Source organism: Enhydra lutris, unplaced genomic scaffold (genome assembly GCF_002288905.1).
Source record: "Enhydra lutris kenyoni isolate GAN:26980312 unplaced genomic scaffold, ASM228890v2 scaffoldscaffold30, whole genome shotgun sequence".
In the NCBI taxonomy this organism is placed as follows: Eukaryota; Metazoa; Chordata; class Mammalia; order Carnivora; family Mustelidae; genus Enhydra; species Enhydra lutris.
The window spans coordinates 15,964,093-16,107,395 of record NW_019154114.1 but is presented as its reverse complement, the minus strand read 5'-3'; the positions used below and the strand labels follow the sequence as shown (position 1 = coordinate 16,107,395).

At 47.2% G+C, this 143,303-nt stretch overlaps 2 protein-coding genes, 1 long non-coding RNA gene and 1 pseudogene across 7 annotated transcripts; 2 read left to right on the top strand and 2 right to left on the bottom strand.

Annotated features, from left to right (window-relative positions):
• Positions 1-31,269: 31,269 nt before the first annotated feature.
• On the bottom strand, positions 31,270-81,347 carry LOC111152741 (gigaxonin). Of its 2 annotated transcripts, none has more exons than XM_022511336.1 (11): positions 81,122-81,347; positions 55,848-55,962; positions 53,208-53,558; positions 51,059-51,276; positions 50,719-50,840; positions 47,101-47,213; positions 45,969-46,118; positions 44,973-45,109; positions 44,605-44,736; positions 34,469-34,578; positions 31,270-34,381 (listed from the first exon to the last, which is right to left on the bottom strand). In XM_022511336.1, the coding sequence occupies exons 1-11, from the start codon at positions 81,286-81,288 to the stop codon at positions 34,200-34,202; spliced, it is 1,797 nt and encodes a 598-aa protein (XP_022367044.1). In that variant the 5' UTR covers positions 81,289-81,347; the 3' UTR covers positions 31,270-34,199. The 2 variants fall into 2 exon arrangements, with proteins under 2 accessions (XP_022367044.1, XP_022367045.1); XM_022511337.1 differs by lacking the exon at positions 81,122-81,347 and adding an exon at positions 59,520-59,576 and having other exon boundaries at positions 32,660-34,381.
• LOC111153049 lies at positions 64,234-77,398 on the top strand (annotated as a pseudogene).
• LOC111152744 lies at positions 81,342-103,096 on the top strand. Its single transcript, XR_002640941.1, has 3 exons — positions 81,342-81,773; positions 88,263-88,324; positions 103,034-103,096. It is a non-coding gene; the product is annotated as an uncharacterized LOC111152744 (long non-coding RNA).
• LOC111152742 (beta-carotene oxygenase 1) lies at positions 99,643-142,112 on the bottom strand. 4 transcript variants are annotated; one of them, XM_022511340.1, is made up of 11 exons: positions 134,885-135,132; positions 131,118-131,246; positions 125,083-125,212; positions 123,390-123,537; positions 121,662-121,809; positions 118,987-119,207; positions 116,277-116,534; positions 109,083-109,188; positions 105,922-106,016; positions 104,623-104,734; positions 99,643-103,384 (listed from the first exon to the last, which is right to left on the bottom strand). In XM_022511340.1, the coding sequence occupies exons 1-11, from the start codon at positions 134,946-134,948 to the stop codon at positions 103,173-103,175; spliced, it is 1,623 nt and encodes a 540-aa protein (XP_022367048.1). In that variant the 5' UTR covers positions 134,949-135,132; the 3' UTR covers positions 99,643-103,172. The 4 variants fall into 4 exon arrangements, with proteins under 4 accessions (XP_022367048.1, XP_022367047.1, XP_022367049.1 ...); XM_022511339.1 differs by lacking the exon at positions 134,885-135,132 and having other exon boundaries at positions 103,169-103,384; positions 131,118-131,645; XM_022511341.1 differs by lacking the exon at positions 134,885-135,132 and adding an exon at positions 142,019-142,112 and having other exon boundaries at positions 103,320-104,734.
• Between the last annotated feature and the right edge of the window lie 1,191 nt (positions 142,113-143,303).

The following is a 143,303-nucleotide window of genomic DNA, read 5'->3' as shown; positions in this document are numbered from 1 at the left end:
TGGACATGTGGGTTGTTTCCACCTTTTGACTATTGTGTGTCTGGTGCTGCTATGAACATAGGTGTGCACACATCTCTTTGATGCCCCCCTCTTTTTTTTGTTTGGGTAGATATCCAGGGGTAGGATTGCTGGATCATATGGCAATTCTTTTTCTCGAGGAACCCTTCCAGGTCCATTTTTAAGGCTGTGCTTTTCATCTAGTCACGAGCTTTTCTGTGTTGCCATGTTTTTGTGATTTTGGTGGCCAGTCGTGGGTCCCGATGAGGTGGATCTCCTATATCCTCCTTCCTGTCTCTGTCTGGTTCACCCAAGTCGACCTAGCTCTCAAGACTCAGCTTTAGGGACTTGGACTAGCTTAGGGCGCCCAATGGCAACTGGGATTTCCCTTTGCGACCCCTTCCTAATCTACCTTAGGTGATCCTTTGGATCGTCACGTTGGAATGTTCCCTCCTCACTCTGGAGTGGGCAACGACCACAGTATCCTTCGCTGCCCTCTCCCTCCAGTGACTAACTACTGCTAAGTCTATCAGTAAGTTTGCAGGATCAAATATTGTTGAAGTAATTAAGTAATTACCTCCTCCCCTGGGGGCTCTTTCCAACTTTTCAATATTTTTAACAAAGCAATGACAAAGGGAGGGGTTTGTTTTGTTTTGTTTTTAATGCTGTTGAACCAGTTCCTTAAGATTTATTTCTGGGGGTGGGATAACACATCACTGGATTTGGGGTTGGGAGGAAGAAATGAAAGAAAATGGCGGGCTGGGTGCTGGTCACTGAGCAAGGGGCCCATAGGAAGTATACGTTGGTGAGAGAGATCGGTGTTGCTTGCTCCTTTCCCACCCCTGTGAGGAGTAACTCTTCTCCCCATTTTAGATTGTCCCTGTAGTGGATTGAGTGTGTCCAGAAGATGTGTCTACCCAAAATCTGTAGATGTGACCTTATTTGGGAAAAGGGCTTTGGTAAATTAACTTCTGGATCTCAAGATGAGATCATCCCTCATGAGAATGGTCCCTAAATCTAATGTCAGTCCTCAGAAGAGAAGAGGAGTGGAAACAGACACAGACAGAGCAGAAGGTAAAGACAGAGGCAGAGATCGGAGGGATGCCTCTCCAGGCCGAGGGACGCCAAGAATTGCGGAAAGCAACAGAAGCTAGGAGAGCGCCATGGATAGGTTCTCCCTTAGAGCCCCAGAAGGAACCAACATGTCAACTTCAGGCTTCTGGCCACCTGAACTATGAGAGAACACACATCTGTTATTTCAAGGCCCTGTGTTTGTGGTGATTTGTTACACCAGACACAGGACACGAACATGGTGCCCATCTCTGCAGACACTTCCAGAAGGATGCAGCTATGGCTCAGGCTCCAGCTGGGCTCATCCTTGGGGCAGGCACAGGTGTCACTGTGTTGGGCACCCACCTTGTCAGGGGAAGTCCCCAGGTACGCAGTGCGATTGATATCAGAGAACTGGATGTGGGCCTCGGCCTACCAGGGATACCAGAGTGTGAAATGGGGCGAGCACAGCCTCTGGCAATCCATCTGGGAAAACAAAATGATGCTCTTTGCAAACACCACACAACACAAATAAATTCCAAGTGCACGGAGGCTGGGACTTGAGAAACAAAACCTTGAATGATGTAATAGAAAATAGAAGATGTTATTTCTATGACCTTGGTGGAGGGAAGGATTTCTTCAACAAGATAAACCTTGCTGCTTGAAGCATTTGAGCACGTTAAAATTAAAAACCTCTGTCCCTCCAAGGATAAACAAGCGTAAAGAGAAGGTAAAGACCAGCGGAAAAGTCTTGCAATGCAGGCTAGGACCTAGGATTTAGAAAGAACTCCAGAACTCGACATGAGACACAACTCTCAAGTCCAGCTGTAAAACGGGCAAAGGTATGAAAAGGGGATCCACTGAACCAGAAACAATAACCTCTGAAAAGATGTTCGATTTCCTTAAAAATCGGAAGGGGGGGTACCGATTAAATGGCGGTCATGTGCCATTGGTCCTTCACCAGGTTGGCAGAGAATGGAACCATCCGACGACATTAGGTGGCCATGAAGATGGCGGAGAAGCAGGAAAGCCTGTGTCCCGTCCGCCATGTGCCCTCTCCCACCCAGATTCATACGTTGGAGCCCTAATCCCCAGAGCCTCTGAATGTGACTCTCTTTGGAGAGAGTTCTCTAAAAAGGTAATTAAGTTAAAATGAGGTCATATGAGTGGGCTCTGCTCCAGCACAACTGGTGTCCTTAGGAAAAGGGGAACATTTGGCCACAGAGACAGAAATGCACAGGGAGAAAGCCACGGGAAGACTCGGGGGAGAAGGGTATTTGTAAGCCCAGAGATGCTCCGGGGCCACCAGGGGCTGGGAGCGAGGCCTGGAACGGGTTCTTCCCTCCTGGCCTTCAGCAGGAACCCACGTGACAACACCTTTCCTTGGGACTTGGAGCCTCCAGCACTGTGGGAGGATAAATTTCTGTTGATTAAGCCACGCAGCCTAGAAAACTTGCTGGGGGTGTCAGCGGTCAGCCAAAGCGAGCTGCAGAGCGACGCGGACCGCATGATGCTGTTTCCATACACGCAGGCCCACAAAAACGCTGCGTCTAGTTTTCACTAAATGAATAGTAGTAGTCTCAAAACACGCCTGGGAAGGGACATACAGAAGAGTGGTGATATAGCCCTGGAGACAGAAGAGAAAACCTGGACGCAGAACAGCCCCTGAACTCAGGGCCTTCAGCTCCAATCTAGAAGGTGATGCTTCTTTAAAAGGCTTGAAGGAAATAAGGGAAAATTCACGCATTCAACAAACATGGCCCGCTAGGTGAGGGGCAGGGGTGGGCCTCAGGCAAAGCTGTACACGAGAGTCTGGGTACCTGCTCCTTAATTCTTGACCCTTCTCTGGGCTCACGGCCCTCCTTCTCCCAGCAGACGTTGCAAGGTTTCCCCGCATACAAGGTGGGTTTCAGAAAGCAGTATTTCTGAGTGTGCACACGCACACGTGCACGCACACACACACACACACACAGACTCCAGAACAAGCAACACGACATAGCAATTTTCTCTCCCAATTTTTGTCTCCTAAAGAAACAGAAGAATTCAGATACACCTTTCACATCACGGCAACAGAAAAGAAAAGAACAAAAATATGCCAAGAAAGAAGCTGCCAGCAAGACAAAATGAACCCGGTTTCCAGCAACAAAGGCATCAAATCCCAGAGCTGTCGACTTATGAAAGCCCAGGAGGAGATGCAAAGAGTAAACAAATTTATGGAAAATGCTGAGTCTCAGGAATGGCCAGAATCCCACCTCCCACCCCCAGCCCCGCCTGCTCCTGTCAGGGAGCCCTTGAAGGGTCTGAGAGCAGGCTCTGTGTCGCCCATGAATTCACCGTGTGCCCACTTAGCGCCTCCTGGGCGCCGGGGAGCCCGCGGTGGAGGACGCCAGGGGTGCTGGGAGGGAGGGCGAGGGTCCTCTAGCCGCTGTGGATCAGGAGGGGGACAGAGTCCAGCCCAGCTTCCCATCAGCTGGTTTCCTACACACAGCCTGTCTCGGGGCAGGGGGCTCCTCTGAATTTTACTAGGCTCCCCCATGGGTCCCCTGTCTGCCTGGGACACGTTTGGCTATGGCACCGGAAGTCCCTCATCCCAGGGAAACAGGAACTGTGGTCACCCTACATCTTCCAGATGAGGAAACAGGATCGGAGGGGGGAAGTGACCAGACCGAGGCCAAGTGGCTGAGCCAAGGTTGGAAGCTGGGCACGTGGGAGTCCACAGCAGACGGGTGGGGAAGACAGGGAGGTCAAAGGCACCCAGATCAGAGCAACTTTGAGGAAGTCCACACTTGCGCTCTTTTAGATGAGAGCAGTGAGTCCTCAGGGCTGGGTCAGGGCTGGTGAGTTAGGCAGGCCCGGTGACCACTTACGTCAGGACAAGGCGGACAGTCTCCCTGGGAATGCAGTTTGGCAGCTTCCAGTTAACACTGCGAAATTGTTCATACCCTTTGACTGAATAATATTATGCTTGGAAAACTATTTTAAGGAAATTATCCTTTAAAAAAAAAATAAAAAGCTATTGGAAAGAAAATGTTCTCTGCAGAATTATCTGGAAGAGAAAATAAACCTGAAAAGTCCACAGAGGGCACCGGTTTTGCACATGGTGACACATCTGGCCAGGGACACTGTCACACAGCCACGAAAATGTAACCGATGACTCTGTAGCAACACAGAAAACTCTTAGGATGTGGAGTAGTAGCTTATGGAACAGAACAAAAAGCGTAAGTGTCTTGAGGCGCCTGGGTGGTTCAATGGGTTAAAGCCTCTGCCTTCTACTCAGGTCATGATCCCAGGGTCTTGGGATAGAGACCGAGTCCGGGCTGTCTGCACAGTAGGGAGCCCGCTTCCTCCTCTCTCTCTCTGCCTGCCTCTCTGCCTACTTGTGATCTCTGTCAAATACATAAATAAAATCTTAAAAAAAAAAAAAAAGCGTAAGTGTCTTGTGCCTGCAGCTTTGCAAAATGGAGGACCGATGGAGGACCAGTCCTGAATCTGCAAAGTCGTGTGTGTGTTTGCGGATAAAGCAATATTTTTTAAAATAAGATTTATTTATTTATTGGAGAGGGAGAGCAGGAGTGGGGGAGAGGCAGAAGGAGAGAATTTCCAACAGATTGCCCTGCTGAGTTCAGAGCCTGAGGCAGGGCTCGATCTCGCGACCCTGAGCCGAAACCAAGAGTCAGACACTTAAACGACTGCGCTATTCAAGCGCCACAGGGAAGGTTTTTCTTTTTAAATTAAAGATTGCCTTTAATCCTCTTTTATTGTCTTTTGCAAATCAAGGAGGGAAAGCTAGGAATTTTCTGCACAGATAGCTTCGTGCACATTGTATAAAGACATCACTTGCCAAGGTGGTTTGTGTGGCACTGGTGGAAATAGCAGATGACTGCAAGCACCCTGAATATTTATCAAGAGGGGACTGCTTCAATAAAATGGGTACAGCCAGACAGGGAGGACAACATAGCTGTTAACAAAAATAAGGCGGCTGTATGGCTACAGGATGCTTACTAAGATGCATTAAGAAAGGCCAAGTCCAGAAGGGCATAGAGAATGCTGTGTGTGGAACAATGACACACACACAAACATACATACCTATATTCCGACGCAGGCAGGGACTGGCTCTGGAAGGACACGCCAGAACTCTGTGCAAGACAATGATGGGAAGGCAATCACCTCCACTCTGTGCATTTGGTACCTAAAGGGAGTTAAATACTGAATCCAAAAGGATATGTTCACGTCCTCATTCCCAGAACCTGTGACGATGACCTTGTTTGGAAAAATGAGTCTCTGCGGATGTAATTAAGTTAAGACTCTGCAGATGAGGTCATCGTGGATTACCTGGGTTGGCCCTAAATCCAATAACAAGTGTTCTTACAAAACCCGAAAGGGAGAGGAGACATGCAGAGAATAGGGGAGGATGGAGGCAGAGATGGGAGAGAGGCTGTCGCAAGCCAAGGGATACCTGGAGCCACCCAAAGCTAGAAAGACAAGGAAGGAGCTTCCCCTAGAGCCTTCAGAGGGAGGCTGGCCCTGCCCAGGCCTTGATCTCAGACTCTTGCCTCCAGAACTGTAAGAGAATAAGTTTCTATTGTATTAAGCCTGCCAGCTTATGGTAATTCATTATGGTAACCCTGGCAAATAGGCTGGCCTGCTTGGTGAAGGAACTGCTGGGTGGGTCAGAATGGGGGTTACTTTGGAGATGTTGATTGGGAGGGAGAAGTGGGCTTGGGGTCAAGTTCTGCATCTTGGTCTCAGTGGTAGTTTCATAGTAGATGTGTAAAAAGTCATGGAGCTGTACACTTAAGATTTGTTCATTTTATGGGATATAAGTTACACCCTAATTTAAAAAAAATAAACAGTAAAGGTTAAAATGTGATGATGGGTCAGGAGGTCAGGAGATCCCCTAAAAAGAGTTAGACCTCTCATTTTCAAGTGCTTTCATGTGGAGAGACCAAAAAAAAAAAAAAAAAGGTTTTGTATTCAGCACCAAAAGTCGGTATACTGACTCCCGGGAAGCAGGCGGTGATGCGCGCATCTTCCCCCAGCAGGTCGTTCACCAAGCTCTGGAGGTCGGCCAGCCCGCCCGCCCATCTGCCTGTCAGGGACCACACGAGTCCCTGCGTTTGCTTTCAGACTCCCACCCACCTGGGTGGCAGACGCTCTGAGGACTGAGCTGGTTAGACACTAGGCACAGCCCTGCCCTCCAGGAGCCCCCAGCCTGGCGGGCCGAGAGCAGGTGCCTGCTTGGCCACTTACACGGACGCTGTGCCGGAACGGGCGGACGTCCGGGATGCTGCCAGGAGGTCACAGTTAAGGTGCTCATTCTATGGGATGTGGAAGGAAGGGCAGCGCTGTGCCGGGGCAAGAAGGGAGGGGCCGGGGAAGGATTTTCTCAGGCAAAGGCTAAGTGCATGTGCAGAGGCACAGAGCGGGGGGAAGAAGGATCCGGAACATCCAGAAAGCAGCTCCCTGTGGCTGGGAGGGTGGGCTGGTGGCAGCTGAAGCACGTGCCCGTCATCCTGGAAACCCAGGGGTGCTGGGGCCCGTCCCTTATGGTCTGGGGGCTGCTTTCCTCCTCTGGAAGGTAGTGCTGACCTGGCCTGCGAGGACCTCTTGCAGGTCTGAGGTTAGCAGGAATATTGTGTGGATCGCAACCCGCTCTTAAAAGATGGTTTTGGGGGGGGCGCCTGGGTGGCTCAGTGGGTTAAAGCCTCTGCCATTGGCTCAGGTCGTGATCCCAAGGTCCTGGGATCAAGGCCTGCATCAGGCTCTCTGCTCCGCAGGGAGCCTGCGTCCTCCTCTCTCTCTGCCTGCCTCTCTGCCTAGTTGTGATTTCTGTCAAATAAATAAAATATATATATAAAAAAAGGATGGTTTTGGGGAGGTGGTTGGGGGGATGGGGTAACTGGGTGATGGGCACTAAGCAGGGTACGTGATGGCATGAGCCCCGGGTGTTGGAGGCAGCTGATGAGTCCCTGAATTCTACCCCTGAAACTCACAATACAGCCCATGTTAACTAAATTGCATTTAGATAAATTAAAAAAAAAAAAAAAGTGACTGTTTTCGCCTTTGGTGTCCTTCTGAACTCACACTCTGGTAGATCTCATTCAGATCATCTGATCCAGAAAGCAGCTCATACTTCCATCCCCTCATTCGGCATGTATGTACTGAGTGTATGTATGTATGTATGTATGTACTGAGTGCCTACTATGTGCCTGGCCCCGCTCTGGGCGCTGCGGACGGGGACTCGTGGCGGCGGGGGAGGGGGTGGCACATACATGAAGTCTCAAGTATTTTAGGTGCTGTTAGAAGCTAAGGGTTAACATAAAGTGGGGATGGTGGACAGGGAGTGGGATGGCTTGATTTTAGGTGGGCTGGGCCCTTTCGTTTCGTTCTGGAATTCATCTCACTCTCCAGGTACATAACAGGTGCTCAGAACAGTCTTGCTGCGGTTGTGGGATAAACCCTGAAATATAAAAGGCACAAGAGACCTTGGCAATCATTTGCTCCCAAACCCTCAGTTTACAGACGAGGACGCTGAGGCACAGCGAGGCTAAAGCGTCAGCCACTTGTCACCACAGCTATGGGGTGACCCAGCAAGGAGGACGTCTGAGCGGTTTGCTGTGTGACCCTGGGGCTCTACCAACCATGCTCCCGGCTCCTCATCCATCACGACTGACACAGGCCAAGCTCTCATCCACTCGGGGCTGGAAGCTTCCTGAAGCCTGTGCAGCCGACTCTGCTCTGAGGGAGGGGCTGGCTCCGCGCTGGCAGGAGACCCCGAGGCTCGCCTGCCTCCCAGTCCCGCTGGGTGACAGCAGTCTTCTCAGCAACTTTGGGGAGCCCTGATGATGCTGTGGCCCGCTCCTCCACCCCCCTGGTGTGCATCCGCGGTTTCTTGGCTAACAGGGAGCCCGGGCAGCAGGGAGCATCCACACGTGGTCAGCGATGGGACACAAGCCCGGCCCTGTGCTGGGGCCCCCGGGAAGGGCTCGGGAGTGAGTAAGGCATGGGCCCCACCCTCCAGGAGCTGCTGTCAGGGAGGACCGGGAATGCAGGCTCTAGTGGCATGGCCTGCAGAGCCAGGGCGGGGAGCTGGGGTGAGGAGCTGGGCTGGGGGTACAGCAGCTCGGGAGGTGGGCCGTGCAGGGTGGCTGAGCTGGAGACGGTGGGGACGGAGAGGGCAGCCTGGCAGGAAGGAGTATGGCTGTGTTCAGGAGGAGGGAGCGTGTGTGGGGAGGGGACAGACACCCTACATCCCAGAAGGGCAGGGTCATCTGGGAGACTGGCGGGGGGCCCGTCCTGGTGTCTGTGCTGGAGAACCACTGGCTGTGTTGAGCAGGACAGCAAGAAAGTGAAGGGAAGATGCCGATCTAGGGGATCTGCAGTTCCAGATTTGCTTCCCAGTTCCCTGTGTCCGACCTTGGGTCTGTCACCTGACCTCTCTGAACGTCAGTCTCTTCTTCTGAAACAGGAATCAGACACCTCCTGGGCTGTCAGGAGGATCCAGGGAGCACCGCAGAGGCAGGAGCCACTACTAGGATCACGTCTTGGACAAGAATCTACGGAGTGCTTCCTGGACACCAGGCGCTGAGGCTGACCTGGGGTTCAAAGGTGACAGCAACAGCTCTGGGCTTCCTGGGGACAGATGGACAGAGTGTGGTGTGTGGGGCTGTGGGGGCCGAGAAGGGTGTTCACCCAGCCTGGCGGGGTCAGGGGGGCTCCCTGGAGGAATGGCACCTATGAGAAGGATTACAGAAAGTACAGCCCCTCCACAGGAAGGCGAGGGAGAGACAGCATGACCAAACCTGCTGGGTGGGGGGAGCTGACCCACCAGCTGTTGTTTTCCTGGGGGCAGAATTGCCCTTACCAGGGTTGGAAATTCGTCCTGATAACAGGTGTGTGGGAGCCACGACAGCTTATCCGCATTCACGGAGGCGAAACCCTGCCTGACGTTATCTGTGTCTAGAATCTTACTTCATTGTACATATAAATGCAAACGTCCCCTCCCTGATCAGTTATTATAGTCACTGAATTTTCTAGGAGCGCAAGCACTGTGTCAGTGGAGGGAAGGCTGTTCTTGGTTTCTTTTGGACATTAACCAAGAGCTGGCCACCATTTCTAAAAACCATGTCACTGACGACCTCAGCCACAGGCACACCTGTGACCACCTGTTCTTGTAGCACCTGCCTTCCTGGGGATCCTGGAACGGGGTGGGCTTCTAACTCCTTCTCTCCATCTTTGAGGGGGTCCAGCATCTCCACTCCATATGATTTTATGGCAAATTATCTCCCTTTTAATCCTTCTCCTTTATAATTAGGGCATTCTATTGCTGGTTTGGAAATCACACATGCAGGTGAATTCTACACCTGTGATATCAAATTCAGGATAGAAAGTCACATTACAAAATACTGGTTTTGTAACAGAAGGAGCAGGTGTGAATGTTTTCGAGCCCCTGAGTTAGGAGCTGGGGAAGTGGGTTCGCGACGGGGAGCCGGGTCTGAAAGGACAGAACCGCCAGCCCTCAGGGCCCCCACCAAGAACCACGCGGACCCCGGGAATAAATCAGTGATGTGGCCGTGACTAGGAGAGGGGGACCCGAATGTCACACTGCCCCCTCTAACAGTGCCCTTAGGTGGGAATGGAAAAGGCACCTCTGCCCGATGTTGACCCATCTGTGTTCTCATGTGTGAGTCTCGTGTGAGGACACAGCTGAGAGCAGCCGGGTGCACACGGTCGCCCCGATTCAGTTCAGAGAGGTAGAGGCTCTTCAGGGCGGGGAAGACTTTGAACCGGAATCCACCTAACATTCGGTCTGTCAGGAGTGTGGCTGACTCACCTTAGCCACCGAATGAGGACAGGAAAGGCCAAAGGAAAGACACTTTCAGATCAACTGTCCGGTGACTGGGATTGAGTGCATGTTCTTGTAGTCCCCAAAAGAGAGAGAGAGAGAGAGAGAGAGAGAGAGAGAGATGTCCTTTCTATAACAAAAAATGTTGTTTTCTCGGGAAGAAAAGAGCACATATTAAAAACTATCAAGAGGAGTGTCATACCACCAACCTACGCGACCCCGCTGGTTGTGCCCTGTCACTTAGAGGGATGGGGCTGGAGAGCCAGCCACTGACCCGATGACCAAAGGGCTTGTAAGTCACATCAGGGAGCTGCAGCGTAACCCCAGATTTGAAGGGAAGCCGTTGGCGGATGTTGAGCAGGAAGCTACGGGATCAAATTTGCATTTTAGAGAAGTCATTCTGGCTACGGGGTGGACGGTGGATGGGAGGGGCTGAGACCAGTGGCGGCGAGGTCTTCCGGGAGCCTGGGGGTTCGGGCAAGGGAGAGGATGGCGGCCCAGATTATCTAGGGGCAAGAAATGACAGGAGGGGCCGTGCAGGGGGCAGATGAAGGTGGACTGAGTTGTCTGGAGAGTGGGGGTGAGGGACAGAGGTGGCCTGTCTTGTCCTGGGGGTGGGGTGGCTGGAGGACAGTGGCCTGGATTAACAAATGGGCATGGAGGAGAGTGGTCCTGTGCAAGCCTGCAAGCCCTTCCCCATGCAGGCACCGCCCACATGATCCTCCGGCAAAGGCAGGTCCATTGGTCACCGTGTGTACAAGGAAACGAGGACTCAGAGAACTTAAGCCCTTCCTGTGGGCACAGGGGCGACCACCATGGTCACAACACACCTGCCTCTGGGAGATTCTAGAGCTCTCCCAGAGACCTCGTTGACAGTCCCGTGATTGGATTTGTGCTAAGGAAGCATGCCTGTCTGCACGGACTGCCCAGGGTCCGCATGACCACGCACAGGAACGAAGAACGGGGCTTCTCCTGTTGAGCCTGGAGCCCCGAACTCAGACGCGCTCCAGCGGCAAATGCAGGAAGGCAGCCGTGCAGAGTCGCCTCCCGGAGAAGACCGTTCTCAGAGAAGCAGCTGAAGGGCGTGGGCACTGCCACACACCTGAATGGCCACAGCTGCCCTAAGCAGGGGGGTGGACCCGACCCTCCTGCCACCTGCCACCTGCCACGGTCAGGGGTAGCCCTGATCAGGGCCCCGGAACAAGGAGGACGCCCCTCCTTTCGAGCCTCCAGCATCACCCGCGGGAATCACCCCGCTCTATCCAGAGTTAGGAGGTCCCCCTGCTGAGACCCGGCTGGGAGAGGGGAGGACAGAACCAGCGACTTCGCTCCTCCTCCGGACATCAGCTGAGCGGCCCGGGGTAGGAGCCCTCGGCCCTGTGGGTTTGGGGCGCCCTCTGCTGGGAGTTTCCAGTATTTGCCGGGTGCCGCCGGGACCCGCCTTCGGAATTGGATCTTCAGGTGTTTGAGGCAGGGAGGTGGGGGGGGGCGGGGCTGGATAGAGGGTCTTTCTCCTCGCGTGGGGAGGGGGAGGCAGTCCCAGGGTGAAGGTGGCCGGACCCCCAGCGATGAGAAAGAAGGCGGGGCATATGAGCCTATGGTTTCCATGTTGGTGCCTGTGCCCCCCATCAGTAAGGGTCCACGGTGCCACGACCCCCCACTCAGTCCCTTCCACGCGCCATGTTGTATGGACTCTCTTAGGATTCACAGTAGCCCACGGTGATTACAGGATTACAATTGTTTTAATGGATATAACGGCTCTACTACCCATTTTATTGGATATTATTTACTGGACAGTGGAGTCACAGTAGTCCACAATGCTAATAGTATTAAAATTATTATTTATTTTATTTTTAATGATTTTATTTTTTTATTTGTCAGAGAGAGAGCACAAGCAGGAGAAGCTGCATGCAGAGGGAGAAGCAGTCTCCCCACTGAGCAGGGAGCCCCACGTGGGACTCGATCCTAAGACCCCAGGATCCTGACCTGGGCAGAAGGCAAACGCTTCACCCACTGAGCCACCCAGGCGTCCCAAGTATTAAAATTATTTTAATGGATGTAACTGTTACTCCAACTTATTTATTGGATATCACTTGAATGGGTAGAATTACTACTCTTAAGGGTATTTTATTCGGTATTATTTGTTAGATATTGGATATTATTTATTGGCTATTGGATTCATAGAAATCCATGATAATCATTGTAAAAAAGTTATTTTAATGACCGAACTACTCCTCCTGGTTACTGGGTATTTATTTGATAATTTTTGAATGGATGGAGCTACGAGGGCTAATCGCTATCACGGATTGAGTAGCCGTGAGGGGCACCACGCTTCATTACCTAGCTCAATCCTTATTTGTATAATCAAGCCCATTTTCCAGATAAGAAAACTGAGGTTTCCAAAGACCAAGTGTCACACCCAAAGTCACACAGCTCTGCAGGTGTGGATCCTTGTCAAACCCCGGGCTGGACCCCGGGGTCATTGCTCTCTCCTGTGCCTGGCTGGCCCTCTCAGCTGTGGGCAGAGCACTGGGGCCCCCTGGGATGCTGAGGACCCCTCATTCACCCCAGGGATGGTGGGCTCCTGTGCTTGCGAAAGCTGCTTACCTTCTGTCTTCCGCTGGAGCCGCTCTGTCTGGTAGCTCCTTTGAGAAGCAAGTGAGGCAGGGTTCGTGCCAAAGACTTGGGGCCTGGTACCTGTGCACCCTGAGTTCCGGCAGGGCCCTCAACACCGCCGAGTGGAAGGTCAGGGCTCTCCAGGCATCCGGGAACCCGACCCTCCCAAGAATGACAGGACTGCATGGAAGTGAAGAAGGCATTGGGCCCATCCGTCTCAATGATCAGAAATGCTGAGTAAAGTAAGGTCGTTTCTCGGTTGGGGAAGGACAGCCTCTGCTAACAAGATGCTTGCAAAGCTCTGTAGGGTGAGTCCCAGGCGAGCATTGCTTCATGAAGACCCAGGAGGTCCAGAGGATCCCCTTCCGTTTTCTCTCTGGGGACACACCCAAGGTGGACATGGGGAGGTCAGGGAGGAAGATACACAATTATTCCTTACGGAACACTCTCCAGCCCATTTGCCAGGCTCTTTGTCGAGTGTTTTCCATTTGCTGGGTCAGCAGCTGTGTATGACGTGGGCACTCATTCACCCACGGGGAGACAGAGGCATGACAATGCTAATTTCCTTGCCCAAGGTCACACAGCTGGGGAGTGACAGGATGAAGGATTCGAACTCAGACCTTTGCCCGTTCCAAAAACATCCATGCTTTTCCCATGAAAGGGACATTTGTATTTGGCCTGTGGCCCACTTTGACTTCCAGATCTTCTTGTCCGTGTTTACGGCGGCCGGTCCTACCCCATCTGGCAGCAGGGTGTGGTGTTCAAGTGTAAGGCTCAGTGATCGCCTTGTCTGGGATTTAATCCTGGGCCTGCCACTCACTTGCTCTGGGTAAATGACATCACCACTCTGTGCCTCGGTTCCTCCATCTGTAAAATAGGGATAATGGTAATAACACCTCCTTCCAAGGGGTCATGTGGAGAGTAAGTGAACTAATATTTATAAATGTGAAATTCTTAGAGCCTGGTACAAGACAAATGCTCAACACTGGGCTTTTACTCACTGGCGTTGTAGCTCTGGCCTGGTTGTTAATCAGCTTTAGAAAAATGCCAATGTGTGGGTCCCACACCAGAGGTTCTGGTCTCAGGTCAAGCCGGAGTGCAGGGGGCAGGCGTTCCCAGGCGATTCCAGTACTCAAGCAAAAGCGAGGTGCACCGGCTAGAGTTTCCATGCTGGGGGGGGAGGGTGTCCTGGGAACCAGGGACAGTGGGCGGCACCCAGCAGGTGTCAGGAAGTGCTGGAGGGCTGCTCAGACGCCCTGTAGGTCTATGTCAGTCTTTGCTCAGCATCAAGATGCCGGTGAATTTGGATCTCACCTCCCATCAGGTAGGAGGGAGGTCACCCACTCACACCGAGGTCATCGGCCTGAAATATGGAGACAAGCTCTGTCCCATCCTGCAAGTGTCTAATGCAAACATGAAGTCATCCCAGCTCTGCCCTGCCAAGGGCTGTAGGAGATCCGCCCAGGACTGAGCCAAGTTCCTGAGAATTCCCGAGAAGGGACGCACCCTGTTTCCTTCTAAGTCACATGCTGCTGGCTGCTGGCTTCCCTGGGATGTGCTGGGGTGGAGAAATTCAAGTCCAGCGAGGATGTGGGAGCAGACAGAGGCCTCTGAGCTCCAGCCTGTGGCTCTGGTCTGGGCCCACCCCTTGCATGGCACTCAAATCCCTCTCCCACAAAGGATGACACATGCTGGCTCCTTATTCCATTTTATGGATGACTTCAACTCTCTGGGTCTTTTTTTTCTCATCTGAAAATACCTCACAGGTTTCGTGAGGATAAACGACGGAAGAGAGTAAGCATTAAGGGGTGGTTACGGTTCAGCGGTCACACTGGCTGTGGTGACGGGGTGGTCCGGGGGCGGCCAGAAGGGCCCTTCTGGAGGTGGGCTGTGGCCCGGTCACCGAGGAGGGGCGGCTGGCAGAGTCTGCAGGCCTGGGGCCCTGGGGGGAGGAGCTGCAGGCTGACGGGGAGAGAGAAAACGTGGTTGGCGCGAGAGCCAGACGCATCCCCTGCTGTCTAAGGTGCTAGCATTTCCTCCAAAGACATAAGGGACCTTCCCGCACCCCTCTGCAGGCTGGGCGGAGGGCAAGATGTGTACCCGGGTACCCCGTGCGTGTCAGCCAAGCTTCCAGGCAGCTTTTCAAGGGATATTAGCCTCGGTTTCCATTGAAAGACAACGTGATGGAGCGGTGGGTGCTCCAGATTCCGAGCCCACATCTGCCGGGTGCGAAGCCTTAGCTCCTGCACTTTGTTTGCACACTGGAAGGGGGTGCGGGTGAAGCGTCAGCCGGGGGTCTGAGGGACCTCCCGAAGTTATTATTATTTTTATTTAGAAAGAGAGAACATGAGTGGTGCAGGGGGACGGTGGGGAAGGGCAGAGGGAGATGGAGGGAGAGAATACGAAGCAGGTTCTAGCCTAGCGCAGAGCCCGACGTGGGGCTCGGTCTCAGGACCCTGAGATCATGACCTGCGAGGAAATCAAGAGTCGGACACTTAACCGACTGAGCCAGCCAGATGCCCCCCACTGTAGTATCTTACACTGATAATGTGGGGGGCCCTGGGGGCCCAGTCAGGACAGCGTGCAACTCTTCATCTCAGGGTTGTGAATTCAAGCCCCATGTTGAGCATAGAGCTTACCTAAAAAGATATAAATATAAACATAAGAGAAAAGAAAAGAAAAGAGTAAAAGAAGAGCCACGAGTCTAGGAAGCTGTGAGTTCCCTCTGGAGGACCTGGGTCACCTCTCATCTCTAGTGCGGTGTCTTGTGACAAGGGGCTGGCATGACCTATGTTTGTTGAACTAAGCACTTACTTACTCATTCTTTCAACAAACATCGGCTGCACACACACTGGGCCTCATACGAGGCACTGGGAGCCCAACAGGGAGCAAGACAGAACAAGTTTGGCTGGTTAACAGAGCCCACATCCAGAGAGTGTGTGGGGAGTGGGGTGCACAGGGCAAAGAGACGCAAGGTAAGCAAAGGGAACGAAAACCCGGGATTGGGACGACATGTCAGTTCTCTGCTGCTGCATAACAAACAGCCCCAAATGTGGGGCTCCATAGAAGCACCGCTCCTTTCCTCACAGGGCTGCTGCTCGGGGTGGGCTTGGCTATCGCTGGTCTTGCCTGAGGCCCCTAGTCGTCTCCCTGGGTATGAGGCCGCAGGGTGGGGGTGGAGGGCCCCAGAGGGCCTCGTCCCGCCTCCCCTCTCTCCATGGGGCCTCATTATCCAAGAGTCCAGCCTGAAGGCCTCCTGACACGGAGGCTGGAGGGACTTGAGAGCAAAGCTCCATGGCCATTCCAGGCCGGGCTCTGGGACCAGCTCAGTGTCACTTCGGCCGTACTCTGTCGGCCAGTGAGTCACGAGACAGGCCCAGGTTCAGCAGATGGCACCAGGAACTTCCACTTTTGGGGGGCAGCAGCTGCAAAATAGCATGGCCACATTTTTTCCATGAACCCCCGGCGCAGAAAGACATACACCAGGCGATGAAATAGGGCCGAAGTCAGTGATCAGACCCACAGACATGGCTGTTTGGTCTGAACAGTGTCACCATTCTTTGAAAAATTGAATTGACTTTAAATGCAGAGACCAGAGCCTTAAGGTAAAACTCCAGGTTTTCCAGCTTTTTTGGAAATGTCAGAAGGTCAACGCTGGGCCCCCATTTCTGCACGGCAGCAGAGCGCTAGCTGAGAGGCGGACAGCTCCCCTAGGTGGGCCCCCCGGCCCCCTCCACTGGGCTGCTGTTCTTGCCTCTCCCGAGTGATGTCTAACCCTGGGACCAAGCGTCTGTCCCTGCTTAGGACTCTTCAGCTTTGTTGCTCTGATGATAGGGCTGAGGAGGAAAGCGAAACCTCGCCCCTACCTGAGAGACAAACTGGGAAGAGCCCATGTTTGGATATTATCTGTATTTGTAGAGTATCAGCAGTTGATTCTCTATACTTGTGCTTCACTTTGGAACCTCTTAGGCCTTTTGGCATTTTCAGGCCTTCTGATGCAGGATTGGGAGGAGATGAGCAGCAAAGCTGTCTGTAAAGCGGTGCCATCAATGCCACACCCTGAAGGATGAGGAGCCAGGATGAGTGATGGGTGAAGAGGCACAGCATGTGCCAATGCCCTGTGGTCTGAGAGGGAGCCTGTGGTAAGGGGAAGTGTCAAGTGGAATCAAATAGGGCTGGAGCTGTGGGTAAGGAACATCTTGCAGTAGTTCAGAGACTACAGTGTGAGGGTTAGGTTTTCTTCTCAAGGGGTGGGACAGGAGCAAAGGGTTTTTAATCAGGGGAGTAGCACAGTGGGATTTCCAAAGATGGCGAAAGCAGATTGCAAAGGGAGGGGGCTAGGGTTTGGTGGGTGGGTTTTCCAGTTGAGTTGAGTGGGATTGGGAGAGATAAAGGATGAAGACAGGAGGGCTGTCTGTCGAGATTCCTCATCCTTGATAGTGTCTGGAGGAAACCTAGGCAAGGAGGGGCCTCCAGCAGCTCAGGTGGGCCCAGGCACTTCTACCGTAGCCTCTGGAGAGCAGAAAGTCCATAGGGCTCAGATCCGGGGAGTAGAACCTGTGAGCTCAGGCCCGTGAAAGCCTTGACCACTTCGGGCCAGTGGTGGAAGCAGATGTATCCTTTCCAAGGCATCTGAAGATGGATGGTTCCCAGGTCTGGCTGCACATTATGGTCCCCTGAGTCCTCTCCCTGGGCCCCTCGAGACTAATCAAATTCTAACTTCTAGAGGGTGGGCAGCATGAGTTTCCCTCGGCGGCTGTAATGCACGACTGCAAACCGAGGGCCTTTATTCTCTCGAAGTTCTGGAGGCTGGAGGTCCAGCAAGGGTCTCACTCACCGGGTGGTCTTTCTGCAGGAGGCTGCGGGGAAACCCGTCCCTCGGCCTCTTCCAGCTTCTGGAGGCTGCTCGTGCTCCCTGGCCTGCGGCCCTGTATCACTCCAACCTCTGCTGCTTTTGCTCTAATGTCTTCTGTTTGCCCCTGTGGCCTCCCTTGTAAGAACCCTTGTGACGACGCAGGGCCCACCTGGACAATCCAGAATCGTCTCCCCGTCTCAAAACCCTTCACTGAATCACATCTGCAAAGTCCCTTTGGCTACATCAGCTCACAGGCTCCCCTGTTAGGGGGTTAGGATATGAACATACTTTAGACATGACAGGTATCTTCCCATCTGCCACAGGAGCTGAGGTGTCTCAAGGCTTTTCCACACGGTGAGTGTAGCCAAAGGGAGGTCCCTGAGCACACGGCTGGCTCTGCTCGCTACTTCTTGGGGCCAGGTGCCGTGGGGACCCCTGGAGGGGACACTTCCTTACGCCCGTCCCACTCTACTGTGTCTAATGACAAAGAGAAATGGCGCAAAGGCAAAAGGACGGTTGTAGAAAGAACACAGGCCTAGGTATCAAGAGACCCGGGTTCCGATCCCAGCTCTGCCTGAGAGCAGCCACATGACTTGGACCGAGGGACTCAAATAGCTTGTGACCTTCTCATGTGTTAACTGAGGGTCGTGATCTTCCAGAACGTTGTGAAGATAACCAGCTGCAAAGGCCCCCACATGGGATGGTGCCCCCAAGGCTCTGGGCAGTTTAAAGGGTACAGGGGAAGGCGGCTAAGGAGCCGACCCCCCAGGCAGGTGGTGTCTCCTGTTCCTCCTCCCTCCCTGCCTCACGGCCTCAGCGGGGAAAACACAGCCCCTGCGGCAGCTCTAGAATCTGGAGAATCTGGCCCGGCTGGAATTGTTAGTCAGTTTCCCCTTTCCTGGCCCTAGCTGATAAGTATATCCGGCTGGATAAAAATATATCTACCCTTACGGTAAGATTCCCAGGCTGGGAATTCTCTGAGCATCCCGCCTCCAGAATGGGAGCGCAGGCGCTGCCTTTTCTACAATCTAGCGGCCACTCGGGGTCCCCGGGCAGTGGTGAGTGGGTGAGCCGTCTTGGTGACCTGCCGTGCTCTGGGACCGAGAGGGGCTCTTACTGCTGCTGGAGAAGAGGCAGGCCGGGCTGGGCAGGGGCAACAGGATGCGAAACACGGCTCCTTTTCCAACCTGTTTGTTTGTAAGCAGCCGTGCTAAGAGACAAAAGCGTAATAACCAGCACAAGGTCTTGCTGAGTGTGGGCCACGGCTCTCAGCCACCGCCGAATTCTACTCACTGAGTTCTCCCCACGACCCTGGGGCCACACATCCTGTCATTGTCCCCGGAGACCTGAGGCACCGAGGGGAAGGCTCTCACCAAAGAACGAGCTGGTGGCGGAGGCTGGGTTTGAACCCCACGGCCTGGTGTTCAACGGGTGGGCCGGCTCCTCTCGAATCTAATTCAAGAACCGTAGTTTGGAAGTCTCCTTTCAGTTTCCTGATCCTGCGGAACACCTCCGCAGGTCACCCCAGACTGGCAGACCCGCGGGGGCGTCTCCCACCCGAGGGGCCTCCTCACACCTCCAAGGTGGCCCTCGTTATCCCCATCTCTGCTCGCTCAGGGCCGTCTGTCAGCGGCACACAGCACTCTGCACTTGACCCCGGGCGCCCTCGTTCCTCAGTCTTCCCAGCAACGCAGCCTCCAAGTTGATCTGTTTTCTTCACTGCTCTGGTCCATCCCTCATTGTTTTCTATTGAGGTGAACTTTACATAACACAAACCACTGAAAAGTGCACAGTGCCGTGGTATTCAGTACAGTCTCCATGGCGTGCAAGCCTCTCTACCTAGTTCCAGAACATTTTCCCGCCTCATGAGCCCAGGAGCACTCACCCCCCAGCCGCCCCTGCCCACAGGCCCCGGCACCTGTGGATCTACTTTCTGACTCCAGGAATTGGCCTTTTCTGGACATTCCACACAAACGGAATCCTACGTGGCCCTTTGTGCCTGGCTTCTTCCCCGTGGCATCATGTTTTCAGGGTTCACCCATGTCGGAGCCTGTGTCCGCGCTTCCTTCCTTTTTCTGGCTGGATAATATTCCACCGCGGGGATGGGGCCCGGCTTGTGCAGCCTTCCGTCCCTGATGGACGCTCGGGCTGTCTCCACCTTGTGGCGACTCTGAGCAATGCGGCTGGGAACGGTCCTGTGTCCGAATCCCAATCGGTCGGTCTTCCACGGCAGCACAGGAGGGTTCCGATGTCTCTACACCCTCAGCAGCCCTCGATCCCCTCTGCTGTTTTATGACGACCCTCACCGTGTGTGTAAAGTGTTGCCCCTCCACTTGGAAAGCAGAGCGGAGACGCCACCGGGCGCGCCCCTCACTGATCCAGCCCGGGAACCGGATTCCCAAGGTCACCCTGCAACTCGAACCCTCTGCCCTCACAGCCCAGGGCCCTGCAGCCCCCTGGGGGTGACTTTATTTGCAGGGAATGTGTGGAATGCAGAGAAAGATCTTCGGGTACAAACAGACTGGGGCCCGGCAGAGGCCGCTGACCCCGCCCTTGGGAAAGAGCCAAGCCAGATAACTCGGAACACGCCCCTCTCACACCCAAACTTCAGAAGCTACTCTGGGCCAGGGGCCGGTCATAGGAACGAACTCCCTCGGGCTCTCCAGAAAGCTGCAGGTTTCTTTTTTTCCGAATCAGAACACAAGAATGAATCCGTACAGGTCACTTCTAAAATAAAACACACACAAACCCACTCAAACTTGGTCTTGGTATTTTTTTTTTCTTTAAAGATTTTATTTATTTATTTGACAGAGAGAGACTGCAAGTAGACAGAGAGGCAGGCAGGCAGAGAGAGAGAGAGGGAAGCAGGCCCCCCGCCGAGCAGAGAGCCCGATGCGGGACTCGATTCCAGGACCCCGGGATCATGACCTGAGCCGAAGGCAGCGGCTCAACCCACTGAGCCACCCAGGCGCCCCTGGTCTTGGTATTTTAAAGACAGACCTGGGCTCTTGTTGGCTTTTCTTTCTGCTAAGAACGGTGGTGGGGCAGCATGGACCCTCCTAACAGGCTCCCATCCGGGAGTTTCCCCCCAGCTGACCCCTTCAGCCACAAAACTGTTTGATTTTCTTCCCTTGGCCATTAAGGAAACAGATGAGCGGCTTTCAAAAAGGTCTGTTTTCCTCCCCAGAGAGACAGGACGCCGGACAGCCCAGCCTCGGATCCCATCTCTGCGCCCTCCTGGAACACTGGACCTGTGGGTTTGGCAGAGTGCCAACTTCTCTGGGCCTCAGTTTCTCTACTATAACATGGGTTGTTGGGAGAATGAAGTGAGTTAACATGTGAGATGCTTGTCTCTACCTGTGCCGTATCTCCACCTGCATCAAAACCAGCAAGTACCCCTCCCCTATGTATAACAGGCAATCTGGGGTACATTTCTCCAGGACTGGGTTCATACAGACTTATATATATGAAATATATATTCATTCCATTACATATGTTCCATTTGTTCTTTTGCTGTGATTTCAGGAGTGACTATGGCCAACTTACATAGCTTTGCTCTTACTAATAGATTCTTTAAGGCTGTCGCCCCTGACCTTTGGTAGGGCTCTCCCTCTGGCACGGTGTGAGCAGCACTGGTCATCGCAGGCTTGCTGGCTCTGGGCGAGGGAGCGAGAGGAAATTACAGAGACTTCCATCTGCCATAGAAGGAATTCTCCAACATCTAACTACACTGTTGGTATCAAGCTCCTCTATTACTCTGAAGTGTAATTTCTTTCCCTCTTCCAAGGAGGGTCGTGCTTTTTGGCGGGAGGTGGGGAAGGACAGAGTGAAGACTTATTCTGGTAGGGCTGGAAGCCACGAAGGCAATGATCGTGGAGAGCGGCTATCAAGGAGTCGATCTTACTTCAAGAGTCAGGATCCAGGCAGCTAAGACCCAAACCGTCTCAGCTGAGGCAGAAAAAAGACTAATCTGTTCGGAAATCAAGGCAAGCTTTATCAACGATGCGGATTTACCAGGAGCCGCTGTAAAAATTGGAACCAACCAGAATGGCTTCTCCATCAAATTGTTTTATTAGGTTAATTAAACAGCTTAAAGACGATTCATTTTGTTCGGTACCCTTCTAGAAAATATTTCAAGTTTTAAATGAACTTCCAATACATAAAACAAAATTACTTTACCATAGACAAATTTCAGATCAAAATACAACACTCTGTTTCTGTTTTCTTACAGTTATAAAATCCAGTCGATACAAACTACATAAAAAAGATAAAACACTTTCACTGATCCTCGGTACAAGAGAACAGCACGACTGCAGATGTCCCCCAAGCACAATTCCCGCGCTCGCGGACGGGGATCAACCCGCAGTTACACGCCACAACACACTGAAGCAGGTGAACAAAGTGCGTGCTACCAGACCGGACACAGGGAACGGACCCTTTGTGCATCGGTATTTCTTGTAAACCGTCAAGCAACTCTGTAAGAAACGTTACGAATTCAAAAAGTTACTTCCACTTCGCTAAATTTCATACCAGCAAAGGAAGAGAAAGTTACTCCACAGAACAAACGGATACATTTGGACCACGGGAAACTGGAGACGGGACAGTTCAGTGAAATCAAGTCAGCACAATTTCTCTACCGTCCTACTGAGTCGGAGGAGTACAATTCTACAAGCTGCAGCTTTCCGGTACCGCAAAGATTTTCAACTGTCCATACAATGTCTTTCCTTTAGCTTCTGTGCATTTCACTGCAAATCTCTGTGTTTTTTTTTCTTGTTTTTTTTTTTTTTTTTTTTTTGTTGTTGTTGTTGTTTGTTTTGTTTTTCAAGCAGGAGGTGTTTCCTGGAAGACCGGGAAACCTGTCACACAACACAGCCTCCAGCGAGCACACATCTGAGCGGACTGCCCCACTTGGAGTCTTACCAGGCAGTAAGTAAAAGCTGCAGGGTCTAAACTAAAACGACTCTGTATGCGCCACGTCAGGAAACATAAATTATATGTTAATTAAACGAAGACTGCTGTTCAACCAGATGAATTCTGATACCGTGTCCTCTGAACTTGGTATGTGTGAAATTTCCCTCATGGCACGGAGATTGCCAAAATGGCCAATCAAGAGGGTGCTACGAGCCAGTTCTTGACAAGGGCGACGATCACGCATTTATGCCTGGTGCCACGCAGGCCATGGGCCGAGGCGGGGGCGTCGCTGGCCATTCTGCCGGGCTCAGGGCCCACCGTGAGGATCAGCCCTAAATACCGGGAGAGTCAAACTGAACTTACGGTCCTGCTTTAAGGAATTCCCTTGATCGTTTTCTTCCAGCGGGAGATCTGCCTCAGTGACACAAACCAAACGAACCTACCGCGGCGTCATGAGTTACGGATGCGTCTCCTTCACAGATCGAGACAAGCCCCTCCGTTACTGGGGACACACGGGGATAGCACGGAGTCTGCCCAAGCCTGCCTAACGTGCTTCTTCACTATGGTTGCTAAGGAGGACGGGAGCGGACGGGGGTGCAGCGGGGAGCCGTGCGTAGCAGAAGCAGCGCGGCCCGCCCCGGTTCAGGGGAGGGACACCCGCACACGGGAGGCTGCCGTGAGCGCTCGACTCCTGGGCCGAGGCCATGATTCCGGCCGTTCGGCTGTCAGAATTCACAAATGGTAGGATTCGAAACAAAACAGGCATCGCTGTGTCCCCAGCGACAGGGAGGGGTGCGGGAGCGAGGATACAAGCGAGAGCTGTGTTACAAGGGAGTCAACGGAAAAGCATCCCATCAGCAGAAAAAGCCACTGACGGCTGAACTGAGTGAGTGTTGCTGAAGAGTCTGTGCTCGTCTCCACTAAAGGCCTCTTGACACATCTCCCGCCATAAAGTTACCTGCCCCGCGGAATGTGACTGTTTTCACGGAGAACCTGAACTCTGAGGTCCCACGGAGGGAAGAAGATGCTGTGAACCCGCGTAAATTGGTTTTTAAGCTGATGACACCCTTTTGCCCCATGCACCAGTTCCTACATAGTTGTTTTTTTTTTTTTTTTAAACAAAGCGTTAAGAGTCCACGTCAGTAAGCACATGCTAGATTAACAGTAATGCATGTTCTCTTCTGGAGTTTCTTCTGAAGCAAAAATCTCTTTGGAAAAAAATATGAAAAGATGGTCTCTCTGATTGTAAGTGAGCAATTCTAATTTCCGATTCTACTCACAATTTGAGCGGCATGTTTTGAAGTCAGAGCAACGGAAGAGAAAAAGGAGACCACAGTCTTGCTATGCTCTCCCGAATGCTCGAGAGGACGGCGCAGGTCCCAAGCCCCCGGATGAGCCCTGTGGCGGGTGTGCAGGCGGCAGGGGCCCAGGCCAGCCCCCCGGGACCCCCCAGCAGGACTCGCCAGGCGATGTGGGGGCCACACAGTGCCTTGAGCCTGGGCGCTGAGGTAGTACGTGTGGCATCTGGAGCCCCTTCTCTTGGCTCAGAGAGGAGCCGGTGTGGGAAGTGGCCGAGCTGGGCCCCCGCGAGGCTCTGCTCGTCTAGAGCTGGCCATGCCTCAGAGGGGAGGCTCCCGCGCTGAGCTCTACCCAGGGAGGAGCAGGGCGGTCTGGACTCTGGGAAGCTCCCTGGAGCCTGGGGACAGTCTGCTCTCCTGCAGCCAGGACCAGCTGGCTGTGGAAAGTGCTAGTCACGAAGGCTGGGTCAGGAGCTCCCAGAAGATGCCTTTTCAGTAGATACTTTCAGGCTAACGGGCTGGGAAACAAGAAGAGTTTTTTTGTTTGTTTTATTTTTTAAATTTTATTATTATTTTTGTTTGTTTGTTTCTTTTGTTTTTCCCTTTTTCCCCCTTCCTGGGATACATACTTTATATGCAGTTAAAATCCCCAGTTGGGACAGGTGTGGGATGAAGAGCAGAGGGCAGCGCGGGAAGGCCAAGCAGAGGGCGTACATAAGAGGACCCTTGAAAACAAGACCGGAATGACCTCTCCCACCCCGACTGAAGTCCCTAACTGGTGCAGAGAGACGTGCCAACTGAGGACGAGCCTGCTTCCTGGAGAGCCCCCAGCAGGGTCTCTGGGCAAGCACAGTGGGGCGCGGGGAGGAAAGCCGACACTGGTTCAAACAGGGCTTATTATTAGTAAGCCAAGATGACTCGAGAAATCAGAAAATGCACCAAGAGCTGGGGGAGCACAGACGGCCCCCCTCCACCCCCTGAGGACCTGGGTGCACACCTTGGCTGATGCTTGGTTCCTCTGTTTTGGGGCAGATCTTTGCCAAGGCCGGGGAGGGCCGGAAGAGACACAAGGAGTGAGGGGCAGCCTCCCTCCCCTCCAGGGCTAAGACTGCCTTGTAGCTTCATAGAAGAGGGAAAGCGAAATCACAACAGGAATCAGATCCCTTGGAAACTCTTCTCAAAGGATGATAAGACTCTATTGAGCTGGAAAGGGCATGGAGAGGTCAGCCAGGCAGCGGGCCCAGCATACAAGCCCCCTCGAGAGCATTCCTGGCCTCCGCCACCTAAGTCCTACTTGAAAGAATGCAATTTTTACTTATCAGATTTCTTACATCTGCAAAGATACCGACAGATTTCAAGCAAAAAGTAGATAAAAAGCAAGAATTGCTGTTCCAGTTGACAATACAGTTTTAGGGAAATCTCTAGAATTGTGCCTATTTCTGAAAGTTCTGCTGAAGAAGGATGTGGCTGTTGGCCAGAGGCCACAGTCAGGAGGCTGTGGACAGGAGGTGGTCAGGGAGGAAAGGAGGAGGGAGCACAGGTTGAAAGGAACAAAGGCTCTTCTCCCCAAAATCAGTGCAGAAGTACAAACTCACCCACCCCAATTTTTTTAAACTAAGCTGTTTGTCTGCAAGGAGCTTTGAAGATGGTGACCAATACCTAGCCACAAAGCAAGAACTCGTGCACAGACGCGGTCATGCCGCTGGTCACAGCTGCAAGGGCTCTCCTAGGTGGCATGTTCAGAGACAAGCGCTCAGTGCCACGGAGGGTTCCTACCTTACCATGAGGCCACTCTGTCTCAATGTCCGCTGTTGGCCTGAGCCATGCACACCTGCATGTTCTAAACAAGTCCCCATAGGCCTGTGCCTCAGGCCTCTCCAATGGTGGCACCTGGAACTGGTAGCTAAATGCCATGGTCCCGGCGTCCATCAGTGCAGCCGGTGGACCAAGTAGTACAAGACACTTCCTTTTCTGGCTACCAGTCCCACACACAAACACTATTCTTTTTTTTTTTTTCTTTTTAATTTATTTTTAAAACTATGCTCTACGCCCAAACTGGGGCTTGAACTCACGACCCTGAGATCAAGAGCCATAATGCTCTAAAGACTGAGCCAGCCAGGCGCCCCATTCTTGTTTTTAAACATTTGGCTTATGTTCAAATTATCAGTGATTCCCCGCCCCGCCCTTTTTTTCTTTTTCATTTAGGAACTATCTTTTCTAAACCTGGATATGAGACTTTAGCCATCTATCAGACTGTCACAGCGCTGGGGAGAGCCTCACACCCAACGAACACTTAATCCCTCCGAGCACTTTTCTCAGCCTTCTAGATCTTAAAACACGTCGCTGAGAAAAGTGTTACAAACGGCCATGGCACCCGTGGCCGTTTGCAGCAGTGCTGTCGGTCATGACTGTGTCGTCCACTTCTCAGCCCTGTCAGCCCTGTTCCTCCTTCCTTTTCTTATTCACAGAGAGAGCCAGAACGGCTTTATAGAATGCCTTTCATGCTGCCACATCTGCCGGTCCCTGGGTGGGAACCAGAGAGAAAGTGACCGTATGGAAGGGTTTAAGGAGCTCGCTTTCTGAATCATTTCCTTAAATAGCCCTACTTTATTTGAAGGTGCAAAAGTGCTACGCATACACACACACATGTAACACAAATTTTGTTTGTTTGTTTAAGTTTCACATAGCATCCAAGTTGAGAGAGAACAGGTATACGGATCTGGAACGGAGATCTAAAATATCTACAGTTTATTCGACCAGTGTAGGACACTACCTGTGACATCTTAGGGGAAAAAGATTCAACTTTGGTAAAGAGTTTTAAGGGTTTCATCACACAAATTCTGAATTGAGGTTTATCTAAAACAACTCTCAATGTTCCAAGCACATATTATAGGATGGTTCAGCTCTACAGAATCATCCTGAATTCAAATATTAGAGCAGTGGAAGGAGAGCAGTGGCACAGGTCCAGAAAGTAAATCATTTTATCAACACAAATGTTCGTTTACTTATAGACCTCGCAGCAGCAGAGGTTCGAATGGGGAAGTGCGAAGGCTGGGAGACACAGTGAGGGCAGTGCTGCCCCTCCCTGGGGCTCGCCATCAGCGACCCGAGGCGGAGGTGAGCGGCCACAGTGGCCATCGCTACGGGTGAAACATGGGCTGTCAGGTTCTCACCTTCATTATGTCCCTGATCTTCAAAGTAGCCCAAAGAGATAAACACCCCCGTTTACCCTACATTTGCAGGTAAGCAACTGGGCTCTAGGGCTGCAGGACTCCTGAAGGTCACAGTCTGCATCCACAGTCTGCACCATGGCCTGGGCATCCTTGTAGCTACTAGGTTTGCTCGGGAAAGTACACCAAGTATTTATACATGTTTTCCTCAAAATAACTGAAATAAAAAGGTTGGGGCTCGAAGGCCCCAAGTCTTGATTTGCTCGGAAACCACTTGGGGAATGTCTCACGCCGGCTGCTAGTCCCAGGAGATGCGGATGTGCTGTCATGCGGGGGGAAGCTCTGCCTTTCATTCTAAAAAAGTACAGGCTGGAAATCTAGATCACATTAGAGCACGATGACAGTTCCGTTGTTAGGTCTCACCTGGTCCTTAAGTGACTCCCGGTGCGCTCGGTGTTTAGGAATGGGTGTAACTCTTTTGGGCACCGGGGATGCTGCGTAATTCCCGTGAGAAACCACTCTGGGAAGGGAAGTCTGACTGCAGGAATCGGTGGACCTCATGGCTCCCCCGAGCTTACGGACCAGGGAAGCTGACAGACGCAGGCCAGGACAGGGCCACGTGCAGAAGGCACGTTCCACTGATGCTCAAAGCAAATCCACTCACTCATCATTTTAAGTAGAACACAATTCTGTGTTGTTTGGTCAACCTCAACCCTGTACTTCGGAAACACTTTTAGATCTCATTTTAAAACCCTAGACTGGGGCGCCTGGGTGGCTCAATGGGTTAAAGCCTCTGCCTTTGGCTCAGGTCACGATCCCAGGGTCCTGGGATGGAGCCCCGAGGCGGGCTCTCTGCTCAGCGGGGAGCCTGCTTCCCCCCCCCCCCCCCCCCCCGCCAGCCTCTCTGCCTACTTGTGATCTCTGTCAAATAAATAAATAAAATCTTAAAAAATAAAAATAAAAATAAAACCCTAGACTGTGAGAACCAAAAGAGAAGAGGAATCTACTAATGAACCTCAATTTTCATCAAAATTAAAGATTCTTGGGAAACAAATTCATGGAATTACACTTAAGAGCTCCTTAAGCTGCTCGCAGTAGCACCTTGTAGACAATGGAGCACAACAGCCCCAAGCATCCAACTCCAAATGCTGGGTCTGATTCCATAGACACCTTCTCCCGTCTGGTCCTAACGGGACGGGGCGCAGGCCCTCTGTCTTACACAGCAGTGCTGTTTCAATATACTACTTCTCTACGTTATGAAAACACAGTCTTTTAAAGACTCTTTAAAGTTCAAGTTGAGTTTCAAGTAATCACTTTGCAGCAGCTCTAGGAGAATGATTGTTCCTCCTGATTAAAAGTGCCTATTTAAAAAAAAAAAAAGTAGTAAAATGGAAAATATGCCTTAAAGAATTGTATTCCTCAAGACCGCCCGCTGCTTGCTTCCAGGCTTTTGTTAAAGGACAGAATGTGTTGAATTCTCCTAAGTTGGCAGGGGGTCAAGCACAACACTACATAATGAGGTAGCCGAGAGGAGTTTTTCCTATAAACACAAAGAACAAGGGAATAAGTGCATGTAATTCTCATCCCCCTAAACAGGAAACATGATAATGAGAGCTACGTATAGTCATATTTATGTGTTCACAGGTTTAACTGGAAAAAACGTAAAGCAAGGTTCTAACGTTCACCTTATTTGTAATTGATGAGGAGGAAAAATAAAAACAAGGTATTTTCAAATCTATGATTTTTGTGGAAATGCTAAAAATAAAGATCTAATAAATATAATTTGCCAACCAGAAAGAAAGATGAGCCTGCATCTGCTTGGGGTCCGAATGATCTGGAGTGGCTGTGTGTCAGTACGGGTCACGTGAATGGCCGGATCCGAACGAAGGCAGCGTGCGCACCGACTGCGCGGGCTGCCTCCTCACTCTGGCTCGTGACTTCTCTAACACAGATCACACTGACGGAAGCATTTACAGCAGCTTCGCTGGGCCATGACGACATCAATATTGAACTCTATAATTAGCCTAAATTTCAGCTGAGCAGCAATTTTAAAGTATTAGTTTTTATCTCAAAAAAGAAAAAGCGAAGGTGACAGGTGTTCTGCCGTAGGCCATGATGCAAGGCTGTTTTATTTGCAGATATGTGATGTGATGAGGAAGGGGGGAAGTTTAAAGACCCAATCAGATCAGTCAGAGAACTTCAGGGACGGAAGGGAAGGCGAACACACTTTCCTCAATCACGCGCACTTACACCAAGGAACACAGAGTCGTAACCGAGCTCCTTAGGTGTCACATAAACACAGGGACGGCCCTGGGACAAAGCTGAGATGGAGTTAGGATTCAAAATAGAATCGCTTCCGAAAAATACACAAGTTTTAAAAGTTTTACCAGTTGGCTTGCCAAAAAAATCGCATAAGTCTCTATTTCCATAGTATTGACTTGACCACCAGCAGGCAGCAAAGCCTCAACCTGATTTCATGATCTTCTTCCATATGGGCAAGTGGGTCACCCCTCACCATCATACCACACATCTCTTTCATTCCTGAACCGGCTAGAAAGAGTACTTCAGGCGTTATTAGCAAGCTAGCAAAATACCTTCTCCAACACTCTAAGACACAATCCCTTCTCCCTCACTGATTTCAGATGTGGTAAGAAAAGTAGTATAAATGACGCTTCAGATCTTTAAAAGGAAAAAGTGCTTCTCTGTCAAACACGAATACTTAGTACTCCTGTTCTTACGACCTTCACAAATTCTTAAATTTCCTCTGGCTAATGGACGAAGAAAACCAAACACCTTTCAGCTTACATCTGTGTAACTTGTGAAGAACATGTTTGGGGGTTTAAGTTATACCACAAAAGATTATTTTACGACTAAAAATACTTGTACACCTAGAAAACTAAGTAGGAGTCTCAAAGGCTGAACAGTGAAATGATAATGGTTTCTGCTCACATGTGAGGTGGGGAATGAGGCCGCATCTACTGGGCCTGAGAGACTGCTCCCTGTCCGAGGGCGGGGGGCGCTGCACCCATCACGGAGATGTGAGGATCCAAGCAGTATGTTCTGGAAAAGGCTTGGAACCACATATACAAAACAATAACTAAAACCCAACACTAAGTGTGATAAACGGCATTAGGTGTGCTAAGGATAGGGTCCCCAAATCCTACAGAACCATATGGACACCAAAGAGGTCTGCATCCATATGTCAGGCACTTTACATTTTTTTTTTTTTTTTTTCTGTACTAGGTTCTCACCCTACAACATGAGGCCAGCCCATCTGTGCACAAAGTTCCAGCAAAAGGAGTCGCTCATGGAGAGGACTTCTCAATCCAGTGATAAACATTGTTTTGACAACAAGAGTACTGCACTGCGGTGGCCAACCATTTACTGGCTGCCTGCTGTGTGCCAAGCACTGGGATTAGCAGATGGCCAAGACAGGGTCGCTGCCCACAAGGAGTTGACCATCTAGAGGGAGGGCAGCATGAAAGCTCCCCAGAAATCCCAACAGAATTTTTGGCCAAGGCACTAGAAGCATTTGCTGATTAAACCCAGGACAGCTTTTCTGTAATAATCGGAGTCTCCTCTCTCCCTGGCTCCCGAAGGCTCCCTAACTTCGTGAGGGGCAGCCACAGAACAAGGCAGTCTTACCCCTCCCCCCCACCAGGTGCTTCTTAAGGGGGTTCCAGCGCCTTTTAAATCCATGCCAAGTGCCACCTCATTCTTTTCCCAGATAATCAGATGTCTTTATCTGACCACAGGAGACTCTCTGGAATCAAGCAGGCCAGCAAGAAGGCAATACTGCAGTGTTTTCAGCGCTCCTTGGAAAACTTTTTGGTTGGGTACACTGAAGCAGGAATGCACCAAATGGAACCCCAACAGACCAAGGCAGCTAAAGAATGTCTCCAAAAACCCAATTACTACCACAAGTAATGAGGCACCATGGCAAAGACAGCCCTATCTCTACCAGGTCAGTGTAAGGATGTGCTTCCTGTATGTTGCCTAGGGAACCCCACCCTCCACTTATAAATTATAAAAATGGCACCGTCAAAGCGTTGTTGAAGTGGTGACGTAACCAGACCATTCAGTACAAAGAATAGACCATTCATCATTGCCCAAATACTCTTTTTTGTTGTTGCATCTGAGCAAAGCCTACTGTTAGCTATCAATGCCTCACAGCAATGAAATAAAGAACTGATGAAATAAGCAATGAATTTAAAAATTTCTTAGGCCAAATCTTTATAGCCTACCAACTATACTAGTTGGTGAACACTGTTCTTAATCCCCTAAAGAAATGGAAACACCAAGTAAGACTTCCTACCAACTACAACTCTATGAATATTTACACCCAACGTGAGTTTAACTCAGTAGTATAAACTGAAGGGCCATGGGCTCAAGAATTTATCTGAAGCACCAGAAGACAGTAATATATGTAGTCTTGAACTACAATTGAAAAAGTAAACATATAGAAACACACTTACCAAGTCACATAACACACACACACATTCTCTCCCTCTCACGCTTTTCCCTCTCGCAGGATACAAGCACTCTCACACACTCACAAAAAAAAATCCCAAACAAACCACTTCATTTTAAATTAAACACTTTCCTCTTCGAAAAATCTATATTTGGATGCATTAAACAAACAAACAAACAAGCCTACTTTAGACCGCAGCCTAGGAGAGATCATTTAAATATTCACTGACTCTAACCTGAGACAACTCTCCTTCTGTTGGAGGGATAATGAAAATACACTGCACTTCCCCCAAAGGTATTTTATTTAAAGTTTTAAGATCTATCCTCAACTGCCAATTCCAACCTATGCCTGGTAAAAGTGCCTTGTGAAAAAGAAGTATTAAAAAATTTATCAAGAAAAGATGTTTCAAGGCATAAGCGGAACGTTAAACCTGCATGAAATGAGTTAAAATTTATTTCACAATACCGAAGTCACGGTCACTTATCAAAAAAGGTCATAATTAATTTCCGAACATAATAAAATTAAATATATTCCTACACTTCAACGTGGTATTTTAATATATCTATTATATATAGGAAAATAACAGTTTGGCACTTAGCAGCTACTGTTGGTGATAGCATCCCATAATATGTGGCAAATTTATTTTAAAAAACATTGCCTAATTTCTGCAGCTACTGTGTCAATGAACTGCATAAAAAACTTAAAAAAGAACTGTTTTTATAAAATGAATTGACCAAGTCATGCAGGCACTGAAAATATTGCAACAGGGACTCATTCACTCCTAAACAATGAACTGTCTCCTTGGAGAGGCCTGGCGTAGACTGGGAAGAATTTTAAGCTTCAGAAATTAAAGAGAGAGAGTTGCTGACTGTCACGGCTTCCATAGGACATCAGTCACTGCTTTAACGTATCCCAGCTGCAACTTCTGAAGGCCAAGGTTCTGTTCTGTACAGGATATGCTACTAAAGAAAATTCACTTTTTCAGCGATTTGTTTCCCCTAAAAAAATGAATCTCTAATTGGAAAAAGAAGTTTGCTTTCTCTGCTGTGGTCGCGTGGCTTGTTTTGATGAAAAGATACCCCAGGCATCACTGGGAAGGTGTGCAGACTACAGCTGACTGGTACACAATAGAAAGAAAAAAAGGTCAGCTTTGCTTTATACACTGGATTTGACTGCGTTACAGGAACGTGTGGCAAATCTGGCCTAGTGCCTCTGATACAGAAGATAAACACCGCATGCCTTCTTCTACTAGGATCTCCTGCCACACACAACACTCTTTAGAACCCCCACAGGCAAGGCTTCTCCCGGCAACTTTTATAGCATTGTACTGACTCCTAGTAGGTGTAAGAAAAAAAAAAATCTGCAGAGAGGGGGTAACCCTTTTTTCTGTTCATGGTGCTGGGGGGAGGGGAACATAAGCCATGTTTCATACGCATGTTATTAACAGCATACAAGCATTCCATCTAGGAAGTTTCCAGAAGAAACTCCTATTCTCAAATTTGTAACCAAAGGATACATTTATACATTTATTAATTATTAAGACAAAATACTGCTTCTTACAGCCATTTACCAAGAGGGGGGAAAAAGCTGTAGGAAACAATTAGAAATGAAGAGCTCTGTATTAAATTGATTAGAAATCTGATATTGCATAAAATTCAAATTATGATGTCATCACACTTTGAAGTCTCTGATTGCACACTAAGGTGGCATAATTTGAATGGAAAACAAAGTATCTTATAAAATAAGTGCTACTAAAGACAGACTTTTTTCCCCCAACGGGAAGTGGGGTGACATGGGAGTGGGGGGGGGCAGAGGGTAGAGGAAGAGATAATTCGCTCTACTATGAACAGAATGAAATTAAGTTGAGGTAGTTTATTCTACCAGCCAAACTTTACTTATAACATAATTTGTCTAAAACTCTTGCTAGTAAACGGCACTGAGAAAATTCTGCTACAAAGACTAGATTCTTACGCAGGTGTGTGTTCCAAGACAAGTTTTCAATCCTAAACAGCAGTAAACAAGACTTTGTGTGCTTTCAGACAGATTGAAGTTTTTGATCCCTATATATTTTGTCTGGACAGTTTTTGTAGTCACAGCAGACCTTTATGATTTGTCTGACTTACGTCTTTCTTCTAGAAAATCTCCTACTCTGCTTAATAACCTCGTGTTTATAAAATGGTTCTGATTATTTGCAAGGAGGAACAGCACTGCATGAATCCTTCACAACTCCAGGAGAACTACCCCAGAAATTATGGCATGATGTATCTGAATTAATACAGAAGTTAGCAACTTCCCTTAAATTCACACGAGGGCTGCAACCTGACTCATGGATTTACTGAACCTTTAGATGACTAAGATAGAATGTCGTAAACCAGAAATTTTATCTTAGTTTCAATTCATGATAATACAGTTTAAAAAAGAGTCTTCAGACACAGTACTAGTAGTAAATGGACACTAACCGGCATACAGTCCAATCTAACATTTTAGGCACAAACCTTAATCGGTCAGGCAGGGTTAGGCATGATATTTCCTTCCAAGTGCAGTAGGAAAGCAATCTTGGTAGTTTGGATATGTTGATTTGCATATACGGATTTTTGTTTGTTTACCAAAGCCAGGTACTCGAACACAGCAGTCACTCAGATATGAGTTCCCTTCAGGGAAAATGCACCTTAGGATTTTAACTTCAATATTTTACATGATACTGATTCCCACTTCCCTTCTCCCTTTGACAGTGACTAGCCTCCGTTTGTCTGCAGACACATCTAAGTGGAGGACGGGATTCCTCCAAGGGAGCTTTTTCCACAGTTACGGGTTCTCCCCAACGAGAGCGGAACCTCAGGCTTCTAAGCATTACAGTAAAACCACCAGAGTTACCATACAAGGCCCGGCACACAGAGCAAGTTTCGGCTGCCACCTCTGTTCCCCTCGCAGAAAGCTGTGTCACGGTGCGTTTGGTCGGGAGCTTCGCCTCTGCTCCGGCCCCTCTTCAAGGTGAATGGACACGGATACGGAACAAGCCTTGCTGGAGCTGCAGGCGGAAAAGCTTGCAATTTGCAATGCGTAAGGCTGCGCACCCGGTGCGGCGAAGGTCGGACGGAAGGAGTGGCTTCGTGTGGTGCCAGGTCCCTGTGCTTCTTTTAAACTCACGCACGTAGTCGTAATTGGTACCTAGACCGTGAGAAGCAGCAGAGGTGACTCAACGTGCCTTGGCGTCGCTGGGAAACACATCCAGCAACATCACCACGAGGGTCTTACCTGTATCGAGGTCTCCGATAACGTAAATACTGGCTCCTATGGGCACAGCTCCGTACACAAAAGAGGAGCTGGCGGGGATGCACAAGTTCTGGTCGTTAAGATAGATCCATCTGCAAGCGAACACACGGGCAAAACCAGGGACGTCAAGAGGATGACCACAAGGTCTAGGAAGCCGACAAAACTTGGTGAGCCAACAGTACTAGGCACCGTGCCGGTTCAGCTCAACCCGCATCCCCACTGCCGGGCAATTAACCGCTGAGTTCCTTCCTGCCACTCTGGATACTAGTCTGGCCTGTGCTAGAATGTCGCCTATACTGAAACGTAAAGGGCAAGCGCTTTTCTACCTGCTTCTTTTGCTCAGCACCATGTTCCTGGGATTCATCTACACAGCTGCCGGCATCAATAACCTGTTTCTTTTTCAGTGGTATTCCACGACACGGAGAGACTAGAATCTGTTTATCTGCGCACCTGCCCATGTTCATGTGGGGGAGCTGCCAGTGTCTGGTTATGGTGAATAAAGCTGTTGTGGGCACTGGAGAGCGAATCGTCTTGGTGGATATCATGTCACGGAAGCGACTGGTTATATGGCTTAACGTATATTCCATCGGATAATAAAATGCTGCACTGTTTTCCAAAGGGCTGTGCCATTCTGCCTTCCGAGTAGCAACATCTGGGAATTCCAAACGCTTGGCATCACCTCCTGCTCTCACTCCTGACGGTCTTTCTGACTATGGCCGTGTTAGTGGTGTGGGCTTCCCTGAGAAGAGGGAGGCCGGCTATCTCTGTGTGCGCTCACCGGCCACTTCACCTGTCTTCTTTTGTGAAACGTCTGCTCAAAGAGTTGCTCATTTTTTAAATTGGGGTTTTGTCTTCCCACTGAACTGTAAGATTCTTTGTATTTTTATACAAGTCCTTTGTTAGATACATATATCGTGAATATTTTCCCCAGCTTATCGATTATCTTTTCATTTTCTTAATGGAGCCTTCCAAAGAACAGGTTTTAATTTTGACAAGTTCCATTTTTTTGTTGTTGTTGTTGCTGTTGTTTCGTTTTTTAGACAGTTCTTGCTTTCTGTGTCCTTCTAGGAAATCCCTGCCTATTCCAAGGTTGCAAAGGTTTTCCTCCCTATACTTTTTACTGGAGATTTTATAGTTTCAGCTTTTATGTTCAGGTCTTACAATGCATTTCAAGTTGCATTTTGGGCGTGGTGTGAGGCAGAAGTTCACCGGTCCTCCACACAGATATCTAGTCGCTCCAGCATCATTTGCTGAAGAGATGTTTCTTTCCTCACTAAATTGCCTTGGCACTTCTGCTGAAAATCAATTTAATAAGCACAAAAAGGATCCAGGGCTCCACAAAGAGGTGGCTGATTCCCCCGCTGAGAGAGAAAACACAAGAGGCATCTGAGGCATCTTGTGCTGCCAGAGACGAAGTGCTTAGAGAAGGGCGGGTGTGTCCAAGGGACACGGAGCTAATAGGAAGGTGTTCCCAATGGCCAAAGTTGGAACAACTGAGCAACAAAATAAATAATGAGAGTACCGGATTTATAACTCACAGAATAAAATAAATATTCCTGAGTCTATACTGATACAAGCAAGTAACTGAATACATCAAAAAAAGAAACAGGGAGAAGGGACAGGTCTTCTCTTTACAGAATTCCAGTTAACAAATGCAGACAGAATGAGGGAAATAGACCAGCATCAGGAAACCACCACAGTTATAGTGACCGCAGGATGGGTCCACCGACGGGTGCTTAATTAGTGGTCAAAGTTTGAGAAGAAATGGTGCATATTCTCAATGATCTCTTCCAGGATTTTTGTAAAGTAAAAGGAAAGAACGGCAACTTTATAGTGGCGAAACCCAAGAGGCCCCACCTTAACCAGGTAATCAACGTTAGTGTCACTGGTACTAAACATGGAGGCAGCATGTCCTCCTCAATGGCGTGCATCACGTCTGTGGTGTTCCTGCCAAAAATGCCCAACCTCAGCCTGATCATGAGAAATCATCAGACAAATCCAAATGAAGAGATACATGCACCAATTATCTTCAAGAATATCATGGTCATGAAAGGCAAGGAAAGACCAAGGGAACATCACAGGTTAAAAAAGACTAAAGAGGGGTGCCTGGGTGGTTCAGTGGGTTAAGCCTCTGCCTTCGGCTCAGGTCATGATCTCAGGGTCCTGGGATCAAGTCCCCCATCGGACTCTCTGCTCAGCAGGGATCTGCTCCCCACCCCACCTCCTCTGCCTGCCTCTCTGCCTACTTGTGATCTCTCTCTCTCTCTCTCTCTGTCAAATAAATAAATAAATAAATAAATAAATAAAATCTTTAAAAAAAAAAAAAAAAAAGACTAAAGAAACACAACACAGTGTGTTGTGGGATCCCGCACGGCATCTCAGAGCAAAGGGAAAAGAGAGCTGAGTGGAAGAGCTGGTGTAACTGGAGTAAAGACTAGGGGAACTTGGGTGGCTCAGTCGTTAAGTGTCTTTGGCTCAGGTCATGATCCCAGAGTCCTGGGATTGAGCCCCACATCAGGGAGTCTGCTTCTCCCTCTCCCCTCTGCTGTGTTCTCTCTCTCGCTGCGTCTCTCTCTGTCAAATAAATAAATCTTTAAAAAATAAAAAGACTATAGTTTACTTATTAATACTGTACCAACATAAATACCTTGGTTTTGATGTCGGCACTATGGTTACATAAGATGTTAACACAAAGAAAAGTTGGGTGAGTGGCTTAATGGGGATTTTATTTTTGCAACTTTTAAGTGTAAAAGTGTAAAATTAAAAATGTAAAATTAAGTGTAAAATTATTCCAAAATTAAAGTGGTTTTTGTTTAAAAAACAACCTTAACAACCGTAGATTCTGCTTTGTAATAATGTTCACTTAAGGTAACTGGGCCAATTTCCTTTCAACAGCTAACAACACAGCTGGGGTATAGCAGCCCTCCCAGACTCTGGAATGTATCTAAACCCTCCAGAACTTCCAGTGTCCAGGTCTACACTCGTTATTGGAGCAGACGGCATGTGGGCCTTATTCCTGTGTCTCTAACTCTGCCACCACGTGTCTGAGAAACCAGCGGCTTGGCCCGAGTCGTCCGGCCGTTAAGTACAAATGTGAAACTCTCTTACTAAGCACAGTACTTTGATTGCAAAGAACTCCTCCCAGATTTTTATAAAGTAGCAACTTCCATATTTTGAATTCTAAGAAACATGGAAGCAAAATGATTCGAGATCACGTAACAACTCAGAACACAGCTAAGGTGCAGCTGCCATATTCGAAATACCTTCACTCAACTTCTGATTCACGTTCCATCTGAATGCTGACTGGTATCCAGCAGTTTGCTAGAACTGGGAATACAGTTTGGCCGCTGGTGTCAAAATGACCAAGAAATAGGGGAAGGGAAACATTCTGGAACTGTCATTGAGAAGTGAAAATAGGGACTTGAAGAGGCCTTTGAAAGAAAATGTTTGAAAATATCAAACTATAACTGGCTTATTCACATTTTATGTCTTCAGGGCTAAACACAATTATCTAAACCTTGACATTTAAAGTCTTCCCAGGTTCTGAATCAAACAAAGCTGTTGAGAGTGTCCTCAGGCCTTGTCTGCTGCTGAACCCTACACCCAGGCCTGACCCCCGTGCAGAGGCACACAGCTCTTCCAGGCAAATCCATGATGGGGCCACGTGTATGCTCACGAGGATAACTGCCACTTCTAAATGAGCATCTACAACTAGACTGTTTACTGAAAGGCGTATCAGAATACAACAATATTTTGGCATAATTTTGTAGAGTTGAAAATCTCACATTCTTCTTCCCCGGAATAATTAAACAAAGCTCAAGAAATCAGGTTATGTAGATGATCTACCAAATTTGTTCCAAAGCAGATCAATGACTCAGAGTTCCTGAGTTCCAGAAAAACAATCCTAGATGATCTATTTCATATAACGCTGAAGCTTTGAATGAAATGAAACTAACATAAAAAACTGAATTGCAGCATGTCTTTAGCTGCAGTTTTTGTTTTTTTTTTTAACAGGTATAAAAGGCCTATGGTTTTGCCTTCTTTCTCTGCCATCTATCACCTCGTTGACCTTGGACAATTTAGCCAATCATCATCTGTGAAGTGGGGAGACCAAACACCACCACTAACATCCAAGGACTTGCAGGGATGGAAGGAAGCGGCCAGTGTAAATTACATCACATAGCACCCAGGACCCAGTGGGTGTCATTAAGTAGTAGTCACCTTTGTAATGGAGGAAGCAACAGTATGCCTTTAGTTACAATGTTTTCAAACACAGACTTCTTAGGACTTGAGGCTACCAGGATGTGTCCTCTGGTTGCTTAGAATTAGCAACGAAGGAGACTTTAGACTACAGCCTGGCTTGGAGCAGTGAGTTTCAGCAAGAGCAGTGTAGAAGGGAGAGACAGGCAAGGAGAGATGGCACAGGGCGGGGGGTGGGGGCAATCAGCTGGAGAGGAGAAGTAAAGACAGAGGGAGCTTTGGTGAGGTTTCTGTTTCCGGGGGGAGAAAGAAGCCCTCCCTTAACAAGCCGATCGCCCTGAGAGGAACTCTGGATAAGAGTTCCTGCTACAAACTCTAGGTGAGATACAAAAGACAAGTGCCTGAGGCCTCTGGAGACTGAGCAAAAGCAGGCAGATTTGAGAAAGGGAAACTGGAACCAGCAACCCAGGAGGAGGAGTTTCTGGATCTTTGGTAGCTTTGGCCAAAGGCGGCATGACACTGGCAGCTCCAGGGGGCAGAGACCCCATGAGAAGACCCGCCATCTTTGTGGCCGCTAGAATCAGGGCAGCCAGAATCTCCAGAGCGTAGGGAAGTCTCAGAAAGACGAGAGGTAGAGAAGGATGCCTAATTTTACATGCATGTGCTTGTCTCAAGTCTTGGACTGACCCCGGAACCGTGAGTGCTTATAACTGAGGCTGGCTTACAGAACCGGAGACAGGGTTGAGCTGCTGTGCGCTGCAGGCCTGACAGCCTGCCAGGAGCCGAGCCAGGGGCACGGCCTGCTAGAACTCTCAGTGCAACACTCTGAAGCATGGGAAGAGACTTCGGGGCCCCTCAATGGCATGTGAATGAACATGCCATTCACAATGTTCGGGATGCAATCCTGAATTACTCAACAAAAGAAAAGCCAGAAAAATGAGAACCCATTCTCGAGGTAACAAACCATACACAGACGCCAGCTCCAAGATAACTGAATGCCAGGAGATCCATCAGGTGGGGACCTGAATGTGGCCACTACAACTATGTTCAAAAAAGAAAGGGAACCATGCTTATGATGAAAAGATGGAGGTTTCAGTAAAGAAATGAAGAGATCTAAAATTCTACCTGAAGAAGCTGGCAAACAGAGGGCAGGATAAACCCAGAGAAGGTAAAAGAAGGAAATAATATAGACAAGAGCAGAAACCAATGAAACACAAAACACAATGGAGAAAATGAACCGCCTTGAAAAGATAAATGCAGTGGTGGGCTTTGCCAGTAGAGGGCGCTGGAGGGACTGCGAGGTTCGGCGGCGCCAAGGGCTTCTTTGCCAGGGTTGGTGTGCTTTTCTCCTTCTTCCCAAGGGCTTCTGCCTGCAGTGCGCAGGGGACCCAGAGGTGCCTGCCCTCAGCAAGGTCTTCTGCCACCCAACAGGCAGCGTCCTGAACCCAGTCGCCACACCATACCCTTGCAGGGCAGGGAGGTCTCTTTCCAGTTTGCCCCTTCTGGGTACTGCCCTCAGCCCTAAAGGTAGTAGTAGCTGCACTTGCTACAGTAGCTATTTCTGCACTCATTGTTAAGCACCTCTTCCTAGTAAATAATGATGTGAATTCCATTTTCTCTGTTCAGATTACCGGTGTGGTTTCTGTCTCTTGACTGGGCTGTGCCTGAAACAGATGTGGTCAGGAGCACGGCTCAGCTCCCCATGACTTGCAAAGGTGTCTGCAGTACTCGCAGCACTCCTAACCGTCAATCCAAACACCACAATGTCAGTAGAGTAGACCGACATGACGCTTTCATGGGACACCAAGGTGATCAAGATCTCCCTGGACTAACATATGGGAACAGCAGAAGTGATACACCCCTGAAGCCAGACAGTGCAGGGGGCCTGTCGGCCCTGACGGGCAAAAGCAAACTGCTTCTGGTGGCCCCTGCAAACTGGTACGAAGAAAAAGCACCAGGGGTCAAAAGCTGCGGACCAAGGCCAGAGTCTGTGTTGCATAAAGATACAATATTTGCAGAAAGACACTACATCTGGGACTAAATCTGTGATCAGTGTAACCACTGAATTACGTTTATGAAAGCACATGGACATTTTCCAAAATCCATCTGACTTTTCTACTTTTTCTAAATGACTGAAGTGGGGATATGAAAGGTAGCTCCATTCCTGGATTTTTCAAGTTCTTGACGGTGGCACTAATTTCTGTAAATTCCTCAAGGATGTAGAATTGCTTTTGGTTTTCCGTCTTGGTAGGAAAGTTAGAGAGACTTCCAAGCAGCCTCTCCTACCATAATGCCCACCCCCCACCGCAGGTCAGAGAATCAACATGGGGATTCTGCCCACTGTCAAGTATGTCTGCTCAATTACACATTCACGGGCCAAAAGATGAAACTGGCAGGTCCTGATTTCAGCAGTCACCATGACTGTTCTAGAGAAACAAAAGCGGGGCATCCATGCTGAGCATGTGCATGGAGGCCGTCAGACACAGGATGGATTAAGAAAGGAGCTGGAGTGCAGGACATGGGAGGGAAAAGACTGGGAAAGACTGAACATTTCTCTTAACCTCAGACAATGGAGGACCCCGATAGGGGGCTACATACTGTTATCTTTGTTTGGTGAGCAATGGGGAAATACCAAGAATTACCAGAAGGAGAACGACATGAGCAATGGGGAAATACCAAGAATTACCAGAAGGAGAACGAAATGACCAAAGTCAGATTAATCTTTCAATAATCTTTCAAAAACACAAACAGACCAAATGCACAGGAAAACTAGTTAGAAGGCTAATGCCATTGCACACACAAGGAGGTGAACACGGTAGGGCAGGAGCAGAGAAACGAGGGTGGGTGATCTGGAAAATATTCCAGAGTCTACAAAAGAAGACGAGACTTGGCAACCGATAAGATGTGAAGGATGAGAGAGAATCAGGATAAGCTTCATTGAGTACGGATAACTGGGAGGACGGTGGTATTAGAAGAGCAGGGACACCAGGAATCGAAACAGAGCTGCCTGTCATTCTGGATAATATTATTAAGTTGTTACTATGACCTGATAGAATTTATGGCAATTTCTTTGCTTTCCTTCAAACAGTTTTGCTTTTCATTAGAAACACAGAAAATAAGGTATGGCATTTTTCCAGGAAAGTTTTAACCTAAAAATAGGGAACAAAGGCAGGAAAGACAAGAGATTACTTAAAAACAATAAATGGTCTCCAATCTAATACAGATTGGTCCTCTGGCAACAGTTTCCACAATACGCAAATATAACATACTTGGAAACATCTGCTCTCTTGAAAAACAAACTACTGCTATATGTTATTTTCTTCCTATAGATTTTTACAGGGAAGCCTGTATTTTTAATGCAATGTAGAGTGGTGGCTGAAAGGTGGCCTCTGGGCCAGAGTGCCTGAGTTCAAATTCTAGCTCTGCTACTTGCTATCTGTGTGTCTCTGAACACATTATTTCACCTCTCTGTGTTCTGGTTTAAAAGAGGACTAAAAAGAGCACATAGGGACTGAGAGGGTTATTCTGAAGACTGAATGAGTTACAAATGAGTTAATACAAGGCACTTAGAGTTATGTATGCCTCCAGGGTCACTCAAACAAGTAAGAACCCTATAAGTTATATTGATGAAAGAAATCGAGCTTTCCTCATTCTATTATTTAAAAACTAACGTGGGGGACGCCTGGGTGGCTCGGTTGGTTGAGCAGCTGCCTTCGGCTCAGGTCATGATCCCAGCGTCCTGGGATCGAGTCCCACATCGGGCTCCTTGCTTGTCAGGGAGCCTGCTTCTCCCTCTGCCTCTGCCTGCCATTCTGTCTGCCTGTGCTCGCTCTCTCTCCCTCTCTCTCTCTCTGACAAATAAATAAATAAAATCTTAAAAAAAAAAAAAAAAAAAAACTAACGTGGGTGGGCTCCTGGTTGGCTCCGTTGGTAGAACATGAAACTCTTGATCTCAGGGCTGTGAGTTCTAGGCCCCATGTTGGGCCTAGAGCTTACCTTAAAAAAGTAACACTGGACAGCTCAGAAACGAGGAGACTACTAATCCATGAATTTATTTGGAAATGCTTTTAAAGATCAAGGAAGGAGGCATATTCTTATGTCTAATACTTATGAACTGAAAGCAAGTACTACACCTACGTTTAAAGCTTATTAACTATTAATATAAAACAACCTGACAGAAATAGAAAAGTTCTAGCAATTGATAGCAGATCAAGGGCAAACTGAGAAACTCTGCAGCCAGATTTAAGTCCTATAAACAAACAGGGACAGGGACGGGTGAGGCATACGTGGCCTTGATTCCCCCAGCGAACGAGTGGCAGCCTCTAGCTCACACTGCCCAGGCAGTACCTCGTTTTGAAGACGGCACAGGTCTGTATTTTATCAGAGACCAAACACACTGACCACTACTTATAAATGAAGTTGAGCAGACAGTCTCGAGAGTCACTTGGGCAGGAATTAACATGCTACTTTGCACCTTGGATGGTCGGCCTCACAACAATCTATGAAGAGAAATGTATAAAAGTCTGAAATGCTGCCCTACTCCCACCATAGCAGACATTCTCTAAACTGTTCTCATGCTTTGTCTAATAAATTTTCCTAGGGGGGGTCTACCCCTATAATTGATGGGGGCGGGGGGGAGAAAGGCTATGCAAATATCCTCACTTTGAAATACATTAAAAGTTAGGTAACATTTGTATGTATCTCTAAAGTCTTGGTAGCTGCTTATTGTTTGCTCTAATCTAAAATAGTATGAAATTAAATGTTGCCTTATGGCACCCCCTTCTGGTAACAGGATTGAAATACTGTAACAAGATGAATTTTCGCATGACCATTTCCCTCTATGATTTAGATAGTGCAGTTCAGTGCTTACCATAATAAAATGTGTGGGAGGAGAGAAGGGAAGGAGGTTGGTAGAAGCGTGCCTAGTCTACGAGACCAGTAAAGCAACCTGAAACAGATGTTTCGAGACTCTGTGACACCACACTTCATTCACCGACTCAACCTTCCATTGGGAGTCTAACACAGGCCAGGTATGATGCTGAAGTTAAGATCCATGGACAGCTGAGCCCAACCTTGCCCTCAAGAATCTTATGGTTAGGGTGCCTAGGTGGCTCAGTTGGTTAAGAGTCTGCCTTCAGTTCAGTTCATGATCCCAGGGTCCTGGGATGGAGTTCTGCGTCAAGCTCCCTGCTTAGCGGGAAGTCTGCTTCTCCCTCTGGCCCTCGCCCCTGCTCATGATCTCTCATGATCTCTCTCTCTCTCAAATAAATAAATAAAATCTTACCAAAAAAAAAAAAAAATCTTATGGTTAACAATTACAATGCAAGAGCCATGACCTGAATGTTATGAGATCACAGATGGAGGAGCCTAAACCGGACTGGGAGGTGTGAGGAGGCTTTCTTTAGGCAGTGATAATTATGCACAGTTTTGGAAGAGACTGTATTAACTGGATAAATATTGAAGGGGGATTTTAGGTAAAAGGAATAGTATAAAAGCACAGAGCTGAGATAATCAATAACATGTTTTGGGGAGAAAATGTGGCTCACTGTAACTCAAGTGAAGCACCTGTGTTGACTACAGCAGAAAGAATAGAGAAAGGCCATATCACAGAAGGCCACACGCTAGGTTAAGGAGTTTAAATTTTCTCCTAAAAGCAATAGGGAGCCAATAAATGATTTTAAACAACCAAGGATCAAGGTCTGATATAGGTTTCAGAAACACCGTTCTATGGTTTTAAGCTACGAATACTTCTGAAGTCTCTGACAAAATCTCTAGTAAGCTCTAGGCATATGTCCCAAATAAACAAGATAATTCAGTCAAGTCGCTTGAAAACAAAACAAAACAAAACAAATTGAAGACATGACTCTGAAGGCAGAGAGGAAAAGTTCCACAAGTTATGTGAAGCCGTTCAAACTCACCGTTTAAACTCGTCATGGTAGAATTCAGACTTGCAAGTGACCATCTCATTAGAGCCCTGGACGTCCTCCCGACTTCGGACGCCCCCAAACACGTATAGCTCCATGGCCACGCCGCAGGCCACAGCTCCAAATCTGAAAGGCGACACACAGCACATCAGCTACTGGATTTACAACTCATGGCCCAATTCCCCAGCTCCTCTTCTGCTTGTTTTAACTCTGCAGTGTTCAGGGTTCCATGCATATGTGGGTCTTCCTTTTCCAGAAATGGATTTTTCACGGACTTTTATAGAAACCAAATGCCAAGACAAGTGAAAGGTTCATTTGAAAGAAACGGGGCACCTACATGGTCCATGCCCGCATTCTCGTACCTTCTCTCCTTCAGCGGACAGATCGCAGTCCACTGCTGGGTCCTTGGGTCATAACATTCCACGGATTCAAAGAGTTTTCCATACGACCCTCCTCCCATGGCATAGATTTTCTTTTTCATAGCTGCATAGCAGCCGATCTGGAAGGAGAAAGCGAGGTGGGGAGAAAACACTTACTACTCACGCGACACAAACACCCACTTTAGTCTAGAGAGCACCACAGGGTGTCTGGGAAAGGATTTGATTTCTAATAGTAAAACCATGGTATTTTCCAATACTAGGAAGACAGGATTTTAAAAGCAAGAAGAGGAGGCTGTACACGTAGCGTCTGTTAACGCCATCTGACGTGACTGTGCTCAGTGAGATACGTAAATGACCCAAATTTTTAAAGAGCTTTCCAGTCTCTCCATTCTTCCACAACTATTTGAAGATTCCAAGATTGAGATTCTGTCGAGCAACATGTCATTCAATTCCTGCTCCAAATGAGTTAAGCATAGAGAGTGGGAGCACAGCACCCAAGGTGTAAATATCCACAAGACTGGAAGCTTCGGTGTGAAGAAGAACCCCTCCCTCCCAGCCCAGAAAACAGGAATAAGGCAGCCTGTGCTCTAAACGGCTAACGGAAGCCAAGTTTTCGCTCTACTCTGGACGCAGTGGCCGTGCTTACCTGCAGACTGTCTCTCCTCAGGCCTGCCTGATCATTAAGACAAGGTTGGAAGACCTGGCTGCTTCCTAGGTTAGCGTGCTCATGAAGCGTTTGTCAAGCGCAGGAGTGGGCACAGCATTGCATCGCAGAGCCCCGTCAGGGTGAGCTCTCACATGCACTCCATCTCCTGTCCGGGTGTCGGGCTGATGACAATGAAGGCAAGCCACCGAAAGTGACAGAAGTCTGTGACCTTCCCTCTTTCAACACTATCGATTGTAGTGAAAGGTGGATGTGGGAAAGGAAGAAAGGCTAACCTTAAAACCCAATCTGTAATCACAAGATATGGTTCTCACCTTTCTAACCATGGTCAGGTCAGGTTGCTTCGTCCAGGTTTTAGAATAAATGTCGTAACACTCCATGGAAATTAGCTCTTTCTCACCATCCTCTCCTCCTAAAATGTACAGCATTCCGTCTATCTCCACAATACCAAAATTATGTCGTGGCTGAAAAGACATCAAAGCTCTCTTTATATAAAAAGCCAAACACCAGACTGAAAGCAGATATCCACACATTTAATAAAAACTACAGATACCATCACATTCCAGAGTTTCAGCAAAGAGGTGTCATGCTCAAAACCATCTCTCTCAGACATGTGCGATTTTCCGAGCAGCTCACCTTTCTGTCATGAGAGACAGAACCCAATCTAGGAGTTATTCAAAACAAGGGAATTACATGCGTGATAAATTCACTGGTGGAGTCACCATTTTGTACTCACCATTGCTCACAACAACAAGAACTATTACCTTCTGGTTCAATTAAACTGTGTTTAGCAATGGGCTAAAGTGCTTCCAAATTGCTGTGTGAAAGACAAGGAAGAACCCCAGCAAGAGCTCTGCCTTAGAGGCTGGGAGAGGCATGGGGAAGTCGGGCTCCTGCTACCGCCAACTGGAATGACAGAAGCCTGAGGGGACATTTGTCAACAAATACTTGCTTAGTGTCCCTGCTGTCCCCTCTGTGCCCAGTGCTGCTCTAGTACTAAAGACGGAGCCCTCAGCAGCCAGACAAAATCCCCAGCCATCAAGGAGTTTGTGTGAACAATTAAAAAATATCCAGTATTTGAGAAGGTATCGCGTGATATGAAGAGAAAGTAAGTGGGTGGAGACAGAAGAGCTGAGGGGCAGGAGGGAAGGCCTCCCTAGGAAGTGCCACATGGACAAACACCAATGGAAGCAGAGAACAAGCCACAAGGGTGTCTGGCAAAGGTTCCAAAGGAAGAGTGTGTGTAGGTTTGAGGAAACACGAGGAGGTCTGATGGACCAAAGGAAGACACCAAGAGAGGAGCTGGGATGGTGGGCACTAAGGCAGTGAGCACAGGGTGTGGCAGGGTCACCGTTTCTCTCCTTACATACACACAGATGCAAAACAAATGAAAGTGCTAAAGGGAAGACAGACACTCTACCAAACAAATGAAAAAGAACGTTTTACCTCATTCATCGGTGGCAATGCCGTCCACGTGTTCGCATCTGGGTCGTATTTTTCTCCTGAACTCAGGGTCTGCTTATTTTCATCTTGGCCCCCAAATACGAACAAGAATCCCTCTGTAAAAATCAAATGAGACATACGAGAAAGTTGAAACTTCAGTCTTCAATTCCCATCTCCTGCTGAGTATAAATGGCACAGCTGTAGAGACAGTATCTGGAGGTAACTTCTCTAATGACAACAGTGGATTTGAGGTTTTCATCAAAATTCATTCGATCCTTGGTGAGAGAGGCTAATTCACATCTGTGGCTCACTTTGGCCATTTCACCTCACTCAGCATCTGAGTGGATTCCCACTACCCTATAGCGTGCAGCCCAGACTGGCACCACCTACACAGACACCAAGCAGCTCTGCCTATCCTCATCCCCCTGTGATTCCCAGACAACCTTTCATCCACAGCCCACATCTGCTCGTTCAAGACCCAGGAGCACTCAGATCTGGGGCACCTGTGCAGTTCATGTTCAAAACAGGATTTAAGAGTCACTGTTGAACTTCCTATTTCAGGTAATGGTGGATTAGGTTATTCATACCAACTCTTGTGCAAAACAGCTAAATTGCTGGACAAAACATTTTTTGTTTTATTTTGTCCTTTTGGACAAAACATTTTTGAAATAAAATAATCTTAAAAGAGAAGAAGGCAACAGGGCAATATGGCAAAGCTGAAAGGAAAAGGGGGAGCTGGAGAGGTCACCACCCACGGAAACCATTTTGCTTTGAGGGCATTCACCAATCTGGGAAATTTCCAAACTTTCTTATAATGGCTTTGAGGGCATGAAGGGACAAAAATCAAAACCCCAGGCCCACAGGAAGTATGACTTCTGGCAGGAGAGCCTCTCCAAAGTTTAACCAGAACCAGAAACCAGATTTAAATTTCCTTCCTTGTCTAGGAGATTTCAAGGTTTGGGTTTGATTTACAGCAATTCAATTCCAAATGTGCAGTGTTTATAGGCAACTGGAAGAAAGAAATGTAAAACTTGTATGGAAGAAAATATCCTTACCTAATCTTTAGATTCTAATATTCTAAAATTTTAAAGCATCAAATTATTCCTACAAGTAATTTTTACTAAAATGATCACCACCCAACCAAAGATACTCGGACACAGAAACTAGACTCCGTGAAGAACTGACAATAGGAATTAGTCTTACAGAGACTTTAAATTTCACATATTGGACTCTCCAGAAAGATGATAAAATGACAATGCCTACTATGTTTAAAAATGGAATGACAAATTTTTTACGAAGATTTTATTTATTTATCTGAATGTGAGAGAAAGTGAGCGAGCGAGCTTGAGTGTGGAGGAGGGTCCAAGGGAGATGGAGAAGCAGGCTTCTCACTGAGCAGGAAACCCAAGGTGGAGCTCAATCCCAGGTGGCCCCTGGGATCATGACCCGAGCCAAAGGCAGACACTTAACCAACTGAGCCACCCAGCTGCCCCCTGAAGGACAAATTTTAAGAGAACTCTTAGAAAAAGGGGACTGTAGAAGTGACACAGCAGATCTGCAAAAGATTTAAAGAGAATCTCTAGGAATAAAATAAGAAAATAAAAACATAAAATTTGAAAAAATTAACAGATGGGTTTAATGGCAGATCTGTCACAGTTAAAGAGAGAACTCATTAAGCGAAGGGTAAATGAAAAGAAATCATAAAGAAGGCAACACACAGAGAGGCAAAAACATGGAAAACAAAACAAAGCAGAGGTAGGAGGCTAAGGACAGAGCAAAAAGGTGTAGCCATGTTTAATCGGACTTCCAAAAAAAGCAAAGAGGACGATGGAACAGAGGCAATACCTGAAGATGTAAAAATGAGTAAGAATTTTCCAGATCTGAGGAAAGACCAAGCCACAGGGTCAAGATGCCCTAAAATTCTATATCCAGCACAAGTATCCTTTAAGAATGAAGGCAAAACAATGACATTATTAGACAAAGAAATCAGTGTTTGCTCCCAGTAGACCCACAACAAAGGAAATTCAAAAGGATGGACCTCAGAGAAGGCAAATAATCCTAGATGGAAGGTCTGAAGAGTAAGAAGGAAAAACAAAGAAAGTGGTGAATATGTGAGTAAATCTACACACTTTCCTCTCTCTCCGTATGTTCCGAATATATATATATATATATATATATATTTTTTTTTTCAAAACATATGAATTCAAAACAGATGAATCGAACTCATTTATATGTAGATACTTATTCATAAACAGTCATATATTTTAATACTGCAAGACTGTGAAACAGTAGAAATGCACTTGGGCTTTTATAACTTGAGAATACAGGCTAGGGTATCTATGATGACTTTCAAAGGAATATAGACAAAGAATGTAACTTCTAACCTGGAAGAGAGGGCACAAAGTGAAGACCCCCCCCCCCCAAAAAAAATCCATCAATTAAAAAAAAAAAGAAAGGCAGGAAAAGAAGAAACACAGTACTGGCTGGACAAATAGGAACCACTCAATCATGTCACAGCTTTGCTCGGTACAACCAGACACGACCCCATCCTCATTGTTCAATGTTTCTGAAGTACCAACCCCTCTAGGAAATCTCAGAAAATCTGTGATATAGGAAATGTTGTGGCAGGTGTGCATGTGTGAAAATTTTGAATAGATGTACATATTAAGGGAAGGAAATGTAAGGAAGCTAATTCTGAGAAGAGAGAACAAGAAAATCAGACTCACATCCTGTCAGCTACACTACTGCATTCACTGCTTATATTATTATTGACAATAAGTTCAACCATCTTGGAACCCAAAAAATGATTCCATTTATGTACTATAGTATAGCTTCAGCCATTTCTATAATATGGAATGGGATGGTATACCTTTCAAACTCTTTAAAGTAATGTTAGTGGGCAAGCAGAGACTATACAGTATGAAGGATTCCAGGAAGACTGTTGATAATAAGTGGAATTTAGTGAAATGGCACTTATGGGTGAACTCAGAAGAGCAGAGCAAGGTGAAAAGAAAGGGAACAGTCAGAAGGCCACAAATACAATCTCTCCTATCACCTCCTTGAGTGAGAGCTTTGAATAAGGTAGAGCTGTTTTCAAACTCGTGGAGGTCAAGTGAAACACGCATAATGTAGTAAAGTAACTTAAACCATTGCTAATGTTAAGTACTGTTTTATAAAGTCTCACACGAAATGTCTGCTTTGACAGAACACCTTTATTTTTCATAGTTACTGTAATTCTAAATTGCATGAATTAAAAAAAAAGGGACTTTTATGGCTCAAGGGAATTCTGTGTTCCGGGTGTGGCCACATAGCTAACAGGCAGTAGGTAAGAGTCACTGAATGTTGCTCTTCTATCAGTAAGTCATCAAGTGAAATGCTCTTCCACTAAAGTCTTAAAAATAGCTACATATTAAAGATTCAGGAATAATACAGACTGACAGAAGGCACTCTTCTCCTTACAAAGTCTTGAAAGCAAGAGCTACACAGAAGATGTCATCATGGAGATAGTAAAATTATCTCTTAAAATTAAATCTCTAAAAGGTTTTGAGTCATTCCGTACAACCCTGAAATCACATATTTACTTGATCTTGTGTTTAAGTAAAATTGACCGCAGAATGGTACCTGCTGAGAGAACTCCGTGGTTAATTCTTGGCATGCTTAAAGGGGCCAGTTCAATCCAAAGCTGCCTATTAGGGTCATAAAGAGGGCACATACATCGCATCGCTGCTGTTGGTTTCCGTGAACTAAGGAAATAAATAATTGATTAGCAGTTAATGTGTTTTATATAGTTCTGCTTATAATAACTATGACTAGTTTTACTGCTCTAAAGAATGTTTAAAACATTTTTAAAAAATCTATTGCTATTATGCTTAGACACCAAAAACAATACCAAGAATTCCTGTTTACACGGAAAGAGCTCTTCCCTTCTACGACCTTTGAAAGGAAGCACATCCATACTTACACTCTCTCTTCTCCGCCAACAGTCACAATGCACTCCGAGTAGCCCCGGGGCTTGAAGTTTGCGAGCATGGCCTCCCCCTGCTGCGGCTGGCTCAGTGGTATGTTGTTGCACTCTCTGACGATTTCTCGTACTAATGGTTCATTGAGCATCTGTTCCCGTAAGTAGCTGGAGTCTAACCCTGAAACCCACAGCGCTGACATCACGTCCTTCATGTGAACCTGCACAGGAAGGTAGGAAGGATGGGGAGAAAAAAATGTAGGACGCAGCACATGGGGTTTTAGAACATGCGCTTTCTGACTCACGGAAAAGCCGAAATTGTTCAAGGATCAGCAGTGGGCAAGTCACCAGCGCCAACCCCTTTCCTTTCTATTTCCCCATGGTCTTGATAAAGACAAGCTTAACCTAAAGAATAATCAGTTCAGATTTATCTGTGAGGTATCGCAGAAAAGTTCCAAGCAGCTTTCTTTACACGCGAGAGGGTCACTGGGCTGCAGGGGCCTTATTTCACAGAGTTGGACACGCTAGGAGTTCAATCGCATTTACAGGAACATTATACATAGCAATAGCTTAATTCAGGCCGGGAAAACAGATAATCAAAATCCATCAACATTAACATTACAAGAAAAATAGAAAAGCAAGAGTTCAGAAAAATTCTGAGTACTATGTATTTCTTCATTATTATTGTTAAAAAATACCTAACACATATAACATATAACACACACACGAGGTGAAACTCCTTAGTAGACTAGTTTTTCTTGCTTTTGGAACAGTCATTTGAAGGTATACTGTTCCATGTCCTGAGTGGTAAAGCCAAAAGAGTCCATGAGGAATGAGCTTCAGATTGGCCAGAGGTTGGACTGCCTCTAGTTTCCGCGGCAACCTCACCAGGACAGCTAGTGACTGTGGTCTCTCTGAGCAGCAGTGAACTGAGAATTCTTGTATCTCCTTTCCTCATCTACCCAACTAATGTGGAAAACCAAACGCGAGCTGTACTGCCTGTCCTGAGACTACAACCACACATGAGTGTGGACTTCTTTTTCATTCCTGTGTAACAGTTTCCGTCTGTATTACAGTAGTCCACATTTTCTAAATAAGCCTATAGAATTTTAAAAATTACAAGACCGTCACTAAAACCGAAGTCAGCAGTTGCTGAGAACCACTAACAATGCGATTATACATTTTGAAAACTTCCCTGACACCTAACATGGTTCTTTCTTCGCATACAGCAATTGAAGCTGGTGTCTCTCAATATTGGACTTCGAGCTCTGTGATTCTGCTCCCTCCCCCACTGCAGTGACAGTTTGGATCTAAAGCCTGGTATTCTCTGAGACCCTTCCTTCTCAGCTGTTGCTCCCAGAACCTTCCCCTCTGACTGTACTGGCCCACCGCAGAATGCTTTCTGGCCTTCTGCTGAGTGCTGTCAATCACTCCAGGGAGAGCCCACACCACAGAGTTTCCTGATGTCCACTCCCCTGCCCCGTCTGCCAGAGCTGTGTGGGTCCCTCTCACTTTGCTGCCCACATCAGAGTCCTGGGTCCGCCCAGTAATGGTGCAAAGATGGGTGCTGAACAAGAGAGCGGGAACCCTGCATTTCTAAAGTCCCCAGCTTAAGCTTGAAATGCATCTTCCCGCTAAAAGGAATGCAGAAAGGATATTACGGTCCTTACAAGTATTAATATTCCCATTGGCATATTATGAGTTTCATAAGCTTTTGTAGTCTGGTCTGAAAGAAATAACCACTTGATCCTATGCAATGGTCCTATGTAAAGATGCACCATAGACATCTTTTACCTTATTTTTGTTAAAGATTTTATTGGAGAGAGAGAGAAAGCAAGAGAGGGCATGGGGGGAGGAGCAGAGGGAAAAGGAGAGAGGGAAGCAGACACTCTTCTGAGCACGGAGCCCGATGTAGGGTTCGATCTCAGGACCCCGAGATCATAACCTGGGTCGAAATCGAGAGTTAGAGACCCAACTGACTGAGCCACCCAGGCGCCCCCAGACATCTTTTAGATCACAAGTCGGTAAGCCTTTCGAGTTGAAGGGGAAAGAGAAAACACCCACACGGTGGAGCCCATCAATAAATGAATGAACGAGCAGAATCAGGAAGGAAGCAAAAAGGCAGTCAGACCACGTTATAAACCACAGGTACCTTTCTCAGTTCTGTGTCATGTGCTATCCATCGAATTACCGCTTCAAACACGTATCTTTCGTTGCCGACATTTAACTTCTCGAGAGAAATCACTTCTTTAAGCTTCTGCGGGCTGAGTTCTAAGAACTCTTCTGTGCTGCTGACGTCGCGGAAATGAGTCTCCAGGTACTCCGTGGCCAGGTAGCGGACATGGTGCAGGCAGTAGTGGAGGGCGAAGTCACGGATGCCGATGCAGTTCTCAGCGGCGATGCAGCCTTCCAGAAACTCACAGCACAGCGTTTTGAGATCCGTCAGCAGGAGCAGGTCCGCTGCCTGTACAACATCTTGGATTGTATCTTCGTTCAGCCGGATCTGCAAGAGTATCATAAGTATTTCATGCTTCGATGTACGTATTTAGAGCCCAGACCGCTAACCTATCAGCTGAACCACATGAAAGCTCCCCTTCTGTGGGCAGCTTCACACACTGTGGCCTGGTGCTTCTTTTTCAAGAGGAGCTTCAGGAGCTTCCTGATGAACAGAACGTGGCTGGTTGACTTTTCCTTGCACTGCCCTTGCCTTACCCACATGAACTATCACGAACCCTTCCCGGGTACACGGTCCACATTGCTCGCTTCTAGAACTAAATGGCTGAAATGCTTGGGAGGTGGACCGTGCCGCCTTCTGTGGTAAACTGAAGAGGGTTTCTTTAAACGCCATCACCCAAACTGTGGCAAATCCTGCCTCCAGATACACCATGTTCCGTCTTTTGCTGGATGGCATGCCAGACACACCACACCGGCCCCTTGGAGAGGGGAGGGCCACGTCATTCTGAATGCCAAACATCGCATTTGGTACAACACATACACCCTGGTCTCACAGCTACTTTCTGGAAGAAATCCCTAAGGTAAGATTTCTTTGTTTATCACGATGAACTTCACTTTTCCTTAATCTTCTGCTGCTTCTTCCTCCCACCTCTTGCAACACACAGGTGATGTGAAGAACCAAGCCTCAAAAATACGGCCACAATCACAACTCTCCAGACTCTCCTCTCCCACAGAACGGACGCTGGTCCAACACTTGGAAATGAGGAGGGGCTCCAGAGTACAGGAGAGCAAGTAAAGTACTGTCCCATTTCACACACTGTGTACCGCAGATTCAGAAGAAGAATGTATGACTGCCAATCACCTTATAAAGTGAGCAACAAAACTGTGGAAAGAAGTGTGTCGAGTAAGTCACAACTAAGGGGAAATCTCCCATTTACTTGACATATTAAGTTCAGCTACAGGACAGCAAATGGCTGTATGCCGGTCAGAGGCAGGCATGCAAGAAAATATCCACATTCCATCCTGATCAAACTGAACTGCCAGGTCAGGAGTCCGTTCTAACTGACATCGCAACTATGGCTGTAAACCATAAGTAATTTTTTTTGGTCTATTTTTCTTTTCTTAAGCCATAAGTAATTTTAACTGGGAACTAAACACAGAAGTCAATCTGTAAGTAAGGTTTCAAGATTCAAATCCAAGCCTGAATGGGAGTATGTTCTTACTGGCTTATAACTTGTTATAGCTGCTGCTGAACTGATTTTGAAAAGTTAGAGGACAGGCTGCTCCTCAGCCTGGTTTTGTGATGCTTCCATATCTTTAATATTTTAAGGACTGTCCCCAAATCAATCTAAATTCATTTATTTTTAACAAGCATACACATAACCTTACATGCACCCCCACCCCCGTGTTCAGAGCAAAGAAAAGGGGTAACATCATGAAATTAACCCAAAAACTTCAAAAAGAATGGCAATCACCGAGGTTGACCAAACGAATATAACCAGAGAAGGCAAGCAGTATGTTAGAAAACAGGTAGGAGGTGGCTCTTACAAACAGGAAAGGTAAAATAAGATGAGGAAGGAATAGGGGACAGAGTAAGAAAGAAGCCCTCGAAAAGAGTAAAGAGAAAATGCATTCTCACATAACAAAATGTAAGATACACTAACTTCTTCCTGTTAAAAAATGAGCACCAGTTCAACCTATGATTATTCATAAGAGCCCCCATGCTACACTTTAAATCATGAAATCTGGGGTAGGGGCCTTGAGGATGGTAAAGAAAAAGAAAGAAGTCTAATCATTTAACACCTTCTTCCCTGGGTTTCATTAAACCCCAGGCAGAGAGATAAAGGGACATCAGCAAGAATGGGGTGTGACAGGGATGTCAGTCCTGCTGACCCAGGCATCATGAATCCAATGCAGGGGCCTGTCATTTGTGTGAACCTGAAACTCTTTATTTCTATAAAATAATTCCCACTGCCCAAGGAAGCTCCCATTTCCAGGTTATGGGGTACAGAGCAAGATGGGAATTAAGGTTTGAAAACATAAAGACAGCCATGAAAGGAGCATCCCAGGTCCCTCCCATCTCACAATGGAAGGTGGCGATCAGAATGATAAATACAAAAACTGGGACTGGGCTAAGATTTTACTCAGTCTGCTCTTCTTTTAAGAGCAGGGCCCCAGAAGAACAGTTGGGCAGCATTCCCAGCAGGAGAGATGCGTCACGCAGACAATGGCAGATGAAGAGGACAGTGTTGCTGGGTCACAGAATGGATGACGGAGACCCTCGCCCTGAGCCCGAGCGGCCTCTACTTAGTCTTCCTCCCTGTGAGTCTCATCATACCTGCCCACTGAAGATGTAATCCAGGATCTCTCTCATAACCATTACCGATATCCCTTCAAGTTCAATCTTATAGGTTGATCCATCATCTTTTGGAGGATTATAGTTTAACTTTGTCCTAAGAAAGGGAAAAAAATGTAAAATTTCTATGAAAGAACAGAAATAGCTATAAATATTTATGTACTAAAACTCTATAAAGTAGATATTTACAGCATATGAACCCCACCTAGGAAATATAATTTGTTAACTTTAGATTAATATACATATACATATATTTATAACTTCTGACTACAAAATACTTCTTCCAGGATTCAGAATGCTATTTCTGAAAAAACAAAACAGACAACCATAGCTAAGAGTCACCTGAGTAAGGATCTCTACTTCACCCTGGGAGCCCCAGCTCTGTTAGGCTTACATTTTTTTTTCATGTATTTAATTATCCAACTATTTTAAATAATGTAATAAGGACACCACAAACATCGCACCCAAAACACAAGCTAGGACCTTGACAAGAACCTGCTTCTACCCAGATGTTCCTTTTAACCATCCATCCCTCTGTTCTCCCCATCGGAAGTAACTATCGTCCCAAATCCCATGTCTGATTTTCCCTTGCTTCTTTGTTATTACTGTACCCATTAAACCACTCTCCTTGTGGCTGTGATCTGTACCGCCCTGTCACTCAGGTGTGGAACACCTCTTCATGTCTGTGGCTATATGTGTTCCCTCTTCTGTGAAACACATGTTAAGTTTAAGTCTTTTGTCATTTTTTAAATGGAGTTAATTGTCTTCATATGGAAGTGTAGGAGTTATTTATTAGATTCTTGATATTAAACCTCTGGCAGACTTGGCATGTTTGTTTAAGGCAATGAATAATTTGAAGAATCATTTTTCATGGTGAATAAGTTTTTTCTGTCTTGTTGAAGAACTGGTACCTTACCCAAGGTCTAAACAATGTTCATAATTTAGCAGTGAGGAAAGGTAAGACACAATCTAAACTGCACTTAAGAACCCCCCATCCCTTGAGGCTGGGAATTGGTTAAATGAGGCAGCTATCGAAGGAGGGTGAGAGATGAGCCAAACACAGACACAGGTTGACAGAGGTAAGAAGGAGCTGAATTCCAAGGTCCTGCCTCCCCATATACACACAACTCCCATTAGATGCTCCCCACCCAGCTCCAGGGCAAGGTAAGTGATTTACATTGTAAAGAATATAAAACAGAGGGTGGGTCTCTGGACAGGGGGGATATCAGACACATCTGAGGTAAGAGCACTACACAAAAACAGAACAAATAGAATGTTTACATAGTGAATGCTGAGACCATCAATCTTTTTTCCCTCAATTCTGTTCTTAAATGTTGAAAGCCAGAACTACATCCTCCAGGTAAGAAACTAGAAGACTCTTTGGAGGTTCTGACCAGCCCTGAAAGGAAAGACCTAAAGCTATGGACACAGGTCTGCCCCGAGAGCACATGACCTCAAACTTCGGGAGGAAAATTATTTCCAACCTAGATTTTGATAACCAGCCAAACTACCAATCCAATGTCAGGACAGAATAGATATTATCAGCTACACATGGTCCCCAAACAAATTATTTCCCTTGCGACCTTTCTCAGTGTGCTGGTGGAAAATGTGCCTCAACAGTCAAGGGAGCAGATCAAGAAAGAGGAGGATTTCAGTAACTAGAAGACATGCTCCAACAGGGGAAAAAAGGGAAGTCAATGTAGGGAATGGTACGGAATGGCCCTAAGCCAGCAGCTAGTAGAAGTAGAAGGAGGAGGCCGTGGGAGACCCTGAAAAATGAAACTGATGGGATGAAATTGATGGGATAATGTATCTGGAGGTACCAAGAAAGTATTTAGGCAATCTTGTTTCCTTCCTGTATTTGTCTGCTATTCCTGCCTCTACAGTTTCTACTGAACTAAACAGTTTCACTTAAAAGGTATTTCATTTCTGCTCACTGCACCTTGGGTTTATCTCTATGCCTGACACTTAGTAAATGAGGAACAAAATTTCATCAATTCCCAACCAAGAGAGAAAAACTGTATTAGTGGTACAGCTAAGACCTAAATCTAAATAAAGTGCACTGTGTAGTCCTTCTGGCAGCACGCGTGGCACTTTTCACTTCGGATGTCATGACTATTTGTACTTTTCAGTCGCTGTGTTCGGTGTCGACACACTGCCTCTCAGCTCCAAATTCTCCCTTTTTGCATGCTCTGTGAAAATGGATCTGAGCCTCTTAAATAATTTTCCTTTGTCAACTGGCATGACATGAAGCTTTCCGGTAGAGAGCGCCGGAAAGACGGTGCTTCCTGGTTCTGGTCTAGCAGCTTGGAAGGCTCCCACAACACAGCCAGGCTTCCCAACACAGAGCGCCTGTGGTGCATGGCTGCTGGCAGCACACGGCAGTCTCCCAGGAGCTCCCACCGGCAGTTCTGACCTCTCGTGAGCAGCTTTCCTAGGCACCTGCGAGGACAGACTTCTGGCAAGTTCCAGCTGTGCGGCTTCTGCGCCACGCAGGGAGCTGTGTGCTGTGTCCTGTCCAAAATGTGTGGAGCTCAGCCCAGGCTGGAGGCTGCTCCTTCTATGGGCTGTTCCTGTATTTTTTAGAGTTTTCCTTACCTCTTACTAGCTAATCCCTCTTAACTCCAACCTCTTGCTGCAGTTTATTATTCTTTACCATTAGGCTTTCATTTTTTAAGTTACCATGTGGACTTTTTCTCCCAACGAGATCCAGGCTGAGGAAGTTGCTATTCAAAGGCAGCAGGCCTTTGACGGGAGGAACCGCGCATGTTGTGGACGGTGGAAGTAGGAGAGGGACTGGACTGGGGAGAGAAGGGGCTACAAGCAGACCTTTCCTCACTGCCCCCTTTCAGCGTTCAACCATGTGACTGCATCGTTGCTGTGTTTGTGAAGTTGACTACATTGTCCTATGTTTTCACAATCAGAGTATAGTCTTCCCCCTCAGCGAGAGATGGCTAAGAGGACAGAAAAGAGATTCCTGTAGATATGCACACTGGCCATTTCAGTCATCTCTAAAATCAGACCCTTTTCAAAGCCCGGGAAAAATCAATCATTGTAGATGTTCAGATGTCTCTAAACATCTGAGGCCTAAATTACAGAAGTTTAATTATGGTTTAAATTCAGATCCCTACAATTGCCCCCAAACTTTCCCGTCCTCCTGTCCCACATCGGATCTCTCCTGGTACCATCGGTGCACGGTCCACTCCTACCCACCCTGTAAAGACTGGAGAAAACGACAGCTCAACAAAGAGTTCTCCTTATCACTCCACCCTGCCAAAGGCTGCACCTGTACCCTCACCTCCATGCAGGTAGAAATAATTTCTCCTGCTACAGATTTCCCAAGCCCTTTATATTACAAGTTCATCAAGTTCTGCTGTGAGTATGGTATTTAAGTACATATCCCATTTCCCATCTCCTGTATTTAACTGTAAGTTCCTGGAGGCCAGTGTCCTCTTCATCACTGGAACCTGACAATGGAGCCCAGCAGTTCACAAAGAACAGAAGTTCAACAGTTATTTGTAAAGTAAGTGCTGGAAGTGATAATGGTCTTCAAATAGTCACCATACTGTCACATGAGATTTCCTTCCCACATGACCTCAGGTACTATGAAGTGGAACCAGAAGTGATAGGAGGAAGAGCGTCTCATAATCGCACCTGTCCAAGGCTGAAAGGACAGAAGCGCAGCATTTCTCAAACTTTAATGTTCATCAGGGTCATCTAGGGGTCTTGATTCAGAAGGTCGCGGTGGTGCCTGAGTTTCTGCATTTGTAACAAGGTCTCATGCAGCACTGATGCTGCTGGTCTCCAGACCCCTCCGAGTAGCAAGGGGTTAATCGATGCTTCCCAAATAACCATGGTGTGTTTGGTACTTGTAATCCATCCCAGATGAATACTTCGTAAGATATAATAAAACTTTATTATAAATAAAGCAGAATGTACCACACGGCCACTCCAGTTATTAAGACTAGACTGCGTATTTGAAAGCTGCCAAGACAGTAGATCTTACAAGCTCTCATCACGAGAAAAAAAGTTTGGTAACTATGTAAGGTGACATACATAGACTTACCACAGTGGTCGTTTTGTAATGTGTACAAATATCCGAATCGTTATGTTGTACACCTGAAGCTAACACAAGGTTATGTTGCTTATACCTCAATTAAAAAATGAAGGAATTATGAGAAAAATGAAATAAAAAGACACATTAAATGCAGGCCCCAATCATTTTATCATCAGATTCAACAGATATAAAATTACTCTGTCAAATTGCTATAAGTGCCTAAACGCTTAACCTCATTGGGGCACCTGGGTGGCTCAGTCGGTTAAGCATCCGCCTTCTGCTCAGGTCACGATCCCAGGATCCTGGGATCGGGCTCCACATCGGGCATCCTGCTCAGAGGGAAGCCTGCTTCTCCCTTTCTCTCTGCCTTCTCCCCAGCTCGTGCTCTCTCTCTCAAATAAATAAAATCTTTAAAAAAAAAAAAAAAAACAAACCTCTCTCAACCTCCAAGCATGTACTTGTATTATGGCGGCTTGTTTTTGGAACGACACCAGTGTGCAGACGTTCCTCGTTGGCTGGATGATCCCCCATCTGTCAGGAATATGGTGAAGGCTTGTCTCGAGTCTCTTCCAATCCTAGCTGGTAAGAGTCACTCAAATCTGTTTTGAAATAGTCTTGCTTCAGAGGCTACCGTCACTCTTGTTACCGCCTTCTCTCAGTTCTTGGAGAACCGCTATCCCTTTCCAACTCAGTGACCTCAAATGTGTCTTATTCTCCCTCCTGTTGTCTTCCCTTTTTCCTGATTCCCCATCTAAGTCACTAGATCCCTTTAGTTTTTGTCATTCTATCTTACATTTCTTTCCTTCAGGAAATACCTCAATTTGCCCAAAACCCACCAATTGACTGTCCTCAACCTCCAGCCCAGTTTTCTCAATAACTTTCCCCTTTCGAGCTAGAATTTTCTCATCTTGCACATCATCTCTCTCTTCTCTGCTGCAGAAAATTTGGTGAACTGGACTGAATGAGTTAACAAATTAAAAAAAATAAAAAAAGCTCATCCAAAGCATTAATAACTGACAGTTCTGTTTTGTAAGTTAGCCCATTAAAAAAAAAAACAGGAGGTAAATCAACTGTTCTTTTCAATTCTTCATCTCTCCCTTAGGAAGCCATTCGGTCATACCTAAATTTATTGGAAGTAGCAATATCCTTGTTTTTATTACGATATGATGTCAATGTACAAACTCTCTTCTAGAGAAGGCAGCAGTCTTAAAATACCACTTTGAGAATTCCATCACACGTGGAAAACACTAGAAATAACTGAGAGTATCATAAAATTGGGCCTCAGGTGTTCAGATATAAATATCCATGCCTGTCACATTCTTCCCCGGTTTTGTTTCTGGGGCAAGACATTTCCCCTCTCTGCCCCCGCTTTCTCATTTGTAAAAAGAAGAGGTTAGATGAGGTGATCTGAGAGCTCTCCCATCCCCAAACATTTCTGGACAGAACTGCCGAAACAGGCCACTGAGTTCGTGGGCGGACTTGACTTGGGAGGTGTCCCACGGAGTCCTAGAGGGTGAAGCCGCCCCACTCAATCAGGGACTGAGGACTGATAACATGTGTGCCTGTGGGGCGATAACACAGGGGGAGTTTATTTTTCCTTCAATCACCTATCCTCTGGGCAGGCAAGCATTTATTGTCTGTCCTATTCAAACTGAACAGATGTGAAACAAAATCAATTTTTCTTTTTCTTGGCAACAGTGAAGAGAGATTTTATTTTAAAAAAAATTGTTGGTTCCTAGCTAATAAAGAAGCTGGTATTTTTCAAAATTTTGCATCCATGAAAGAGGCCTACAACCTTTAAGTGAGTGTAACAAAGCCAAAGTAAACTGTTGGTTATAAATAGTTCTTTCCTCACCAGCTTCCAATTGCTGACAAAGTTCAATGTGTCTCAATGCCCAGGTAACCAGGCCTGGTTCTACTACTCTTCCAAGAACCACTTCAGACATCACTGAATGAGATTTGATGTGAGGGTGACTTTTCTTCCTCTCTGATGCAAAAGCTTATCTCCAACAAAAGCAAGGACATGTACTCAAACAGAATGCAAGAGAATGTAAGGTTTAAGTCAAGATTTATAGAAATTCTGGGGTGACGCCATGGGCATTACTCACATGGCTTTAAGTGGTTCATGTCGCCTCAAACCGTGTAGCTACTGACAGCAGGCTCAGAGCTTCCCCTCTGAGCAGAGGGGCTCAGGCTCACCACTGCATTTGCCCATTTAAGCCAAACTCCTAATTCATATTCCTTGGGGGGACTCTGTCTTACAGATGCTCTTCCCCTCCTTTTTCATCCTCATGAGCTCCTAAAAACCACATCAGAAATGGATGTTCAGGGCAGGGGAACCACTCTGTATGATCCTACAATTATGGATACCTGTCATTGAACAGTTGCCTTATCCCACAGAATGTACACCACCAAGAACGAACACTACCGTAAGCTAAGGGCTCTGGGTGACAGTGACGGGTCAGCGTGGGTCCAACAACTGTAACAAATGTCCCACTCTGGTGGGGGTACTGATAATGGGGGAGGTTACGCATGTGTGGGGGCCTGGGATGGATGGGACATCTCTGTATCTGAACCGAATGGTCAATTTTGCATTAACCTGAACTGCTCTAAAACATAAATTCTATTTTGAAAGTGTATTGTTTTAGTCCCCATTCAACTTAATGAAATATAAATTGCAGGTAATAATTCCATCAACAAAGGCATCCTCCCACAGACAAGGCCTTTTTATGGCCTGCTTTTTTATGGATAGGAAAACAGGAACCTGGCTTTCTAATGGTTCCTATCACCCAAGAACACCATCTACATGATTTACATGGGTATCTGAGACAGGAGCAAGGGTCCCAGAGGGAAGCCCCATGAAGCCCCAAGGACCAGTGGGCTATGAACCAGGTGCCATAGACCTCTAGGTGGGCTCCCCTCCCCCAACACCGGGACCCACAAAGGCTCCCCAGCCAGCCACTGAGGTGCTCTTCCTATAGGAAGAGTAGGATCATACAGAGTGGTCAGGAGGCGGTGCGGGGAGGAAACCACCGGAAAACTCAGGCATGATGCCGCAGACATGGCCGGGATCTGCCACCAGCCTGACACTGCACAGGGAGAGCAGGGATTTCCAAGTGGGAGTCAGGAAAGAACCAGCAGAGCGGGGACATGACCACATTCCTCATGTTATGATTCTAGGAGACGGCCTCACTCCCCGCATGGCAATGCTAATGGAGTTTCGGCTTCATTTTTCCCTTTAATCTCCCTCTGTTCCTTTCTCTTCACCTCCATTGGGCTCTTCTTGCCTAGATGGATTAGTTTTCCCTGTCTTACCATCAAAACTCCCCTCCTCACACAGATGCTGCAATGACTCATAATTTGAATGGATTTTAAGAGCAGCTCGTGAATCCGGCTTCCCAGAAGTTTCTGGCAAGCTCTTCTAGAAAAGCAGATCCCTGGGTCCCATCCCAGAGCAACTGAGTCAGGTTCCAAGACTGTTACATTTAAAAGGTTCCCCCACTTACTGGGACACATTCCTGCAGCCCTGGAATCTTCCCTTTACCCTGCACTCCCCCTAATCACATGGTTTAATACGTCACTCACTTCAGGTCTCTGCTCTCAAGAGCAGTCCGGGTACCACACTATCGAAAGTAACACCTCTAGCCCCTTCCCTGCTTCAGTTCTCCACTGAACTTACCACCGTCTCATAAACCGCATCTGTTTGATGTATATACCAGTGACGTCAGGGACTTGTCTTGTGTACCACTCTATCCCCTCACCTCATCAACTGCCCAGTACCGATCGGCTCCTGACAAATGTGCGTAGACTTGAATTAAGCGCAGCACACAGCCAGGCTGGGGGACCCCCGGATTTCCCCAGGGCAGTGCCAGTCACTGAGACAAAATGAGCGCACCTGCAGAAACGGCATTACTGACCAGCCCAAGAGTTGTGAGCTCTCCTGAGCTGCGCCCCGCTGGTTCACCCACTCTGAGGGGAGCGGGTGCTTCCCCAGCATCCAATCCTCATGTGTGGCAGTCAGCAATTCAAGAACTGACTGTCCCCCAGCTGCAAAGCCACCCGAATGTCCATGGTGCCATCACCTGCCCCCGCGCTGAGGGCAAATGTAAACTGGCCCGGAAGGCTGGCTGGGGGGGAAGGCTGCGGTCTGTGAGGGACTCCGCCTGAACGGCCGGCGGTCTATCCCTGCCTCACTGCCCTCTGCTCACCGTCACTAGTGCACTGCATGGAAAAATGCGAAGACTAGGGAAGGTTTCTGGAAAACCAAGAGTTTACTGTTCAGGTGTCATCCCACCAAGCAGGTGTTTAGTAATGAAGCTGAAGCAGAACCGTCTCAGGTCTGAAGAGGCCCCTGTCACCGCGCCATCCGTCCCGGACAACCTCCTGACCCGGCCACCGCTGGTAGGCGGCACACACGGGGTCACGGAAACGTCTTCCGTTCTCCTTCTGACAGCACGCCATCCACTCTGAAGATGACAGGCAGTGTTCCTATCTACACCTGCTCTGAGTAAGCATGTCCAATTATATCAGTATCTGCAAGAAACACAACACAAAGTGTGTGCCTTTGAGTCATGTGATCTGAAAGAAGGAACAATTTATCTGAAGGGAGATAATGTTTTCAGATAGGAGAACATGCGAGTGTAAACTACCTTCCGCAGGAGGAGAGCTTGAGAAAACTTCCGCAGGGTGTGTGTCTGGGGGATGGGGGTGAGGTGGGAGGCGGTAGACACGGCACATCCCAGGGCTTGCGGACACACACAGCTGTAAATGACCTCACTTACTCACTTACACCTGCACAAGCACGGCGACCCTGAAGGGAGAAGAGAGGCAGAGGGACCAAACCCATAAGAACTGTGATTCTGGGCCACGGACCTTGCCCTGAGTCCCTCTGCTGGTCCAGGCACGGCATCAAACACTAGGGATGGGTAGAAATCAGATCTCAACTAGTTGGTGAGCCCCAATCTCGAGGAAATGACGAATCATCACTTCTAACCCTGGGCTTCAGGTCAGTAAAATGCAATGTTATGAGTTGTTTCTGGGAGTCTAAAGCCTCTAGCATTATGTCCCAGAATAAATCTCTTCCCCAGCCCGCTGGAAGCCTGTTCCTCCCCAGGCCATCCCCATCTCAGGACAGGGTGCTATTCTCCACGCAGCCACGTGAGCCTGACATTAGGAGTCTAATTAATAACAGAAGGAGTGACTGAGTTACAAAGCTTGATACTCAAACTGGTGAGTGAAAGTTGATGAGGCGTGGAATACTTCCATCATCTCCAAGTGTCACCCCGTAATTGCTAATCACAAAGAGAAAACCTGTGGATTAAACCAGTGGACGCCATCTTTAACCACGTGATCGACGAACGTCATCTAATGCTGGGACAAACCGTGGTGGGGCTGTGACGGAGTACATGGAGGAGGAGGATGGGACATCACTCCCATGCTATTCTTGCCACAAATGCAGAACCACAATCTAACTGGAAGAAATCAAACAAACCCAAGTTCCTTAACTGTCTACCAAATAACTGATCAGTACCCCCTCATACATGCCAAGGCCAAGAAAGATAAGGGAAGACTTTGGAACTGTCACAGGAGGGACAGAGGAGGAGGCCAAAGGGACAAGGCAAGTGAATCACTATAGATACTGTGGAGTGGGTGCTGTGCTAAGCAAAAGGGAGGCAAAAAGTCAGCTCTCTAGGGAGAGAGTTCAGAAAAGGCTTCCCAGAGGTGGCACCTGCATCGGGCCTCAGGTGTTTTACACCAAAGAGGAGCGACAGCAAAGGCAGTGAGGTATTAGGTATTGTACGTCCAAGGAACGACAGGGGCGAGCAGGTTAACAAGGCTGGAGAGAGAAGCACATGGGGAAGGAGGGTGGGGACAAGCCAGCTTCTGGAGGACCTGCACGTGCGCGCGTGTGCGCGCGCACACACACACACACGGACTTCACCTCAAGGGAAATGGAACTGTACATGAGGAATTTTAAAAAAAATCTTTTTATTCCAAAATAATTTTAAACTTACATCAAAGGTTTTAATCGTAGAGTTCCTGTATCCCCCCCCCTCGGGTGGCTTCCACGAATGTTAGGATCGTAAATAATCTTAGTACAACTATCAACACTAAGAACTAAAGACTGGTATAAAACTGTTAAATAAATTACGGACTTTATTCACATTTCACCAGTTTTTCTCCTAGTGTCTTCTCTCTGTTCTGGGGTCCCATTTAGGGTTCCAAACTTCAGCTCATGATTATGTCTCTAACTTGTGACAGTCCTTCAAATCTTCACCTTTCAAGGCCTTGACTCTTTGGTGAATAGTGGTTAATTATTTTGTAAAAGGTCCCTCAGGTTGGGTTTAATTTCTTAGACTGATTATGTACTTTCAGCAAGAACCCTACAGAAGTGAGGTCATGGCCTTCTGTGCAGCATTTCACAATGCTGACGTGTATGAGGTCAACCTCGGCCACTTGGGCTATAATGGCGTCTGCTGGGTTTCTCCACGAAGAACTTAAAGTCACTATTTATCCCTTTGTTACTATTAAATCCACTGAAGAAGATAATTTAGAATATACAAATATCCTTTTTTAAAAAGGATTTCATTTATTTATTTGAGAGAGAGCATGAGAGAAATCATGGAGGAGGAGGAAGAGGGAAAAGCAGGCTCCCTGCTGATCGGAGAGCCTGATGCAGGGCTGGATCCCAGGACCCTGAGATCATGACTTAAGCCAAAGGCAGACGCTCAATCAACTGAGCCACCCAGACACCCCCAAATATCCTTTTTCTCTTCCAAGTCTTGCCCACTAGTTTCAGTATCCACTGGTGGATCTTGCCTGTAACAATTATTATCGTGCTCAAATGATTTTCAATTCTTTTATTCCATCTATACTTATTAATGGAAATTCTTTTGTAAGGAAGAGTTATCTCAGGACACCTTGGTGGCTGAGTCAGTTAAGTGTCCAGTTCTTGGCTTCAGCTCAGGTCATGATTTCAGGGTCGTGAGATCAAGCCCTGTGTCAGGCTCTGTGCTGGGCATGGAGTTGGCTTATGATTCTCCCTCTCCCTGGGCTTGGTTGGGCATGTGTGTTCTCTCTCAAAAAAAATTTTTTTTATAAAACTGAACAATAAAAGCTATCTCTTCTCCTACTGATTCACCCACTCATTCATTTACTCAGGCCTACACATGTGGATATGTATTACATTCTATGATTTATGATCCAATGTTACTGATACTCATTTCCTTGTTCAAACTGCCAAAGCTTTGGCCACTGAGAGTTCCTTCCCATTGGCTCTCTCATCTTTTGGACACCTCCTTACTTTCTGGCACAAATACTCTAGGCTCCTGGTGTATTTTTCCTGCTCCAGTACCTGCATCAACCTCATCGTGGAAGCCATTAGTTCTAGGTATTATCTAATTACATTCTAGAAGCATCAGCGTGGCAGCAGCAGCATGGAGGACTGATGGGGACAGAGCATGGAGGCAGACAGACCAGTTCTGTCACCTTTCAGAACTAGTAACAGCTGGAATGTGAGCAGCAGTGACGGTGAAGAGAAGACAGGCTGCAGATGTGAGAGTCCAAAACCACTGGCCGTGGCATCACGTATGTGTGTGGGGGGCACATCCCCAAGGTCTCTGAACTTCTCCCAGGGAGTCTGGCAGTATACTGACCACCCACCTGGGGGAGGAGAGCTGGCCTGGGGGTGGGTGGGGCAGAGCAGCCCTGCAGCAGGTTGTCAGGGATATTAGGCCTGGTGCTCAGGAGAGAGGCCGAGGTAGCCACATCTCTGGAGCAGATGATGTTGTCAGAGAGTGGAGGGGAGGACAGAAGCTTATGCCACATCACATATAGGGACAGACAGGGAGGAGAGCCAGAAAAGCCGACTGTAGGGGAAATGGGACAAGCGGGGTCACAGAAGCCTGGAGAGACCAAGTGTCAAGAAAATGACCAAGAGTGATAAATATAGCAGATGGGTTGAGCTGGATAAACACTTCCAAGTTTTCACCAGATTTGGCAATCCTATTTAGCAATTTGGAAAAACGGGTTTAATGGAGTGATAAGATAGGAGAAGAGGTAAGAAAAAAGAGGTGGTAAGACCGTGGACAAGATAAATAGACACTCTAATTTGAAGAATTTCGTGCTTGTGGGTTAAGCACGTGTTAAGCAGGTGGTTAAGCGTCTGACTCTTGATCTTAGCTCAGGTCTTGATCTCAGGGTTTTGAGTTCAAGCCCCACGCTGGGCTCCATGCTTGGCATGGAGCCTACTTAAAATTAATTAATTAATATTAAATTAGATTTTTTTTAAAAAGTCATGCCCTTGTTAGCAGAGGACGCAGAGATACATCCGCTGGACATCTGCACGGCCGCCACATACCAGGCAGTGGAAGCGGCCCAGGTGTGCCTCTGAGCCGAGGGAAGGAGCCAGAAGGGAAGGGAAAAAATAAAAGATACAGAAGGAAGAAGACAATGCAATAGAACAAGCACCCAGAAGAAAGAAAAGATGGGAGGGTGGGCCGGGGAGAATCAGCCTGGACTGCGGATCTCCACTCCATCGCAGGCCAGCCTGCAAAGCATTATTCCATGATTTAGACAGCTTTAAAGGTGATCTTCCGAGTTAGTCCCTATGTGCAAATTCTTTAAAAAATTTAATGCTCTAGGGTCAACAATCAACAAACTACAACCTATAGACTGTTTCTGGAGGGCCTCTGGGCTAAAAATGGTATATTTTTAAAAGGTTGTTAGAACAAAAACAAAGAGGACAAGGTGACAGAGGCCACTGTGGTCTAAAAAGCCTAAAACACTGGACTCTACAGAAAAACTTCACCAAACTCTCCTCTAAATATTTTTATAGTAGCAAGCATACAACATTTAAAAATCTGGTCTAAAAGATAGGCCAAACAGCAATAACTTTGAGAAAACACTTGCAAGAGTGACAAGGCCACGGTGATAGGCCTGAGGGAAAAAACATCAGATACACGGCCAAGGTCTTTCCGTGATAATCCAGTCTTCCTGGACGGTGATCTGGTTTTATTCTCCAAGAAGGAATCTGTTCTAGCTTCAGAAACAGATGTATTGGGCACACAGCCCCCAAAGTAGGCTTACATGTACCCACAACAAATACAAAGAAAAAAGAAAACACCCCCCCCTTTTTCCCCCTAATTTGTTTATTATAGAGTTGCTATTCAGAAGAAAAAAAGAACTGGAAATTAACATGTCAAAGGGAAACGATAAAACGAGTTGCATCATACAGCAAGATGACGTAGTACAACTCGCTATTAAAAAGGATGAACAGGGCGTGAGACTGAGCTGTAGGGAGAGGGAAAGCTCTCGTGCAAGTGACAGGTCTACCTGGGAGACGATGATGACGACGACAATTAAGTACACTGTTCAGAACCAGAATAAAGGCTCACATAAATAACTCTCACGTGATCTTCCATGATTTTTTGTGTTAAAAAAAAAAAGTTTCTTAAAATTTAAACCTGGTTCTTGTAATTTTGCAAGTAAAGCAATCCATAAAATTTACCTCTCAGAAGACAAGGTTTGAAAATGCATGTTAAAATTTTAAGATGAGTTCAAAGGCAGAATCATGATGCAGCAAACTTGTGAAGCAAAAAATTCCTCTAGAATGAAACAAGCCTGAGCCCTCACTCCAGTCACACCCTGACCTTCTGGAAATGCACATAAAAGACAGACATTCGTGCCACAACCTGTCAGGACAGCTCCAGATTTTCTGCTCAGGACGCATTTCTAGATGCTATTTAAGAGAGGCGCCTTCTGCGCCCTTTGAAGACCCCGTGCACGCGGTCCTCCCTTTGGTTTGGGGGCACTTCTGACACGGATTCTCTACGGGGAAGCTGGCTTCTCTGCCTCTTTTTCGCGGCAGGATACGAAGTACCACAGAACTTTTGCTTGTCTACTCACCTTCTGTTCCCTCCTTCCCAACGTTAAGAGTTAGAAGGAGGATTTATGCTCCTAAAGAACATCTCCTAAAGGAGAAGTAAGAATTTCTATGAACTTGTTATTGTGTTTGTAGTTATCCTTTCAAAGCAGTTTCAAACCAAAGCATGAAGTGAAGGTTAAGAAATAGGGTTTTGGGTTTGTTTTTTTAGTTTTTTTTTCTTCTCCTTTTTGAAGAAGGAGATAGTGGAGGTAGAGAAAACCAGAAACAAAACAACAACACTCCAACACAGCTCCCTTTCATAAAGGGTGGGCTGAGCCCCTCTTCAGCAGCTTCAGCTGCCTTCTTGCTTCTGGCGCCTCCATAATTTACAATCTACTATTATAAACTTCACCAAACTACTTGAAACTCAAAGTGCCTTCCAAAATGTTGTCAAGGGAATGAATGCTTCTCAATGAATTCTTTAGTCATGTCGTAACAAAAGCGCTCTCACTGGAGCTGCTCCTTCTGAATAAAGAATTTGGTCCCTTCTTCTCCAGGTTTCTTGGCACCAGAAATGGCTGGTTGGGTTGACTGTGCATCTAAAACGGGGCAAATTAAAGACTCTCTGGTAGTAACTTCTGTCACAGAACGGTTGATTCTGTCTCTCTACCCCATCCTCAGCACACAGTCACTCAGTAAAATGTTACAGGAAAGAGTGTCACCCTGTCTGGGAGCAGCGTGTCCAGCATCCTGGACTCTGACCTTCCACGTCTTCGTCAGGACTTACAGACAGCAGTCAACTCAGTGATCTTGTGGAGGGGCTTTCCGGTAATGAGCTTAGGGCCTCTGGCCCTGGAGATAAAGATGAGGGATCTGAAAGCACCCAGTGCACCTGTCTATTCTAATTCTCCCCACAGAACGAAAGACAGGCAGCGCTGAAGGCACATGCGATATGCTAAAGGAGTCTGTAGGAGGGAGCGACTGTTTGGCCGAACTGGGAGAATGTGAGGAAGGGATATCGGAACCGGGGCCTGAAGGAGGAGTACAAATGTTATCTGTCACAAAAGAGGAAGTGAGGACGGCACAGGCAAGAAATGCCGCAAAAATAAACATTCATATTCACAGATCTGTGGAGCACTCGTAGAATTTTCAAGAACCAGAAGAATATAATGAAGATGTTTATTCAGCAATGTTACCCCAAGTTCAACACAAAAACAGAATGTTATGCTTCCCACTTTCTTTAGGCAGCCAGGCTTGAAATCTGCTACCTCCTCCTCCTCAGTCCCCACATTCAGGAAACGGCAGGCTGCTTTCTTTCCTAAGCGTGGATACCGGCCTCTACCTGGTGCCCAGGACGCTGCCATGGCGAGCCGTCCCCATCAGCCAGCAACTCCAGGGCCCCCTGAGCCCTGTGGATATACACAACCAAGTCACCTTCCAAGGCTCCAGTCATAGTACTAGTGCTTAATGAGTGCATGAAATCTAAACTTGTTAGCTGGCACTCGAGAAGCCCGCTCTCACCTGCCTGTCCATCCACACTTGCCACCATCCCTACCCGAGCCTCCAGTCCAGTCCCATCAGTCTACTGACTGCCTGAGCACACACCTCCTGACGCTGTGCTTAACCTCTCTCCTGCCCCACTCACCTGCTAGTCCTTCTCTTGAAGGCTTTGTCCAAAGGCTTTGTTTTCCCGCATGAAACCTTACATGACAATCCAAGTACTCTTCCTCTGCACAACTCCTAGAGCCACAAGCATCTATCTATACAACTAAAACACAGTCCCACACCTTGGGACTTGTCTTTGCACAAATAAGCTGTGAACTTTGAGAACAGAATCTTTTAAAGCTATTCCCAATTTAATACTCACAGTAAGTGATAAGCACTGTTGCCCGGTGAACCTAGCCTCTCTTGAGGCGTCTTCTCACTGACAAGTCCTATCACCACTGCCCCTAACCCAGGCAGTTTACTCTGACTCTGACCAACCCTAGTCCAGGGAGGGCCTCCTTATTTCCCGTCCCAACAACGGCAGCACCCTCCTAAGTAAGAGTACATCTCCTCCTTCTTATAAGCCTCAGTGTCTATCCATAACCTTTAAAACAGGACCTCAACCCCTGCATGGACTAAACTATGTTGGGAGATTATATTGGGTCCTGTCCCCACACCCCAGCACCTCCCCAGTCGGCTCCCAATACACATCCAGCAACTCAGGGAAATGCTACAGTGAAAGTTTCAACTTACTGGAGGGCAGTGTGAGTGCTAAACCAGGAAAACAGGTCCCGCCTGCCCCTCTAATCTTGTTTCATGCCTTCCTACCCGCTGCTCACCATCTCGTCATGCTGATGTTCTTCTGCCCAACCCCCTGCCCCAATCCAGTGTGCCCATCTGTTCTGGTCTCTGGACCGCAGCACTTGGTTTCCCGTGCCCCCTGAGCTACGCACCACCCCCAACCCCCCACTCCTGCTCAGGTCAAATCCTCCTCTTCCACCTACAGACGCTCAGAGGGGTGCTCGTTCCACCCGGACCAGCAGCAACCATGTCCATCCCTTATGTCTGTCTGTGGCAGACGTCTTCACTGTCCGCCCCCTCAGATGGACTCAGTGGGGGCTGGAGCCCCGGGCGCCCAGGGTACAGCTGTGCTGCACAAAAATGCTCAAGAAAAGTTTAGTGAATGAACGAGCCTATTAGGGAACCTTGACCAAGGATCCATGTTCTCTACTTAAAGACAGTTGTTTCTGTTAAGGTGATTAACTGAGGTCACTAATGTAGTACTGAATAATCAGATGAGTCCTTTAAATACACTTTTAGAGCATTTTCAGAATGATCTACTCTAAAAATGCAGTCAGTCCATTCTTTCCCCATTCTTGGAATGGGACAGTACCACACAACATCAGGACATATTTCATCAGTATTGAAAAATTCAGCAAATGTCAAAAATACGTTGACAAGTCTTTGGTCCTAGGTTTATTTCCTTGACTAGCCCCACAGAGTAGAACAAGTAACTCGAGGGATTAGGTCTCCATGTACTCAGTCTCCGTTCTGACACTGTGTGTGGGAGACACAGTCAAACAGCAGCTGCACACAAAGAAAACCAAGCCTCGGAAAGTGCGATACCCTGTCAACCAGTGTCTGTCACCTGTCACCGGAGTGTCTGCAGCACCTAGCTGCCACTGAGTATCTTCTGGTGTATTCGATGAACAGACGGCTAAACCCATAGTCAAGCCCCAAGACCGTTAACACAAATGATGTTAGGTCCCTTTATGGCCAAGTCTAGCTGTGATGAGTTAACACAGTACATTTCATACTTCAAGACAACGCCTACTTTTTTTCTTTTTACAATGGATTTTCTTTTCTTTTTTTTTTAAAGATTTTTAAAAAATTTATTCATTTGGGGGGGGGCCCTGGGTGACTCAGTGGGTTAAGCCTCTGCCTTCGGCTCAGGTCATGATCCTAGGGTCCTGGGATCAAGCCCCACATCGGGCTCTCTGCTCAGCAGGGAGCCTGCTTCCTCCTCTCTCTCTGTCTGCCTCTCTGCCTACTTGTGATCTCTGTCTGTCAAATAAATAAAATCTTTAAAAAAAAATTTATTCATTTGGGAGAGCTACAGACACAGAGGCAGAGGGAGAGGGAGAAGTAGACTCCCTGCTGAGCGGGGAGCCTGATCCTGGGCTTGAACCCAACCTAGAGATCATGACCTGAGCCAAAGGCAGACACTCAACCGACCGAGCCACCCAGGTGCCCCTCTTTTCTTTTTGGAGTAGAACTGACACCCCATGTTACCTTAGTTTCGGGTGGACAGCACAGTAACTCACCAAGTGTATACACTATACTGTGCTCACCACAAGCGTGGCCACCATCTGTCCCCATACAGTGCTATGACAGTATCACTGACTATATTCCTTATGCTGTGCCTTGTATTCCCATGACTTACTCATTCCATGACTGGAAGCCTATATCTCTCTTTTTAACCCATTTTGCCCCCAATCCCCCCCTGCCAAGGGGGACCATCAGTTTGTCCTCTGTAATTTTAGGTCTGATTTTTTGCTTTTTGTTGTTTACTAATTTGTTGCTTTTATTTTTTTTAGATTTTACTTATGCATGAAATCATATGGTATTTGTCTTTCTCAGTCTGACTTATTTCATTTAGCCTAAAACCCTCTCAGTCCATCCGTGCTGTCTCAAATGGCATGATCTCATCCTTCTATGGCTGTGTAATATTCCACTGCATGTGTGTGTGTGTGTGTGTGTGTGTATATACACATATATATATTCTACTGTGTGTATACGTATGTGTGTATACACACACACACACACACACACACATCTTCCTTATCCATTCATCTATTGATGGACACTTAGGTTGCTTGCTTATGTATCTATTCTTAATTTTTTTAAGGAACCTCTATACTGTTTTCTGCAGTGACTGTACCAGTTTATGTTCCCGGCAATGGTGTATGAGGGTTCCTTCTCTACATCCTTGCCAACACTTGCAATTTTCTGTCTTTTTTATTTTAGCCCTTCTAACAGGTATACAGTGATACCTCATTGCGGCTTTGATGTGCATTTCCCTGATGATGAGTGATGTCTGATGTTGTGTTGGCCATCCGTGTCTTCTTTGGGACCAAGAACAAAAAACCTTAACAAGATTTTATTTTCCTTAAGTATTCTATTTTTCTAATATCTCTGAAAAGAGGGGAAAATATTATAATTTATTCCCACAGAGGAATGGAATCAGTGAACATTAGACCATCGTTTTACAGCTAAGTCACTTTTTGGCAGTCAATACCAAGAACGAAGACTTCACTCTCTGCTCTTCTGGGCACAGGGGTCAAGAGCTCTGGCTGAGCACTGGAGGGCATTTAGACAGACATGTGACTTTACCTGCCCAAGAACTACAGATGTCACCTTTACCTCAGCCTTTGATCCCTTCCTTCTTTGGACTCAGCCTGTCTCAGGGGATGGAGAACCCAGGGGAAGCACTTGAATTCAAGGTTGCAACCACGGTCTGCCACTTGTCACATCCCACACCTCTGCGTCTCCACCCTTAACCTAGAATTCTAACTTACAAATTATTCATTTATATTACAGCTTCAGTACACAGAATGATAGACTTGTCTCCTGCCGAAGGATCATATGGCTCCCTGAAGGACTAACCTTACAGTACTCATAAGCCAAACGACTCCTTATTTGTCCTAATTATGTTTTCTTTATGGATTATAAATAGATTTTAACCCTCACTTTGATATCATGAGACAAACTGATTAACAGTTTAAACAATGGATACAGTGACTTTAATCTGTACACTTAGGTTATATTATCCAAATCTATATCCTAAGAACCAGAGTTTGTGGAAATCGCTTGCTTGACTCTCTAAATTGCACAAGAGAAATTACTTTAAAAACACTGAAGAGGACCTACCAGGGAAAATACAAACTGTGAGAAGAGGCAGAAGTCAAAGGCTATAGGTTAAAGAATGAGAACTTAATCAGTGTTCACGGAGATGTTTTACATCTATCACATACACTGGTTTTTTGTGTGGTTTTTTTTTAAGATTTTATTTATTTACTTGACAGAGAGAGATCACAAGTAGACAGAGAGGCAGACAGAGAGAGAGAGGAAAGCAGGCTCCCTGCTGAGCAGAGAGCCTGATGCGGGACTCGATCCCAGGACCCTGAGATCATGACCTGAGCTGAAGGCAGTGGCTTAACCCACTGAGCCACCCAGGCGCCCTATCACATACACTGTTAATCAAAATAGCAATCTTCAGGAAAGTTCTACTGTAAGTCTAAACACTCAATGTTTCCCTTTATATCAGATCCACTAGTCTAACAAGAATTTCATTGATTTGTTTCACCATTTGAAACCTTCCAAAAAACCTCTCCAGAATTAGAACATTCACTGCTACTAGCAGGCAACTACTATCTCAGATAAATAAAAACCTTTAAGCTGAAATGAGCAATCTATGTTAGACTTAGAGCTCCAATTTGCAAGTGCTTGGTTTTCCTTAGAAGCCAGAGAAAATGCTGCATTGGTCCTTCTGAAACAGAACATACTTTAATATCAGTTCTGAAAACCTCACATAAAAAAAGGGTTTCATCAAACACGATTGCAAACACCAGAAAGGAGGGGAAGGTGAAAGAGAAGGAGGAGAAGGGGGAGAAGGAGGAAGGGGAGAAAAAGAAAAAAAAATAATTTTGCACTGATGACTGTAAGCCCTCAGAACAGACTGCATCTTGTGAAGTCGTTCGGGATGTCTTACAGTGGCTGGACGAAAACAAGGCCCAGATCCATTAAAAGATATTCAGGCCCGACTTACATCCCCAGCACCATGAAGGAACAGTCATTATTTGAATTTAAGGATGCTCACGACTCAGCAAGAGTCTCAGAACTGGGAGCTTCTAGTTGAACCCTTAGGCACTAAGGAACCTAATAGGTTATAGTCACCATTCAAAATCCTGTGGCAGGAGCGGCCACACATAAGGGACCAAAAACCCAAAGCACCAGTGAAAGAAAAGGGACTTGGGTACCAACAGCATGCTCTGTACACAGCAGACAAACTAATGGATATTAGTCCCGATCAAGTACAGGACAGGTTTCAGGTGCCCAAAGAAAGGATGTTGACAAATTTCCATGCTGCTCTGAAACTTGGACTTCCTACAGAGATCATATTAGTCTCCTTAAGTAGTTCATCATCATCATCATCTATGAGTCAAAGTTTAGATTTAAATGGCAAAATAGGCTCATCGATAATTAGGCCTTGGAATATACCCAGAGTAACAGCATAGAGTCAATGCTTGTTACAAAATAGTTCTATGGGGCTGGATTCATAGAACAGAATACCCAACCAAATCATGTGTGAAAGGGCAGAGGAAATGCCTTAATGTCAATGTACAACAAAACTTTAAATGATACAATAAAGCTGTAAGAACAGAACAGACCCTTCTCCACAACATAGACACACAAAACAAAACAAAAATAGCATGGAGCCACCCAATTCAGACTTAAAGGGGATTTGTCGTTCCTGTGGCCCGGCCAACCTCACTTTGCAGATGAGGAAACCAAGTCCCGGAAAGGGGATCCAAGATGACCTAGACTGGATTCTGGGCCCAGTGTCTCTACTCCACCATCTCAAGACCAGATTTCCCTGAAAAAAAAAAAAAACAAGGGGGAAAAGCTGCCATTCTTACCATTGGCTGACTCAAGGGATCTAAGAATCTTGAGACTCTTTCTTCCCTTTACTCACCATGACAAAAAGCTAAACAATTAACGCTCCAACAGTTCCCCAGAAAAAACTGAAATTCTCAAAAGTGAATAGAGGCTTTTCTGGCCCACAATGGTGGAGGTAGCAGCAGGTGTGCCCTCGACTTGCAGAAGAACACGGCAAGTTCGTGCACCTGTACGTGCTGTGGAAATACTCCTCTAGCAACCGCATCATCAGCACCAAGGACCACGCATCCATCCAGGTGAACGTGGCTAAGGCTGACAAGTGACAACAGGCTCAATGGCCAGTTTAAAACCTATGCGACCTGTGAGGCCATTGGCAGGATGGGTGAGTCAGGGGACTCTATCCTCTGACTGGTCAAGGCCAATGGCATCATTTCAAAGAACTTTTAACTGGAGAGGATCACGGATGTGGAGTATTTGCCATAAATAAATAGCATCTCCACCCCTGCCCCCAAAAGTGACAAGATAGGAACATGCACGTGGTCTTGCAGAATCATACAGTTCCTTTTCACATACATAACTCCCAAAGAACCACAACTCGTAAGAGTCCGAACTTTGTATCAGATCAATGGAATTGTGCCAGAATCAGAAGAGCCTCAGACATGAAGCAAAGCAAACTTTGCAATAATCAAGAGAAAGGGAAATTTCCTATAAGCCTCAGGGAACCTTTCCCAGAAGGTCTCAGGGTTGCTGAGAAAGGAAAGATTCTGTGGGTCGTTATACCAACGAATTCAACTTTGTCATCCTTAAAGGTTGTCAGCTACATTTAGATTTAGTTTTCCCAACAAACTAAAGGAAAAAACATCATTCAGGGATCAGAATGGGAAACAGCCGTAAAGAGGGCATACTGGGAAAGCAGCATCCCACTTACTGAGCTTAATGATGGACCTGCCCTCCTTCCAGTAGCATCTGTATCCTAAAACTGCATAACATATACTCTACACAACCTTTTTTCAGGTTATCATTAGGATTCTACTGCTAAAGCTGAGTTTTCTGGTTTGTTCCTTTTATACTGAAAGTCCTTCTAGTGTCGGATAGCCGAGAGTAGCAGGAGGAAAAATAAATGCTAAACCAAAGACAAAGCACAGGAAATGATTAAACCAATAAGTTAGGTTAAAAGACTTTTCTCTATTAAGTAGAAAGTATGCCAATGAATTGCTTTAATTTCTACTCTGACAAAGCTGAATTGGTTCCCTTTTTTGAGCATTCAGAAGCAATATATAACATTGTTTCTAAATCATACAACTTTACATTGCTTAGGATAGTTAAACTGGCCAACTAAATTTAATAAACAAAACTTAAATTTTTATAAAATATCAGAGACTACTAAACTTTGGAACACCCAATCCACATATTAATGACATCACAGACCTTAATGCTTAAGCTTCAAAAGGGAAAGAAACATCAAGTGCTAGAACATGCAAATTCATTTTGTTTCAGCAAAACTCTTTACAGTCCCCTTCAAACAAAACAGATACATTATAAAAGCATGAAATCACGGCTATAAAAATAACTAAAAAGTTTATTTCTAAGTAGTATTATATATTAGTCAAATTACTTTGAAGTAGACTTGAGCTTCATCATTTTAAAGGACAACCAAAAACATTCCACCACTTCAACAGTCAAATAAACTTAATCAGTCACTGACAAAAATACATGGACTGATTCCTATTTATCTATAAAATGTCAAAAATATCTGCCCTACCTAGTAAATAAGATGGAAGTGAAAATCAAAATGAGACAGTATGTACAAGTATTTGGTAAACATTTAAATTATATTGTGAATCGATAAGTAGTAGAGCTTACACGAAGAATACTCAGGTACGAGTTAATGTCGTAACGTGGTATGGTTAGAGTAGGAGATGAGGTATCATTAACTTGGAGTCTAATCTTAGTTCAACCACTAGGTACTAGTAACTTCATTATAATACAAATCACTAAGGCCCACCAAGCCCCATTTCCTTATTTGAAAAGTGACAGAACTAGACCAGAAAAAGATCTAAAGTCCCTCTCAGCTTGGCTACTTTGATGAGTAGTATTTCACCCCTAAATTACTGCTACTGTTAAGTAAGTAACATTTGACATTACTACATATTCTCATTATTTGCCACCATGTCCCAAGGGGATACCACATCTTTCGGAATGCAGAAGATATAGCAGCAATGACCACTACCTCTGTAGACTTGTGTGTCAACCTGGAGGAGTTCAAAGCACTATTTCACGTTCCTCTACAGGTCAAAGATTACATGAGACGAAGACACATTTTATCCCTCATTTATCAGACTAGTGAGCTGAAGTCAAGAATAAGTCATCCGCCAAGAGATCACAGCCATACGAGTAAAAGGTAGAAGGAGAAAGCAGGCCTAGTGCTCTTCTCAATGAGGGATAACTGAGCATCTGAAATGAAATATAACAGAGCCAGTCATCTCAGGTCCAACCTGCCAGGGAAGAAAGGCAGGCCATCACTCATCCAACACATTTGCTGAACCACTAGGCACTGTTCTTTCTGGCTGCCAGGGATACAGTAATGGACAAAAGAAAACTCCCTGGCCTCACAGAGCTTACACGGTGGCTAGGGAAGATGGATAAAGTAAATGAGTGAAACGGAGGGTATATTATAGTGGTAAGCGGTATGGAGAAAATTGAAGCATGGGAAAGGGATAGAGAGCATGTGTTTGGTGATTTGTAATTTTAAGTCTGCTGGATGCCACTTACAACAATAATTCATCTATAGTAGTTGTGCTATCTCCCGAAACAGGGAATACTTTGGATACAGGGAAGACTGTGACCTGCCGATTCCAATTTGATGCTGACTGCTCAAACCTCCCAATGGCCAGGTAGGAGCTGTCTGTCAGGCTGGCAATCCAAATGCCATTCTAACAAAGGCTCCCTGCGCCCCACCTTTAAATCCACAAAGAGTGCAAGCAGATTTACAGAACGCAGCCAGGAGAAGTTACAAGAGCACCTGAACAGCTTCTGAGTTGGCAGAGGTATCTCCTAATGCAAAGGTTAAGATGGAGTTTCAGTGCCAAGTGGTGCTGGGACAAAGCCCTAAGAATACATGCCCATCATTTTGCTTTTTCTGACCTGTCAATTCTAGTGACATTCTCTACGATTAGTCTATATTTAACCCGCTTACTGGACAGTTTCTCCAGCTTTTAGTATTTTTTTTTCTTTTGCTAAAAGAGCCACCCAGTTTGCAGAAAGTTGCTATAAAAAAATAGAGCCCCTCGCAAGAGCGGACACACTCGATTAAGCACCATGTTATCAACCTTTGTTAACCTGGTTAGTTGACTTAGCATAACAGCTTAAGCTTTGTTTTACCTAAGTTTTAAAATGCTCTCTGAGTCTCTGAAATCACACGATCCTGGCTTGTAACCGCATCCTGAGAATTACAGTAAGTGCTCTAAAATTAGCTACAGCTTACTTTAACGTGTGCCTATAACGCACAGCCCAGCTTTTACACGGAGCTCCCACCGGGCGTGGAAAAAGACGCGTCTGACAGGAACTTCGGCCTCGGGGGTCGGATGACGGACCCCGGGGAGAAGGTCCCACGGGCTCTTCCCTCTGCCCGCAGCGGGCGAGGAAGTGTTTGTTCGGCTTCTCCGCGGGAGGGGCGCGCCCGGCTCCATTCGCCGCGCCGGCCCGGCCCACTGCGCGATTCGGAGGCGAGCGGCCGGCAAACTTCAGCCCGGCTCTGCGGGCCGGGCCCGGGCGAGGCTCCGCCCTGCTCGCGGGTGCGGGTCGCCGGCCGGCCCAGGACGGCGTCCCGGGGCCTCGGCGGCTCGGAGGCCCGTGCGAACGCCGGGCGGTGGGCACCGGAGCAGGGAGGACTGGAGAGCTGCGGCCCAGGCTCCGGGGGTCCACTCCAGGGAGCCGGGGGTCCGCGGGGGACACGGGTCTGGCCCGAGGGTAACCGAAGCTAAGGGGCCGTCCCGGGGGTCCGGCAGGGCGTCCGCCGGAGGGACCCCGCGCCGAGCGGTGAGCGGGGAGGAGCGGGGCGGCTGGGGGAGTGGGGACCAGGTGCTCCGGGGACACGCCCGGCCCGGCCCGGCCCACCCCCGGGCTCCGGGCAGCGCGGCCCCGCCCGGCCCGCCGCGGCCCCCTCCTCACCTGATGTACGGACTGGCGGCCGCCAGGATGTTCTTCTGCACGGGGATCTCCTCCCCGTCGAGGACCAGGTGCGCGTCGCAAAAGCGGGACTCCTCGCGGAAAGAGCTGAGCGCTCGCAGCAGACGCGCGGCATGCTGAGGGTCGGACACAGCGCTGCCTTCGGCCATCTCGGCGCCGCCTCGTCAGCCGTCTGGTCCAGCTGCCTCCGCCGCCCCGCCAGACCCTAGGAGCTGCCCGGCGCGCGCCCTGTGTGCACAGCCCGCGCGCGCGCGCGCGCCCGTCCCACCCAACACTCTGCGCTCGGAGAAGCAGCGGGAGCCCCCGGAACGCGCCTGCGCCATCGGCGGCGCAAGGGGCTGGCGCCTTTAAGGAGCCGCGGCGTTGCGTCATTTCTCTGCGACGCCCCCGGGCCCTCGGTCCCGCCCTCTCTCCAACGGTTGCCGGAGGCGGCCAATCAGAAGTCTAGTTCCTCTGCGGGATCAGCTGGTCGCCGTTCCCGCGCGGCCAGGGGCTGTCCGCCGCCGAGAGCCGTCGCTGCCGCGGTGGAAGGTGCGCAGGCCCCCGGGACTCTTCTGGCTCAGGCCGGGGCCTCTGGCGCCGCGAGTCTGAATCCGAGCCTTGCCTCCTCCACTGAGCAGCTGTGTGGCCATGGGTAAGGCGCCCGTCTTCCATGTCTCCGTCTGCGCAGTGAAGGTGATGACTTCGTGGTTTTGCGGACTCGTGGGAGCTCACGCTTGTAAGCGAGGGCGCGGTGGGTGTAGCTTTTCCTATTCCTGAGAGAAGAGGCGCTTCCCGGGTGAGAGCACAGAGACCCGAGAAAGCAGGCCCTGCAGAATGAGCCTTTGTTTGCCGGCTACGGAGGGGATGGAGCGGATGAAGCTGCAGAGCTGACTGACAGGCCTTGTATTTTGCGGAGCCCCCTGGTCGGTGGTAGGGATGTTGGTCTTGATCCCGCAGGGGTCAGGAACTATGAGAGGGTTTTGAACAGCCGCGGGATCCCCCAGCTGCGTGCAGAACGAGGAGGGTCGTGCTAAAGGCAGAAAGATGCTTCAGTGTTGCCGTACTTGAAGGAAGGGGCCCGGGGCCTAAATCGGAGGATGGTGGTGGATGTGGTTAATCATGGGTGGCTGTGAAGGAACAGACAGAATTGTGAGGGAGAGGGAGTCCGGGACAGTGTTCTGGTCGGGTAACTGCGTGGCTGTTGCTGCCTTTCAGGCAGACAGGAAATGCCAAAGGGCTGGAGGGTGTGTGTAGAGAACCAGATGCTCAGGTGCGTCTAGGTTCCCAACCCAGTGAAGATCGAACTTGTGACAGGAAGCAGCTTTGGGTCGGCGCAGTCAGGGCAAGCCCCTTGGGTCTTAGGTTTCCCTGGAGGTTAAGGGCACATGGGAGTGTGGAGTGTAGCCACCACTTTGTTCAAACACTCGGTTGTTTGTACAAACATTAGTTCATTTGTACGACCCTCAATAAGCTTCTAAATTCAATTAATTCAATAAGCTTCTAAAGAATTAGCAGTTTTTCTGAAGAATTAACGATTGGGACCAAGGACCTGAAGAATGGTCAGCATTTGAGATAAGGCAGGAGGGGATTTTCACTGGATCAGTTCCATCTTCTTCTTCAACCAACTGAAAGGGTCCAGTACAGCCTTGAGTCTCCACCCTGAACCAGCTAAGGCTTCCGAGTCACCGCAGGAATCAGGGTGTGTAACTCTGGCAGAGCTGCTGGCAGAATGGATGGGGAAAAGGAATTTAATAGTGGAAGGTCTAGACATTTCTAGTCCTTCTTTAAACGCAGCATTTATGGGTGAAATGATAAAGACATCTCACATTGGCTTCCAGACAAAATGGAGGGATGGAGGGAAGCGGCGGAGGGTACTGATGAATCAGAAGTGTCTATGAGTTACTAATTGTTAAAGCAGGTTGTGAGTACATGGAGTTTCATTGTACTAATCTCAGTATTTTTGTGTGTGTTGTAAAATGTCACAATAAAAGTAAAGCAAAAAAACAAAAAACTGAGATAAGCAGCTTGAACTTACCTTCTCCGTGATACTACCTGCCCAGTGTCCCTGGGAGAGGTCGACACACATTTCTCCAAGCTGTTGCTGTACCTTGAACATTGCTTTGCCAGGTGACTTATTATAAATGGGTTTCCTTTTCCATGTCACCGACTAGCTTGTACATTTTAGTGGCTCGATTTCCAGGTGCTAAGCACAGTGCAGGGCTGTAGTAACGCTCACTGAATGTTGGATGGATGGAGAACAAAAATGTGAATACCAAGCACTTAATAAATGTTTTCTGAATTTTATCTGCTGTTTTTACTTTCTTTGTCTTTGTCTTCATTCCCAACTGGGTTGTTGGGGTCAAAGGTGATGTATATGACAGAGTTATCTGTACAATATAAATACTTGATAAACACTTATTAATTGCATGGAATGCTGGTCTACTCTTGAACTACCAAGGAGGTTCCAAAACAAAACAAGGCTCAAGTAAGAGAGTTACCCTCAGGTAACCAGTTTCCCTGGAATGGAAGTGTTGCCTTAGTTGAAATAACTGGAGGTGACTGGGGATTAGTCAGGTAGGCTCTTCCTGGTAGAGGTGAACCTTCTCTGGCATTTTGACAAAAGGAAGGGGTAGGCACTGCTCCACAAAGGAAATGGTGCCACACTTTTTCTTTTTCTCCCATGCATCTTTTTCTCCCAAATGGAAGGAAGAGCTAATGTTGAAAAACTGGGACATTTGACATGTGGATCTGAATTTTCAGATCTTAAAAAATCACCAGATTTGGCCCCACTGGGCCGTTGTCCCACGGAGCAGTCTGCTAGAGCTGAAGGGCAGCTTCTTGCTCTGGATGGAGTGTTCCTCAGCTCCCTGTCACCCCCTGACCCCACTGGGTTAGTTACATCCTGCCTGCTGTGCTCATTTACCCGACTTGCTACCTCTAATTATGCAAAATCACTGGAGCGGCATCTATTAAGCACCAGGCACTATGCAGGCCCCTTGAAACATGAGTGAGTACAACACAGCACCTACCTTGGAGGAGCTCGCAAACCAGCCTAGAAACCAGTTAATTATAGTGCGGTAAGTTCAGCACAGAAAGCAGGAACATGGCATAGCACAGGGACTCTGCCCTGGGAGGCTGCTTGGAGACCTTCCTTGAACGTCCTATTTGAGCTTGATTTTTGAAAGATGAATGAGTTACTCAGGCAAGTGGGCTGTTGGGAAATATTGCCAATAGCAGGGCCGTCTCTGAAAGCATATATAAGGTCTTCTGCTCTGCCCGTTGCACAGGTGACCCTCTGAAGCTAGTAACTTCCTTTTCCCTGATTAATGCAGGTCTCTCTAAAGCCTCTGCCCAGATGCCCCCTGGTAACCAGAAAACCACCTTTTACTGAGAGGGAAGTTAACAATCAAAAAGATGCTAGGTTTTCAATAAAGTTTTGAGGTCAGCTCAGGTGCCCCAAGAAAACATATCCTGGTGCTGTAGGGAAGGGAAAGGGCCCAAGCGTGGGAGGAAGGATCTGTGGGGCAGAACCTGCCCTCCTGTCAGCTGCAGGAGCCACTCCTGGTTAGCGCTTGTACTGTTTTGTAGGCTTCCTTGTTATTGCTCAAACTGAGCCACCCTTGATACTGTTTACAGGCTTCAGAATGGTGTATTTGGTGTTATTGTTTCCCCACATTCCATGGATTTCAAATCTCAGCTGTTGTGAAACCAGTAATTTGAGATCTGGTAGGCTCCCAGCCATTTCAGTCCCTGGTGACTGTAACTGACCCCTGCTGCCTTAGTGGCTAAACAACCCCCAGAGAAAGGATTTTTTTCTTATCTCTCTTTCCTTCCATCCTTCCTTCCTTCCTCTTTCTTTATTTCTTAATTTCTTTTTGACTAAAATTCACAAATACCAGCAGCAGTCATTCATTCAACAAATATTCAACACCTCCCATATGATACGTTGTAGATACAACAGATAGCGTTACCTCAGAGGTATGAGTGTAGAGACTTTTTTACTCTCTCTGTGCTTTTCTGATCATGGATCATTTTCTTAGAATCAGAAAAAAAAATTTCCAGTTGCAAAAAGGAAAAAAGCCAGCTTTACTTTGGTTTGAAAGATGAGCCCTCATGGAAGAGAAGAATCACCTTGGAGTTTGGAGTTTTGTTTTTTTAAAAATGTTGGAAGGAGAATGAGAGTCCAGCAAGAGAAATAATACAAAGAAAGAACTTAATAGTTTGGAGGCTCTTTAGAAAACACTGAAACTTACATTCAATTTATTGAAGAGAAAACTGACCCAGGATGAGTCAAGGACTCAGTCAAGGTCATACATGTGACCTAGTCCAAGCAGAACACACAGGCCCAGAGCTTCTGCCTTCCAGCCCTGTAAGCTTTTCCATTACACCAAGTTGACTCTTCGTAAACATTAATTTGGTTGAGAGACAGTCTCTTCTGATTCATTTTAAGGCGGTCTTCGCATATTTTATGAGTAAATCTGTCATTTGTCCAAATCTATTTATAGCTCTTTTCTTTCGGAAAATCTAAGCTCTTCCAAATTGCTGAGTCAGAGAGCATCTCAGTATTTATAACTCTTGAGAGTTGATTCTTTGTATTTACACAATCGGAGAAGTGTCTTAGAAACGAGTGAACTAATTAAGTTGTAATAAAGAGAGTGACTGTTTTTAACCAAATCTGTGCTGTACTCCCCAGCACCCAGTAGAGTGTGTGACACACAGTAGGTATCAAGAAATATTTACTGAATGAATAAATGTTAATAATTAGAGAGCACTGAGATTTATCTGTCCATAAGGGATTACTTTAGATGATTTCTTTCTTCTTGTTAATTTATTTTTTTCAGTGTTCCAAGATTCATTGTTTATGCACCACATCCATTGCTCCATGCAGTATGTGCTCCTTAATACCCACCACCAGGCTCTCCCAATCTCCCCCCCCCCCCCCAAAACCCTCAGTTTGTTTCTCAGAGTCCACAGTCTCTCATGCTTCATCTCCCCCGCCGATTTCCCCCATCTCACTTCTCCTTTCCATCACCCCATGTCCTCCATGTTATTCCTTATGCTCCACAAGTAAGTGGAACCATATGATAACTGTCTTTCTCTGCTTGACTTATTTCACTCAGCATAATCTCCAGGCCTGTCCACGTTGATACATAAGTTGGGTATTCATCCTTTCTGTTGGAGGCATAATACTCCATAGTATATATGGACCACATCTTCTTTATCCATTACTTCAGATGGTTTCTAGGATTCCCCCACCAAACACCAAGCAACAGCCTGCTGACAGCTCCAAGTGAATATCTAATGGGCATCTGCAATTCAACATGTCAGAAATTAACCTCCTGGTTTACCCCTTAAACCTAATCATTCCCCAAATCAGTGGCAGCATCATTCATTTAAGGACTGAAGGACAGAAACTTAGGGACATCCTCAACCTCTGTCTCTCATACTGTTCTCACCAGCAAACCCTGTAGCTCTTCCTGCAGACAGTCTCCTGAATCCAGCTTCAACTTAAAACCTCTGCCAGTACCATCCTGATACAGTCGCTAATTAACTCCCCCTAGACTCCAGCAGTGGCCTCCTGGTTGCTCTCTTTGCTTATTGTCTTGATCCCTTGTGAGTTCTTTCTCCCGGTAAGCCAACAGATCAAGTTGCTTCCCAATGCAAAACCTTCCAATGGCTTCCCTGTGGCTTACAAAGACCTTTTACTTTCCTTGGTGTGTACTAACTAAACTGGCCTTTTTGCTCTTCTCTGACCATGTATGCCCACCTCAGGACCTTTTCACTGGCTGATTTCTGATCCTGGAACTCTCTTTCGCCATGTTCTCATAGCTTGCTCTTTTGTTCTACTTAGATCAAAGCTTAAACATCAACCCCCCAGAAAGGCCTCCACTTGCCAAGATGCCCTTCAACAGATGAACAGATAAAGAAGATGTGGTCCATATATACAATGGAATATTACTCAGCCATCAGAAAGGATGAATACCCAACATTTGCATCAACATGGATGGAACTGGAGGAGATTATGCTGAGTGAAATAAGTCAAGCAGAGAAAGAGATAGTTATCATATGGTTTCACTTCTTGTGGAACATAAGGAATAACATGGAGGACATTAGGAGAAGGAAGGGAAAAATGAAAGGGGGGGAGTCGGAGAAAGGAACTATGAGAGACTATGGACTCTGGGAATCAAACTTAGGGTTTTAAAGGGGAGGGGGTGGGGGGATGGGTGAGCCCAGTGATGGGTAGTAAGGAGGAGCACTGGGTGTTATACGCAAACAATGAATCATGGAACACTACATCAAAAACTAATGGACTGTATGGTGACTAATATAACATAATAAAAAAATAATTAAAAAAAAAAGATTAGGGGGCACCTGGGTGGCTCGGTGGGTTGGGGCTCTGTCTTTGGCTCAGGTCATGGTCTCAGGGTCCTGGGATTGAGCCCCGCATCGGGCTCTTTGCTCGGCGGGGAGCCTGCTTCCCCCTCTCTCTCTGCCTGCCTCTCTGTGTACTTGTGATCTCCTTCTCTGTCAAATAAATAAATACAATCTTAAAAAAAAAGATTAGAAAAATACACATACAAAAAAAAGAAAGGCTTTCATCTAACTTCATTTTTCCTCACTGCATTCAATCACTGCCTGGAATTACATGTTTCTTTATAAATTGTGTGTCTCCTCTGACTTTAATACTGGTTTCATGAAGCCTGGCAGAAACTTCCTATTTTACTCATCACTGTATCCTTAACCTCTAAAGCAATGCATGGAATATAATATGTGTGTAATAAATATATACTTATCAAAAGAAAGAAACAGAAGAGAGGAAGGTGGGGAGAGCTGGAAGTTTCCTGGATGTTTTCATCCCTTTCTGCCTAACCTGACATTGCATGAAGGAAGACAAATTAGGAAGAGTGACTTGAAGTACATGAAATGAAACTCCCAGATCGCAAGAGGTCACAGTATAACAGCTCTTGGGATAGGTTGCCCCCAATATCTACTTTCAAACCAAGTTCAGTGCAAGAAACTTTACTTTCCCCCTTCAAGCCACACCCTTTTGCACACTGTACCCTTTAAATTTAGTTTGGGTATTATATGCTTATATACCTGAAAGCATTAAAAAAATACTCCATTTCTGCTCTTTTCCTAGGATTCTGTCAGTACACCGCTGGGTGGACAATGAGCTGGTCATTCCTGCAGAATTTGTATCACGTAAGTAATCTGTCTGCTCCTCAGACCTGTTCAAATGTCTGAAGTCACTTGAAATCCTTTCATTCACTGGCTTTCCTATCTGCCTGCCCTGGGTCTCTTTCTCTGACCCTTGGAAACCCCGGGGAAGTTACTGCACTCTGTAAACTTGGGGTAACCAGAGTAACTTCACAGAGTGGCCAGAATGATTAAAGGAGATGACTCCTGTGAAGCGCCAACAGCAGGGCCTGGCCTGTAATAGAAGCTCAGTATTCCTGTGGAGCACCAGCAGCAGGGCCTGGCCTATAGTAGATGCTCAGTAAATACTTAGTGTTATGTCAGTCATTGCCAATGTTCATTCTGGTTTTCAGTGGCGTCCTTTCCAGCTCAAGAATGATGAGCTGCTGCTGCCTTTTTTTTTTTTTTAATATTTGATTTAATTATTTAGAGAAAGCATGAGTGAAAGAAGGACAGAGGGAGAGAGAATCCCAAGCAGACTCCATACACAGCACAGAGTCCAATGCAGGGCTCAGTCTCACAGCCCTAAGATCATGACCTGAGTTGAAATCAAGAGCCAGATGCTCGACTGACTGAGCTAGCAAGGAGCCCCAGGAATGATTAGCTCCTAGTTGACTTCCACACCAGAATCTAGTCTCTTCCCCTCCCGCCAGGTCCCCAGTAGGTCTGGGCTGACGACCTCTCTGAGGGTTTCTTCCTGGTGCTGGGCTCTAGGTGGCCATACTCTGTTTTCTGACTCCCTCTAACACTCCCTTTTCCTGCTCCAGCTCTTGAAACACCCCATTCTAGTCCTTTGATTTCATGCTACGTGCCTTTAATTTTATTGTTTTAACATTTGAATTCATTCTTAACTTTTCGTGAAATGTGTCAGACCTCTTCTTCAGCAAGTTTTGAAAATGAACATTATATTTATTAGCTATCAAAACATCTTTATTGAGGTATAACATACAGTAGAGTGCACTAATCTTGTGTATGGCTCTGTGAATTGTTCCGTATGAGCACCCCTGTGGAATCATGAGCCGGATCAAGATAAAGAACATTTCCAGTAAACCAGAGGCTCCCACAGACCCATGTCCAGGCAGTATCTCCCAGAGGGACCCACTGTCTGACTTCTGTCACTATCGATTGGTTTTTCCTGTTCTTGAATCTTTGTGTCCAGCATTTTTCACTCTACAGTGTCTTTGAAATTCTTCCATTTGGTTGCTTGTAGCCATAGTCGGTTTTTACATGAATGTGACTATACCGTTATTGACTGTGCCCCTCTACGGTTATCCCTTTTCCTGCTGATGGTTGTTTGGACTGTTTCCAGTTTGGGGCTGTTGGAACAGAGCTGTTATGAACAAGTCTTTGGGTGGGCTGTTGGCACTTTTTTCTTGCATTGATGTGCCCAAGAGTTGAACTGTTGGGTCCTAGGGTGGGAATATGTTTAGCATCAGCCAACGGCTGGAAAGTTTTCCAAAGTGGTTGTACCAAATTCTACTCTCAAGAGTCATGCATGAGAGTTCCAGTTGCTCTGCATCCTTCTGTAATTGGTGGTGTTGGTCTTTTAATCATACCCATTCTGGTGGATGTGTGGTGGTATATGAACATATGTTTGTAGTTTTTTTGTTTGTTTTTTTAAAGATTTTATTTATTTATTTGACAGAGAGAAATCACAAGTAGGCAGAGAGGCAGACAGAGAGAGGAGGAAGCAGGCTCCCTGCTGAGCAGAGAGCCTGATGCGGGGCTCGATCCAAGACCCTGGGATCATGACCTGAGCCAAAGGCAGAGGCTTTTAACCCACTGAGCCACCCAGGCACCCCCATATGTATGTGTTTTAATCTATGTATATATGTGTTTATGTGTGAATGTATTTATGGAGTGCATGTGTGTGTATATATTAAATACATGTATTTAAGTGCTTGTTTGAGTTGTCCCTCATTTTTAAAAACTGGTTCTTCAAAGCGATATTTAGGAGTTCTTTATCATATACATGGGAACACACATTTCTTCTCTCTATCTGGGGCTTCCCTTTCACTCTCCAGATAGCATCTTTGATGAACAGACATTCTTAATTTTATTGAAGTTCAGTTTTAATGGAGTTTATTACTCTTTCCTTTTATGGCTAGTGCTTCTCATGTCCTGTTTGAAAATCTTGGCACCCACGATGCTGTTTTCTTATGCTTTCTTCTAGGAGTTTTTCTGTTTCGCTTTCACTTTTAGGTTCGTGACCCACCCCAGCTACATTCATTTCCTTAAATCCAGCCCACAACTCCGTTCACTTCGGTTCTCGTTTACTCATTCACGCTCGTCATCACTCATTCACCTGATTCTTCAGGCGCCTAGACTTGCCCAGCCCTTGCGGGAGAAGAGAAGCAGTTAGAGTTGACATTTAAGGAACTTACTGGCCAGTAGGGGAGAGGGGAGACTTGCACACACACAATATCTAGAAAGTTGTAATTTAGTTGGAAAATGGGATATGGCCTGATTATTCCAATGGAGTACCCAGAGTCATTTCCTCTTTGAACCTAGCAGGTAGGTGCATTCCGTACGTGCCAGTGACCCTGTCTTCCTCATCCTTCATTGGTCCTTCATTTCTTCCAGGTTAAAATTCCAAATCCCTATGCCTGGTATCTGAGGTGTCCCCCCTTCATCTTCTAGGTCATCCCAAACTCTCTGTGCACACCTACCTGAATTCCCGGACAGAACAATCTGTTCATCCCCCCCAGCTGTTTGCAGCTGCCTTTTCCTCCTGCCTGGGCTCCTTCTCTCATGACTGGTGCCTGAGGAACTGCTCACCATTCTAGTATCAGCTCTGTGAAGCCTCTCCTGACTTCTTCCTCTTTCGTTGTTGTGCCTTGAATTCCTGCTCTAGAGTCTGATCGCTGGGTTCAATCCCTTCTTCTTACCACTCTGCTGCGCTGTGCCCCCGGGCCATGTTACTTAAACTGCATCTAAGCCTCACGTGCACCACTGGAACAGTTGTGCTTCCTGCTACCCACCGTCTTGTGCAGAATAAATGAGTTTATCCAGCTACAATCATTTAGCACAGTATCTGGCCCACAGTAAGCACTCCGTAAATGCTTACTTCAAAAATAGTCGCACCCATCACACTAATGACATTTAACCTGTTAACATACTGGTCTTTTCACTAGACCCGAAGTTTCTTGAAATTGGAAATTACTTCCTCAATTTTTCCACGATTACCTTTTTTTTCAGGGTTTCATTTATTTATTTGACACAGAGAGAGAGAGCGCACAAGCAGGGAGCATCGAAGAGGGAGAAGCAGGCTCCTGGCTGAGCAAAGAGCCTGATGTGGGACTCAATCCCAGGGATCATGAGCTGAGCCAAAGGCAGTAGATTAACCAACTGAGCCACCCAGGCGCCCCACAATTGCCACTTCTTGTGCCCACCTATGTTCAATTCCCTGTGCAGAGAGCTTTTTGTCCATCACCCCAATGAACCTTTACAACAACCTACAAGATAAGAATTAGGATCTCCATGCTGTGGTTTAAAAAACCAAGGCTCAGAGACCTAAAAACCCCATTCTGCATCCCTCCGCTGAGTCATGGAGGAGCCAGGATTTTGACTCCCCGTTTCATTGCCAAGTTTGTGAACCCTTCATCATGTACCCCTGCCTCTCACTGCATGGCCCACACAGACATAGTGAGTTCAGTGACTATCTGATGAATCAATTTCAATCTAATAAGGCCAGAATCTACCCATGTTTGTCAGAAAGGGACATGGCTTTATCTATGCCACTGAAGTTCAGAATATGGCCCTCAAAGACCAAGCAATCAGAGACTGAGACCCTTCTGGCAGAATAGATAGCATCTAGAGCAGGTTACTGTGCTTTCAACTTCTCCCTCTTGGGAAACACTCGTTTCGTCATCAATAATTTGTACTTTGCTACTGCAAGGTGTGCTCTCTAACTGACACAATGCTGCCTTTCCAGAGGAACAGGTTGTCACTTTTCACAAAATTTGTCCTATTTAATGACACTTTTTATTTGGTGTCTAATTACCTACCATTTCTTCTATTGCTGCATTACAGTCCCAAGCTTTTAAAATGTGGTGCCAAGAGTCTTGGGAAGATCCTTTCCAGGCAGATTCTGGAAGTCTGGTCTCTCCAGCTCAGTTGTAAATGTCTTGAGAGCAGTGATCCGTCTGACTCTCCCACGGCACCTGAACTTGGTTAGGCAGGCATGCGATAGGTATTTGCCAAATTCATGATCTGTGTGTTTGTTTCATGTTGGATGCTGGACTTGGTCTAAGGAGGGAGAAAGGAAGAATCCGATTCAGCTCTTGCCTTCCGGGAACTTCTAGTCCAATGCAGGAGATAAGTCTCGAAAATAACCAACATCTGACATGGAAAATGGTGTTTGGGGTACAGATTGTAGCAGAGCTACTCGGAGTGGCGGGAGCCCTTTCCCAGAACATTCGTTGGACTTAAAGATTGCTGGGAAATTCTTTGATATTCAGACGAGCATGGGCATAATATAGAGTGCACTATAATATGCACATGCATTGTAAGGTAAAACACAGATTTCAAGGTGCTGTCTTTGGTAGACCTGTCCTCCCGCCTTCCTTCTGGGAGGTAGCTCCCCTCCCTTCTGCCCTCAGGAGTGTTTTGGTGGGTGATGCTGGTGAACATTGCCATTGTAGCAGTCAGAAGTAGGTTTTCAATTAGGTTCTGCTCTTTCTAGGTTTTGAGTGAGTAACCTGAGTTCTCTGAACCTCAGTTTATTCCTGATGGATGGATGGATGGATGGATGGATGGATGGATGGATGGCAGCATAAGAAACAATCCAGTCCATTGCCACATAACAAAATAAGGCACATTATCTTCTTTGTTATTAATATTTCATGATTCTACAGCATTTTGTACCCTTGAAGAATTTTCATATTCACACAACAACAACAACAAAAAAAAAAAATCAAAGAAAGTAGAACAATCCCAATTCTACCATGAGAACAACTGGGGCCTCAAGAAATGCCCAGAGTCTTGTGAGAATTGAGACTGGTCAACTTGAGATTTGAACCAATGCCTGGTTCAGCATCTTTAACACAATAGCTTGAAGACGTGTTAGGGTTTGGAGTGATGAGAAGGGGGCATGCCTTACCTCCCTGAGCTGTGCGCAGCCTGTTAGTTTGAGCTATCTGTCCTGAGTCACAGACTCACAGAAACCTCACAGCTGGGGAAGTGCAGAAGTTCTCCAGTTTTCCTGTTGAGAAGTTGACTCAAGCAATGCACTCTACTCTCCTTAAGAGCATACACCTACACAAGAGTTCACGTGCAGTTTTAGGAAGCTCATGGGCACCCTGAAGCCCTTGCACCATGCCCCCTCAGGTGCTTAAGACCCCTCTACAGCCAACCTCTTACGCCTGACCAACTGCAGAAACCACAAACTCATTAACTCCAGGTAGACTAGTTAGAAACAGTATTACTCAGCATAACAAACCCCAGCGGCTTCAGGTAGGGATCACTTACCCTCCCATCTCTGCATCATCTAAGTTCTCAAAACTTTATCCTTCAGTAAGTTTCCAAGCCAAATCATCCATTGCCCTCCCAGACTTTCGCAAGTCTTGGTAGAGATAAGAATTGAGGTTATGTGTATTTTAGAGATCAAAATTGCCAGTGTTGTTAATGGAATGGGGTGGAGGCCGTGAACGGGCTAATACATAGGTTGCCTAGAATCGATTGGCCTCACCACAGGCAATGCCTTCGTTGTTATGAAAGCCTCGATGGAGCACAGAAGATAAAGAACCAGACTCACAGCTGAGAGAAACTTGATGAGGCCAAGCAGGTCCCATGTTCATTCAACATTCATGTACTGAGCACTGGCTATTTGCCCAGCACTGCTCCAGACCCCTAGGAGACATGTAAGACTAAAACAGAAAAGTCCTTGCCCCAGAAGTAATCCTCGAGTCTCCATTCGGGTGAGGAAAATGGACAAATACCAAAGCCATGACAAACAAGTACATTTTGTAGTGCTAGGAAGCCAAAAGTCCTGTGGGGAAAATGAAATTAAAGGGATAAAGGGATCAGGAGTGTGTGCAATGGCGGAGTTAAGCTGCAGTGTTAAACTGGGGTCAGGAGTTGAGCGGGACCTGGAGGCGAGGAGGCCATGTGTGCTGCTGTGGTCATTGCTGTAAGGGCCAAGCCAGGGCGATGCTTGGGGTAGGCTGGATAATGGCCCCCAAAGATATCCAAGTCCTAATTTCCGGAGCCTCCGAATGTAACCTAGATGCCAAAGGGACTTTGCAGATGGTGTGAAGTTAAGGATTTTAGATAGGAATGGTATTGTCAGTGATCTGGTATGCCCTAAATATAATTAAAAGGGTCCTAATAAGAGGGAGGTGGGCGATCTTGACTGCAGAGGAGGAAAGTGTTGGGATGCTGAAGCAGGGGCATCATGGGATAGGTTGGGTGAGACCCAGAGCCCGGGGATAAGGAAGCAGGAAGAGGCAAGGAAACAGACCCTTCCCTGCAGCCCCCAGAGGGAGGCTGCCCTTCTGCATCTTCATTTTAGTCCTGTGAGACTCATTTTGGACTTCTGACCTCCAGAACTGGAAGAATAAACCTGGGTTGCTTACACCGCCATGTCTGTGGTGATTTGTTCCAGCAGCCACAGAAGACAACCCAATGCTATTTCAGACAAGGGTAGGGTGATGGACCAAACTGACGAAAATCCCTGCCGTGTGGCCTTCCTGTTTGTGACCACGCATCCTTGTGCCGGGTGCTGGCCTGTGCCCTTGGTATGTAGTATCCCCTTTAGCTGTCACATCAACTCCAGGAGATGGCTGGTATTCGAACTGAAACCAGGTAACTCATAGACCTGCTCTCTCCCGAGGCAGCCGTGTTCTGCCTATGCCCGATGAGACTGTTTGTTGTGCGATGGCTATTTGGGGTGTGGCAACGACCTGCTAATGTCATTTATGATGCCACTGGCCAGTGGGGTGGACTGGACCACTCTGGGTGCCACGGAGGCTGACCCTTTCCTCTTTCGCCAAAGCAGAAAGAAGGCTGTGCTCAGAGAGAGCAAGAACAGCCTTCATTGAGGGCTTGTAAGTAGCATCCTTTGCCTGAACTGCCCACATAACCTCAGCTCACTCAGATTAGGACTGAGACTTTAGGAACACTGATTTATTTAATACTCACGGTAGCCCTGTGAAGTACATTCCGTTACTGTCCTCATTCTACAGAGGAGGAAACAGAGGCACAGAGAAGTTAAATGACTGATCTGCTTTGTCCCAGGCACTGTACTAAGCCCCAAAGGTGGAGAAGTGAGTAAGATTCAGGCAATAAAAGTAGTGGTTAAGAAGTTGGACTTGGAGTCTCAGGAGCCATCTGTGTGATCTTGGGCAAGTCACTAAACTGTTCTGAGACTCAGTTTTATCATCCATCCAATGGGAATGGTACCGGGATCTCCCTCAGGGCATCCGAGGATTGTGTGGGAACCAGAACATAAAGGGCTAAGCACAGTGCCTGGAGAGCATCAGTTGTCAGTACATGTCAGCTGGTGTTACACTGTCGTCGGAGTAAGAAAGCTCAGCTCCTGCCCTTACCAGAGAAGATCTGCAGATGAGGAACATATCACTGTTTCTCCCATGTTCATTCCCACGTTAATTTAACAAACCCCGAACTAGGCTAAGGTCTCTGAGCCTGCTCAACCCAATGGCAGACTGAAGACAAAAATCAGGGAACTCATGCTTTTCACTAGCCCCAAAGCCACCACCAGCTCTCCTTCCACCTGGGATAGGCTAGGATCTCTAGGAAGACTAGTCACCCACAGCCTTCCTGGAACACAGTGGATGTACTCAAAGAAAGAAAATACTAGAAAATCCCGCCAGAGCTTGTGAGTCCAAATTAAGCACACATATGCTGGACTTACCTGGAACTTTGCCAGGACCCAGTGATGAAGATGGAGGAAGAGAAGAAGCCATCACCAAGGAGCCATACACTACCGACTGGGCCTTCCATCTTGGTTTCCTTGTTTCTGAACCAAGGCTTTGCTGGGATCAGCCAAGAGCTGCCTACCGTTTCTTCTTGCTGTTTAAGGAAACATCTAGGAAATGATAGAGGAAAAGGTGATACATTTTTTTTCCTGCCTGGAAGATTTATCAACCCTAGAAAGTGACTTTTCTGCTGGGACAACTGGATATACATATGCAAGAGTCAAGTAGGACCCTGACCTCACACTGTAAGCGAAGGTGAACTCAAAATGCGTCATGGACCTAAATGTAAGTGCTAAAACCATAAAACTCGTAGAAGCAAACGTAGGAGATCTTTGGGACCATAGATTAGGTAATGGTTTCTGGGATATGACACCGAAAATAGAAGAAACTTAAAAGTTGCATAAATTGGACTTCATCAAAATTTTAAAACTTTTGTACTTCAAAGGGCGCCATCAAGACAATAAAGACTACACACAAAATGGGAGAAAATATTGCAAATCGTACATTTGATCAGGGATTTACATCTATAATATATAAAGACCCCTTAACAACTCAACAATGAAGAGAGAGATACCCCAGTTTAAAAGTGACAAAAGAGGGTTGCCTGAGTGCCTCAATTGGTTAAGCATCCGACCCTTGATCTCAGCTCAGGTCTTGATCTCAGGGTTGTGACTTTAAGCCCCATTGGCCTCCATGCTGGACATGGAGCCTATTTTATTTTTTTAAGTGCCAAAAGATTGGAGTAGGTATATCTCCACAAAGAAGACATACTCATGGCCAATAAGCACATGGAAGGATGTTCAGCATCATTAGTTATTAGGGAAATGCAAATCAAAACCACAAGATACCACTCCGTCGTATCTAGGATGGCTAAAATAAAAACAGCAGACGGTAACATGTCAGGAAGGATGTGGGAAGATGGAAACTCTCACATATTTCTGGTGCGATGCAAAATGGTGCAGCCACTTTGAAAAGCAGCTTGGCAGTTCCTCAAATGTTAAACCCACAGTGATCATGTGACACAGCAGTTTCACTCCTAGGAATATACGTAAGAGAAATGAAAACACATGTCCACATGATGTTCATAGCAGCATTATTCACAATAGCCCGAGAGAGGAGACAACCCAGATGTCCATCACCTGATGAACAGAGAGACAAAATGTGCAGTATTCATAAAAGGGAATATTATTTGGCCACAAAAAGAATGAAGTGTCGGGGCGCCTGGGTGGCTCAGTGGGTTGAGCCTCTGCCTTCGGCTCGGGTCATGGTCTCAGGGTCCTGGGATCGAGCCCCGCGTCGGGCTCTCTGCTCAGCAGAGAGCCTGCTTCCCTTCCTCTCTCTCTCTGCCTGCCTCTCTGCCCACTTGTGATCTCTGTCTGTCAAATAACTAAATAAAATCTTTAAAAAAAAAAATGAAGTGTCGACTCGTGTAACAACTTAACAAACCTTGAAAACATTATACTACGTGAAAGAAGGCAGTCACAGAAACCCCATACCTTGTGTGATTCAATTTATATGAACTGTCCAGAACAGATAAATCCACGGAGATAGAAAGCAGATTTGTGGTTTTCTAGAATTGGGGGGTGAGGCACAGAGGAGGAGAGATTGCTCATAGGGACAGGTTTTCTTTTGGGGGTGATAAGAATGCTCTAGTGATTGTTACACAGCACTGAGCATACTAAACAGCATTGAACTGTATACTTTATATGAGTGAATTCTATGGTGTGTGAATTAGATCTCAAAAAAATATTATTAGGGTGCCCAGGTGGCTCAGTCAGTTAAGCGTCCGACTCTTGGTTTTGGCTCAGGTCATGATCTCAAGATCACTGGATTGAGCCCTGCATCGGGCTCTGTGCGGAGGAGGGTGGAGTCTGCTGGGGAGTCACTCTCCCGATCCCTCTGATCCTCCCCACTTCTTTCTAAATAAATAAATGAAATCTTTAAAAATAGAATAAAAAGAGGGGCGCCTGGGTGGCTCAGTGGGTTAAAGCCTCTGCCTTTGGCTCAGGTCATGATTCCAGGACCCTGGGTTCGAGTCCCATGTCGGGCTCTCTGCTCAGCGGGGAGCCTGCTTCCCCCTCTCTCTTTGCCTGCTGCTCTGCCTACTTGTGATCTCTCTGTCAAATAAATAAATAAAATCTTTAAAAAAAATAGAATAAAAAGAATGACTATTAGTCCTTGATTGTCCTTGAAGAGGCCACTGGAGATTTCTTTTGAGCGAGTGCCAATCCCATTTCTTACAGGACTACAGATAAATTGGGGATCAGGCTAAAACTTGCCTTTTCTGTCCAGCTTCTTCCCCCAGTTCAGGTTTTCTAAATTTACTAACTTCTCCCCTGATTCCAGGCCTCAGCCCTGGAATCACCCATTTCCCCTAGTTCCCTGCTGCCGTCCTTCCCTGATCAGCCAGCCCTGGTTTTCAAGGCAGCATTGGGTGTCCCCTGGGATGTTCCCTTTTCTCACCAGCATTCCACTGAATGGCATTGGTCTGTTTTCCTGGTGCTGTGTCCTTCATGGCGCCCTCCGTTCCCCGAGGACAGCTGAGGTGCTGGTTGTGCTCCCCATTAAATGCCAACACAGTTTTGGTTATCACTGAATGGATGAATGAGTGAGTGAGGAGAATATATTCCTGGAAAAGAGCAAGTATCTTCCCAGAATGGAAATATATGGAGGAGGTGGAATAGGGGAAGAAGAGGGAGGGAGGATTTGGATGAAAGTCGTATTACCATGTACCCCCTCTTTTTTCTATTGCCTCCAACCACTTTGACCATGTGGGCCTCTTGGATTTTCTAATGGTTTCTCAGTTTCCTTTGAATCAAACCAAAACCCTAGGCCTTTCAAAGAATACCCAAAACCTTGTTTTTCTTCTCTTTGGCTCAGAAAAACCAAGTTGGGAATCTAGCCAAAGAAAATCGCAATAATAACTCCTTGAATACAGAGCTGGGGGGAGGGATGAGCTCTAGAAATATGTGTGCAGTTACTGATCTGGCATTACCTATAATAGTAAAAAATTGGAAACAACCTAAATGTCCAGCAGTAGGATAGTGTACATCATGTCATGTCCCAAAGAAGTAACATGCTCCCTTTAGAAGAATTTAGTACTTTGAGAAAATACCTGCATTATATGTTCTGTGAAAGAAACAGGTTATAAACTGGTGGCTAGGTTATAAACCAATTGCTACTATATACGCTGTGCACAAAAACATTTTAAATACTGAAGAAAAACCACACTAGAATGATTTCAGGGGTTTTCTCTTGATAGTGGGACTATGGGTGTCTTTCTCATTTCTTTTTTAATGTAACCAGGTGCTCTACGATGAACATATATGATTTTTATAATCAGACTCAGACACATACACACACACACACACACGTGCGCGCGCAAAATTTGCCGAATTCTCACACTCTTTCGACTGCTCTTTCTCGGGGAAATCACTCTCCACCTGCTTCGTTCAGTCAACCCACAACCGTCCCCAAATCCTTTTCCTGAGCTACACTATCAGCCTGTAAGGACCAGCACTTTGCCAGGTGCTCCCTCCACACACTCAGGCAGCTCCTGAAGGCACGCTCTTCTGGGAAGCCTTCCCTGATCACCAGGAGGGAAGAAGGCTGGCTCGTCCCTGCCCTGCCCAGCACAGCGCTTCCACAGCTCTCTTTGCTCACCTGGTCCACGAACATCCCCAGCCTCTCTGCTGGGGCGTGACCTCAAGGGACTGTTTCCTGACGTGACCCAGCAGCTTTTGCCGCTGGCTGCGTGTGTGTATGTGTGTGTTTGTGTTTGTGTGTCTGCACCTGGTGGCCAGGCCAAACACCTAGAAGGAAGTTGAGCTGTAGAGGCCACAGGTCTCATTCCTGTTGTTGAGGAAGCTGGTAATGACTCTTCTGTCTGCGTGTCCTGATTCGCCATGGCAAAGACTTCTCTTGGCCATTTAAAAGCCACCCAAACAGTCTTTAAACAACTTAAGAAGTGATCAAAGGTGTTTGTTCTTAGCCTGGACCAGCAACCTTCTTAATGGAGTCAGCCTGATGCTCCGTAACTTTGGGAGGAAGTGTTGTGAACCAGTAACGCGGATGTAGCTGGAAAGCACTTAGATGTTTCGTGAGTTGATCTGTCCAAGTACACATCCGGCTTATTCCTGAACTGGAATCGAATTAGAAAAACCTTTGGAGGAACAAGTTAGTGGGTCAGCAAACATTTGAGGGCTCACCGAGTACCTGACACTTCTCAGAGCACTTGTGAAATGCTGTGGCTTTATCAAAGCAATAAACAAATGTGAGTGATTGATTGTTCCTGTAGAACTTCCTGGTCACGTATTACACCCACACGAAGCATAACAAGGAAGGCTCGGAGGGGGAAGACATGCTGTCCTGAGGTGCCTGAGAAAGCGCATGCGTCTTAGCTCCTGTGGCCTTTTGAGCTAATTACCCTGGCCTGTGTGTAATGAAACAGGATGGCGTTAAGGATCTAGATAAATTGGGCATCCTGTCATCGACCTTTGGTGTTTTTGAAACTGAGAAAAAAAGATTTGGTGTGCCAGCCTTCCTCATCAGTCTGGTATCTCACCTGTCATCTCAAACGAGGCAAACAAACCACGGACATATTTTTCTTCCGCGCAGAACTGCACCCTTTTTCGTGAGTAGGTCTGGATCTGTTTGGCAATCAGAATTGAAGAGAATGGGGGTGGGGGAAGCACTTCTTAGTTCCACCCTCTTCTCAAATATCTGAAGAATAATAAGTAGGTGAGTGTCACATCTGTCTCCTCTTTTCCCCTCCTGCTCTGTGAATGCAGACCTCAGTCACATTTTTCTTAGACCACCATAGCTGGCATTTCCTCCCAGTAGATCTCATGAAGGCTGGAGGTGCTGGGATCCCCAAAGGAAGCAGAGATGGTCTTCCTTCTGCCATTTCCAGGGGTCAGGTTTTTGTTTAATGTGCTGTAGAAGCCAAGGGTGAAATGGAAATGCTGGGACAGGAGAGGGGGTTTGAGGAACTGACAGGGAAAGGGAGAGAAGAGGGATCAGGGATGGCAGGGAGAGGAACCTGCACGGGGTGTCTTGGCTGCTGTCATTGGGTTCCCTGTGAATCGTCTTCCTTGTCGTCCCAGGAGATCATTAGGAAAATAGCCATTTCTTGTTGGTACACTATCAACCAACAACCAGTTTGTTGAAGGAATCCACTCAGGCATTCACTCAACAAATATTTATCGTGAGGATAAATGTGCAGCAGGCAGTGTTCTAGGTGCGGAGGATACAGAAGTGAACAAAACCACCCAACACAGAGCATGGATGAATCTCCAAGCAGTTCTGCTGGGAAAGGTCAATCCTCAAAGGTGATTCCATTTATATAACAGCTTTGATAAAATTGCACAGAGCTAAATACACATAGCAATGAGTACCAGATGAGAGATCTGAATGAGAGATCTGAAAAGATCTGTGGACTGAATCAGTGTCCGGGTCGTCCTGCTGTACTATAATGCTGCAGCATTTTCCAGGGCAAACCTGGTAAAGTCCTTGCAGGATCTCTTTTGTATTGTTTCTTAGAACTGCACATGAATCTACAATTAGGCCAATAAAAATGTCCAACCCCCCCCCCCAAAACAAAACCCAACCCCCAGACCAGATGGAGCCTGCATGTGAGTCGAGCTAAGTATGGCTTCACGGTGGCCAGAGGGCAAAAGCTAAGACTACCCTTGAGAGGGCTGCCCCCTCTGGGCTACTCCATGCAGTGTCGCCGGAGATTCCTTCCTGCCCTCAAAACATGTCACTGAATCCACACCGGTGACCGAATGAAATTCAGACTTACGGCAGGAGGCAGGTGCAGAATAAGGGTGGGCTCCCAGCTCCCCCAACCCTATGACATGGGCATGTTGGAATTATGCAGCCTGCGTTTGGGTGTCTAAACCAGGCACCCACTAGACCACAAAGGTGAGACTCGACTATCCGTGGAGCTCCCGGTGCTCACTTGGGATGCTTCTGGGCTTGTTCCCGGCTTCCACCGTCGCTACCGCCACCTCTGTGCAGACACCTAGCCCATCCTGGCAGCGCATTCAGCTTGGGGAACCGCCTTTCCCATACAGACAGTGGGATGGCTCACTGCCCTCGTTCTCAGCCTTAGGCAAGAACTCCTCATGCCAGCCCAGGCCTGGGCCTCAATCCTGGATTCTAGCCCCCGGCCATGGCAAGTTGGGTGAGTGTCCAGCCCCTCACCCTTGTCCTGCAGAGGGGATGCCCACACCGGTCTGCCGTCCCAGCGGGTGTACAGTGGGGCGTCTAGCGGGCTACAAACTGTCCAGCTCCTCTATTTTATTGCCTTAGAAGAACTTCAGAAGAAAGAAGCCATGGAAAAATTAAATAAGGTTGGAACAGACTTTAAAGTTTTTATTATTTTAAATTATGCCATGCCTTGCGTGGAATGACCCCAAAGCAATATGCCTTCCTGGCCACATAATTTACTAAAGTCACGGTGGAGAAAGCTACAGCTCCTAGACCCACAAGCTAGTCTACTGGAAGGAGGGCGAGAAGGGGTGGCAGGAAGGAGCAGTGATGAATGTTTACTTCTCTCTCCTCTGAGATGTCAGCAGTTGCTCACTCTAAGAAGGGTGACTATGTGACTTAGTACAGTTTCTGGTCACTGTCGTCGTCATAATGAAAAGGCTTTCTCAGAAGGGCTTGAGCTAATCAATAAATATTTATCCACTTTCAAACAAGGTCTTTATGGCCAAAATAAGTGGAAAGAAAAGATACTAACAAGCACTATTTCCACACCTTTGTCTCAAAGCAACCACAGAAAGAAGAAGTGCAAACGAAATGAAGGACCTCCCTTCCCCCGGAGAGGAAGCCAGCCCGCAGTCCTGCAGGAGCCTGCCGGTGGAGCCCTTCTGCCAGGGCCCAGGGTCCAGGCCCCACCCCAGTCAGGCCTAGCTGTCTGGAGCCCTGTCCCGCTCTTCCTGGGAAAGGGCCGGCTTCCTCGAGTCCCAGTCTGTGTCCGGGATGAATAACCCATGGAGGTCCAGATGCATCTCTACATCGATGGATGCACGAGCCAATTCTGTAAAACTTTTGGCATCCAGAATAAGCAGAAAAGGCAGCTTTTGGGGATCGGTAGAGACGATGGCTGATAGGATAATCCCTTTGGGGAAACAAAAAGAGACACTTGGTAAAAATGCGGACTTAAATCTCCTCCAGCTGGAGGGGCAAGTTCCTCAGCTGTATCTCCCTGGCCAGGGAAGTAGGAATCAGAAGACCTGGTTCCAGCCCTGCCGGGGCCAGTCCCTTTACCTCTTTGAACCTTAGTCCATTCATCTGCAGAGTAAGGCGAATCCTCCCTGCCCTCCCCGGTTGCTGAGAGAACCTCTTGCATGGTGAGTAATGAGCGCGTTCTGTGAAGTACTGCCTGCATTGGAGGATGGCTATTTGCCTGTGACTTAGAAAGTCTCATTATGGAGAATCAGTTTTGTGCTGCATTGGGCTAACATATGACACTTGGCTAAACTCAGACGAGCCGCACTCAACGACATTTGAATGAGCCCAGCGCACTGTATGCACATGCAGCACGCTAGCAGCCTCAGCCTTTCCCTCCGTAAAATGGACATATTCCAAGTACTCGCTCTCAAGGGACAGAGGATTAAATGACATAATGCCCCTAAACTTCCAGCAACTACTCGTGATTCCTCCCAAAGCCTCCTGGGTCTCAGGGTGGTTGAGCCTAGTTGAAGTCAGATGGGCTTGGATTAAAATCCTAATTCTGTAGGCACTGGGTATGTGGCCTTAGGGAAGTTGCATCCCCTCAGCCTCTGCTTTGGGGAAATGAAGACACTGCTACTCCCTGCCCACAAGAGAATGGAGGGAAGCCCTGGGCCGGCCCAGTGGGAGGCCAGCTTCAGCAGGAGGTGCTGCCAACAACCTCCCACCTCAGAGATGACAGGACCGTGGGGTCTGCCGCCTGGCGTGCCATGCCATGGGGGTCCAGTAGGAAGACAGGGACAACCAGATACTCCATGAATGGAATTCTCCTGGATTCTGTCCCATGGGTAACTTTTCTTTCAACCTGCAGTCCTTTCACTATGACAAACGGTAACCATGAACAGAGCAGTTTTCAGTGTGTTCTATGCGTCCTTCTATCGACATTGAGGGTGGTCTTAGAGACCCCTCAACTTACAGTTGGTGTCAGAAGTGAGGGCGCTTTGAGGGACTCCTTAAACTCACTGCTTTGAACTCCGACAGACCTGGGTTTCAAAGCCTGTTTCCACCAGCTCTGTGACACGGGGGCTGGAGAGGGAGGGTCACACTGCTCCCAGACGATGTCTCTGTTTGAGGAGTGATCACAAGCAGACTGCGGCAAGTGGGCTCCCCTTCCTGGAGTCTTACCATCATCCTCGTCCTGGGCACCCGGTGTGGGGACAAAAAGGGGTTCTGCTGGCCAGCAATGCTCCTCTCCCCATTTTAAGGATGACTTTGTGAGAACGTCGTATTTCAGTATCTGTAGATCCAAAGAGGAGAGACATGGGAGTGACTTGTTGGAGAGCATGTTCATTCCCTGGGAACTGGTGACATCAGTGCCCACAGACAGAGGGGATCCAGCCCCTCCAGTGTGGACTCCATATGCCATCTACCTAGGGTCAGTGTAGCATCAGAAATGAAAGCAGCAAGCTTCCTCTTGCATTTTAAAGCAAAGGCCCTCCTGTCATCCAATTTTTTAAAAATAAAATTTTTTACATACTGAATTTTTAAAAAATAAAAATCCTGACTGAGTCACCCAGCATTCTTGGATGATTCAGACTTTTAGGGATGACTTCTTGTCTTTAAATATCCTAAGAAACACTCATTAAAAAGACCTTTCACGTACTCTTTTATAAAATGTTTTGAATCTTATGGAATAAAAATGGTTGTTCAAACAAACAAAAGCCTGAATGTATCTGGTATTTGGCACTACACTGCCATTTTTGTATGTGTTGAATAAATGAATGTCTTCAATGCAAACATTTAAAGTGTAATACGATCCTTTTGTTGTTTTAAAAAGTGCAAGTCCCTGGACTTCCCTTAATCCCTAATAGACGTGTTTCCCCTTGGGGTGTGGGATTAGTGGGGAGTGTGTGTGTGAACCCTAATTTTTTTGCTTTGCACATTTCTGCAACGCTTGCATTTTTTAGAAAAGACATTCCATTTATTATTAAAAATGATATTAAAGACAAGTGATGTCTGTACACTTAACATAGTCCTTGGGGTACAGTAAGTGTTCAACAAATAGTAACAAGTAAAAATAACTAAAGGGTCTAAGTTTCAGCCCTCTGCTTGAAAGGGCAGGTTCCTTGGGGGCAGGGACTGGGATCGCCCTGTTCACCTCCTTATCCTTACTGCCACCATGCTGTCGCATAATTGGTGCTCAATAAACATGTATTGAATAAAGAAATCAATGGATGACCTACAGCTCTGACCTCTTTGCTGAGATCTCTTTGTCCATCAGATAGGGCTGCCTCTCTTGGATGGCCCATCACCGCTTCCATGGTATTCCGCCCAAACGGACTTCACTCTCTGATCTGCCCTCTGCCCCAAAGGGACCTCCTTTTTCTGATCAAGGTCACCCAGTCTGAGAACCTAGAGTTTAGCTTTGCAGGCAGACACAATCGTCGTAGGGCGCGCCAGCCCAAGTCACATAGGGATCAGTACCTTGGTTGGGATGGGACTCCACTGAACTTCGGCAGCAAAGACGTAGCGATATCGCTTCCCATTTCGAGCATAATTGATCCGAGGCAGCTCTAAGCCTGGAGAGAATGACACAGCCAGTGAAGCCCCCATCGCTGAGGACTGGGAGCCTCCACCCTTCATGCCAGACTCGGCGTCCTGTCCACAAAAACAGCTCCCAATCCAGGATCGCTGAACTTGCTTCAGGGCCTGGATTAGATCAAGGTTGGTAACAGTGCAGGGGGAGGGAACCTCTGATAATTACCCTGGCTCTATGAGAAGGTTCAGAAGCAAGGAAAGATAGACCTTGTTTTTTAAGTGTATAAGCATCTTTAATTATCCAAGATAGAAATCAAAAAGAATTGCATGATTAGAATCAGAGGCTACTGCAATTTTTTTAAAGCTCTTAAAAAAAAAAGTGCTCGTGTATGCGTGTACATGTGTGGGGGTGTGGAAAAAAACTCTGAAGCCATGGAAAGGGGTGTCCATCAGGAATAGTTAAATAAATCTGGCGAATTCACATAGTCACCTAAGTAAAACTAATGTTTGCAAAGAATTTTAATAACATGGGAAAGTGCCAATATCATAAGACAAACTGTAGAAGGCTGGTTCTAGTATTATCTCCACTATGTTGCAAATGTAGAGAAAGGGTTCAGAAGCATTACTGGGGTAATAACTTCCTTATAGTTTGTATTTTATATTGTACACTCTAGGTTTCTCATTACATGAAATTTTCGTTATGTCTATTACTTTTGTAATAAAAAAAACCTAAAAATTGTGTGTGTGTGTGTGTGTGTGTGTGTATGTGTGTATGCGCCTGTGGGGGCAAATTAAATTTCTAAGTCTGAGGGCTGAAATGAAAATCCCCCGTCGGAGCTCACTGCTGGTGAAAATGTAATGTCCAAGAAAAGAGGAAGAAGATGTGGAAAATCTGCCACACAGAGGCCTCCTAAAAAGGAGGCATAAGAGGTTATCAGGCTTGTGGGGAGTGCAGGGGAATGGCCTGTTAAGGCGCGGAGATGTCCAGGCCCTCAGACAAGTAATCATGAAAATTTCAAGAGACAGGTCACAGTGACTGTGAGCTGAAGGGACCACCCACATACTGAAACCAGAAAAAGGTGCCCACAGTTGGCCCCAGAGTACCTCTGAGACTTTCCATGGTGCTCCTGGACCTCAAACCTGGTCTGGGGACTGCCACCCCCCTTACCTCCACCCTGTCAATGATCAGCCTCAGGTACTTGGTTAAGTAAAACGGGCTTTATCCCCGTGAATTCTGTGAGGCTGTTGAAACCATGCTCTTGAAGAATCTTCAGGATCTGGGAAATTCTCAGGCTATATTCATTCAGTGGAAGAAGCCATTTCAGAATATTCTAGATGGTACAGTATGTCTGCATTTTGTAAAACTGTAAGTGCAGAGGTTAAGGGTTTTTGAGTCCAAGAGACCTAGGTTCAGGTCTTGGCTCTGCTGCCTATCTTTGGGCAAGTTATGGAATTATCCTCAGTTTTGCTGTCCTCAGCTCTAAAACGAGAATGACACGTGCCAACACCTACCTCCCAGAGTTGTTCTGATAACTTCTACCTTGTGCTGGACTCTGACTATGCGCCAGGCCCTTGGTAAAGCACACTATGTGTGCAAACTCATCTAATGTCAAGGATAATGGGGTGAGACTGGCAGGGTGAGGTCTGGAAAGTTCTAGAAGAGGACCTGACATACGCCAAGCAACCCAGACATGACAGAAACACAACAGGTATTTCCAAAGTGTTGCCACGGGTGGAGGGATTATGAGGGATCCACCTGTTGCCGTACTTTTCAGCATTGCCCAAGATTGCCACAATAAGCAAGAATTCTCTTCTTGGATATAAAAAAGACCACAGCATTTTAACCCTTCATCTGCCCCTACCATGTGGCAAGTGAGTGGAGATGCAAGTCATCGTCTTAAGGCAGCCAGCCTTAAGAACCAGGACCAGGGGGCAGCTGGGTGCTCAATCAGTTAAGTGTCTGCCTTAAGCTCAGGTCGTAATCCCAGCATCCTAGGATCAAGCCCCATGTGGGGCTCTCTGCTTGGCTGGGACCCTGCTTCTCCCTCTCCCTCTGCCTCCCACTCCACCTGCTGGTGCTCTCTCTCTCTCTGCCAAATAAATAAGTAAAATTTTTAGGGGAAAAAAAAAAAAAAAGTAGGACCAAGACCTACATATTCACTTCCAAATCCTCCCAGTGCCTGGGGTGCCACACAGAACCGGTTATAGGATCCTAGAATGCTGTTTTATAGCAGTGGTTCTTATGGGCAAATCTGCGGTTGGTCTAACAAAGTCCTAGGACAGTTTCTGTCCAGATGCATGAACCTGGCAGCAGCCACCATGGGAGCAAAGCCGAGCCATGCCAGCCTCCCTCTAGCGAGTGTCCTGGACAAGTCCATTCATTCCACACCTGTGCTGAGCAGAGACGCTGCTAAGCCACACTTTTGTCACATCTGGGGATACACTGAGGCTTATATTCTAGGGCAGTGGTTCTCCATCAGGGTAATGGTGCCCCCACTGGACACCAGCAATGTCTGGACATGTTTTTGGTTGTTCTAATTCAGGGTGTGGGTGCTTACAGTCAAGGCCAGGGATGCTGCTCAGTATCCTACAGTGCCCAGGATGGCCCCCAGCACAGAGCATGACCCAGCCCCGAACATCAGGGGTGCCCAGGTTGAGAAGCCTGCTCTCATGGGTGCAACTCCTATTGGAGGGGTTTACACTCTGTGTGGAGCATAGCCTTTCTGAGCCATCTCCTCCTCCACTGAATGGGGCTGATGGCCCCTGTTCTGCAGGGTGTTTTGAAGGTATAGAAATGGAAGTGCAGACACACCGTCCCTGTTCAGTAAGTCAGCATTCAATAAATCAGAACGTTTGCAGAGACCAGCCGTGAAAATCACCTGATCCAACAACCACCCCCCGCCCCAGTGCCTTCCTAGGAGCTGTTTGAAGATATTTGAAAGAGAACTGTCGCCCATTGCTTTCTGCTGGGCACCCCAAGAGTCTTCCTGTTTGTCCCTTGTCCGGGCACAGCTCCTCTGCATCAGAAGGAGGTAGAGAGAGGTCTCACGGGAATTCACAAAAGCCTGCCCCCTCCCTAGGTGTCTTGTAAAGAGGATGTGTTTTACCTTCATAGAGCAACTCTGGCTGGCAGTAGACTTGGTCATCTTTTTCCTTCAGGGCTTTTGCTGTTGTAGATGTCAGTTTGATTAAATTTGAGCCCACTTCTGCATTCTGAGTTTTAAAAAAAAAAATTGGAAACGGGTTATCCAGAGCAAACACTTGTTTTACTGGGTACGTCATAAAACAAGTGCTTTAGTGGATGTCATCTTGTTCTGGCCTCACAGGAGCCACAGGAAGCAGCTATCACATTGCTGGTGTTTTTATTCTTACTCTCTGAGATCTCGTAAACTGATAGCTACCTACTGGTAGGAAGGGGTCCCTAGACTCATGGCCCTTTTCTCCGACTCCGGGCTCTCTTATCTTTCACAGGTGAAATTAATGTATTGGTAGGTTCTTGCTTTTTTTTTTTTTTTTTTTTTAATTTATTTATTTGACAGACACAGCGAGAGAGGGAACACAAGCAGGGAGAGTGGGAGGGGGAGAATCAGGCTCTCTGCTGAGCAGGGAGCCCGATGTGGGACTCGATCCCAGGACCCTGGGATCTTGAGCTGAGCCGAAGGCAGAGGCTTTAACCCACTGAGCCACCCAGGCGCCCCAGGTTCTTTTTAAATACTGGCTGATTCCCTTCCTGCAGGGAAGGCTGGCTGCATCGGTCATCAGAAGGATGTTTATAAAGCGTTCATAATAACATGGGAAATGCTCATGGTAGAATACCGAGAAAAGCAGTAGAGTAAATTGCATATGCAGTCTGAGCTCAATCAACTTAAAAAGAACTTACACTGAAAAGATCCTGGGGGAGACACCAATTATTAATAAGACAGCAGGCAGTGGAATTATGGGGACTTTATTTTTCTATGCTTATCTGTATTTTTAGAATTTTCTCCTGTGAAAATATACCACTGCTGAAATGAAAACAAATAGGCACTAAGAATGGCTTGGGAGTGAAGGATCTGTGGAGGGCATTCCTTGGTTTCAGCTTCTAATCAGACTTTGTTCGGTGTCTTACCATCATCACAGTAACCCAGGAGAGGGATTTAAAACAATTGATTAGATATTTACTGGGGTTCTACTACTTCCTGTTTCCCTACATACCAGCTATGGGGCCTCGAGCAAATGACTTAGTATCTCTGGAGAGTTCTGTGTCCTCATTTGTATAATAAGTTTCAGTGGATGCATCATGCAAAGAGTACACACATCTCCAAGTTGTTGTGCAGATTAAATAATCATGCAGACAGTTTGCAAGAGGGTCTCCTTAACAGTCAGTGCTAAATAAATGTTAGCAGCAGCTGATAACGTTACTGTTGTTGTTGCTGTTTTTAGGATTTATTTTACGGAGAGAGAGAGCATGAGCATGGGAGTGGGAGGGGCAGAGGGACATGGAGAGAATCTCGAGGAGACTCCATACTCAGCGAGGAGCCCAGCAAAGGGCTCAGATCTCACAACCCTGAGATCAGGACCTGAGCCAAAACCAAGAGTCAGATGCTTAACCGACTGAGCCACCCACTCACCCCTACATCATTTTGATGATGATGATGATAATGATGTTACGACCACTGGGGCAAGTGCAGGTTAGGCAATGAAGGAGAAGTAAGATTGAGTCCCTGCCTTCATGGAGTTTACAGGTTGAGAATTACTGTTATGGCTGACTTCTTCTCACGTAAATTTTTCTCTACTTTCCAAATTTTTCTAAATGGAATTTTATAATGAAAAGAAACCTATTTGAATGAGATCAGCTTTTTGCTGGGAAGGGGGACAGATCTGCTGCGTCCTAGCAGTTGAACTGCAGGGGCCCTCTGAGATTTGTTTAGTTCAATCCCTCAGTTGACAGAAGAGGAAAATAAGGCCCAGAGAAGGAAAGAGGCCTGCCCACAGCCACACAGAGGGAAGGAGAGTCTGGGCCCTTCGCTTCGCAGTTCTTCTGCTTGGAAGCAAGAACATTGTAGGCAAGGCAGGCGCTAAGGCCATGAGGCTGGCCCATTCCCATTCTGTAGGTCTCTGCGCAAATTCTCCTTCCCCAGCAACTCCGTCTGCAATGTTGCCAAGGGATTTGTCCTGTCCTTATCTCCTGTATGGAGTTTCTTCCTTCTTTTATGTTGTCTTCCCCTTTGAGACTGGGACCAGATTTTGTTCGGTGCATGGCACAGAGCTGAAAGCACACACCGGAAAGTAACCGCTGAATGAATGAGCGAATGCATGACTCAATAAGCTTTCCTTCCACTGTCAAGGTGCAAAACATGTGCTGTGCCGGATGGTTGTAGGAATTAAATGAGATGAAATGTGTGGAAAAAGTCGCCCGGCACTCAGCACATCGGTGGCGTCTTGTAAACAGAAGCTCTGAGTGCAGCCACCCGTACCCGTACAGACTGGCGGAGGCTGCCTGGTGCTTTGCTAAGTCACCTGACAGCAACAGGCATGTTGTGCATGCCCTGGGCTTGCATCGCAGGGAGTCCGTCTACAGAGACATCTTCTAATTCCAGCCTGAAACTGGTCAGACTGGTTGAGGGATAAACTGAATTTTTCCACACAGCGGTAATGAACATGACTCGGCTGCTTTTGGTGGCCACGTGCTCAGCTTTGAGAAGAGCTTTCTAGCCCAATGTCAACAAGATCCTACAGTTTGCTTTGAAATCCCTCAACTTGAGGGAACTCCCGGAAGCAACAGCCATCGTGGTAATTCCCCAAAACATTGGCTTTGGGGTTTGGAAGCCCGGTCCGTGAAATCGGACTCTGTGGGTTTCTGTGTGAACTTGAGCAGCATCTCCCCAACCTCAGCCCCTAAGCCTCCCTGAGCCCGTTTCCTGGTTTGCAGAATATGGGGGCAATTCATTACTTTTTGATGGGTGGTGACCATAAGTGGGGTTGCTTTGACTGATACCTGAAGATTATGGTTACAATTAAATAATAGTCATGAAAACACCTGGTCCAGGGCCAGATACATCATAGTCAGTAACTCAGAGCCAGACCGACATGCATTCAAATCCCAACTCTAACCCCACAGATGTTCCTGCAATGTTGGGCAACTTAATTCGTCTCTCATCTGTAGTCATGGGGGTAATAAGCAACACAGAGGGGTGTCCTACTAACGAGGTGAGAAGCATGCAAAGCATTTAACAGTTCCTAAAATTTGCAGGACCCAGGACAAGAGTGGAGACCCACCAACCCAATGTCTAAATACACTGAGCACACTGTTAAGTGAGACTCCATTCTCTCCCCCATCTTGATACGGAGACCTTCATAATGTGGAAGTGCGCTGTCCCATATGGGAAACACTGACCACACGCGGTTATTTACATTTAACTTAAAATTATACAATTAAACATCCACTTCCTCAGCTGCACTGGCCACAGTTCATTGGCCTATGTGGCTAGTGGCTACTGCATTAGACAGAGAATGTTCCATCATTGCAATGGATTCTTTTGCATGGTGCTGGTCTGGAAGGATGTGTGAATTTGGAATTCTAGGACTCCTTGTAGTTCCGAGCCAGAATAGGGTGGCAGAATGAGGGCCAGCCTCTGGGCCCAGGTTCTTTGTTCCCTGCCCTGTTTCTTCTCACTGCCCAGATTCCCCAGCCAGCACGACCAAGCCAATAGCTAACCCTGGCCACCTCATGGGTCTGAGGCCAGTACACCAGTGGCATAGCCTGCTTTTAGGAAGAGAGAAGCAGGAGCTGGAAGCAGTCTTGGGGCTATTTGGGCAGAGAATTTAGGGATCCCAGTAGCTGGTTCATGGTTGAGGCAGGGGAAGGTACCTCTCCGGATGGGCACAGCTCTTGGGCTCTCTGAACTCCTCAATCTGTGAGGAAGGGACACTGCCAAGGACAGGCTGGATCAGCAGCCCCTCCCCCAAATGTCAAGGTCAGAGCAGGGCCCCCTCCTGCTGGGGTCTAAGAAGAAAAAAGGCATCTAACACAGGGCCTGACATATAATGAGCAGCTTCTTCTATTACTAGATCTTTGTTTTTGAACTTGGGGTCAAGACAAAAACCAAATCTACTGAGCCAGGAGTTGAAACTACCTGTTGTAAGTCTGTAGTGCCTCCGCCCATGATGGCCCCTTACACATGGCTAGCTGTTGGAAGGGAAGGCCAGTGCTTATGAACCCACCTGGAGGCAACGCTCCGAGCCCCGCAGGAGGAGGGCAGGGCAGCCACCCAAACTGTCTGTACACGTCCACGCCCCTCCCAGCCCGGCCCCACCTTAGACAACCCTGTGCCACCCTGCATCAACAGGCCTAGAGTGCCAAGGGGCCCCACCTTCCTTTGACCCCAGCTGGCCCAAACACAAGAGAATCTGGGGCAGCTGGGAGGTCCCAGACTTTTAAATATACTTCACTACTGCCCATTCTATGCGGAAAGCACTTCCACTTGGGAAATGTTCCAAATGCTATAGAGAGACCCGTGTCCTTTTAGGGAACCCCCATCACCTTTCTCACCCACTTACCATTCGTTCATGGGTTTATAGTAGTTAGGAGTTTAATGAGAACCCTCTTGAGTGCCAGGCCCTGTGACGGATTTAGGGGATAAACAGCTGACAAGCCCAAGAGCTTGTCAAAGCTTTCCCAGGGCAGATGACTGAACAAGCTCATTTACCTGGGACAAATGTCCAGCAAGGAAATTCAGGTGCTATCAGAACTTACAAACTCCTCTAAAGGGAGTGATGATCCTGACGCCTAAAGGCTGAGCAGGAATTTGCTAGACTCACTGCACATCAGAAGCCCCTGCAGGCTGAGACCATGCCCCGCCCTTCCCCGCCCCCCACGGCCCAGCCCAGTTGTGGTCTCAGAGCCCCCAGCTGAGTCCAACCTGAAGCCCAGACGGGAAGCGAGGCCTGATACAAAGAGGACAGTGTTGTAGGCAGAGGGACAGTGACTTGCAAAGGCCCCGGACTGATGGGTGCCAGAGAAACGTGGCGTCTCCCACCATCTGTCCTAAAAAGCCTTTGGATAGGACAGAATTAGAGCTGCCAGATCTGGACATGTCTGCCATGTCCATCTGTTCAGCTTTTCGATTTCAATATGCAGGAAGGCAACTTGAAAGTGAAACAAGAAGATGTTTTAAGGGACAATAAATAGCAATTAAACAGCGTGGCCAGAGCTACCCTTCCCAGGGCTCACACTTCTTTGTTTCAAAGCAGTAGATGGCTCACACGGCAGCTTTTCAAAATATACATGCTGAACTTCTTAGCCTGGTTCGAAGGAAGCGAATCATTTTTCAAGCATGATAAAAGGTTATAAAATCCCTCCGTGTGTGGGCAGTGGGAGGGAGCGTTTCCTTTCTCTGTTTCATCCCTGGGCTGAGGTCAGTGTGAGGCAGGGCCAGGCCTCGGGATTTGCCACCTGTGCGCTCTGTGACACCCCCCACTGTTTCCTGGAACCAGGAGACCAAGCAAGGCACTGCAGTATGGTCCAGAGAGCAGGCCACAGAGGGCAGTGCCAGGTGATGACTTCGTGGAAGGCGGCCATTCATTCAATAGCCCTGAACCACGTGGGGAGGAAGTTCATTCCATTTCTCTTCCAGTCTTTCTGACTGGGTCAAGCAGAGAGTCTCAGTGAGGTGCCACTATGTGTTTAACACCTCATACTTCTAGAACTTTCTTTTTTTTTTTTTTTTAAAGATTTTATTTATTTATTTGAGAGAGAGACAGTGAGAGAGAGCACGAGCAAGGAGAAGGTCAGAGAGAGAAGCAGACTCCTGCGGAGCCAGGAGCCCGATGTGGGACTCGATCCTGGGACTCCAGGATCATGACCTGAGCCGAAGGCAGTCGTCCAACCAACTGAGCCACCCAGGCGTCCCTAGAACTTTCTTTTTAACAAAGAAATTAACTCTTGGCAAGCAACAGTATCTGGCTAGAGCTTCAGACCTCTGCTAATCATGGCTCTGTCCCTGGGGGCTGTGTGACCTTGCGCATATTCCTTAAGTTCTCTGAGCCTCAGTTGCTTTACCTGTAAAATGAGACTAATGTGAGGACCTCTCCCATAGGTTGTTTTGATCTGTAACTGAGGCAAGGAAAATAAAATGCTTAGCAAAGTAGCTGGCACATAGAGTGCATTCAGTAAATAGGAGCCATCAAAATTGAGTTGAATTGAATTTGCTTTCATTTAAATTAATTAAGTCATGAAGTCAGTGAGTTCTGGAGCCAGGAATCTCTGTAGCCTCTGAAACCAAGCCCGGAGCCTTGGTAGCATCACCCTAATTGAGGATAATGTCTGGCCTAGTGGTCATTTTTAATGCAAGAAGGGGACTCATCACCAGCAGGCATTAGGTAAGTGAATAGTGATGAATCCCAGTCTGGAACCGCCATGCAAATGTTTCCAACAATGTTGTAGAAGAATACTGAATGTCACGGAGAGATGTTTGGATATCCACATAAGTGGAAAAAAGCAGTGCACAAAATAGTACATGCATATTCCACCATGAAAAGGAAGGAAGGGCTGGTGTGCGCTGTGGCGGAGACGGGCCTCGGAAACACGGTGTGGAGGGAGAGCACCTGGCACGTGTGTGACGTGTCTGGAAGAGGCAGGGCCTCTGAGACAGGAAGTGGATGAGTGCTCACCTGGGGCTGCGGGAAGGAGTGGGGAAGGGGACTAGGGGGAGGCGTGCAAGGTTTCTTCCCAGGCTAATAAAAAGGTTTTAAAATCCAGTTGCTGGCACAACTCTGCGAAGTTACTAAAAGCAGCTGTATGGCGCATTTTAAATGTATGGTGTGTGAAATTATCTCTCAATGAAGCTGTTAAAAATTCTCCGTGATTTCCTTCTCTAAAATTAAGCAATATATAAAATATAAATATACATTTCTAAGTTTTAGAGAAGTCCTACTACACAGAATTTTTAACAGCTTTATTGAGACATGTACCCATAGGCATGTGTATCATATACACATAAACACAGACACATCAACATGTGTGTCAGTATGTGTTTGTCTATCTACTGAGAGCAACAGAGAGACATGTGGGAGGCAATAGAAATATATCCATAATAGGTTCATGAGGTTTTTGTTTATTTGTCTCCTTTTTACCTAATTGGTATTTTCTTAGGTTTCTATGATGAATATGCACCACTTTAGGAAAAACAATGAAAGCCTGTTTTTGTCTTCAAGAACAGCTCATTTTGGATTTCAATGTCAATCAAATGAGTGCCAAAGTCACTCCCCAGTGGGGCTCACGACTCCCCGGGAATGAAAGGGGTCCCCTTCCGAGCCATTACCTTGTCCACGCTGAGGGGCACGGCGAACCTCCTGAGGGTGGGGATGGAGGTGGGCCTGCAGTTCTCCTCGAAGTCCTGGTTCAGGTTGGCCAAGTAGAAGAGCTCATAAAGGCTGCTGTCCTCGTAGGTGATGACGTCAAACAGAAGGCAGCCGTCCTCCTCGTAGGCGTTGACGTGATGAAAGACCACCATGGGGTCCGTGTAAAACTTGGTGGGCAGAGGCTTCCTGGTTCTCTGGTCGACGACGTGAATGTAAGTCTGAAAGCAGAGGCACAGCCAGGGGTCAGCTCTCCCCGTGCTGACATGGCACAATGGCAGTGGGTACAGGACAAGACCCAGCCTTACAGTCCACTAGCACGGGACCCTGGAGCATCCCCCTCCCCCAGAGTTCTCTGCTCTCGCCAGTCCCTGATCACCTCCTTCAGATGGAGCAGAGGGAAGCTTTGCTGCAGGGGCCTCTGCATCCCCAGGAGGACAGAGTCTGGGGGAAGCCCCTGAGGGTACACCGTCCCTCCCTTCCTTCACTTCACTGTGACTCCAGGCTGGGATGAGCTTGGTCCCTGGCAACGGCCATGTGGGGGAGAAACTGGCCAGTCCTCTAGTCCCCCTTGGGTCTACCCACAGCCAGGGCCCCTAAAACCCTAAAATCACACCAGCCCTTCTGGGGCCTGTCTCCCGGTGTCCACCTGCTGCCTGGTTTGCCAGAAAGCAGTTGTCAAGGCAAACTCCCTTATCCTGGGGGCTGCGGTGTGGAGAGACCTGTTCTAGTTAAGGGGCCCACATGGGTATCTGCTCACACCTCTGGGTGTCAGGAGGCGGTATCACTCTGGGTGGTAATTAGCCATATCTGCAACCCCAGTTGCCTAATCTGAAGTATGTGTGGGGTTCTTTCTTTTGGCAGCTCTGGACTAACCACCCTCCTCCTGAAAGGCAGGGAGGGACTACTCCGGGCTGTTCTTTGGCCACCTCCTCCCAGCTCATGTGCCTCTTTCTCTCCTTCCCCAGAATCCAGCTCTGAACATTAAGTGGAATTACAGAGGAGGAAGGCTTTGACAGTGTGGAAGGTAGGGGTGGTGGGCAGGTGAATATAGAATTATTTTAGCTCTTTTCTTTCCCATGACCCCAATCTCTGGTTGGGCACAGGGACTTTCCAGAAAGCTCTCTTCTAAACGCATTCCAAAAGCTCTTCCCAGGGCTTTCTGCCTGCCGCTAGCAAGGAGCTCGGTCTTCTCACTGTGGGATTCTCTGAGGGCCAAGAAATGTCCAGGGCCTGAAGACCAAACCCAACTCCAGCTGGCTTCCCTGCTGGCCCCTGGCCCCAGCGTTCATTCCACAAATATAGTCGGAGGGTCTAGGACACATCAGACAATTTTTCAGGAACATTTTTCCAGGAAATACAGACTAAAACCAAGGCCCTTCTTTGATGGAGCTTGTAAGTCCAGTGGGGGAGAGGCCAGCAGTCAATGATGAGATAATGTGCCAAGGACAGTGAGCACTACTGAGAAAAATGAAGCCAGGCAAGGGAATGGAGAAGCCTGGGGCAGGGTCTGTTGGAGACTGGTTTATCACAAAAGGTCTCAGGGATCTGGAGATTTAGCTGGGACGTGGATTAACTGAGGGAGGAAGCCATCTGGGGAAGAACATTCCAGGTAGAAGGAACAGAAAATGCAAAGGCCCTGAGGCAGGAAGGTGTTAGGCTGGTTTGAGATACAGGAAGTCCAGGAGGAGGCTGAGTGAGCAGGGAGCCAGTGGTTGGGATGTGGGCCTGTGAGGATTTGCAGGCTGGTCAGTGAAGTTTTTGGATATTTTTCTTAGGAAGATGGGAAATCACTAGAATGTTCTGGGCAGAGGAGGGACCTCACTCTCCTCCCTGAGAAGAAAGGAGAGGTCTTAGAGCTGCATAGTGGTGGTTCTCTCTGGAGAGGAGACTGGTGGCAGCAAGGGGGAGGACAGGGGACTGAGAGGTGACTTTCTCTTCTTGTATAGCATTCGAATAGAGAACACTAAGAATTGCTTGATATTTATCACAAGGAAAAATTTACTCATTTCAACAGGAAGTAAATATATTCATACACACATATCCAAGCACAGATTCAGTCATATTCACACATATGTGGGTGTGCACACACACACTCATTTACAGAGGCGTGCACATACACAACAGGCACACGCACGTACCCACACATCCGCACCTGGAACACTCAGGTGTGCCTGAAGATGTTCGGTTGTACCATGTGGTGGAATGTTCTATCATTAAGATGTCTAAATCATCCCCAGCACCCGTCCCTGACATTGCCCGTGGGCTGCCGGACACCAGAAGGCCTTGCCCATGGACAGTGCAAGCTGCAAGGAGCCCAGACGCGGGTCAGGGCTGAGGAGTAGCCCTTCGCTGCTGGGCTGGTGCCAGGGGCCTGGCTGATGACAGCCCGCTTGCCTGAGGTCACACGCTTTTCAGACAGGGACAGTCTGCTCTACTGACTCAGTGACTTGGGGCCCCAGCCCCCTCGCCCCCACCTGGGACCACTCTGCAGGACCATCCAGTTTCAGAACTCTCTGGAAGGTTGGCTGATGAATCTGGGGAGACTGCATGGTAGCTCCCACCCTCGCACCCTAGGAAAACGCCTGCACGCCAACCTCCACGTCAGTCTGCTTCCTGGGATACCTCATTCGGGCCGTCCTCATGTGGCTGGGGGTCCCAGCCAGGCCTTACCTTGTCCTCCTTGTGGAAGGCCAGGCAGGAGGCCCAGTTCACTCCCCGGATGTACGCAGTTGACATTTTGAGGATATCCAGCTTGAAAGGCTGCTCAAGGAAAACGATGTGGTTCTCGGTGACTCCGAAGCTGTGGTAATAGCTCGGGGAGAGGAGGGAGCGGGAGGTGATGGAGCAGAACACCTCCGTGTGCTTCAAGGGGTTCGTCCCCTTCTTGTCCTCTAGAGAAAGGCAAGCCTCAGGAGCAGCGCGGGACCTGGCCAGCCCCAGACAACGCCCCATCACCTGCCGCTGAGCCTTTCAAACTGACCGGGTCGCTAAGAAGAACCTCTGGGTGAGAGCAGACAAGTAAACCAGTGAAGGAGCTGCTGCCTGCCTGACACAGGGGCTCCGAGTGTTCCCACTTAGGCCCCCCTGCCCTGCGAGACCTGGTGCTACAATTGGAAAACACTGAGCCCCAGAGCCAGGCCTCCGGGCCAGGAGTCTGCGCGACAGCCTGGGCGCCCAACCCCTACCTGTGTTCCGAACAAACCCGCTTTTGCATCAAGGTTTGTTCAGAACACAGGAAGGGGCTGGAGAAACCTGGGGCTTCCTTATGCAGGGTCCATGGCTGCCCCTGCTCTTGAGCTGCAATGGCTCTGCTGAGGAGTAGCAACAGGGACCCAGATACTCGCTCTTGGGCCCTTTCCAGAAAAAGCTTGTCAGCCCCTGCTCTGGAACAACACCTCTTCATACACATGGATCACCAGGGATCATGATCAAAGTGTGGAGTCTGATTCAGTATGTGGGGCTGGGGCGTCAGATTCTGCATTTCTCTCAAGCACCTGGGGATAGGCCGGCTCTCCAGGTTTCGACTTTGGTATTTTGCTGAGGACCAGCAATTGAGATGTACCTCACAGGGTTTCCATGAATTTCTCTTTGTGCTGACCATTCAGAAACACCTAGGGGTGAGACTAAGCACCCACTGTGATAAGGGGCTGTTATGCCTCTTGTGACAGTGGAAGGAGACTGTATAATCTGCATTTTACAGGTCAGAAACTGAGGTGCAACAGAATATGGTCAGTCGCTATGGCCAAAGGCACAAGGTTAAGCCGAGAAGACACAGCTCTCTCAGCCCGGCCACCTCCTCTGTTACTAGAGATAATAGCACTCAGAGTGGAGAGAGAGAGAACAGAATGAAATCATGAAGTAGTCCACGCAGCTCATCCTGCTTTCGTTTGGCAAAGGAGCGAAAAGTACTTGTTCCTGCTCTTGTTCCACCTCAGGATGAGTCATTGCTGGCCAAAAGGCCTCCCCGCCCAGGCCTGGGGCTGGTTCATAATGAGTTATCTGCAAGCGTCCGCACCTTTCTTGTGGCCACCTGTGCACACCGTAAACAGATGGCTGGTGGGAGGGATGCTGTGGGGTTGTGGGGCGGTTCTTTTCTTCACAAAACAAATGGAGCACAAAGCCAACTGAAATGGAAAGCACCCTGGCCTAGGAGGCAGGACACAGGAGTGAATCCCAGGGAAGCCACCAGGAGGCAGCAGGGGCTCGGGGGCGGGGGGTGGGGCTGCTGGCCTGGTGCTGGAGGCTCCTGTGAGCTGTGTGACTGTGTGACCTTGGGCCTGTCATCTGATCCCCCCGGGCCTCATCTACCCTCTTTTGTAATATGGTGTGACAAACTTAAATGCCTAGGCCATCTCCAGATCTGACATTCTAGGAGTCTGGCGGGACCCTCTATTCCTTTATCGGCTTAATTCATGGGAGTTTCATTTAACAAGACTACTCATTGTGCCTTCTGACCTTAGGGGCTCACATCTGCCAATAGAGACTAGTAAGTAGCTCAGGAGGTTCTACAGGACTATGAGGGAGGGGACCAGCAGGGATCCCAGATGGAAGGCAGTTTTCCTGAACTGGCAGGTCAAGCCAAGTACCCTTGTCATTCTGCCCCATCTCCTGAGCCCTGTGCAACCACCCTCAGAGGCCTGGTCTCCTGGGTGTGGTTCCCAAGAGGGTCCTGGACAAACAAGGGTCAGAAGTCTCCTCCTCTCAGGAACACGAAATCACAATCGACTTGGGCTTTGTGCCAGGTTCCTGGCCTTAAATGGAGAAGGTTCAGAAGGCCCAGAGAGAATGGGGTGAGGGGTCTGCAAGGTCTGAGGGTCTGAAGAAGGACTGAGCTCCCATAACAACACTAGGAACCTGGCTTTAGGGGCTGGGGGGAAAGTGGGCAGTACAGCTTTGGCATACACAGTCATGTTAGAAAAGTTAAAAAAAATGGATGGAAGAAAGGATGATGGATGGAAGGAAGGATGTCTGATGGGCGGGCGGGCGGATGGATGGACGGATGGATGGGTGGGTGGATGGATGATGGAGAGTTGGATGGATGATGGATGGACAGACAGACAGATGGGTGCATAAGTAAGTGGTGCATGAATAATGGATAAATTAATGAACCAATGAACTGGAGCCTAAAGAAAAGCAGGTTAGAATAGTGAAGGAATTTGTTCTTTCAAAAGGAAAGCCTGGCAGCATCTCTTCTCCCCTGGAGAAGAAAGGTGTGTTCATGGTCATCTGAATCACCCATGAGGGAAAGTGTCAGACTGAGTCTTGTGTCATCAGTGAAAATCAGAACTCTTTGGAGGTAGCCACCCGTGGCATCTGTCTTTCAGGATATGCCCAGAATGACCTACCTGGTACAGCGGCAGGGATCCTAAAGACCACATATCTTGTCTTCCCCTTGTCCATGATGGCTGTGCCCATGTTCAGAACATTTCCGGCTGCATCATAATGAGGATGTGCTGTTGCCAGATTTACAGCCACGTAGTTGCGATAGTCAACCTGCAAAATGAGAGCCACCTGGTTTTAAAAATGGGGGAAGGGTGAAACGTGATGAAAAGCACCTGCTTCTAGGTTCAGAGAGATGATGGCGACTTTTGCATATCTCCTGATGGGAAAATAAGGCAGACTTCACCTTAAAAGAGGATGTTTACCCGTGTGACCTGATATAAACTCATGGGCGGCCTCCTACAGCGCAGAGAGCATAGAGGGGGCAGGGGAGTCTGGGAGCTGTGGGTGTTTTCTGTAGCGTTCGTTGCAGCCCTGCCCCCTGGCCCTGCTGGGTGTCCTCAGCACGGTGGCAGAATGCCTCACCACAGAGCAATGACCTGCACAGTGGGGCAGCCTTCAAGCTAATCTTAACTGCTGCTTTGTGTCTTTCTGGTTACCTCATTTACATTCTCCCCCCTTTGCGTGCCACAGAGGCGTAAATCTCCAGGCCTCTCTTGTAGGATTATTCTGAGAACAGAGAGTTACAAAAACACTCCAGTCAAAGCCCACAACGGGGCACTACCACAGAAGTAGGCAGGGCTGGGCACCAACTGCTCTCCTCACCTCCCCCAGAATAGCATGACCTCTAGCCCAAAGTCAGGCAAGGCTTCATTCTCTGCTACTATTTCCTCTCGGAGGCTTTGTGGAAAGCATACATCAGTCGGACCTATGCCGCCCAGCTTAAAAGGTGCTGGACATAATTTCACAGCTAAGAAAAGCATTCCCTTTAACAGATCGTTAAAATGTACTGAGAAGACACTGAGGCTTTGATTAGCCAGCTAGAGAAAAAATGCGTGGGTCTATTGATTTTCATGAAAATGTTGACTTGATTCTGCCCAGGAAAGGTATCTGCTTGGACATTTATTTTTGTTCGCTTGTTCGCTTGCTCTCTGCCTAAGGCCTCCCTCTTCAGGTCAATACAAGGTAGGGCTGCTCCAGTCCGGGCAATCCAGTACATTCACTCAAACTCCTATTAAGATCCCACTCAGTGCCAAGACGGTGGACACTGTTATGGGTTGAATCGTGTCTTCCAAAAAGATATGTTGAAGCCCTAACTCCTGGTACGTATATTTGGAAACAGGGCCTTTGTAGATGTAATCAAGTCAAAATGAGGTCATTCTGGATGGAGGTGGCCCTAATCCAATGATTTGTATCTCGAGAAGAGACTGGAGTGATGCATCTATAAGCCAAGGAACACCGAGGATTCCTGGCAGCCACCTGAGACTGGAAGAAGCCAGCCAGCATCGTCCCCTGGAGCCTTCAGAGACAGCATGGCTCTGAGAACACCCCAATTTCAGATTTGCAGCCTCCAGAATCATGAAAGAATAAATCTCTGTTGTTCTAACCCGCCTAGTGTGTGGCACTTTGGTTTAGTAGCCCTCAGAACAAACACAGACACAGAGATGAAATGACATGGCCCCCACCCCAAGGGAGCTTAGAATCTAGTGCTAAGTGCTGTGCTGGGGAAGCTCAGGATCCAATGGCAGTAGAGGAGGGGCTGGCCCATGAGTTCCTGCAGCCCACATGTCCCAACCCAGGGGTTCCCTCCCATGAGCCAGGAACTGATGCGGTTATAGTAGATTCACTGGTACCTTCTCCAGGGTCTCCAGAGTCTGTGGGTTGATTTTCCTGATGTAATTGGTCTCTGTGGTCGCATAGAAGTCTTCTCCACACTTCATGATGTTAATCAGGCAGTTGTCTGTGAAATCGGGGATAGTGTGGGACAAGTAGGAGAAAGCTCTGTGGAGGAAAGCGGATCAAGAGGAAATCAATGTTCTGCTCAAGATGGCTTTAGTTTTAGTTTTCCTATCACTTACAATGATATACTTCAATTAAGGGGGGAAAAAGTTCCAAGTCCTAAAGGATCACTTGTGGAATCTGGAGGACTTGGAGATCAGGTTGCCTAAAGATACCACCATGCTGAACTAGCTAAGAAGTGAGTCATCTGGGACAAGATGGCCGCCAACTGAACCCTCCTGAGCTCTCAAAAACCCAAAGGTCTCCCACACCAGAGACACCAAGAGCTAATAGGCTGTTCTGAAGTATTTTAATGAGTTCCACAGAAATCGTATGTACCCTTCCATAATGCTCCCCTAAGGCTAGCAAAACAGCTAATCCTTGCTTTTGGAAGGAATGAGAGTCCACAGTGGACACTCTGAATTTGTCCAGGAAATTAGTTTAGTTTTCTTTCTTTAAAGAAAAGCAAACAAACGGTGAGAGGAAAAACTCATCATTACTTTGATCAGAAGATCCTAGATCCATGTGTTGGTTAGTGCTCCCCCTGCTGGCGAATGGTGAAGCAGCGAAGCGCCCTACAGGTGGTAGTTTTGCGGTCTCCGCCCGCCCACTCCCTGCCTGGCTCCTCCCCCGCCTGCAAATGTCAGTTCAGGATCCTGGCACTGCATCCCCTAGCACTGGATCCTGAACTGGAAAGATGACGTCAGTCCAGAAAAGCAGGAGCAATCTTCCATCTCCGGACCAGTATACTGCTAGCACATTTCCTAACTCGTCGATATCCAAAGAGTATCAGGAAGGAGATTCTGACAGCGGGTCTGATTCCCCGGCCAACTGTTTAATTGTCAAGCTTGTAATACATTCATAGTCATCCTAGCCCGGATGATCTGAAACCTATTCAACTAGAAAACTTTCCTTAACTTTTTCTCTCATTTGCTAGTTTCCCACTTCACAGATCCTCCCACTTTCTCTACGCACATACAAGCAAAAATAAATCCAGATTTCTTCCTGCTTTTTTACACAAAACATAGCTTATCATATGCGCTTTCTACACCTTATTCCGCCCTGTGCCCATTCGGCACATAGGGAGCAACCTCATTACCCATCCTGCCTTTTATTGCTCCTGCCTGGTATTTTCTTGTACAGTTTCAGTCTTATTTATTTAACGATCCTTCTGCTGATGAACATTTGGGTTGTTTTCAGTTCCTCATTATAACAAATGATGCAGCTGTGGGTAACATTACACATCTGCCATTCCAGACACAAGCAAGCCTATCTCTATACCGAAGAGAAGGTGCGTTTATAATTTTGGGAGATAATTCCAAATTGCTCTCCTATCAGCCATATGGAAAAATACCTAATAATATGTCAGATGCCATTTGTTTCTCTTGCTATCAGTGATCAAGAACTGCATGGCATAGAGAGGCAAAGCCTGGGCCAGGTAAACGTTGTCATGCACCCTACAGAGAGGATCATCAGATGAGTGGATGCTGGTTGTTTTTACCACTGAGGATATCAAGAAACATGACCAGATTCAAAACGGACAGTTACTTGGAAAATATATTTTTGCAGGGGTCCGGATAGGCCATCGTTCCAAACTCTGACACAACAATCCTGTTGGCCTCGATGTTGGCTTTGTAGGTGTCACTTCTTAGGTATTTGCTCCTATAATAGACTTCACCTGAAAGAGAAGACGCAGAATCAGCATAGGCTGATAGCTTTACGGAGTTTTAAGGTCGATTTCAGGCATTGTAGGGGTATTACAGAAGGAAAGGTGAATTCACTAGGACAGTCCCCTTTAGTGTATACCGGATACAAAGAGCATTTGCGGTGAGCTCTCACACACATTTCCTCACTCGAGACAACAATATGGCAAGGTAAGTATCCCGATGAGCTCCATTTTACACAGCAGGGGACTGAGGCTCAGGCATGTTCAGTTGCCTTGCCAAGAGGTGCTGACCTGGCCCATTCATCATCTCTTCCATCATGGGTCTCTTCTACCATGGATCATATCTTCCCTCTAGTGAAGGTCCAGATTTGGAGGATGGGTCCAGAAGGCCTCATACTTGGGCTGGGTTTCTCCAGGACCTAGTTCAGCCTTGGAAAACTTCCACTGGCCATTTCAATCCCTGGAGTGACATTTGATACCTACTACAACCAGAGGATGAGCTAGCACCCAATTCCCTGTACGGTAGAGGGTCAGTACCTGTGTGGATGTCTAATTCACACAGACAACGGAGAGAATCTAACTCACTGCATAAAAGTAGGACCTCTTGACCAGTTCATCAAGACCAACCTGAAAATGTATGAATGGTTCTAGTCCAGTATTAGGTTCCTGTGGCTATTGTAACAAATTGCCACAAACTTAGTGGCTTAAAAAGACACCAATTTGTTATCTTAGCGTTCTGGAAGGTATAGCCTGAATGGATCTCACAGGGCTAAAGAGCAAGGTGTCAGCAGAGAATCCGTTTCTGACTTTTCTAACTTCTAGAAGTTGCCTGCATTGCTTGGTTTGTGGTCACATCACTCTGACCTCTGATTCTATTGTCATGTATTTTCTGACGCCCCCCCATCCCTTGTGATGACCCCTGTGATTCCACTGAGCTCCCCTGGATAATCTCCCCACCGCAAGGTTCTTAACTTAACCACATCTGCAAAGACTCTTCTACTTTGCAGAGTAACATAATATATTCACGGGTTCCTTCTGGAAGAGAGAGGAGATTAGAGCAGGGGGAGAAGAGAGGAGAGAGCTGAGGAGGCCCATCTGGAAGTGGATGGATCCGGAAAGGCTTCCCGGAGAAGGTGGCACTTGAAATAAACCTTGGAAGATGAGTAAAACTATTTGCCTACCATAGATTGGGGAGTTGGCAAGTAGGAGAGAGTAGTGCATTTCCATTCACTCTTCCTTGAAAGTGTGGAAGCAAAAGCCTGGAGGTGGGAAAGGCACCGCACCTCCTGCAAGAGTTGAGGAAGATGGCCTTCAGCATGAGGCAAGGGCTTGGGAGCAGTAGGAATGGGATGAGGTTAAGGGGCAGGGGCCCTCTTGGCATATCTGAGGACTTCAAACCATTTGGTGGACAATTTGAAACCTCTGGGTTTTTAAAGTTTTATTTAATTTTGCTGTTAATTAGCAAGTGACTTGTTGATTTTTCCCCACTCTAGAATACATTGGTTGCTGTAATATAATATATGCTTCCAATGCTGGGACAACTATAATATGCAAAAAAGTAGTGTCCAGGTCGTACTGACATTTCATTCCCATAAAACAAGTTGATAAGAGAAATCTCCATCATGTATCCGCTGCCATGATGATGGGCTTAGGAGAGAACACCTTCCCAAGAAATTCTTGTCTGGTGACTTTTTATATTTAAGAAAGGAAACAGAGCTAAGAGCTAATATTTTATTGTGCACATGTGTGCTAAGTACTGTGTGGACACTTTATGTGTATTCTTTCTGGTTAAATTCTAAAATATTAGAAATGTTATCAAATACACCAACCAGAAATATGTTCTTTAGGGGGAAAAATAATCAACCCAATGTCATTTGCTAATGAAAAGCAAAATAAGACAAAATTTAAACAACAGTTGAAGGTGTCAAATTTCTACTTCAAATGAAGTATAAGGGGCTTACACAACTTACGGCCCTGCAACCCATCTCCAGTGAGTAAAATCGAGGCAAAGACAGGTTAAGTACCTTGCTTTAAGCCACACAGCTAGGGAGGGGAAAGCTGGATTCAAAGCTGACACAGCCACCACCATCAGTTTGACCACTCCATCCGATCCTGGTTATTAAAAACGCACCTATGGAAATGTGCTACCATTACTGCGTGGCTTGCTGAAGCTTCCCAAACAGAACCGACCCATATGAACCACATCCTCATTTACAGACAGAACATGAGAGCCCCCTGGAGGCCCCCTCATAGCTTGTCCAGTCCCCGTCCTGGAGAGCTGCTATCTTGACCTCTAATAGCCTTAACTAGTTTTGCCCTTGGAACTGCATTTTCATTTCCAGACCCAAAGGACACGAGCATCCGTTTCATTGGTAAGGACTCTAGCCTGTGCACCTAGATGGAAATAATAGCAATAACTGCGATGCTGGTCTTCATAAAATTGGAAGAGACCATGAAAGACCTTCTAGTTCTTTCTCTAGCCTTTGGGAGGTAAACTGTGTGCCCAGGGGCAGAGAGCCACCTATCCTCTTCTCAAAAGTCTTTTCGAGGGTGACTGCTGTGAGAATAACCATCACCGAGCTATTTCGGGAGGGGGGCCCCGTTCTGGGGCTGTAAGAAGAAACCAGGAGGAATGGCTTTGGTTATCCCGGCCCTGGGTTCGTGTATTCAGCCGGTATCTACTGATCACTTCAGTGGGCCAGGAAGTGGGGGCAAGCAGGGCAGGCACATCTCTAGCCCTGAGAGGATTCAAGTCTCCAGGTGGTTATGAATTCTGCTCTGTCATCTACCAACCATGCACCAGACCTTGTGTCAGAGTCAAGACTCGGTCCTCTCTGCCATGAGGTGAGGATCATGATATGTTCCTTACGGAGCTGCTGTGATGCTTCAAGCCCGTAAAGAAATCAGCACATAATAGGTGCTCAATAAAAGCTATATACGCTATTGAGATGCACTGGGTAGAGTGGGTAGGCTTTGGTTCTGGGGTTAGTCCTAATCCAAGCCATGTGACTCTGTGTGAATCTCTTTACCTCACTGAACCTCAGTTTTCTCAACTGGATGTTAGGGATCACATAGCCCTCTCCAGTATAGGATTGGCAGTTTTAAATGAGATGGGATGATATAAGGAGTTTGGCCCATGGGCACATAGCATGTTTGAATTGTCCAACAAAATCCTGGAAGCAGGAAGATGCAGCTGAGGGTTTGTAAGGCCACACACATTGGTCTCTGGTCACAGACTACACAGACCTTACTTCATGGCCACCCTGGTCTCCCCCTGAGCCAGCCTGTCCTTCTCTGGTCATTCTCTCTGCGGGTCGCCACCTACAAGGCACTGGCAAACATGGTTTGCTTAAAATGCTGAACTATGTTCACTTGAAGTGTAAACACCCTTCCCAGGCTGGCTGTCAGCAGGCGGCCCATTTCTTATAAACAACCAGTCCCAGAGCACGCACAGAGGGCTCAGGGGCCACAGGAAAACGTGTCTCTGGAATTGCTCAAGGCTGACACTCAGCTCTGAGGCTGAGATTAAAGAAGGCCACCACACATTCCCCAGAACCCTGCTCCCTGCTGAGCCCCAATTAGCCACATTCCTTCTAAAGGGACACGAATAAACAGATGTGCTCCTGCCTGGAATCTTCTAGAACTGGGTCAAAGTTTGATATTCCTGGGGGAGTGGGAGATTTTATATAAGTATCTATATCTATCTCCATTTTAAGCAAACTTCTAAAAGGCTAGTTTAGAGCTAGAATAATTGAAAAAGCCAGCTTCAGAAAAGGCTAAGTTCTGGAGAGCTCTTTTTGTCTCTAAACTTTGGTGATGCTGGCTCTTGGAATTTACATGTTCGAATCCTTGTGGGACAACAACCTTGCCTCTAAATAAAAAATTATCGACTGTACTGCTGAAGGAGACTTAGGTTCATTCATCTCTCTGCCTGCTTTATAAAAATTTTTAGTTTTGAAGTAATTTTAGGAGCATCTGGGTGGCTCATTTGTTTACATGTCAGACTCTTTCTTGATCCCAGCTCAGGTCTTGATCTCAGGGTGGGGAGTTCAAGCCCTGCACTGGGTTCCACGCTGGGCGTGAAGCCTACTTAAAACAAAACAAAACAAAAAAATCCCACCCAAACTGAAATGACTTTAGACTTACAAGAAAGAGCACTCCTGTACACCCTTTGTCAGTCCGGCTTCTCCTCTACTCTGTTCCTTTAGTTAAGTCTTTATTGGGTTTTTAAAGTATTCACTTACCCTGGTTTCTGCTAAAGGCCACAAACCATTTTTTGATCTTTCTGCTTTCTTATTCCAGTCTTTTCTTACTGGTTTGGCACTGATTCGGGTTCTCCGTGCTGCACTATCACCTGGTGCTTTGAAGCACTGGCAGAGAAGCCTGAGCCCCACCTCCACAGCACACTGATGAATTTGGTCTTGAGTGGGACAGGGCAGCAAGGCTGGAGGTCCACTGTGGAGGTTTTCTGAAACCTGGATGTGCTCAGGGGCCATCTAGGAAATGTGTTAGAAAACATTGATGCTCTGACAGTGTCCTTTAGGATTATGATTCACTCAGCCCTGGGTGGGGTGTCAGGATTTGCAGCTTTAATCCTAGAGGATTCTGATTAAGCAGTACACAAACCGCCTTTTGAGAAATACTGGCTTTGTGTTATATGTAAATCAGAGAATCCTGCTCAGCCTTGCTTGTCCTCTTGAATCATGTATGGTAGCACTTAACATTTTTGTTTTATGTTTCTACTCTTGTGGAGTAGAATGGGGAGCCATTGAGAGGTTTGTTTTTTTTAAAGATTTTATTTATTTATAGGGCACCTGGATGGCTCAGTGGGTTAAGCCTCTGCCTTCGGCTCAGGTCATGATCTCAGGGTCCTGGGATCGAGCCCCGCATCGGGCTCTCTGCTCAGCGGGGAGCCTGCTTCCCGCCCCCTCTGCCTGCCTCTCTGCCTACTTGTGATCTCTCTCTCTCTCAAATAAATAAATAAAATATATTTTTAAAAATATTTATTTTATTTATTTATTTGACCCAGAGAGAGAGGCTTTGCCCCACGTGACCCTCCCAGACCTCTTTAAGAACTCAGAGTGTGGTGTTGTGACCTACACCGGCACCGTGGCCAACAGCAACGAGTTCACCGTCCACCTCGTGAGCCAGTCACCTGAACCCAGAATTCTGTCTTATTCAGTCATTTCAGTCTCCCCTCTGGGAGAGCCACTGAACTGGTTGCTTGAGTGACAGGCTCTCCCTTGCCTGGTGAGAAGTCTCCTCAGCTCTGTGCTCTTCCTGTTTTCATCTGAGGCATGTCTGACTCCAAAGCCAGTAATCTCCTCCTGTTCTCGCCCACCTTCATGAGAAGGCATATCATTTGGCAGGCTGGACTCTCTGAAAGAGAAGCTTGGACCCCTTTCCAGGGAGGTTAGTGCTTGTGGTTGGCTCAAGGATGGCCTCTGCAAGATGTCCATGTCCTAATCCCTGGAACCTGTGGAACTGTTGACTTATAGGGCGATGCAGACATGATTATATTAACGATTTTGAGAAGGAAGGTGATCCTGGATTATCTGGGTGGGCCCAATGCCATCACAAGTGTTCTTAGAAGAGGCAGACAGGAGGGTCCAAGAAGGAACTGTGATTATGGAAGAGAAGGAAGTGGAGAGAGTGAGGGAGAGAGAGCAGGTGTGCAAGAGGCTCTGCTGCTCTTTGCAGATAGGGCTGGGGCCACAAGCCAAGGAAGACAGGCAGCCTCTAGAAGCTGGAAAAGGCAAGGAAATGCGCTATCTCCCTGAAGCCTCCAACACCTTGCGTTTAGTCCAGTTTTGACTTCTGAATTCCATAATTGTAAGAATAAATTAGTGCTATTTTGAGCTACTAAATTTGTGGTTGTCTTTACAGCAGCAACAGCAAACCAAGCCAGTACTCTTACCGTCTTTAATTGTGAAGCTGTGGAGCAAGGCCAGGCCGTCAAACCAGTGGTTGTATCTGGTCTCCCCCACTGTGTGCATTCCAGGCCCATTGCGGAGCAGGGTGCCCTGCAGCCATGTGGGAATCCTGCCTGTTAAGAGAAAGAGTGGTTTCCAGTTTTCACATCTCAACCAAAAAGCTATGAGACGTGGCCATGGAAAGGAATTGAGGTCACGATCCCAACATGACTTATAGCTCCCACTCATTCCTTCAGCAGTCATTTCCAGAAAGGGTAGGATATGCCTGGATTGTGCCAGCACTGAGGATACCGAGAAGAACTGATGTCATCTCTGTCCTCAAGTTGCTTACCACCCACAGAGCAGATGGATGAACAGACACCCTAACCACACCACAATAAAGGAAGGCAATGTGACAGGCTCAGCAAGGGGGCTGCGTGGAACAGAACCTCACCCCCAGGTAGGGTGAGAGCAGGAGGGTGGGGAGGCTGAGTCTTGAGGGGGAGTAGTTATTGGCCTCGCAAAGGCATGAGAAAAGAACATTCTAGAACCGTGCTGTCCAATATGGTAGCCACGGGCCTCATGTGGCTACCCAGGACTTGAAACCTGGCCAGTCTGAACAGAGATGTGCTGGAGACTGTAAAATACACACTGAATTTCAAAGGCTAAGTATGAAAAAATATATAAAATATCTCATTAGCAATTTTTAAAATATTGATTACATGTTGAGCCTATAATATTTTGGATATGTTGCCTTAGATGAAATATATGGTTAAAATTAACTTCACCTGTGTTTGTTTTTGTGTTTGTTTTTACTTTTTTTTGAGTGTGGCTATTAGAATTTAAAACTATGCATGTGGCCTGCATTTATCTCTGTTGAATAGCACTGCTCGAGAGGTAGCCTGCCGCAGTAGACACTGTTGGTGCCCCACCCTTGTCCTCTTAGCACTGACCTCTCCCTGAAGGTTACTTTCTGCCACCACCTGCAGCTCTCTGCCTGAGGGCTTTGTTTTCACTGCAGGAGCTGCTCTGCCCACACACTAGGCAAGCTGGAACACCTTGGCGTTAATGCCCCTATAAGTGGCTGTCACCCAGTGATGGATGGGGAGTTGGACATCGCATGTGACCACTTCCTTGCCCCCAGTTGGGACAATATGAGGCATGTGATACACTATGCCCAGAGGGCTCAGGTCTGATGGCTCACTGGTCTGTAGCTTGACAATGCCCCCTTTATTGGTTTCCCTCCCAGTGTTTCTCGGGATCATGTCCCAAATTAAACTACTTACATCTGAATTCTTGTCACTGGGGGAACACGAACTGGAGAGATCAAAGACCAGCTCAAAGACCAGCAGATGTGCCAGTTGTTTAGCAAGACTGGTCTGTAATTTTCGAGTGAGGAAGCGTAAGTATTGAGGCTTGAGAGCTAAGCATGAAGCATGACAAAAGTCAATGAGACCACACCAACGGTGTGGATTAGAAGGTTAGCAGAATGGCACAGCTTGGCCAGTTAAAATAGGGAATGAGAGGATCAGATTTTTGTGCATGTGCAATTTTTTTCTTGAGATAAAATTCACATAACAAAAAAATTCCACCATTTAAAAGTATACAATTCAGGGTTTGTTTTTTTTTTAATATATTCACAATGTTATGCAATCATCACCATCTAGTTCCAGAACATTCCATCACCCCAAAACAAAGTCTTGTCCTCCTGACAACCACTAATCTACTTTCTAAAGATCTACCTCTTCTGGACAGCTCATATTAATGGAATATGCTCAGATTTGGGGTTTTAAAAGTTTTCTCTGTGGTGTAGAGTGTGGCAGGAGGAGGAGCCAAGAGGAGGCAGGAAGGCTGAGCGAGGATGGAGAGAAACAACAGAGAAAAGAGCTGGAGGATGTGGAATGAGTAGGATTGGGAGCTTGAGTGAATATGAGGCAGAGGGCCCCAGGTCTTTTTCCCTGGGCAACTAACTGAATAGCAGGGCTCTTCACAGAGACCCAGATGCAGGAAAAGGTGCAGGTGAGGCAGAGCAGAGAGAGGGGAATCTGAACACAAAACCCCAGACAGAAGGACACGTATTGAGCACTATGTACCAGGCACCAGTGCGGGGTGGGGAGCAGGTGCATTAAATCATATTGTCATTGCAGTGACCCTATGTGGTAGGTACAGGCAGACTATTTTACACAAGAAGGAAGTGAGGCAAGAAATGCTTAATTAACTGGAGGTCTCAGAGCCAAGAAAGCACTGTCCAACATGAAGCCTGGACATGGCCTTCATGGGCAAACGTGGGACAATCTTTAGTTAACAGGCGGCCAATGGTTAGACTTGACCCCAGACTGGAGACCTGGACTGAGGGTTGGGAGCACGTCCTTCGTGGGCCACCTGGCCTTGGGCAAGTCACAGCCCCTCTCCAGCCCTCAGCTTCCCTCAAGGAGGAAGGCATGATTTATAGCAGTGGTTCTCACACTTGGAAACAACCAGAGGGCTTGTAGAAACACACATTGCTGGGCTCCACCTCCAGTGTATCTGATTCCGTGGGTCTGGAGTGGGCCCAGGAATTTGTGATTCTAACAAACGCCCAGGTGATGGGGAGGCTACAGGTATGGGTTGGAGGTGGGGAGAACAACTCATGTGGATCCACCTGTCCACTCAGATCTGTAGGTTCCAGGATTCCGGCTTTCTAAAATTGCCAAGGATTTCCGTGCAGCCATTAAACATAAGGCTTACGGGCAGCATGCTCATGGTGTCCCAGAGCATAAAAGGATAGGTATTGGAGGCTCTATTTTTTAAAATAAAATATTAATTGTAAATAAACATGTGTTTTTGAAAAAAATATTTGTCGTCTATACAATCTCTATCTTGTAAAAACTTAAAGTACTCCAGTATTAGGAATGCTTGAGATGGAAATACAGCTGGCTTTATTGCCCTGTGCTCCCATTAGCATATCCAAGTTTTTATATATGTGCATATACAAAACACACACACACACATAGAGATCATATGTTATCTTTGTAATCAGAGAAAAACACACATAAAAGCTATTCTTTCAAAAGCCTTCCAAGGCAATTCCTTGGTTGAAAAGCTCCCATCTGACTTCCTCACAGAGAAATGCTCACTTGGGAAAAGCCTCCAGATCCAAGTATCTGAGGATGAAAGCACCTGCGTGCCTGAGCCAGCTACGCGCCATCCTCAGGGGCAGCACAGAAGGGGAGAGAGCAGGAGAAGTAACAGATGAAGAAAACGAGACACAAAGCCCGATAAAGGACTGTTCTGATGGAGGGTCCTACTCTGGGTCTGTTTGACTTACAACTCTGCGGGTACTCCAAGGCCCCGATCACCCCTGCAAGGACATCAAGACACGCTCTGCATGTGCCCCACCCCCGCATGCACATGCAAAAGTGGGAGCCCATGTGCGCCTCTCATGCCATTGATACGGTAATTTAGGGCGCACAGATTTGCACAAAGGCACCACCCACTTGGAACGGGCCATGCTCTGCAGAATCACTCCATTGTCTTCATGCCAGTCGGAACATCCCCAGGCTCTTCGCCTCAAGTAGTGAGAATGACTCTCCCTCTCCCTGGAAACGGTTTCTGTGTGTTAGAAGCACACCTAGATTTTCACAGAGAATACGTCTGGATTGTGGATCATTCCCTGCTATAGACTGCATTCCAGATTTTCCAAAAATAATTTACAATAAATTTTACCTTTATAAACAGAAAAGAAAGTGTATGTCTAAATATATGAGAGCCTGTGTCTGCACTAAATGCTTACCTGTCACTTTGGCCCTCACAGGTTCCAGCTGCTCCTTCTTATTTCTGCCAAATATTATATCCATGGCATGGGGTGCTGAGCAGGGGTGATACTGACGGTGTGCAGACACTCTGCTGTGTTCCAGGCAACCAATCTTCGATCTTTGGTTCCTTCTTTTCTTTCCTTCCTGCTCTCCTGCAGCTTCCTTCTACATCTCCTTCCCTCCTGTTGCCCTGAGAGCCTGGTATGTCTTCTCGCACAGCGGAGGCAAGGGGGAGGGGGGGTGGGGGGTGGGGGCGGCTTGGGTTGTGCTTTGGCTGCTGTTATTTATCTGTGGTCAAAGGTCAATTCCCTAGCCATGAGTCCTGTCTAATCTTTAACCCTCCTACTGTAACCTCAACTCCCTTTCCAGTTCCACATCTGGCTTAAGCAAGAAAAGCTACTCTTCTGCTGGGTTTAAACTGGCAGGATAATTCGGTGGGTGCATTCTGCACAGGTATGCAGCCTGAAATAATGAAGCCCAGGAGGTGGAGATGATTTATGATCAGAACAACAGGAGAAACTATCAGGGCCTGGGATTAGGGGAGCCAAGAGCGTGTCAATCGGTAGAATTCCTTCTGCACATGGTGGGAACTTCTTCAGCAGAGAGAGCTTTTTGTTTGTTTTGAATAAAGGTCCCTGAGCCTCCCCCTCCTTAAAATATCATATTCAAGATTTTATTGACGTATACTTTACCTAGAGTAAAATGCACGGATCTTAACTGTACTTCTTGATGTACTAGAGAGATGTGTATGTACATGCAACAGTCATCCCAATTCATATTAGAGTGTTTCCATTACCAGAGAGTTCTTTTGTGAGTCTTTCTGGTCAATTTCCAAACCCCACCCTCCAGAGTAAACCCCGATCTGATTTCTTTCACTAAAGATGAGGTTTTTGTCTGTTCTTGAACTTCATATAAGTGAACTCATAATAAACCCTTTTACCAGTTAAAAAAAGTCATATTCAAAGAGCAACCTAATTTATTATAGGTTTTTTAGGAGAAGTAAACATAAAATGTTTACCCATTTAAACCATAAATATAGGGAACCAAAAACGCTACTCGACAACAATGAAGAATCGTAAAAAACAAAAGCAAAAACAAAACAAAAACAAATGTCAGTTGGACTTCCTGGTCTAACAGGAGAGAGGAATGACGCCAATCTGTGATTTCAGAGGCTTCTGTATCTGTGCCTCTCCGTGTGATACCATTGCCTAAAATCCATATTCAAGTGGCTTTGAATGTTGGCTAATGAATTAATGGACTCCGCTCTACTCCTCTTGCTTAAAGAAAGCAGCAGCTGTTTCCTCTCCGGGTAGAGGAAGACAGGGTGTGGCGCAGGTCTTCACGTGGCTGCGGAGTACAGCTCCTGTCAGGTCTGAGCCGAGGCTGCCTTCCGGTCTGGGAGCCCAGTCTGGACAGCCGCCTGGTCTGGCTGCCCGCCCGGCCCTGGCTACGCACTCCGGTCACCCGGCTGCACGTGCTCCTGGGTCCCGCGCTGAGCCTCACTCCACGCACCCCGACCTGAGACCTTTCAAGGGGGTGCCCAGCTCTGGGTGGTCTTAACCACGTGTTGGGTGATTCTGCTTCTCTGCCGCTGCTAGGAGCTCTGGTCCAGGGAAGATGCTGTGTGTTTGGGTTGATGCTAGATTCGCATTCTTCCCTTTCCTATGTGTCTGCCTTATCCTCTCTGAGCCTCCATTTCCTTAACTGTAAAATGGGGGTGTAATGATATCGAAGTCCCAAAGTACTGTAAATCAAGGGTCTAGTAAAGGCACCTGGCCCCAAACAGCTACCGATTAACACCCTTTCCTCCCCATTCGCCCAGAAGGCAGTTCCCTTTGACCCACATTTTCCATTCAGTCCCATAACTTGCCAGTTTATTCTTCTGTCTCGTCTAAACATGTGTATCCATGTCAGCGTTATTATTCCTAGGTTGTGAAAGCTGTGTCCTTGCGGGGATTAAATGAGAATGTCTGGCATAAACGATGAGCTCAGGGGGAAAAAAATGCACCACCAGAGGCAGGAGCTCTGGTGCAGTGGGGAGAAAAAGAGCTCAAGGCTTAGAGCTCAGAAGACCTATTTGGATCTCCCGGCTGTTGTCACAACCCCTCTGAACCTCACTTTACTCTGCAAAACAGGGGGGCAATACCTAGGCCACACGGTTTGTGGAGAGGACAATATTGAAATTACAGAAGGGAAAACATGACCGTGTCTCCTTTCCTGTCCGTTTTGTATATCCAGCAAAGCAATGGCCCCCAGCCACATCAAGTGCCCTCTCTGAGTCAAGTGCTTTGCAAGGCAAGCACGCTACATGTGCTAGCTTGCTTCGACTTTATACAATCCTAGGAGATGGGTATTCTTAGCATGATTCTAGAGATGCAGAAAGTCAGGAAAGATAACCAACTTGCCTTAGGTCACACAGTGACTAGGAGACAATCAGGAAGCCAAGCTGGGCAGCCTGACTCCAAAGTATACACTCTGTGACAATTCTACTCAGTGCCGACACATGATGGCTGTTTGCTAGATTTTTGAGGAATGAAGTAATGGGTGGGTGTGTTGATGGGTGGAGGACGCAAGAAGGCCAGTCTTGGGTTGATATCATTGCCCAGTTATATAACACAGAGAAACCAAGGCTAGCTTTCTTTATTCAGGCCCCCACTGCACCCTGGGGACAATTACATGGTGACGTCAGGATTTTTTAATAACGGGGATAATAAATTGATCATAACAATGGCTACCTGTATTAGTTTTCCAGGGCTATCATAACAAAGTACCAGTGGATGGCTTCAATAGCACAAGTCTGCTTCCTTATACCTCTGGAGGCTGGAAGTCAAGATCAAAGTATCAGCACGGCTGGCTTCTGAGGTCTCAACCCCGCTCCCCCCCACCCGCAGTATGTAGATGGCCATCTTTTCTCACGTGTCGTTGCATGGTCGTTTGGGCACATGCCTCCCTGGTTGTGTGTCCCAATGACCTCTTCTTATAAGGATACCCGTCAGAGTACATTAGGGCCACCCTAATGGACTCATTTTAATTTAATCACCTCTCTAAAGGCTCTCTCTCTAAATGCAGTTACACTCCGAGGTGCTGGGGCTCCAACATGTGAATCTTGGGGTGGGGGAGGGGAAGACACAATTCAGCCCATGATGATATCATGAAAATTCGAGTTAAGGGAAGGTGCTTTGGCTGGAAGTAACACAATATCTGCAGAAACTCTGAGGATATGTCTTCGTCTCAGACCTCAAGTCAACTGGGGGTCCTGGGTCGCCTGGAAACTCATCTGGGCCATCTCAACAGGCACTACCAGGCCATCCTCAGGGGGTTGGTTTCTCATCCTTGGGCTTGCTCAGTTTTGCTTATGAGTGATTGCCTTCAACCCAGGAATCATGTCCTTCCATAATAACATGAGAAAGCAGAGACACAAGGTGCGGGAGGGAGGAGGCATTTCCTTTTTACAGCTCCCTCTCTTTATACCAAGGAAAACCTTCCCCAGAACCGTCTGAGCAGATTTTTCTCTCAGTCTCACTGGCTAAATGGCATCACACGACCACCCCTAGACTAATTCCCAGTAAGGAGGAACAGGTGTGCCCTGATTTTCTTAACCCATCAGGTGACTTCCCCAGGCAGCATGTTGCCCCCAGACTCACACGGGGAATCCATTAGCAAGGAACAAGGAGGGGATGGCTTGGGACAGGCAACCTGCAGTGCTGGCTGCAGGCAGTGAAACATTCATTCACCCCCACATTCATTTATTCATTCAACGTGTATTTACTAAGCACCTACAATGTGCTGGAAATACAGCAGTGAATGAAGCAGGAAAATAATTCTGTGTCTTCTTCAAACGTACACGGACTAGTTGCCAAGCTCTGGAGTTACAGAGGTGGTTACTGAAACTCAGTTCTGCCTTCTTCACTCCCATGTTATTCCTTTTGTTGGGAGGCAGCGTCTTCATATCCCAAAGGACATACATTTCCCAAAGGGTTAGGGGTCCTGCAGTGGTTCCTGGGACAGCCTTCATGTTGACTGTCCATCCTCCCTTTTCATAAACAGAGATAACAAGCAGCAGCTGCTCTCTGTCAAGAAGCTCCGGCATTGTTCTGGCCCCATGGAAGCCTGACCTCTGCTTTCTAGGTCTTTGCTAATAAGGGAAGAGTGGGACAAGAGCCTTGTAGGAGTAGGAGCTGTTCTTCAGCCTCTAACCAACGCCATTCCCTGGATGCCTGACACGTGCCAAGTAGCATGTTAGGTGTCTGATGAGGAGCATGCCATTTAATTCCTACACACCCCTGCAAGGAGGTCATTAGCAACCTTATTTTTACAACCTCAGAGATGAGAAGGAACCCAGTTCTGGCCGACAGCTCGTCAGTGCATATCCCTCCCCACCATACAGCAGTGCTTACCGCTTGTTGAAGTCTCTGGTTGAGGATCAGAGGTAGAGAGGAGAGCAAAAGTGGGTACTCCACAGACAGGTTTTCTAACGCATTTGCTGCCTTCAGGTGGACTGAAAACTGGCCAGTGCATCAGAGAGCAGGGCAATGGGAACACAGAAGGAAGTAGCTCACCTTAAACAAGAGGTTTGGTCATTCGCTACCGTGAAACAAACCACCCTGAGACATAGCGGTTAAAGCACCTGTCATTGTTCTTACCTCTCTGCGCTCAGTTCTGTGGGCTGATTGGGCTCTGCCGGGCTCTGACTGGTTTCTGCTTTTATCACTTGGGGTTCCTTTTGTGGTTGCAAGTTAGCTGGCTGTTGACTGGCAGGCTAGGAAGACTGGGTCTGGGCCTCGCTCCCTCTCCATGTAGTCTCAGGGCCTGGCCTTGACCGTCTCCATGGGATCTCTCCAGCAGGAGAGCTGGACTCCTTCCACAATGGCAAAAGCCTCCCAAAAGTGTTTCAAGAGAGAGGCAGCAGGAGCTGCCAGCCTCCTGTAAGGTGAACCCAGGACTGGCGTCGTTTTACTTCACTGCTTGCTCCTGGTTAGCACAAATCCCAGAACCAGCCAACGTGGCATGGGAAAGGACGAAGCAAGGGTGTGAACATGGTGCCTGAGCAATGTGGTCCCTTGTTGGGCCATCTTTGGCCCTCGCAACCCCAACAGACCCATGTGCACTGGAGGCCCAGCTCTTCTCCTTACTGGCTGAGCGCCTGTGCTACTTGCCTAAATTCACACCCTCAGCTGCCTTGTCTTGAAAAGAGGAATTACAATACCTGTCCCAACCGGCGGCTGCAAAGTTTAAATCAAACTGTAAAGACTCTGATCACGTCCATCATGGGGCTTAGAATAAAGTGGGAGCTTATAGTATGTTCCTTTCCTTTCTTGGGCAAGAAAGAAAAATCAGAAAGATCAGCCAATATAATATTCAGAAACGAATTTTTTGACCCCTCACAATGCATACATCTCTGGCCTGTCCCTGCAGGGAAAACAGACATCTGTAACCTCGTCTAGGATTTGAAGTTTGCTCTAGGCTGGCTGTGAAGACATGTGCACGGTAAGTAATAACTAGTTGCCTATTACAGCTGCTCTAGAAGAGGCCCAGATAGCAAGTATTATGGAGTTCCAAGGAAGGAAAGAGTGCTCAGGCTAGGGAAGGTTGGGACAGAAGGCTTCCTGGAGGAGGGTTGCACAGCTAAGCCCTTGAGAGTGGGAAGTGTTTGGATAGGCAGAAAGGAGGACCAGTGTGAAGGCTGGTATGGAGCTGGACAGCTCTGGGGCGGAGAGTGAGGGCAGGCTGGCTCTGCCAGGGACAGAGAGAAATAATGACAATTATAGGTGCCATTTATTGAGAGCTTCCTATGTGTCAGGCATTCTTCAAAGCCTTCAGCACACGGGAATGCATGTCTTCCTCACAAAAACCCTAAGTAAGTATTCAACCCCATTTTGCAGATAATGCGAGTGATGCACAGAGAGTTAAGTAACTTGCCCAACCATGGAGCTGGGCTTCAAACACAAGCAGCTTGACTCCAGAGGCCATAGTTGTCATCACAGCTTGTCTCCACTACCACTGAGATGGGGATGGAAAATGGTTTAGGGATTGGATTGTGCACAGATGTACATTTGGGCTTCATACTGTAGATAAGGGTGTCCTGAGTCAAGAGATCGTGTCCAATGAAGGCATTAATGTGGGAGCTTAACTGTGCTGTCCAGTACCGAAGCCACTAACAGCACATGGCACTATATCAATTTAAAGACAAATTAATTACAATGAAATTAAATTCCTCATTCATACTAACCACATTTCAAAGGCTCCACAGACACATGTGACTAATGGCTGCCATACTGGTATGCGCAGATGAAACGTCTCCATCGTCAGGGAAAGTTCTTTTGACAGTGCTGAGCTAGCAGGAGAGTTGCTAAGATGGCTTTTATATATGACCAAGGTGGACAGAGGTAGCTATGGCTGCATGACAGGACAGTTTAGATGGTACAAGTGTCAGAGAATTCCGTGGTTGGCAATGGGAAAAAAGCGAATTAACCCATGTGTTTGTTCATTCACTCATTCATTCATTTGTCCCTCAAATATGAAGTGCCACCCATCTGATGGGAACAGTTGCACATCAGAGAGAGGGAAGAGGGGAATGATCACAGACTTGGGGCCTGGAAGCCGGGGTTGCTGGGAGGGAGACAGGAAGAAGCAGAGAGCCAGTGGAGGATGGGAGTACCATGGAGGTACTGCCTGGCAGAGCTCCTTCCCGAGTCAGGTTGGATATCTCCCAGGCTTCCTCCCAAGTCACACACACGTTTGCCACAAGCTGTCCATGTTGCCTCCAGGAGCGATACAGAGACTGTAGAAGGGGATTCACTCCCAGAGGGCGGAGTGCTAGGTACAGGATCACACACAGTCTGCCCTTCGGAGGGTCTGAGAAGCTCACTGGGCAAGCTGGAAGCCTTCGTCTCCTCCCTTTGGTGGGGAAGAGAGGAGTTCATGGATGTGTGCTGCCTCCTCTGTATTTTGGACACACCCTATCTTCTAATTCTGGCACAGACCTGGCAGGTACTATTATTATCCCCTTTTTTATTAAGGAAGCAACTGAAGCTCCCTGAGCTTGTGCCCATGGGCTGTGGATCACATAACACGTGGCAGAGGTGGGAGGTTGGAATGTGGGATCCTCTTACCTTATCATTTGGGGAAGGAGCAAGGAAGAGGAGGCTGCCTTTCCAGAGGCCACTTTTCCCATGGGATGTGTTGCATCCATAAAGCAGTCATGAGGTATAGAAGTAAAAACTGAATTTGAAAAGTTTTTGGGCTATAAAAAACAAAACAAAACAGCGTTATTTTGCAATTCTGTATTTCCTATTACAAAGTCATTGCCAAAAAAGCGTGAATATTTCCCTTTGTGGAGATAAGGTTATCATATTTAAATTACTTTGCAGTTTTCCAATTAAGTTAGCTTCTAAATGGTGCCTTTAATCAGCCAGGGTGATAAACTGAGCAGATGATGTGGAAATCTTGGTTAGCAGGGTTCAAGGTGACAGGCAAAGTCCCAGGAGAGGGGGCAGCTGCCTCCGCAAGGGAGAGTGACAGTGGTGAGCTCCAGAATGCCATACTCTCCCCAGGCCTGCCTGGCAGGGCAGAAGCAGGATGTAGGGAGTGGTGGGAGGGCTGCCCTAGGACTCCTGGAGTGCACGCTTCACCACTAAAATGAAAGACCATAATGTACCCCATTAAAACTTAGGAGGGTTCATCAATTCCACAAAGGACTACTAGATGCAGAGACTAGTGTCTGTTGGGTATAAGAGATAGAAAGATGGGACATCGTAACTGCTGGACCCAAAGAACTCATAGCCTAACATGGGAGAAAAGAAGGCAAATAATAATTATTATAACAACGTGCCACGCCTAAGAGGTAGGAGGGACAAGACTGAAATGCAGAGGGCATTACTGGTAGAGAAGGAAATGCCTTCTAATGCCTGAGCTGAAACTCTTTAATTTCTACTGTATTGTGCTCAGGCCCAGTCAGTGAAGCTTCACAAAAATTCAGCTTAAATAACTGCAGTAGTCCTCATGTTTCAGCCTCCTCACTAATCTATCCCATAGTTCCTTTTTCCTTCAGCCCCCTAGCCACCGTCCTCCCTATTGCTCACCTCTTGGGAGCAGAATCCTCCTGGCCTTCCTGCCTCCAGTCCCACCCACTCCAATCCATCCTTTTTGCTGCCACCAGGTGACCTGGCTAAAATGCTAACCTGATCATGTCACTGTCCTATTTAAAATCCAGAGTTTAGCACAGTGTCTGGCATGTAGTAGGTGTTCAACAAATATTTACAGAATGAATGAATGTCCCGTGACTGCACTGTGCTGTCACCATCACACTGGTTTGCTAGGGCTGTCATGACAAAAATACCACAAAGATGGTGGCTTAAAGAGAAATTTATTCTGTCACAGTTCTGGAGGTCAGAAGTC

Excerpts from the sequence above, each read along its gene's own strand:
- LOC111152741 (XM_022511336.1), bottom strand. The coding sequence starts at position 81,288 with ATGGCCGAAGGCAGCGCTGTGTCCGACCCTCAGCATGCCGCGCGTCTG. Across the intron at positions 45,110-45,968 it reads ACCTGACCATGGTTAGAAAG|ATCGGCTGCTATGCAGCTAT; the intron begins GTGAGAACCATA and ends TTCTCCTTCCAG. Across the intron at positions 44,737-44,972 it reads TGTCCGCTGAAGGAGAGAAG|ATTTGGAGCTGTGGCCTGCG; the intron begins GTACGAGAATGC and ends GTCGCCTTTCAG.
- LOC111152742 (XM_022511338.1), bottom strand. The coding sequence starts at position 131,376 with ATGACTGCTGAAGGAATGAGTGGGAGCTATAAGTCATGTTGGGATCGT. Across the intron at positions 119,208-121,661 it reads GATCCCTGCCGCTGTACCAG|AGGACAAGAAGGGGACGAAC; the intron begins GTAGGTCATTCT and ends GCCTTTCTCTAG. Across the intron at positions 104,735-105,921 it reads GGAGTCCCATCCCAACCAAG|ATACTGAAATACGACGTTCT; the intron begins GTACTGATCCCT and ends TTGGATCTACAG.